Source organism: Colius striatus, chromosome 6 (genome assembly GCF_028858725.1).
Source record: "Colius striatus isolate bColStr4 chromosome 6, bColStr4.1.hap1, whole genome shotgun sequence".
Classification (NCBI taxonomy): Eukaryota; Metazoa; Chordata; class Aves; order Coliiformes; family Coliidae; genus Colius; species Colius striatus.
The window spans coordinates 8,004,472-8,148,650 of record NC_084764.1 but is presented as its reverse complement, the minus strand read 5'-3'; the positions used below and the strand labels follow the sequence as shown (position 1 = coordinate 8,148,650).

Sequence of the window (144,179 nt, the reverse complement as noted above, 5' to 3'; positions counted from 1 at the left end):
CTTTAAGTCTTTCATTGGTTCTTATATTGAAATTTTCTTTTTGGTTAATTCATTTCTTCCTGTCTTACACACAGAAGTTTCTGCAAACTGAGTTAGAAATAAGTTAAAATGCAGGGAATGAGCAGCACTTTAGCCTCCTTAGAGTACACCATGAATTTCACCTCAGAGAACATCACCATACTGTAGCCATAGAATCCCAGAATCCTTGAGGCTGGAAAAGAACCTTGAGATCTTCATATAACTTGCATTACAGAACATTATGCAGTGAACAATTAGCAGAGTTTTGAACTGCTCAAAACTACCTTTTTGATATCATTGGAACACAATGTTTGAAGTGCCTGGGTGGAGGAAATAGCAATAAGTATTTCAGACACAAAAATGGCAAAAAATATATTATATCAATGAGGCACAGCTGAAGATTTGGTTCCACGGGATGTGCAGCACTTTGAGGGAACCAGAGCATTGTTTAAATATACTGTAGCTTACATGTTTGTCGCACCTATAAGGACTGACCTATCTGCAACGTGGATAATTTGTCATTTGCATTTAGATAAAGCTCTCCCTGATTGTTCCCCTACCAGTTTCTTATTGGTTTGACTTTATGCTACTCATTCTTTACCAGGAGCTTCTTGAGTTTAGCAGCGCCAGAAAGTGCAAGGCCTTTGGTTGAAAGCTGGTGCCTGTTAATAAAACCACATAGGAAATGAAAAAGCACCACAACATGTAAAAAATGTGTTTATTCTGAGATTCTTGATAATATAGGTACAGTTCTGTATCTATTTGGAGCTCTAAAATGTTACCAGACAACCCTTTTTTTAATGATAATTGATTGCTGCATGTCATAAAGTGTATTACCAGTTTTGGTCCTGAGATGCTTCCCAGGAGGACTGGGAAATGCAGAAGGACATCTGCCCTGTTGGCTTTTTCCTTTTTCTGAACCTTCAAGTATTGAGAAGTTACTTATCTATCTCTAAAGGATTAAGAATTACTTCTTTTCAACATAAAGCAACACGATTGGAGGAACTTTCTGCTAAATCCTTGCCTCATGACTTAAGATGCACCTCTGTGTATTTTTTATGCAATTTAAATCTGTGTATAAAATTTAGATTCAAATTCATACATTAAATACACCCATGCACCTTCACAGAGGTGTGGTACAAGCTTCAACAAAAGTGGAGTTGCTTACTCTTGATGGTTCCAAAAGTGAACAGAAAATTTCGCCCACACCCATCAATTTTTAATACTTCCTACTTCAATTTATCAGGAAAGATTGCAAAAATCTAGTGTTAGAAATGCATGGATACTAAAGACAAACCATCAGATAGGGAGGCAAAGAAACCCCAAAACTCAACACTCACCATTGCAGGTACAACTGCAGTCAACCAAACAGACCGACTGTGGGTCCATCCAAATGTGACAGGCTGGTGCTGAGCCATCTTCAGGCACTGTCTCTCCACTTTTGCACTTGGAGCAGCCTGTCCCACCTCCATCCTTCATGTCAGGGCTCTGCTCGCTCCATTCCAACTGGTGGAAGAGGAAGGAAATGGTGTGGGGGGTTTGCGTGTGAAGTAGCAGCAGCTCAGAGGAACTTGAGAGCAGGCTTAAATGACCAGGAGATGGACCTGGAATTGTTCAGACCAAAAGACTATGTACAAAGTGACACAGACTCTAATTTCCCAATGTGACAGCTTTGGCTGCAATTTCACTTCTGAGAACTGCTGCTCATTGTCCCCCTCAGCCTGACATCCCATCATGCCACTTGGTTACCATGACAGAGCTGCTGGGGAGCCTGCCCCATGAACTACATCAGAAAAACCCACTTGTACAACAGTCCTCTGGGAAAGCAGCATCAAGCTCATTATGATGGAGCTCCTGAAGCACTCGAAAGTCTGTGTGCAGTGACTCCAGCCAAGGAACCTCTGTTCAAGGCCCTGTACCTGGAAGGCAGGACTGGGAAGAACTAATCAAGCAGCAAGAGCTCCTATAATTTCTAAGCAAGGTTAGAGAGGGTAATTTAGCTGTGAAATTGGTCCAGGAAAATAGTCCCTTGGTTGCCCTCATGTTGGGTTTCTGAACAGATTAAGCTTAACGCAAACAAAAGGACTATTTTAGGACAACAGTGAGCCTCAGAATGGGTTTTGGGTTGGGTTTTTTTTTACAGTTTTTCAAATTATTTTCAATTTTATCTTTTTTTTAATCATTTCCTCATTGACAAGAAACAATTTGAGCAGCTATGACATAAGAACAACGCCTGATGTGTTAAGCTCATGCCATATAACATACATGCACATACACACAAGTTTGAAACTTGGACAACTCTTCTTTCTTACCTACCTCTGCAGCCTTCTTTCTTATTTGTAAGGTAGTATTTGTCTTTTTACCAATTTTCCCAGCTTAAGCTTTTCTGATGATGTGAAATGCAGTTCATAAAGTGACCGTGAGAAACTATTGAGTAATCTGCCCAAGGCATCTAGCAATAATTTGCTTGTTCTATAACCTAATAATCATTTTAGCTTCAGGGTACAATAAAACAGAAGTGCTAATTCAGTGGCGTTAAAGGAAGACTAATTATACTGAGGACACATCCTCTTCTGAGTTTAGTCACTTGTGACCTATTGTGGAGCTACCAGAGAAGAGCCAGGCACTCTCCTGTGATGAATTATTCACGGGCTTATCTGCTTCAAGGGGCCGATAGAAGCATTGTTCATATGGTTTTACTCAGCAGAGTCTGTCTGCACTCTCCTCTGCACAATTTAGGAAGCATTCAGGTCACGAACATTCAGATAGGGAAACACAGATTCATGTTCTGTGTCATGTCCATCTGATTTTCCAACAAGTCAGAACATTTCCCTATATCAATGAGACAGAAGAAAACAAGAGGGAAAGTCTAATGAGCAAGCGAGTCTATGGGTTATGATCATGGAGTGTACTAAGGTGAAACAGCCTGTTCATATACCAGAGGAGGCCAAAAGCTCTCTTAATCCGTCACCTACTGGTATATAACAGTCCCTTTAGTTCATGAGCCATTTATTGTCACCATTACAGCTACCAAAGGGCTGTATAAACCAAACAAATGCCCTCTGAAGTAGGCATTTAAAAAAAACAAAACAAAACAAAAACTAAAACATGCATTACCAACATTCAGGTAGAAAGCCTTTAGTTTGTGTCAGTAGCGACACATACCATCACCTCCACTGCACAGCAGGTTATAGGAAGGAAATTCAGTCTCTGTGTACATTGAGTTCTCAACTGAAAAGCTGAACACATTTAAGTAAAGTGCCAAATGTTTTGTTGCATTTTAAGAGATATGAGTGCCTATAAAATAATTCAGAGGGTAACAAGGAGCTGTAATACAGTAACACACTTAGTTGCTATTAGCCTAAAAAAGCTAAAGCAACATGTGGAAGAACTACACTGTGTTTAAGCCACCAGACTTTATTCCCTGTAAAAATTGAAGCATAAAAATAAAGAAATCTTCAATCCCTGATCTGTCATAAATCACTGTTCAGGGCTTTCTGTTTTGGACCACCTGGTGTTTAAAGCCTTGACCAGGCAGAGTGATTTAAAACTAATGAGTTGCCTCACAGTTTTATACCTGCTTGAATTTGAAGAGGATAAAAAGTGCAGATGCAGATTTCATGTTCTAAACCTGTCAATGCATTGCATACAAGCAATTTATTGGTGCTGCAATCTCAGGCATCAGGCTCTTTAGTTCAGTCAATTCTTACCACAGCCAACCTGAAATGAGCCAGGCAGGAGGAATGCTCTGCTCCTCTCAACCCTCACGTGCTACCTAGAGCTGTTGCAACGAAGCAGCTGTATTTTCAACACACACACCTTTACTTTTAAAAATATGACATCTCACCAAGAGAGTAAAACCACAGAGTGAAAAGAGCTCCAAATCAAATAGAAAAATGGCGTATTTCACTCTACTAGAACAGATAGAATGAATTTTCCAGGTGGCACTGGAAATGTGGAGGCAGAGAAGAAGGACTCTGATGCACTCCTCTAATCACATAGCTCTAGTGGCTGCTTATGCATGTACATATAGATACAATATTTATATCACAGTGCTGGACTTGGCAACACATTATCTGGATTGGGTTGATGTGTTCTAAAATATCCCTCCCTGTTAAAAATGAGATTAATTCTTTAGCAGTTGTAAGCACACAAATACAACTGTCTGAGAAAGAATCACATGTTCCAAATATAAGCATTTGTATTCATTAGAGTTCGGAAGAACCCTCGAAAACCCGAGGGATTTCTGGTAGGTGTTGATGTGACCAAATGTGCACCAGTCCACTAAGTCAATACATGCCAGTTTTACATCTCTCTCTGACAGAGCTGACTCCACTGTGAAAGCATTAAAACTCTCTCTCATTGATTTGTTTGTTGAGTTTTGAATTTGTCCTAATAACAGATTTTCTGTCAGCCTCATAATGGAACAAGGCACTCACTAAGAGAACCAGTGGAGAGTTTCTCTGTGAATTCGTCAGGGTGATGGAAAGAGTGGTATTGCATTAAAGAGCTGCTTTCAAATGGTTAGAGAGAACAGCAGGTGCTTCCTGATGCACATAACTCTCATGAACAAAGGCAATGATATTTTATAGGGAGCTCAATAAAGGAGCTGCAAGGCAGAATGAAATGGGGATCTCATTGTTCATCTGGTCTTTGTCCACCTTGAGTGAAAACACACCATATCCATTCTCAGACATTCATGTCAGGGTAACCAACTAGTGTTATCCCTTTTCATCTTGATGACACAATACTACAAGTAAACACATCATAAATGTGGATACTTTGCATTGCATCACATATTGCACAAAAAGACTTCCAAAGCTGAGACACTGCCACTATCAGAAAAGTGGAACTAGGGAATAATGAGAGTAGGAATAGAAACTTGAAGATCAGTAGCTCAGTGGATGAATAAATACCCCTTTCCTTTGAAGAACCCAGGTTTTGCCAGGCACAGCTTTACCTGTCCCGTCTGTAAGCAGCTGAAAGCAGATACATCTCCCATGATGCTGTCTCAGCTCCCTAGTCCCCTGCTTAAATCAGTTCTGCCTTAGCAAGGAAACACAATGGACAGAAGCTTGAACTGACAAGTGTCATGGTTTTGCACAGCCAGCAATGAAGCGCCACGACAGTCTCTCGCTTAGTGCCCCCCATCCACCCCCACCCTCCTTAGGATGGTGGAGGCCCCAGCGAAATGGGAGTAAAAAGATTACCAAGGTTGTTGTGTATTGAGACAAGGGCAGGGAGGGCTCACTGCCAATTACGGTTCCGGGCAAAACGGACTCCAGTACTCAACTTAGAGAGGAAAGTAGGAAAGTTTATTCTACAAGAAACAGAACAGAATAAAAACAAAAAGGGAGTAGGATGATGAGAAGATTAAAACCAACACTTTAAGATCTCCCTCCCCCATCCCTCCTTTCTTCCCAGGCACAGCTCACTGCTCCCAACATCTCTACATCCTCCCCCCTCAACGGCTCAGGGGGGCAGGAAATGGGGGATGTGGTCAGTCTCTCACAGATGGGCTCTGTCGCTTCTCTCTTCTCAGATGAGGACCGCTCCTGGCATTCGTCCCCTCCCATGGGACACAGTCCTTAACGAACTTCTCTCGTGTGGGTTCTTCCCCACAGTTACAGCTTCTGTGAATATGAGGTCCCTCCCACAGGACACGGCCACCTCTGGCCATAGTCACTGCCCCCCATGCAGGGTCTTTAGCAAAATGCAAACAAATCTCAGCTTCACCAGTCCTCTCTGTAGAATGCAGGGGAGTCTCTGTTCCAGTACATCTCCTCCTCTCTTTTCTCACTGACCTTGGAGTCCACATGGTTGGTTCTCTCTCTCTTCCCACTCCTTGGACCACCAACAGCCAGAAAAGAAGAAGGGACCAAAGAAGAAAGAACAGAAAGAAGCCTTCTCTTCCGACTTCTTCTTATAAAATGATCATGGAGGCGTCTAATTGGCCCAGCCTCAGAAGTGGGTCTGGCTCAGAGCTGGGGAGTGTTTTGAGCAACTCTTTACAGGAGCCATCTTTACAGCCCCTTCCCCCTTACCAGAAAACAACTGTCATGTCAAACCATGACAACAAGATAAAGTCCATCCTACTTCAATCTCTTTTAGCTCAGAATGTCTTGAAAAACTAGTAAGTTCCAATACATACTCTTGCTATGAAAATCCTCATGAATATTATCCTGGAAAATGTCTGTAGAAATGAGTAACATTAAAGCTTCAAAATCAATTGCTTTTGTGTATAGGAACAGACCCACAAGGTCTACCTTGCAATTCAAAGGATTCTATGATTCAAAATCTTCTGTAGTCTAACTTGATCTGTATATGAATTTGTGTCTCTTATTTTTTGCTCCTGGATGAATGCTCTGTGGCTGGAAGCTTATCTATCCATCTGTTTCAGTAAACACAGATTTAACTTTACGGCCAGAAAGTGCAAAGCACTGCACATTTAGTGCAAAGGTAATTAAAAGCACACTTAACACTTCCACTATCCATGTTGGATATTTAAGTACTGCTGCCAAAACTCATCTATCTCTTGTCATGACATCTCCCACGTACTTAGAATTGTGGTGTTGTTCCTACTTTCAGCACTGAACCCATCTTTAGCTATTGTTATTTTAGCTATTTAGTCCCTTGCCTACCTCTTCATTTTGCTATGTCATAGTACTTTATATATGGGGCCACTTCTAAGTATTTGGGCAAATAGTCATGCCCTAAGATTACAGCTGTTTCTGCCACTGTCTTTATCCATGTGTCTTCAACCTAAAGACTGCATTGGCATTTTAAAACAGGTTGCTGTATGATCTCTGTGTTCAAAGCATCTTGTTGGAGTACACTGAAGAGCCTTCCCAGCCTTTGTGTGCATTTTTCCTGCAAGGAAAAATGGCCCCATGGTTAGGTGGAGTACACCCATGTCTCCTCCTGGCAAGCAGGTAGTCCACAATTGCCATGCACACCAGGGAGCAGACCAAGACCACACTGCAAAGAGTATCACAGTGTAAGTAACGTCTTCCTGTACCATCAAGGCTCACACTCAAGTCCCCACGTGCTTCAGAGGCAGCTCAGTCTGTACTTGTACACATGACTTCTGCGAGCCCCTTACAAAGCATCTCTATGACTTTGCTGTCCCTTTTCTGTGGCAGTTCTCTCACCCCACATTCAGTCCTGCAAATGCACACCTAAGTGAGCTGTGAAGACAAGTGAGTTGCTCCGATGGTGTTTTCAGCTTCCCTCTTGTGAAGACTTCCACAGCTGAACTTTGTTTGGTTTGTCAGGAGCCCATATTTTTGCAGACGTGAAAATTTTTCATGAATGAAAATTGAGACAAGCTGAAGATGCATAAGAATTTGTTATTCTGGACAAGTCACAGAAAATAGAAACCATATCAAATAACTCAGATGACCAGTCAGGCAATGGAAAATGGGAGCTCTCTGTAGTTATTTCTCTAAGGAATGCTTGTTACGAACAACCTAAGCAGCTCACCAATTATATCCTTTTAGACAACTCCACCTCAAAAAGAACAGCTGAAAGAAGAAATCAGAAGCCAATCAGGGAAGAAAAATCACCTAGCTATCTGCAATTAAAACAAAATGAAGAGGAAAATTGTCATCTTGCTTCTCCACTTCTTTCCTAGGCAGGCTGACCTTCCCCAGGTTTCACATTCTACCACTCAAAGTCTGTCCAAAACGTAGCTAACAGACTTCATTTCTTGAGCCTTGACTTGCTGATCTGGGCTGCAGCTAAGCAGAAAGTGTTTATGCAGTGCATGCAAATAAACAAGTGTTATTATTATCATAATTAGCGTTATTATCACTATTAGCAGCAGTATCATTACTAAACAAACTACTATTTATTTCTATCACTGGAGCTGTCATTAGCTACAACCATGGATTAAGACTGCTCTGCACTAACATTATCCAGGCAAGCAAAGCCCATAGTGTTCTGTGCCCATCCCTGCAGGAGTGAGATGTCAGTGGATGTCTGCCTCTGAAGAAACAATAATTTGGTGTTTGACCTAAAAGTCAGGGGGACTTTAAATATTGGTGAATGGATACGGAATGGTTTTCACATGAAAAATTCACTATAAATCCTTCACGGTGGTGAAAAGAACGGTATTTTAAAATGTCTGTGCTAACAGCAACCCTTAATAAATTACAAAACAGCTGAACTACCCAGAGCTGCCACTGCCAACCTGCACATTTGCAGCAGAAAGTGTTTTATTGCCAGATGAACTCTTATGTAGTTGTATTTATGTGAGGAAACCATGGTACCTTGTGAGAAGTAAATCACCCATGTCTATACTACTGTGTTCTGCGACTTTGAAAAGAAGTCTTGGGACACCAAGCACAATGTCAGTCCCTGTCAAACTAAGAAGTGTTTGAAGTTAGCCAGCACCAAAGTTAAATGGAATGTCGTATTATAGAAAAAAAAAAAAACAGCAATATGAGTCCTTTTCCCAGAGATTCTTCACCTCAGGCCATCAGTTGTAGGTCTAGGCCCAAACACAAGTGTTTCCCTGAGACCTGTGGTTTCACTGTGCAACAAGGGAGGCAGTGACCATAAGTTTCCTTAGGGCTGTCCTTACATACTTCTTGATGGACTTCCATGCCTGATTATTACCCAGCAGAGACTGATTCAAACCATTTCTTTCTGATCACAGTGATGTTTTCTGTTGCAAATGCCATGTGCTTGGGATAAACAAGTTAAAATGTGAACGTTCCTGTCCGTGTTTCCCAAATTTGCCTTAGCCATTCTGCTCAACTTTAAACAAAAGAACACAAGCAAATGAAGCAGTGATTTTGTGACAGGATGTGACTTAGACCTACAGTTAGTACTATACTCACTAAAGTGTTAGTAACTTCAAGGAACTGCCCATCATCTTCAGGCTGAGGCATAAATGTGGATAGTTTCTGGAGAAGAAGCTTACAAGCTTCAGTAAAGAGTGAATTTGTCATAAAAATTGCAGACTTAGAGAGCAGTTGAGGTTGCAAGGGAGGTCTGGAGTGCTCTTGCCTGCTCAGAGAGGGTTGGCCATGAGGTTGCACCAGGTGCCTCAGTCAGGTCTTGGAAAAACCTCAAGAATTTATTCCCTCATATACTGACCTGTAATTCTGCTCTTACTACAAGGCCACATATTGACAGAATGTAGCAAACATCTGTAGCCAAAAAAACCTGAGAGTATCAATCAGTAGAAGCAGAGTTTCATTCTTCTCATCCTGAATCCTGTCACAAGGTGGGACAGTAATTGTAATGGGTGAAGCTAGGAACGTATTCTTGTTCTTCAGAGCAGGAAAGTTAAAGGAATTGGGAACTTTATGACCAGGAACTATAACAGCCTGAGCCTCACTTGTCTCCAATGTATCAGCAATCTGACATTTTGCTGCTTCATGTCTTAAGCCGTAGCAAATACTTAGAAGTGTTCATGGCCTTAAATGAAAGCACCATGGAAATACAGTACTACTGATACACTTCAGGGCAAGGACTGATTTCATTAGCAAATAAAACCAGAGACATAACATCAAGAAAATACTTAAAGAAAGCAGAGAGGGAAACAGACACGTTCATCTACTTTGGTGGCCTGGCCTGGCCTCATTTGCAAGTCACATAAATTAGTAGGCATCTCTTTGACTCTATGGGATGTACACTAGCAACAAAATAATGTTCTTTATTAAATGATGACAATTTGATGTTTCTCTGCAAAATCCTTCAATAACATAAACAATACACTCAGATAATATGCGACTGGGATACCCGACACCTTCCTCTTTCATCTTGATAATAACTTTAAGGCTCTTTCCTGCAGCATTTAACATACCAGAAAAGCACCATATGGCTTTCCTCTAATTTCTTTAGCATTTCTCAGTGGATATTTATGAAGATTACAAGCAGACAACTGGGAGACAGCTGGCATCTTTGCCATATGCTACACTTTTCCACCAGAAGATAGGACCAGACAGGCTATCCAGAACAAAAAGCCTTCTTTCTCTTCCTTCCATGTTCAGACCATTAGGCAGGTAGTCAGGTACTAGCCTAATATGTCTCATGTACAAATAACTGGGCAGCAGTCAGTGTGTGGAAGAGTCAAGTAGTGATAAAATGCAGAGCTGTAATCACCCACTTTACTCAAGATAAGACATTTCATGTCTTTCTTTTCAGTAGTCCTTCTGGATACTTTCAACTATCACTGCTTTAGTTTTTGTGTCTTTCATCCCAGATCATCAAACGCACATCCAGCTGCACAAATACCTTCATCTTTGCTTGCTTTGAGGTTCTGCAGCTGGGAAACGATGTGTACAAATGATGCAACTGCTCAAGGCAGCAAGTGGTATCCTGCAATAATTACTAACAGAATCTGATCAGGCATTTTAATTTGTCTTCAAGATTTTAGACAGTCTTTCCAGTCTCTTCAAAAGGAGCTTTTATTAGCTGACTAACCTGTCAAAGTCCTTCTGGCTTTGACTTTAGCATGTTGGACAACAAACATGGATTTAATTCTTTTTCTGATGTAGATTTCTTTAACGCTTTTAAACAGCTGGTCAGAAATAAAAGGACATCATATTCAGTACTTATGAAACCATACAAACTTTTAGTGCAGGAAAACCCAGTTTTTTTATGCATTTCAATTCAGGGACCTCAATGAATCCCTCACCAGGTGCATCAAACAGCTCAGAGTTCCCAAATGATTACTACCAGACACCTTCATTATCCAGGAGATAAGGCAACTGGGCATCTCAGTATTCTCAATACTGTAGCCTCAGTATATCTCAATATTCTTCACCCAGTGGATACCTGTGTACTAAAGCTCTGTGTTACTGCTTGGGACGTAGTGTCTTGTTTTAGCAGCTTGGTAATCAAGTATTTTACCTATATAATTTTTTCTAGACTACATACACGTGTGTAATTTATGTGTTTGTTAAAACCATATTGATAATATCACACTAAGAATCACAGATAAACCTCTTGTACATCTTCAGTTAGATAAAGACACTTGAACATCTGGATACCAGCACACTGAGACACCAAAAACAGGGAGAAAATGTTTAACGGTGTTCCTAAAACTTGTGCCACATTACATTTTTTAGACTAAAATTCTGATAATCAGAACATTTGCTGACATTATGTAAATTTTATTATGAATATTCATTGACATGTAAATTAGGATAGACATCATTTGCGTTAGGATTCTCCATTTCTGCACTTCTGACATGGATCTGTAACATTTTGTGGCTTTTGCAAACCATTTGTAAACACTTGTGACATTTTATTCCTGGTAATCATGCACGACTGAAAGGTTTGTGAGGAAGCTAGTGTATAAATCATCAATAATACTTAAAAAGTGTACCCAAAAAGCAGAGCTTTTCAGGTTAGAAGCATGCAGGGAAGAACCAGCCTATGAGACATAAGAGTTTTAATGCAAGGCATTTTTTGTGTTTGTCAGATTTGATTTGGAAATAAGGAAAGGCAATAACTACAGAACTGCAAGACATTGTGACATTTTTTCATTAATATATGCTGAAAGGGAATGTTTTCTAAGCACTTGATGTAATTTTTTCTCATTTTACTGACAAATATTTTACTGCTTAGGAAAGTATCAGTCCTGAGCATCCCTAGCGACTTTTTCTTCATTTGGCTGAAGAAGAGTTCCTACACTCAGAATGTCACTCATAGATTCCAAGAGTTGCATTTTCCCAAAAAATAGGAAAAGCAGAGCCAGAAATACAAAATGTTACACTATGAATCCACAACTCATGGGTTTTCACCCAAATTCTAACTCTTCTGTTCTGTTAGGGAGTAAGAAGAAAACGACACTGAAGGTTTACTGGTTTACTGTAAAGGTAAGGCAGAAGCCTTTGCAATAGGGTGATCAAAACATGGGTGAGTGTGTTAGGGACATAGTTAATCTTTTAAAGGTTATAAAGTAATTACATCCCTGAATTTATTTGAACATAGATTAATTCACTCTGATGAGATCCATGAGAAAGGAGAGATTCCCTGGAGTTCCTTAAGAACTCTTGGAAGAATTTTAATTGCAAAAGATCACACAGAGATATTTCTTCCTAAAGAATAAACAAAATAATGAAAAATTGCTGGAAATTTTTGTACTAGTTTAGAAGGATATCAAATGTTTGACCCAAGGGAGTCACTTTGATAGGTGTAAACACAAAAAAAGATACAAATTTCCCTAAGTGGGTTGTACTGGGTGCATAGAAAGCCAAAAATACTGGTCACAAATCTCTTAATGTACAAAATAGACATACAGGAAAAACAGAAACAATTTGTTTTCATGAGCAGTACAACCCAAATGTGTATGTTTAAGAAGTTAAAAGTATAATCTAGGTTAGGCAGTCCCATCTTTAAGTTGACTATAACCCATCATTACCTGTTGTCTCAGCATTTCAGTAAATTAAATACATCTACCTAGAAGACATGTCTATTAGAATAGATACATCTGTCTCTAGCGTTGAAGTCCGTAACATTTAACCATGAAAAGTAAGAAGAAATTAGAAGCAAATAGTTTTGTTCCAGATATGCAGTAAAACGTCAGTGTTGTTTTTAAGCTTTTTCACAGAACCAGCAAATATTGAAGGAGAGAAAACTAGTCAACACATACTTCAGTTTTTAAAGTAAATGAATGGGTTGCTTTCTTAAATCAGTCTGGAAATCCCCTGAAAGAGAAATCAGACACACTGACAGCACATATTTTAAAGACCTAAGCCATTTGAAGACCAATGTGTTGCAAATAATTACATCTCCAGTACATTAGGTGTAGGTCAAGTAGCAAAAGAATTTCCCAAGCTTTGTACAGAATGTTAATTTGCAGTAGATGAAGCAAGCAAAATTTTGTCTCTTGATTTGTTTAATCAGTTGATTTTTCATTGTGCTTTTTTCTAGATAGCCTGCTAGGATGTGATCACACAAAAGTTATTCCTGTCCTGATCAGAGAAAGAATGACAGGTAGGGGTTTTTTGTATTATATAAGAAGAGAATGGTTTCCCTCTGCAATGACAAGTACTTTCTTTCCTCCTTTAAAAAACAAGTTGCCCAGGATTTCCCATGCATGAGAGTGTCTCAAAAAAAAGGAGTCATGGTTTCTAAAATATTTCAAGAACTTCTTTGGACACCCAAGTAACAAAACAGATGCTCAGTTTCTTAAAAATCTCATCCTACTTGGATGCTCAGTTTGCAACACTGGAGTTGCACAAAATGTGTGTAAAAGAGATAACAATTAACCTTTAGTTCTGAGCTTTTTTCCCCTTCTCTCCAACATGGATCAGTTACTGTAGAGATACCTATGTGATCTGCAGACATGACTCAAAAGCAGCTGGAGTCTCCATCTCAGCCACATTTCAGTATGGCACTGAGATAATTAAAAATCTGCTAAAAAAAGAAAGTTCAACTGAAACACTAAAATAAACCAAAAAAAAATAAACACCAAACAAAAACAGTTTAAAGGAAAATTGCAGCAGGGGGGTGGATTTGAAACTCTGGGATAAAAGACTCCTTTCATCAAGGAAAGATATCTTGGCCAGACCCAAAGGGTCTCCTCTGGAGGTCAACATGCTGTGAATGTTCTGTGTTCCCTGTGGTTGAGAGCCCAGCCCAGCCCCAAGCAGAGCCTGCTCCATGCACCAGCTGAACTCCAAGTGTTCAGTGCTTTACAACCGAACCACACACCAGAGCCATACACTTTTACCTTGTAAAATTCCATCTGCCTCTGTGTATAGAGCTCTGAAACTCTCCAAGGAGTACACTGCAACATGAACATAACTGTTCTAGTCAATGCCTATAAAGAATATATTAAAATTAGTTGGCAGGAGAGGTCATCCTTTCCTGATGAGCTTTTCTCAAGGGCTTTTCAGCAGTTTCCAGAAAAGCCTGAAAAAGAGCAAAAACAGTGAGCTGTAAGGAATCAAAGAGAAAGGAGACTTCAGGGGTTTGATTAGCCTTCGACTTTTAAGTAGGATTGCATTTTGTTTACCCTTCCATAACTATATAAGCACTCAAATGATACACTTGCTAAAGAATTTGAATGACACCTTCTAAGTAGAATAGCTTTGTACACAGTTTATTTACACAGTTTAAAGCTCTTTCTGTAGAGTGTTCGAAAGCAAATTTGGCTGCACAGTCTTCACCTCTATGGCATGAATATTTCATTGAAATAAGCAACTTCATCTTCAGAGAGAGTGGAGAGTGCACAGAGTGCTTGGAAAACATACAGGGTGTTTTCCTCTGCAAAAGAACAGAAATTAAAAGTAGTGACTGGACAATGTAGTGCTTGAACACATTTCTATTGAAATCACCCTCACAGACTTCAGGTAGCATCACTCATGTTAACACCTCACAAGAAGCTTTCCAAACTGAAGACCATCTAGATAATTAAACAAAGTCATACTAACAGTGACAGAAGTTAATGAAGTATTTCTGGAGCCCTACAGAAGAGCTGCCTGAGTCTGTTAATGCTACTCTGAATGTATATAGTGTCTTTTATCGGGTAGTTGCAACTTTGCATGAACTTGGAAACTGAGGCACGGATGCTTTATTCCTTTCACTCCAAAACACCTCAGTCAGAAATACCATCCACATTACCTGTTACAGCCAGTGCTTCTAACCATTGCCTTGAAGTTAAAGCATAGGGTAGGAGAGGGAAAAAAATAAAAAAGAACTAAAGAGATAAAAGCTCTAGAAAAAGCCAGGGAATATCCACCTGAAATATGAACAAAGCTACTGCATCTATTTGGTAGAGGGGCACAGAGTAGAATCTTGGAGAAAAGCCTGACGTATATGGCTTTCCTGGGGTAAAGATGAGGAAATAGTGCACCAGAATCCCAGGACTCCCGAATGTTAATTGATATCTTGAGGAGCAGAAGTCAGTGGGGCATCCCTGCAACAACCTGTAACCCACGTGATTTGCTTTGAACCAGTAGTCACAGCCACCCAGAAAACAGTGTTGAAAAGACTGATTCCATGAAGCCTAATGCTTCCTTCCTTTCTGGATTTTATTTCTGAGATTATGGTGACACCAATTACTATTAATTACTGCTTGTACCATATTTGAGCAATGTAAATCACTGTTTCTCCACAAGTCCCATGCATTATTAATGGTACCACCTTCATTAAACTAAACCTCTTTATTCTACTGGACAAAGTGTGTCGAAATTAATGACCAAAATAGAGTAGTATTTCTGTAACAGAATGATGGGTTTCTTTACTTTGAAATGGGGCCAGGAAGTAACCCCAGATGGAGCTGAAGTACTTGACATGAGAGGCTGAATATCACTTATGCTACTGTGCTTTGTCTGTGTGCAAGAGAGATAGAAAGTGCCATTACCTCCACTTGTGCATGAAATCCTGTTCAGAATGTTTCAGTGATACAGATAGGAAGGGTAAACCCACCACCTGGGATTGCTTAATGAACATTGTAATTAGCAATGCCAATTAACTAATTGTTAACTTGTCAGCAGAAGCAGTAAGCCTGCCTGCCCATGTTGTCCTGAAAGGTGTTTTAAAGCTGAGGAGTCTTGCAGCATATTAGGGCTCCTCTAGCTCACAGCTGAAACTGATGCTTTGATATTTTTCCCAATAGTGTTGACAGGGTTCATCACCTGCTGTGTGGGTGCCCAATTCACACACAGGACAGACATAACTCTCTTTTATTACAGCAATGCCCATGCACAGGTGCCTGCCCCAGGGCAGCACACCTTGGACCCAAAACTGAGATTATTTAAACACATACTTCCTATATAGTCAGTACATTAATACATATGCATTAATATTCCAATAAATGGTTAGCATATAAATTGGTACCGTGCCAACTTTGCCTTCTCTGCCTTCTGAGTCTGGGCTGTGACTGGAGTCAGTGGTCTGTGGGTCAGTGGTCCCCATCTCCTCCAACACAGTTCACTTTCCCCTCATCTCTTTGTTGTTTAGCAGACATAGAATCATAGAATCATTTTGTTTGGAAAAGACCTTTAATCTCATCGAGTCCAACCTCTCACCTCACATTGCCAAGCCCACCACTAACTCATGGACCTCAGTCATGGGCAGTTTGTTATACGTTCTTGACTCCACTTCCCATTAATCCTACCCACGTTTCTGCTTCTGCCATGCATATACAATAGCAGAATGTTTCAAGCCTAATTGTTGTTCTTACACTGTTCCTAACAAAGTTAGCCTCATTCTTCTGCCATTTCAGTATCATGCCCTTCAGCTTTCCTTAGGGGTGTTTAAGAATCTCAGCCAAGGCAGGGCTCAGCACTTTGCCTCTTACCAAAGCATCGCAACACTCACTCATCTCAATAATCAGGGTCTTGCCAGAACTTGCCTCCAAAACTGAAAATGTCTCACAACTGAATCCACATCAAAGGTGCCAGGAAGGAAAGAAGTTCCCACCCTTCATCTTCACTTAGGGATGCATCAGAATCTCCATCATAGCTGAGGCTGAGGGATTTCCATTTCTTACTTAAATTTCACTTGGGCAATCAGTGAGCAGAACTGGGCTCCTATACAATTGCCTTTTCAGCCCACAGTTACCCTCACTGCTCTATTAATCTTTTCACAGCAACTTCCAGTGCTCCAGGCACCATATCCATATCATACCATATATTCAACAAGGTCAAGTGCCAGGTCCTGCCCTTGGGCCACACCTACCCCAGGCACCGCTCCAGGCTGGGGCAGAGGGGCTGGAAAGCTGCTGGAGGGAAAGGGCCTGGGGGTGTTAATTGACAGTGGCTGAACATGAGGCAGCAGTGTGCCCAGGTGGCCAAGAAGGCCAAGGGCATCCTGGCCTGGATCAGTAATAGTGTGACCAGCAGGACCAAGGAGGTGATTGTCCCCCTATACTTGATGCTGGTGAGGCCACACCTTGAATACTGTGTCCAGTTCTGGGCTCTTCACTACAAGAAGGACATGAAGGTGCTGGAGCGTGTCCAGAGACAGGGAACAAAGCTGGTGAAGGGTCTGGAGAACCAGTCTGATGAAGAGTGGCGGAGGGAGCTGGGCAGTGTTCAGCCTGGAGAAGAGGAGGCTGAGGGGAGACATGAGCACTCTCTGCAACTACCTGAAGGGTAGTTGTAGTGAGGTGGGGGTCAATCTCTTCTCTCCAGCAACGAATAACAGGCCATGAGGAAATGGGTTCAATTTGCACCAGGGGAGGTTTAGACTGTACATTAGGAAGAACTTTTTCACCAAGAGGGTTATAAGCATTGGAACAGGCTGCCCAGGGAGATGGTGGAGTCCCCATCCCTGGAGATATTCAGAAGACGTTTAGATGAAATACTGAGGGATATGGTTTAGTTTAGTGACGGGCTTGTGAGGTGAGTGGTTGGACTCAATGATCTTCAAGGTCTTTTTTAACCGTAACAATTGTATGATTCTATCCCTCCCAGAGAGCTGCCAGCTTTAGCAGTCCAGACATCTCTGTCTGAAAGTGCCGTGTTCCTTTATATGCCAAGTGTATTTCAGCACTTCTGTAAGGTGTTACAGTGGGTTTGGAATCCCTTTATTCACATGATACAAAAGAATGCAACTTTCCAAAACCACTTACAAGCAGGAGGACCTAGAAGACATATAAGCAAAGAAAATTCAAAATGCAATCTGCAAAGTTAATTACACTCTCTCCACTTATTAATTAAACTTATTAATTAATTAATTGCATTCTCATTTGGATTATGTTCAATGCACTTAGCTAGCTGAAGCTGATTGTAGTTACATATCTAGGGTATCTGTAGTCTGCAGAATTCGATGTAGCCCACAGAAACCTGAGCTAAACAAAATGTCTTGGGTACCAAAAATGGCTACAGAGGTCTTGATTTAGGTTAATGTACATTTCACCCAAGCAATACTTGTTTCAAGAGGATCACTCTGGTGCAGCACTTACAGAAAACAGAGCACAACAAAACAAAAAAACCTACACAATTTGAAATTTGAAGTCCCAGGAATGAGCCAGGGAGAGCCAGAATAAAACACACATTGAAAGGCAATAATGGGGCATGGCCTATGCCACTGTCCCACTGTTCATCCTACCTTCTGATTCCTGATCCATCTCCAGCATCTATTTAAAACCATTCCGGATTCTTTGTACTACACTACTTCATGCTTACCATCATGTACTCCTATCCAAAGCTTGACTCGATGTGCTTCTGATTCATTTAGCACCAGGCATTCCTGTTGTTGCCATCAATGAGCCTTTCTCTGAACATGTATGATATTTGCATTGAATCATCAAAACAAGCTGGCAGTAGCCAGTTCCCTTGCTGACAGGTACATTGGGGGTGTCTACTTCTGAGGGGGCCATATGGCATAAATAGCCCCTCTCCTTTAGCAGCAGCTCTTCTAGGCATCCTGGCAGGCAATTGCTTCTGATTGCTTTAAGCTCTGCTGTATCTTCATGGATAAACTTGAGAATCTGAGTTTTCAGGGCTATCAGAAATGCCAGCACCTTCAATTAGAATCACATTTCCACAAAGTACTATTTACAGATGCCCTTCGTTTGTCTTGTTCTTAGGAGTAAGATGACTTCAATGAGTTTTACAGAATTCTCTTATCTACCCTTCACTATCACTCTATGTCCTATATTAGAAATTTCTATAGGGGAATACACATGATGATGTTATCTGACTTTTACCCCACAATAACAATGAAATACAAACCCAGACCACCTAACTGTGTGCCAAGAGCAACTTCATTACTTATCTTTTCCATTTTTCAGCGTGAGATTTGAAATTCTTTCATTGCCTGAAGTACTTTTTGCAGCTTATCGAGCTTCAAATGTGCTTTGAAATACAAACCTACAGTTTTGCAATAATGATTCTTTCACATCTTCCGATCACTTTTGGGGAATCAAAACAGAAAAGCATATTTGAATGGGAACTTTGGGTTATGTGTCCATGCAGTGGAGTTCTTAGCTGAGACTTCAGAAGAGATGCTCCGTGTTGTAAGATGTACTTGGAGAGCAAGAAAGTAGTAAATGGCCTAATAATTCAACAAGTAAACCATTGAAAGAGGTTGTGGGAAGGAGAAGCAGCAACGTTTAATTCATGAATATTTTGTGGGGATTTCTATCATTAGAGTGAGGTTCTTCTGAAAATATTTCCAGATGTTGTAAGGGCAATTTGTCAAAGCTCAGGCAACAGGTGATGATTAAATAAAATGTAACAACCAGATAACTTCAGGTATTCAGCCTTTAAACTGCCATTCATGGCTTGAATGCAAAAAACAAGTTGTATTTTTAAACGGAAAAAAAATGAGTGGCATCATTTGTAACTGACCTCCTTGTTAAGTTTTCCTCATTCTTACATTGGGCTTCTTGTTTCACGAGATTAAGCCAAGTTAGGTCTTAGTGTAGCATAGTTGAATAGTCTGTGTTTTCATCTTCTTCCCTGGGAACTGTCAAGGTCAATCTACTAATCAGTTCATTTTTCTCAGAGATCCACAAGGGCTGATTACCCCAAGGGCATCACTAATTAATATTCAGGGTTGAAATAGAAGACAGTTAAGCTTGATGCTAATTAAAGCGGGATACATTCATCCCCAGAAGCCTACAATGAAGTCAGCTTTAGTGTTACAATGTGTCTTGCACCATCTATTTTTTTTTCCCTTCTACCATTTCAGAAATTTCTTTTGGAATCAAATGTGCCAGACATTTTCTCTGTCCAATTTAATGATCTGAGACGCATTTGATTAGCTTTTAAGAACTCTACTACTATTTCAAAGGTTATCAGACACCTTACACATCTTTTTCTTCATGCCATCCTGAGGGACATTTGTGGACATCCAGAAAACTCCACATCTTAATAGAGTCAGCTTCCTCTCACAGCTTCATCCTAAGCAGGAGACCTTAGTGGGCATGAATAAGTTTGGAGGATCAAAGAGTTTTACTTGGACTTCATAAAAGGAAAGCTGGCTATAGTATCCCTGATACACACACAGAATCACAGAATGGTAGGGGTAGGGAGGGAACATTTCTAAAGATCATCTAGTCCAACCCCCCTGCTAAGGCAGGTTTGGCTAGAGCAGATCACTCAGGAATATGTCCAGGTGGGTTTTGAAAATATCCAGAGAAAGAGACTCCACACTCTCCCTGGGCAGCCTGTGCCAGAGCTCCCTCATCTCAACAGTAAAGTTTTTCCTCAAGTTTCAGTGGATTTTTTTGTGTTCCAACTTTTGTCCACTCCCCTTTGTCCCATCAGTGGACACTACAGAAAAAAGAGCTGCTCTATCCCCTTGACTTTTTAAATACTTGTAAGTATTAATGAGGTCCCCTGTCAGTCTTCTCTTCTCCAGACTAAATAGCCCCAGTTCCCACACCCTTTCCTCATAAGGAAGATGCTCCAGTCCTCTGATCATCTTGGTAGCCCTGCACTGGTCCTACTCCAGCACTTCCCTGCCCTCTTGAGCTGAGGAGCCCAGAACTGGACACAGGACTCCAGATGAGGCCTCACCAGGGCAGAGTAGAGAGGGAGCAGAGCCTCCCTTGACCTGCTGCCCACACTCTTCTTGATGCATCCCAGGATGCCATTGGCCTTCTTGGCCACGAGGGCACATTGCTGGCTCATGGTTAGTTTATTATCAACCAGCACTCCAAGGTCTCTCTCCTGGAGCTGCTCTCCAGTAGGTCAATCCCCAGCCTGTCCTGGTCCATGGGGTTGTTCCTCCCCAGGTGCAGGACTCTGCCCTTGTCCTTGTTGAACCTCATGAGGTTCTTCTGTGTCCAACTCTCAGCCTGCCCAGATCCCGCTGAATGGCAGCACAGCCTCTGGTGAATCAGCCAGTCCTCCCAGTTTGGTGTCATCAGCAAACTTACCGAGGGTCACTCTGTCCCCTCATCCAGGTTGTTGATGAAGACGTTGAACAAGACTGGCCCCAGAACCGATCCCTGTGGAACTCCACTGGCCACAGGCCTCCAACTCGATTCTGTGCCATTGATCACCATCCTCTGGGCTCTGTCATTCAGCCAGCTCTCGATCCACCTCACTGTCCACTCATCCAAGCCACACTGCTTGAGCTTTCTGCGGAGGGTGTTATGGGAGACAGTGTCAAAAGCCTTGATGAAGTCAAGGTAGAAGACATCCACTGTGATACATGTAAAAAGTTCACTGAAGACCTCTTCTAAACCCTGGAAATCATTCAGAAGACTGACATCTGTTTAAATGAACCACACTCTGAAAAAATGTGAAAAGTTTTCTATGTCTCTAATGTATATTCATATTTTCAGATATTTTTACCTTATGGACTTTCTGCCACTCCTCATTTACCCCTGGATATGTAGAATAATTTCTTTCCATATACTTCAGGAAATATCAATGGCCTATTAACTTGTCCTTTCCAACTGGGGAACAGGGCACTGCATCACCCTGTGTTACCAGCGTCTGATGTCCTGCTGTTTGCTTCCCCTGACAGGGTCAGGGTCTCTGATGGGAAAAGGACTGGAAGTAATGTGCTGCACCCATTAAAATTAATTGCATGCAAACATTAAAAACCAGCCACCCATTTCAGTCATGAAATATGGATAAAGATTTGCTGAAAGCCATTTATATTAAATCACTTTATGATAATATTTAACTTTTTGACATTAAATATTTAGTGCCCTATTGCTTCCACAATGTGATGAACATTCAGGCTCCCCTGTTTTTGACAGAACTGCAGGAAGTGTCCCACTTCTCTACCTGTCTTTAAACCTACAAGGTAGTTCTTAAGAGAAGGGATCAACAAATAAGCTGAAACCATGAGCATCTGCATGACAGAATCATACAGTCATAGAGACATATAATTGCTTTGGTTGGAAAAGACCTTTAAACTCATTGAGTCCAATCCCTTCCCTCACCTTGCCAAGCCCACCACTAACCCATGGCCCTCAGCACCTCAGCTCCACGGCTTTGCAATAGCTCCAGGGATGGGGACTCCCCCACCTCCCTGGGCAGCCTGGGACAGGGGCTGACAACCCTCTCAGGGAAGAAGCTCTTCCTCAGCTCCAATATAAACCTCCGCTGGTGCAACTTTAGGCCCTTTCCTCTTGACCTATCACTTGTTATTTGGGAGCAAAGAACAACCCCCACCTCACTACAAGTTGCTGATAGTGATCATGTCTCAACAGCAACATTGGACTAGGTGCCAACCAGTCTGGATTAGGACAGGCCATACGTTCTTTGGATGCTCTGCATCCTTCCCTGGAAGATCTCAGAGGATCTCTGATGTTAGGCCTTTGTCACTGCATGAACCCTTTCCTGATAGTGACACAGCACTGACGGTGCCCATCCTGCCCACCTCAGTTCTGCTGTCAATCCCAAGGCAGAGTTGCAGTCTCCGGACTCCTGTGTCTGTAGCAGTACATCCACAGTCACTCTGGGCCCAGGGGCCTTGCCAAGAGCTCACAGGGAAGATTTGCTGTTCTTTGGGGCATCAGAGAAATCTGTGCCAAATGCAGAAGATCAAAAGGCATAGACCAGCTCCAGTCACACTTCCATGTTACAGCCAAGAAGATAAGAAAAAAAACCTTTGTGGTGCAACAGCAGCACCTTTTAGCACAGCTCGGAGTTCTTACTGTAGTAGAGTCAGGATTCCCCCTCCTCCCCCCAAAAAAGCCCTTTTCCCTCATTGCTTTCTTATTTTATGTTCCACAGTAATTCAAAGGGAAAAAAACATCAAAAGCAATTCTGTATCTTGAGTCTACTTCTCTTCCCAATTTAAGCAAACTTGGTGTTGACTCGAACTTCCCGGATAGTTAACATGGGAGCTCTGTGTACCAGCTGCCTCTGCTAATATGATGATCAAAACCAATAGTTCAGATTATGTTTCACTAACAACAAAAGAGATGCTTCAGCTGCTCGTAAGGGAAAGACTGGAGTGGGATCAGCATTTATGGTGCTGAAATATTGGCCTCTGAACAGCCTGGAGCAATAATACGATACACAGAAAAGCACCCAGCTGCTGATTGTGAACAGAATCTCAAGTGAAAGACCATGTAAATACACCCCAGCTTGTCACTGGCAGTATCAAAGATTATAGAAGCACATTCACTGTGCTGCACAAAGCTGCTCAGTCCTGGGGATGCAGAGGAATTAACCACAGGAATATTAACTGTCTGGGGAAGCCAACAGTACTCGCCTTCTTGCCAAAGAACTATGTTTGACTGGATGTCTGAAAAGCTGGCCAGAGCAGCTGAATCATGCCTGTGGCAGATATGTCAGATCATTCATAGGCAGCTATGTTCAGTTCACATTGAATTTCACTTGAATAAGAAGCTACAGTACAGTGTTGAAATGCTGAATATTTATAGGTATTTACTTAGTATTAACAGCAAGCAACTGGAGTATGTTGTGAATATATCCTGGGACTGCAAAACCAGAGGTGGAATGAGACTTGGCCTGGACAAAGCCTGCTCAGTGTGGAGTCCATCAGTTTTGTGTCTTTCAGTCAAGACAAAATATCTCCAGCTATATAGCATGAGCAGGCTGAAAGCTTCCCTTCAGTCTCAAAGAGAGGCCGCCTCCATTGCTTGAATCAGAATAATTAGTTCCTCCCCCCAGCCACTCACACTAAAATGAACTGGCTGGTTTCTTCCTCTTCTCTCTCCAGATAGAAGGAAAAGCTGTGTATAGCTCTAATGACAGCTGCAGTACCTTTTTGGAAGTATCCAGCATGATTCTTCATTTGCTCAAGTCCTTCAAGGAGAGTTTAGGCTACAAATAGAGATCAGTCACTGTCAGCAGCAATCAGAGTAGCAGCTCTGTTTCTCTTTGCCTTGTTCAACCAAAGTCCAGAGATGAAAAAGAGGTACTTGCTGTTGAATGCAAGCAAATTAGGCTGTTAGAGTCCTCAGCTATGGCACAGGCACCTTAGGCTACTGATACAAAAGCCCATTTGGACAATGCTGTACAGACTTGGGTTCCTCAGTCTCTGGTGGCAAACTCTCACAGTACTTAGCAGGAAACATTCAGCTAGTGAAGAAAGCTACAGTACATTAGCTCAGCTATGGGGGTTGTGGCAAATGCACCTACCAGTCTTCAGCTCTGTACATGAGCTTCCCAGAGGACATGAATTAAGTTCTTAGTCTCAGTCTCTACCCTCAACATGTGCAATGGCTTGGGGCCAAAATAAGCTAGAAGTTATGCATCCAGAAAATGAGGAACACACACACACTATGTCTGAAAAGAAATGGTTTCAATGACTTGCCATCTTTCTAATAGACATCTCCCACAAAGGCTTTTTCACAATAGATGAGGGAATAGAGAAACAAGTACAGCATCTACTTCTGTAATACATCAGACGTCTGCCAATTCCTAAGCACTTCTTTTTCTTAGTGACACTCCTTGTCTTCTTGACTGCATATTGTTTAACATCTCCAACTTACAGCAAAGGCATCTGTCAGGAAATGCTTTGATGCCCTGTGTCAGTCTCTCTCAGGCCCACAAGCAGGGCCCATGCTGTGCTGTGGATGAGACTCTGCGAGACAAGGTACATCATTGCATCATCAAAGGGTACCCCGTGAAGGGTGAGGGGACAGCTGAGGCTTTAAGAGCAAGTTTGGGCATATCTGCAATTCTCATAGGGGCTAAGACCCCATTAGCCAAGCTGTCTCACTTATGTTGCCAGATGGTGTAATGACATTGAGGAGGTGAGCAAACACAACATGACATGGAAATCAACTCGTTTGGGCTTGAGTGCCACCTAGGCCCCTGAGCTAATATTAAACCATAACCTTTCCTAATACATCATTTACTGTTCTTTGGCTGGTAGAATTCACGGGCTTAATGTTCTTCTTTTTTGTGTAAAGTCTCAAGCTTTTCTCAAAAGATGGTCCCCAAGAGTGTGAGCTGAAAAGCAAGTTCCCCTTGATTTCTGTGGGGGCAAGGTTAGATCCAATGTGACAATGATGATCCACCAAGTCTGCCAGTCTGCTCCTGAGGACCTTGACCCAATCCATAAAATCATTACTGTCTTCTCCTGCTTGAAGAGGTACCTCTTCAAGCATCACTTTGAACAGGAGAGAGAGCTGTAAAAACACTTGTTGCTTGAATTGTTCAAAAATTACCTTTGAGCATACAAACTCCATGTGCTGCTGGGGGCCAGGATTAGAGGCTCCTGCTCCTCTTGTCCTCCATCCCTACGTTTTCCTTTGTACTTTCTCTGGGGTATGTCAGTGCATTCATAGAGCAGAAAGCAGAAAATGGCCTAGGGGCTTTAGGGTCTACAAATTCCTATCACAGAAATAGCAGGTAATACTTATACCTCTGCACTCACTAGGGCAACTGAGTCCAGGTAGTATTATACCTGCCTATCTAAAGAGTTTTGTGTCATAGCAACAGCACATTAAAAAAATCAGGAGAGGCTGTTTGTACAAAGTCAGAATATATCATAAGCTGCTGCTTTCACTCTAGTGGTGTGGGTCAAGGTGTTAAGCTACCTTTCAGCTTGCTGCAGGTGAGACATAGCCATCCTCATCCCTAAGCCTCATCCTCACAACTTATCATGTTATAGCCAGCTGTTCTGACCAGGCTCTGCCAGATCCAAGCAGCTTCTTAACTCTGCTACTGCATAGTATTTCCTCATTGCATGAGTGTAATTCCCCAGTCCTAGGCTACTAACATCCAACATCAGGCTGAAAGAAAATGATCCAGTGTGTGCCCAGCACTGGCAAAAGCACAACCTTTGCTTGTAACACTGCACTTCACTTTATAAGTGGCACATCTTGGCAGAGTAAACACCAGCCACTGGAGGTCAGTGACATTTTGCCTGTATAGATGCTCTCTTATTAGATGTTTCACTTGCCTCATGCTTTGTAGCAATCAGTCCTTTGCTTGGATTCAGAAACAGTCTGAAATGGCACAGAGGTTCATGGTGAGGGAGCAGCAGCTGAAGAAGTGGGTTTGCTGTCTGCCAAGACAGCCATTATAGGCAAAAGAAACACCAATCCAGAGCTGGCAGTGTTTCAAGTGCTTTGAGTGCACACAACTGCCGATGGAAGTGATGATCAGATGATGACCCATCATCTTTTCTCACTGGAAAACGCTTAAATGCACAAGCAGTCTCTAGGAGATAAAACTGTTCTAGGGGGATAAAAAAAAAAAGGTTTTGTTTGAGGGCTTGAGGGGTGAATTGAACAAGCCAAAACATACCTTAAAGAAGTCATCAATTTCTAGGGGAATATGATGCATATCAGGGACGTGGAAAGCAGTAAAAACTTAAACATGACTTTAAAACTCTCCTGGGGAGAAGCAAACAAACACTGAAAGAGCTTCATACCTGACACCATTCCATCTTTTCATGAAATCCATCCCCTAAATCATTTTGATTATCCCAATCTCCAGAAATGGATGAGAAAGAATTTTAGTTAAAATAAAATCATGTTTTTCTAATCAGGCTACAAAAAATTCCGTCCCTGGTGTACTGAATAATGACATCCTAATTCTTCCAGAACAACTCATCATTTGACCTCATTATCCTAGGAGACTATTTTTTGAGATTCCCTCATCAAATGAGGGCCTTCTAAAACTCTTTCAATTCTTCTGTTGACTCTGGCAAGGTGCTCCTGGAACTGCTGCCATCTCCACTAAGCTCATCTAGTTGTCCCTGTGGGGCCTTCTTCAGTGATGGCAAAGGAATAGATGCCCACACACATCCTTTATCTTTCTGAGGGAAGAGCTGTGCTGTTACAGGCACAGCTGCAGCTGGAGCACACAGCAGGGACAGGCATGGTCTGACTTGATTTAATACTGCATTTTGCCAGGCAGAAAAACATCCCAGAGTAAAAATGCCTTTGGCAGAACCTCACTCTGCAATGTTGATCCTCCCTTCAATCCCCCCCACCCCACATCTCAAACAGCTGTGGTGCTTTCTCTCCAGTGTGGCTCTAACGCCAAAGTGTTTGCTCATGTCAGAGAGATTTTAGGGATACAAACAAGTGGGTGTTTGTAACGTTGTTTTTGGAATATCTCCACCACTGTCAGGAAGGGAAGGATCCAGGCTGTCTGGAAGAACTGGTCAATTAGTCAGCTCTAAAGACAGAATTACCTGCCAGAAATTCTCTTTTAACATTCCACAGATCTCTCCTTCCCATCCCACCCCAGCAAAACGTACTGAGTGGCTCATACTCAACTTTTCAGAACAACTACTGCTGATTTTAGAGATTTAATAAACTAAAGGCCAGATTCCATGGGCTATAGGTCTGCTAGTGCCAGATCTGGGCTGTCCTGTGGTCTTTGTTTTCCCAGACTGCAGTCCAAGAGCTGAAATTAAACAGCCAGCAGTGGCAGTAAGTAAATAAGTGTCAAAAATCACTAGAGATGCCACACTTGTGAGCTGAGCTCAATAACACACATTTTATTGTTCCAAGCAATAACCAAGCTTAGGAAAAACAAAAAAGAGTCTGCATTTATTCAACACAGGACTCGCAGTTGTATTACTTTTAGTTGATTTTGAAAAAATAAATACTGTCAAAGAATTGCCTGAGCCTCTGTTGAGATGGGCTCTTAGCCATGTCACTCAAGGTGAAGTATTAATGGTCTTGGTACAAGGAAGCACTCAATCACATCCCTCACTTTTGTGTTATAACTTGTCTCATTGGAATCTGTTGCACAGCTCAAATGCTTAAAGATAGGCACATGCCTGAATACTTTCCTGCCTAAATGCTTCAAACAAAGAGCTAATATTTATAAACAGGATACAAGCTGAATAAAAGCTGAAAGTCATCCAAACCAGGCAGAAATGGAGATCAGTAAATGCAACTGCAAAGGGTTTCCAATTAAGAGAGGCTAAAGGGACACAAGATGAAGGCCTAGATGTAGACATTAGATGTGTACGTAGATTGCAGTACTGAGTCACAAAGCAGCAAGAAGACAGCTTTCCCCAAACACTTGAACATGATATTGCTGCCAAGGAAATGTATTAAACTAGATTAATAAGAATATGAAAGTCCCCTTTGCAAACATAAATGCAACTATTTTATGTTTAACTGACAGGGGAAATTTGTGTGTGAATTTAGCAGGGACAACATCTATGGCAAACCAAACAACTAGCATGGGATAATGCTAACTGCACAGTCAATACAGCAGAGATACCCTGTTCTGTCTGTGGCTCAGGGAATGAAATAGAAAAGTTAAGAGCTCACACCATGAGCTCCCAGCAGCGTGACTGTTTATGGGCAACAAAAGGACTAAATAAATACAGGAAATAGGGAGGAAAAAAGTTCCATCAACAATTTTTAACCATACATTTTCTAAAGAAATAACCTCTCATGGAGCTTTGGCTCCACTTACTGGCTGTAAATTATATTCCATATATATATAGTGAAAGGACAGCTCTTCTCAGTGAGACCTGGACAGGCCAAGAGTTGGGAAGAGAGGAACCTCCTGAGGTTCAACAAGGGCAAGTGCAGAGTCCTGCAGCAGGGGAGGAACAAACCCATGCACCAGGACAGGCTGGGGATCGACCTGCTGGAGAGCAGCTCCAGGAGAGGGACCTGGGAGTGCTGGTTGCTAATTAAACACAAGCAGCAATGTGCAATCACGGGCATGAAAGCCAATGGCATCCTGGGATGCATCAGGAAGAGTGTGGGCAGCAGGTTGATGGAGGTTCTGCTCCCCCTCTACTCTGCCCAGGTAAGGCCTCATCTGGAGTCCTATGTCCAGTTCTGGGCTCCCCACTTCAAGGGGGACAGGGAACTGCCTGAGAGAGGCCAGCACAGGTCTACCAAGATGATGTTAACCTATGTTAAACTCCATCAGTAATCTGAGTGTCCCCTTGTATTTAATGTGCTTAACTAGAACACTATCTTAGACACCTGAGAGGTCTATAAATGAAAAGCACATAAGAAAATCCCCTCACATGCATGTCAGTTGGTCAACATTATAAACTGACTGAAGCCTTACACAAATTTGGAAACATATTGCTATTTTCATGGATATTAAGTGATGTTCATCAAAACTGGTGATGCAGTTGGAGTAAGGGGAATAATGCAGAGGTAGTTCAAAAGGAGGTTTCAGATGGCTCAGAACCTGTCATGAAGCATGACGGGACTGTCCTTGAATCTCTCCTGACAATGTTTGCAGCAGCCTTGTCACAGCCACGCTGCAGCACCAGGAGTGTCGTCAGCTCAGTGCAAAAGCTCCTTCCTTTCTCAAAGCTCAGTCACGCTCAGAGTCACTGTGTAGCTCAGTCCTGCAGGGTGAAATCTGACAGACAAAAATGAGACCATTGGGTGAATTGCACTTTTCCCTCTGATTAAGTCTCAGCTGATTCTTCAGCTGTGTCAACTGTAACTCATGTGGCATATAAAACTTGCATGGACTTCACTCAGTTCAGAGTGGATTTCTCTCTTTGGTACTGTGTAGTTTTACAGCATCTGATTTTATCATTCGTCTGAGAAATATGTAAAGGAAATAATACTACTGGGAATATGAGCATTGATGTGGATGAGATATGACTGGAAACGCAGGTAAATGAAAGCACCAGGAAAAAAAATCTCAGAACAAGGGACAAAAGACTGTTGGACATTAATTGCTACAGAGCACCGTAGCTGGGACTTTATGCAAATGACTAAAGAAAGGAAGAAAATAACCTACGTGAGGTGAAGGTGGAGAACAGTGCTGGAGCCATAAACTACTTGGATAAGGAAAAAGTTTCATGAGTTTTGCCTAAAACCTGTATATGGGCAAGAAAAAAACAAGAGGCAACAGGCAAACATCCTGAACACAATGTAAAGGCACAAATATTTCTTATATCTTTTACTTTTGACTACAGTAACATACCACTGCAGAAAGATTCCAGAATGATACTGTATGCATTTATTTCCTTCCTCATAAATCATTTTGTTCATCCCTTTATTATCTGGTCTCATTCTAGTTTATTGTCATTTTCCCTTTCCAGGATGTCAAACAGCCAAAGGGATACTTCCAGAGCTCCTTCCGTGCACATCTTCAAGAGTTGTGCTTTCTGATCTTCTTGGATAGTTGCTGTTTGTTGTATGAGTCTCAGAACAAGCATGTAAGCAGTTTGCAGTACAAAGGGCAAAGGTCTTGTTTGCATATCTGAGGCTTCTTTTTTAAAAAGAAGAGTTGATAGAACCTTGCAGCTGCTTAAAGCATCTGGCACAACCTCTGCAGTGATGGACATTTCTTCACTAGAAATGTTTGAGCACCAGACACAGACCTGGGACCTCTACTGGTCTTGGCAGCGTTTGCTCCAACAGCAGTAGCAGGAGACTTTGGCTTCTGCTAGGAGAGGATTTATGGGTGCTGTCTCTGTCTCTGTCACAAGTCACTGTGAGTTTTTAGGTGAGCAGTAGATACCTGGCCTAAGAATTGCCTCTGCTAGCCAAACTGCATCACCCACAATAACCTTGTCAGAATAAAGTGTGTGATGCACAACTTCTACCTGTGACAAGTTCAGAATAACTACTGTTGGTCCAACAGGGGTGAGTCTTCCTTTAGTTCATATGGCAGAACCGAGGTCCTAAATCCAAGTTCCAGCTGAGTGAAAGAGGAGGTACTGCAGGCAGTAGGTGTGTTACTGGCAAAGACAGCTTGTTATCCTGACTCTAGCAGCAGCAAACAGGTCATTGTCAATTCAGTCTGGTCTCATCACCAGACTTAATGGCCAGCTGCCAAGAACGTGAGGGCAGGAGAAGCACTCTGCTTCCCAGTCTAGAAGAAGGAGTGGAGGTATGCAGGAGCAAATGTCTCCCTGCTACACATGGTCAATTCTCAGCCCATCCTTTTGCTGTCTCTAGCACTGGTGCAGCTAAAGAATTGGGTCTTAGAACAATCAAGGAACAGAAGACGTTCTCTAAGTTTCTCTTAAAGATGTAATTGATGACAAAGTGGGTTTGGCTGCCACATGAAGCAAGATTCATATAGGAAAAGAACTACTTACCCCACAAAACCGTCCCATTATTCTGGCATGTGAAGGAGGTCACGTAATGACAGAGCAGAAGGAAAGCAATGGGTTTAGCAGCAAGATGCAGCATGAAGGGAAAAGCAAGAGATTAACTAGAATGACTACAGCCAAGCTCGCTTAAGTCCACTGCCACATGATGTAACATAGTCAAACTGATCAATGGAACATAATGTCATAATGCTAATAAAGCAACGAGAGTGGTAATTTGGCTATTTCAGTACCTGCAGCTACTGCAGTTAATCAAGTTTTGACATTGTGGCATTTCCCTTTGTGCCTCCTCAGACTAAACTAATACAGAGACATCATAAGCAGATGGGGACAGGTCTGTTCCTCACTGATCCTGGTATGCTCTATACAACATCATTTCCTGTGCTTTGCCTTGGGATGTTACAATTCCTGCAGGCAAGGGAGATAGAATGGCTTGTATCACAAGCACAGCATGTGAGCTGTGACTTTTGTCTTTGTTTCTAGTTCAATTCATTCTCAAAGCAAGATAATATTCCTCAAATCCTTCAACAGTCACAGTTTTAGAAAAATAGATCTATTTCTTCCATCAGCTCAATAAATCAGTCTGCCTTTAGATTTTTCTGTTATTATTGTTCAAATCAAGACAACAGATTTCCTGGCACCATAAACTGAACGACTGACAGATAGAGTCCAAAAGAGTATGCATTTCATATGTTCCCCCATGCCTGGGCTGGGCTGACTGCTTCCTCCCAGAAGTAAGAGCTTTTTCACTTGCTTTTGTCAGACCTTTTACAGTGCAAGGTTATACAAAGTTGCCCACATCACCCCATGGGGGCAGCTCTAGTGAGGAATGCCCATCGTGAATACCATGTCGTGCTTTCTGCAGCAATAACCAAGCTGCTGCTGTTTTCACATCTCTGCAGATTTGTGACATCACTCATGGAATAGCAAATCAAACCGAATCACCTTCATTTCTGACACATCAGAAACACAGTCGTGAGCCCTAAACTCGCTCTCTTTGTACACTCAAAGATAGCTTCTTCTATTTTATTCTGGGATATGCAACAGAAGGGAGAACACCAGATGATTTTCCAAATGGAGAGGAATTAAATTGTGCCAAGTGCTATCTGGAGTTTACTCACAGACACATACGCCCGTATCACAAACCACATCCCAGCAATATTATTCCCCTGAAACTCTAAGCGGTGCAAGACACATCATTGTGCATTTCTACATGGATTACAGCTTTCCTGTGTACTCCAAAGCCCACATGTTGGTACTCTGTGCCCTTTTGTTTCTGAAATGCATGTCGATATGTTAGAACCTGGCTGCTCTCTGTCAGCAGGGAAAGTGTTAATGCATCATCCACCATAAAGCTGCACGAAAAATGGCACCGCCACCAACTGAGGCTTAGTCCTTGGGAGGGACATAACACTTTCCTGGTCATTTTGACTAAAATCCTAAGAGTTCTATTACAATTTTTGTAATGTTTTTCTACAGCACACTCCAGCACCAGCTGTTCACATGCAGTGGGCATCCCTGTGTTCTGCAAACGAAAAGCGTTTGCAGCTCTGTAAGTGTATTAGAAATGGCTGGGCTTTGAAACTCTGGCTTGTTCAAATACATAGTCCACGTTGCAATTGCCTGTCAGCTTGATTTACAGTGGCAGTTGTGATGGGTTTGGAGATTTCAATCTGAAAGGCTCTCTGAAATAAATGAGGGGAAAAGTCAACTCTTGAGTGAGGCAACTCAATTTGTTAATACCATCAAAGAACAGAGAATGGCTTAGGCTACATATCAACCCCAAACAAAATGCACTCATGGCAGAAACAGCCCAGACAGAGGCAGTTTATGAAAAAAAATCATAACAGCTGTAGAAATTATTAGAAGCAAATGAAGGAATGAAAGTCAGAAAGGGGTAATACAAAAAAATAAGATAAAATCGGTCTACTCAGAAGCAGAGCAGGGAATAAGCAACAACATTTAAGTTCTGAAGAATTTGACCTTTCAAATGCTTTATGTCATTTGTGAAAAAGCTTCATGAGAATCCGAGTCATAAGTTATGGGCTGGAATTGGTGGCACTGTGAATCTTTACAGTCAACAAGTTTGTTCAGAAACATTGTGCCTCACCATTTAATTTTTCTGAAATCCAGAAACTCTGGTTAAACATTAGGAAGGAAGGTAAAGAGGAAGGTAAGAAGATGCTGATGGAGATCTCCATGTTCCTTGGATGTTCTCTGGAAGAACAGACTCTCATCTTCACTCCCAAGGCTTTGAACACCTTGCAGTTTTGGCAGCTATTGTCTTTCCATTTTTAAAGTGAGTAGAGACACTCCAGATGCAGTAAGGTTATCCAAAACTAAGAGGACTAATGGGAAACCTGTTCTGCACCTATTGGAAGAGCTTGTCAGCAGATGGAAAAACACTACTTTTTCCAGCAGGTCTCACTCCTGTGTTAAAGTTCTTTGTTGAGACTAACAAACCTGAGATTTTTGCTGAACTGGAATCATTCATGGACATATTTGGCTTTGTTCAGGTGTAATAAACAGCATAAAAAGCAAAGCAAAGCTGACTTCAAAATTTATCATGTTTTAAACAGAAATGTATATATTAAACTAGGACAGTTTTTGACAGAGATCCAACAAATTAATACATCAACTATGATCTTGATTTTTCACATAGACCCAGTTTGATTTGGATAGTTCATTACTTTGCTGCGGGAGTGCTCCCATCTCCTGCTTCTGATTTCTGTGCTTTGGTGTTAGGCTACAAGAACTGAATAAATCAAACAGCTACATCAGCAAGCAGCTGCTTGGTAACAATACTCCATGCATGCCAGTTTTCAACTTGATATTATAAACTGCAAGTGCTGAGGTTTGTCTTTAGACCCACCAATCCCGTTGGTTCAGGAAGTTAAGCCCTTTGGTAACTCAAACACCCAGAGACACACATTTGGTACAAAAAAAGTTTCTCCAAAATGAACCAGAGAATAAGACTCTATTTATTAGGACCGAAACAATATCATCTCCAGCCACCAAGGACTTTTGAATGCCTGATCCTTGTCAGCAATGGGACCATAAAAACACGCACAATACAGTCCGAAGTCTATTCCTAGTGCTCCATTTCCTCTCTTCCCTTAGCTACAGCACTCTCCTTCACTCCTTGAGAAGGATTAATTACTCATGGGTTTAAAACTCTTTTCATCTGTTGTGAAATTATTGTCCATATTGGTTTCAGTGACAATATTTACCCCAAAAGGGTTTTTTCAGCTAAACAGGAATATGTATTTTTAAAGACTATCATTCTGTTCCAATTCCTGGTGAAAAATTAGAAAACCAGAGGAAAATATAAACCAAAAACTGTGAAAATATGGGTTTCAAGTAAACCAAGATACGAAAAAACAGATGGTGCTTTTCATCAGTCTTAATTCTCCTTCACATCATCTTCACTCCTCTTTTCCTCATCTTCAGAGCTTAGTGCGAGTACATTCAAGACACATCACTGCTGTCCCTCCATGCCTTCCCATCCAGTCGGTCTCATCACTGAAAACTCTCTTACCTTTCAGTTCACTTGCATCTCCTCATCTCACACTAATGCCTCGTGCCTGTTTTCCACTGATACCAGAGTACCTTTCAATACAGACAAAAAGCAGTGTTCCAGCTTTAAGACTGATACAGTTTCTCCAATCAGCTGTAACTATACTCCTTATTACACAAAACCAGATCCATTAACCAGACATTTTCTTGTGATTCCCTTGACTAAATTCATTGAGCTTTGTCTTTGGATGTTATCAGGTACCTAGCAAAAACCTGTGGAACCTCATTAAAATTACTTTTATTTGTCTTTCTCCCAGAGGAGAATGTAGGACAACCACATTAATTGAAACACAGGTAGACCCCAAAGTCTCAACAACATTCCCCATGAGGAACATGCTCATAAAATCCCATCCATTCGCATTCCTCAGGATCTATGGTGGGGTATTTTTTGCTGTCTGTAGCTCTCTTGGGATTGTTGGGACTCTCTAGGGAAAGGGAGGAACAGCTACATCTGCATAAATGCTACTGAGAATAAATCATTTAGCACATTTCCATATATGAATGGCTTTATTAAGGTCATTAAAATAAGGCCAGAGATGCTGAGGTTCAAAATGTCAAGAGAGATTAAAAATAAAACCAAGAGGAATATAGGATTTCACAACAGTGGTCTTCAGGGCACTCTTCAGAAAAGGACAATGCAAATAAGATTCAAACATGGCATTTGGGGATGGTAGAGAAAAGGTGGAAATAAAGTGTAAAGAAAAAGAACAGGAAAGATGATATAGCTAAACCAGATGTTTCTCAAAATATTGGAACTCTATGAAAACAATATGAAATGAGCAAACAGCAAACACAGTGTCACTGCTGTGCTGTGATCAGAAAGTTGAATTAAACTACATTAAAACATAAAGAAGTTGATACTTCCTCCAAAGGGGTTGTTCTCTGAAGTCTACCCCCAAAAACAATAAAACTGAGAAAGAATAAAACATAAAATAGCTGGAGTTCTCTAAGAGATGAGATGCAGCAGGAGAAAGCCTCTCTGGGGAGCCGTTCCTTCCAGGTTTCTGAAGAATTGCTGCTTTTTAACACAGAACTCTGCCTCCCAGGAAACTTCACTCCTCAGGGCTGCCAAAGTCACAGCCTCACTGGCAAAGTGGAGTTGCTGTGACAGTGAGTTTCACTCTGATACCAAAGGAAATGGTAATTGTTTCTACCTTGTCCATGCTCTGCTCAAAAATGCAAAGACAATGTTCCTGACTGGGAAAAGCTCCAGTGAAGAATTTCAAAGGACAGCAAGGGAGAACAATGTGAGAAGGAAGGGATGGCAAGAGGCAGCTTTCTGCAGAGTGCTGGAAGCCTTGGAAATAAACTTGGAAGCATTTCTATGCTAAGATTTGCATAGACAAAATCAGCCTTTGGGTTCTGTATCTCCTTTGGATCCATCTGCTTTTGGACTACTGTTTCTAAGTTCTGCGTCAAGGCCAGTAGTTTACATGCTGAAAGGAAGATGAGAGATACAAACTAATGCATATACACAATAGAAGGTTCCTGTGAACATAAAGGCAGTGGGACTGAGGGCTGGAGACTGGCTCAGACTCTCCAAAACTCTGCCATTGGCATCAGAATGCCTATTCCAGTTTTTGCTGCTGTAACTGAAAGCAGAATTCAGCTCTACTTACCACTGGTCAAAACTCCTTCATCATAAATATGTGTATCAATTCTGTGTGGTCCAGCATCTTCAGAGAGAGTCTCTACCTGCACCATGGGATTCCTGCTCTTGGAACAGAAAAGCAAAAACAGTCAGAGGTTTCTGAAGCCTCAGTATTAATTTGCTGTCCCTTTACAGGAGTCATTGCTCTCCAGCTGAAGTCAGACTTCCTCTTCCACAAATAATTGTGAGCTAGTGACCTGGTTGCTCACCTTCTGCCCCACCTTCCTTCTGCTAATCATGTAAAGTACAGCAGGAAATCCAAAATGAGAGGGCAGTGATAGAAACAGCCTAACAAAGCCTGTGGAGGCTTTGAAAGTAAGCATGTGGAAACTGGGCAAGTAATAAATGCTACAATGTTCTGCCTCTAGCAAGAGAAAGAACATGGCCAGGATGCACTGGATCCCTTTCCCCAGACCCTGCTTCAGTCTAAATGCCTGAGATAATTTGCAGTGGCACAGCATCCAGGATGATGCCTACAATTTACTGGGTGCTTGCTTGATTTTAGAGCTGGAATATGATTTTGTCATTGTTGTTGTTTAGCTGCTGAAAACATCCTTTCTCTTACAAAAGAGAGTCAAAGTTATTCAGCTCTCGTGAAAATCCCTTGACTCACGTGAGATAAATTTGCTCCTCAGGACCCAAGAGTAAGCAGTCAGAGCATTCTGGATGCAAAGGATCACACCTGCTCCTAAAGTCCTTCCTGGGAGCAGAGTATATCCTTCTTTTCACCCACCCAAGCCATTCATTCTCAGATCAATCCTAGTGTGAGGAGGAGAGTGGAGGATCAGGTTAAGGTAGTGGATGGATGTTGAAGTTGGGTAGCTCATGGAAGTGGCAGCAGGAGGGCAATTTCTAAATCAAACAGTAGGAATAGGATTGCTGCTGAGGAGGAATCGTATCGAGAATGGGAGTAGAGCAGATGCAAGCGGGTTGAATTCACATTCGCATGGTGATAGTTTTTCTGAGTCTGGGTTTATTTGGAGCAGTCAGAATAGATCAAGCTCCACTAGCTGATGCAGAATGGAAACATTTAGAAACTTTTCTATTGTCTTTTACAGCAGTGACCAGCTTAAGTTCTAGTTGTGCTTTGGCCCTTCTCATTTTTTCCCTGTATAACCTCAGAACCTCCTTGTAGCCCTCTTGGGCTGCCTAATCCTTCTTCCAAAGGTCACAAAACTCTCTTTTTCCTCCTGAGCTCCAGCAGAAGTTCCCTGTTCAGCCAGGATGGTCTTCTGCCCCATCACCTCATCTAGCACAGGGGAACAGCATGATCCTGTGCTGTTACAATTTCCTTGAAGAATGTCCAGCCTTCCTGGCCTCCTTTGCCCTTCAGGATTGTCTCTCAAGGAACTTTCTCAACCAGCTTCCTAAATAGGTCAAGAATTTCCTAAACAGTCAAAGTAGGATGCAGAACAATTACCTCTGCATTTTCTCCCTGACACTTTGCTTTTTTCCAGTCACCATCCCTCTTGACTGTGTCAGAGCTGCCTGCTGAGTGCTGCTTAGCCCTTCCCTGACATGAAACAGAGGAAGGGAATGTCCTGTTCTTCCTTCTCTCCACTTCCCTCAGCCCGTCACTTGCCTAAATACACCAGCAGACTGAAGCTTGTTAGACTGCAAAAACCTTAGAGATCCTGTCAGATGATGGGGGCTGTAGAAACATAACATCAGCCTCAAAGGCCTCCTGTTGCCAGTATCTGGGATCATCTTTGCCTGCCTGCAAGCATTTATTGAGGTCAGTAAAACCATCCTGACATTTATGTGCTGTTTGCAGAAGGAAAGGTGTGGGTAGAGTTACATTGGAGGCTGAGTTTCCGTTTTATCAGGAGCTATTTGGAGAGTGTTGTTTGTAGAGTCAGGCTAGATTTAGTGAGGTGGTTCAGGAAGGATCAAAAGAGCTTTGTTTCATACAGTCCCAACTTGAGAAGCAGGATTCTTTTACCTGAAATTGCTCTCGACCTGTTTCTCAGCAGAGTACGTGTGGATTTTATGCAATTTGCCACCATATTCTCTCCCTAAAACCCTCTATCTGACATCTCAAAGCTTTGAGACTTTAAGGATACATCGTTTGACTTTTACAAGATGACCTCTTTGATGCATCAGGGTGTACACATAAACCTAACAGCTGCAAAATAGCCCAAAGCAACAGTAGTAAGTAAACACAAAATACAGGGTTTTCTTTGACATACAAATAAAACCCACATTTCCAGGGAGTTCCCATCTTTACGTGTCTCCCAAGCAGTCCAGGCAATGGCAGCTGTTAACAAGTCACCCAGTGCTGGAGATAACACTCTCCCATTTTGGACCATCACTGGAGAGCAGAGCAGTCAGGTCACCAGGAAGGAGCATGTGATTCTGTCACAGCAGCAATTCAGCCAGGCTGCTCAGCAGCTCACTTAGGCCAAAGGCTCCACCACCTCCCTGGGCAGCCCATTCCAGTGTTTAATAACCCTGTCTGGAACATTATACCCAGGGCTGTGCTTCAGAAGACATACAAATTGCATAAGGATGAACCAACAGATAAATAGATACCTGGCTTTAATAAACACATTCTAACAGTAACAATCTGGTGAAATCTTAAGGAGAGGGATAGACAGACTGAAGGAAAATACAAAATACTGTTGAAAGTTTACGGACTGGCACAGCTGGAAGGATCTAAAGAATGAGGGGAGGGAAAGGCTGGGATGGAACAGCTACATTCTGCATTAATATTCTGCCATCTTGTGGTGAGGGATTGTGGACAACTACACTGCTTCTTTATCCATGGGCCACCTCTGCTGGCCTGTTGTCTACTGTCAAAAACTCTTGTTGTAGGTGCCTGAAGTAGCTCCATATGTCTTTTCTTCCTGTTCCTCTTGGTTGTTACATTCTTCCACCTCCTCGTAGCTACACATCTATTACCACTGACCCTGTCATTTTCTATGTTTCATTGGCTGTAAACACATCCATCACACAATTACAGCAATTGTGCCTCTTCATACCCGACAGCTGCCTCTCACCCCAGCAGTGTCTTGCATTGTGCAATCTGCATCTATGAAAATAGAGGTGATGGATTGCAGCAAAAAATTCTGTTGCCATCTCTCATGCTTCTCATTTTCTGTCTTTCACCAGGTTTTCTACTCCTGAAGACATCATGTTCTGTGCCACCTTGGAAGCTAAAACTTTACTGGTTTTTATGGTGGGTTTTTTTGCTTATTTCAGTAACAGTCTGTGGTTAATGTCCAGAAGGGAGCCCCAGGTGGGATCTCAGCCTGACACATCAGCTGTTTAAACAAGTGGTATGTCTGTCATTAATCTCTACTTCTAAACCTCATACCAGGAAAATGAAGCAAGAAGGGAATTGGTTCTCAATAAAAGAAATGTCCTTCAGCCTTGCAGTTTAATGTCCAGCCACTAATCAATATATATTGTTCATATAGATCACAGTAACAGCAGATGAGAAATTGCTTGGACTAGATGTCTGAGTAGAGTGGAGTGGACATGTGAGGATTTCACACATTAACAGTCAAATCAATCTTCTAGAATAAGACTCAAAAGTAGTATCAGGTGATGATACCAAGGAGGTTTTGGAACAGAACCTTTGAGGGAAATATTTAAGACTGGAAGAAAGTCTGGTTCTTGTCATAAGGCTTTTGTTGTACTTCAAAGATCAAAACAAGTATGTTAGAAGATACACCTTTGCAAAAATACTGGTAGCTGAGAGCTACTAGAAAAGTGTCACCTGCCATCACACCACGCTCTCCATGTCTTAATGCCTCATTCTTGGTAGTATCTCAAACACCCGCATCCTCTGATCCACAAAGGAAATGTTTCCCTGTATTGCTGCTTTGTCTGCCTCACTCTTCTGCCTTTTTCTCCTGTCTCTGCTGATTCTCTCTTTACCACACCAAGGCTGTATTCTGCATCAAAACCTTAACTCTTCTTATACAGGCAGATTCCTGAGCACTCTAAGCTGATCCATCCTCTCTTCGGCACTCTTCAAATACCAAAGCAATTGCTACAATATAAGTTACAACAGCCCATGATAATGGCCCCAAGATGCAATAGGCCTGTGCTGCGCAGCTTTAGGAATGTTTTCTGCAGGTCACTCAGTCTGAGTCTGCAGAGCTGAGCTCAGTCTGATGGAGGCATCGCAGTGAAATTTGACAGTGAGCCAGGAGTTCCCTTCCTGCTCTTGGATCTTTGTGAACACCAGCCAAAAGTCTGCAGTTTCAGAACTAGGTTTCTTGATAGAGGCTTTATCTGTGAGTTAAACAGTTTTTCCTCAGGAATAGAAGTGGAACATCAGCAACATTTAACTGGTCATTGTGGCCAAACTCTGTGCAAAGGCTGCTGGGTCATGGCCCGTCAAAACCATAACTCTTCGCAGTGCTAGACAGGAGGTCACACTAATTCTGTATACACTGGATTAAGCATCTTTGAAGGAATGGCTTCATGAGCCCAGCAGCTATCCCTTCTATTAAGAACAGAGAGTACCTTGACATGGGCCATGATAGAGAATACAAAAGTTTTCATGGACAAGAATTTTCCCAGTAGTTAATACAGCCCCGATATTCGCAGCTGCTGTGCATCTGTAGGGCCACCAAGATCGTCAGGGGACTGAAGCATCTTTCTTATGAGGAAAGGCTGCGGGGCCTGGGGTTGGAGAAGAGAAGGCTGAGGGGGACCTGAAGGTGAGCGAGCCCTGGCACAGGCTGCCCAGGGAGGATGTGGAGGCTCCTTCTCAGGAGGTTTTGCAAAACCCACCTGGACTCATTCCTGTGCCCTCTGATGGAGGGGAACCTGCTTTAGCAGGGGCTTGGGCTGGATGAGCTCTGGAGGGCCCTTCCAACCCCCATCATTCTGTAATTCTGTGATTCTGTCATAGGCTTCTCAATTCCCAGAAGGAAGAAAGCACTAGGGTTATATTACCAAGAAAAATAGTGCACTGAAATAAGTTCTGAGAGACGAGAATTGGTCCCAAAAGACTGACTGACTAAATTTTCAATACAATTCAATTCATGTGCTCCTTTGGTACTATCTGGTTTGTTTCCTCATTAGCAGGTGGTAGGCAGTGCAGAATGCAGCAAGCACTTTTATATGATTTACAGCTTAGACTCTTCAATCAAAAACATTTTCAGGTTTGAGGAAATCTCTGTGATGAGGGAGAAGGGAGAGCTCTGTGTGTGTAAAGGAGAGAGCCTCATTTTGTGTGTCTATGAACACTCTCACTCCGATTTTAATTCTGTCATTAGTTGTCCAAGGGGAAAAGACCCCACAGCACCCTGCAAGTGTGATACCCAGCTCCTCTCCAGTGCAGTACCCATATCATCCTGCCAAGAACATGGGGAAATCAAGTGTGAGCTGAGAGTTTTGCCGTTGCTAATTGGGCCCATGTGCCGTCGTCACACAAGGACTGAGTGCCCTGTTGATCTTGATGCCTTCTGTAACCCATCTTACCATTCTCTAAGAGCCTGGATAGCGAGAGATAAACTCAGGAAAGCTTTCTATTCTGGGACATTATCATCCAGCTCACTTTTTCTCCTTGAGAACACTGCAAATGCCTCTTGCTGGTGTATCTCCTCTTCCAAGCTGAGGAATGACCTGCTTTGGTTTAGGGGTTACAGTCCACTCCTCATGTCCCCGCTGTCTGTCAGCTGAGTGGATGCTTCTGTGCTGCTTCTAAGCTTCACACACATGCTGGGTTGTTTTTTTACAGACTATCTAATAACCACTGAGACCAGACACTGGTCTCTGATTACTCAGTTGCTAAAGAGAGCCTGGGTCCTGACAGGAGTTTTGAAAAGAACATTTCACCTTTTCCTGCTGAATGGAAGTGACTCACTAAGGATGACATGCAGTGAATATTTGGATTCCTTGCAATTCTTTAGATGACTCAACTGTCATACATCCTCAGCACATGTTTTTTTGGGGATTCAATATCTTTGGTACTTGCATATTTCTTTTGCCCTCTAAGAAATGGGCTTCTGATGGATTCATTTTATAAATGGCCTTTTATTATGATCATGAATGCTGATAGAGACCATAAGCAAGTTTTCCCTCTTGCTTTCACTAATTGATTGCAAGTTACACTAAGAAGCATCCCTCTGAATGGCCCATACCTTCACTACCTGAATAGCCCCAGGATGACAAAGGCCTGTTGTCTGCTGGCTGTGGAAAAGCAGATTTTTGTAACCATGTTGCTATTAGCTGCATTCTGAGCTGAGAGCCCACAGACAATTATTTGCAAGGTATTGAGACAACACTGTACATTGGCTTGGTTCCAGCTGTGTGCACAAACACTGTGTATCATTCAAACCCACCACTCTTCAGACAAGTGCTTTTGTTATAAATTTGGAATACAGAGCCATGTTAATACAGTTATACATATAAAAAATATACAGGTTTCAGACTACAGTTGGTAACTTCAGTTAGCTGTCATGTTCTCTTAATTTAAGAGATGTTCCTACAATGCTGCCACTCACCAGCTAAATCTGAGTTATCCTCTGGAGATGCCTCTCTTTCCCTTGCTTATAGATAACTTGGAATACCTTCATTCCTCAGTGGAAGTACTTGACTTAACTCAGATTAGATGGAATAAAGTCAGTTGTGTTCCTCCACACTGAGAGCTTGTGGAAATGGATGCAATCCTGATGTGGTCAGAGAGATATGCGTTGTGCAGTTTTTAGCAAGATTGCTAATGCAGGCAGTGTGCACCAGGCTGGAGACACAATTTAGGATGCTGAAATTGGAACAAACATTATCGCTGAGCCCTCCTGTGGTAACTTTAAACAAATTTAGAGAACAAATCAGCTGAGCAGTCCTCTGTATGGACTTACGTGATGTTTGAGCAGAAGCTATCATGGAGTATAAGCCACAGTGCATCATCTCCCCTAACTCCCAGCCTCTTGAGGTTGACAGATTGCTTCTCAGAAAGTTTACCTGTGGCCACAGACTGTTGTTGAGGTGATAAGCCTGGCCTTTCCCTATCCTGACTACTGCACTGACTTGGGTATGAAATCTACATATCCAGACCTTACCTGAGTTTCCCTTAATGGTAGCAAAGATAAAACTTGAGACATGCAGCAAGGATGTAGCATTAAATTGCTTTGACAGGGCTAAGATTACTCACCCAGAGTGTCAGTCAGGAGAAGGCAAGAGGACGGCATGAGAAGTACACTAATAAGGCTGGAGTCCAAAGACATGTCTTTTGAGGTGGAAGTGCAGCAGTCTGGGCATAGAGCATTTTAGAAGAGGTGTCCTAGCTTGTATCAGCACTGATGTGGCAGCAGGACAGGGATTGTCTCCCTGTATTGAGCCCTGGTGAGGCTGCAGCTCGAGTGCTGTGTTCAGTGTTGGGCCCCTCACTGCCAGAGGGACACTGAGGGGCTGGAGCGTGTCCAGAGCCAGGCAGCAGAGCTGGGGAAGGAGTTGGAGCACAAGTGTGATGGGGAGCAGCTGAGGGAGCTGGGGGTGTTCAGCCTGGAGAAGACGAAGCTGAGGGGCTTGAGCTCTCTGCAACTCCCTGACAGGAGGTTGTAGTGAGGTGGGAGTCAGTCCCTTTTCTCCAGTAATGAATGATAGGACAAAGGGAAACGGCCTCATGACCTCAGGGGAGGTTTAGATTGGAGCTGAGGAAGAACTTTTTCCCTGAGAGGGTTGTCAGACACTGTCCCAGGCCCAAGGAGGTGGTGGAGGCTCCTATTGCAAAGTCGTGGAGCTGAGGTGCTGAGGGCCATGGGGTAGTGGTGGACTTGGCACTGTGAAGGGAGGGGTTGGACTCGATCAGCTTAAAAGTCTTTTCCAACTGAAATGATTCTATGATATGCAAAACTTTGCCTTGAATACTTCAAGACTCTGAAAGCCCCTGCCCTTTGACTGTCTGTAGGTGTTGAAGGTAAACAAGACACGAGCAATGGTAATTAACATCTTCCTATCTTCTGTGTGCAGTCATTCATTTCTCAGTACCATGGTACATATACCCTAAAACATTATTGGTTAAGAATGACTAAATCAACTTTTAACTGTATTTCCATATGTTTCTTATATATTTAATGTGTTTAGTTTTACAACTATTCATAGATATATTCACATATCCACATATCTAGTTTCACAACACCCTTACTGCTCCTTTGAAACAGATTTCCTTTCAGATGAATTCAGAGATTTTCCTTTGAAAAACAGGTTCAGTGGGATCTCGTCCGGCTTGAGAGTTGGGCAGAGAGGAACCTCATGAGGTTCAACAAGGACAAGTGCAGAGTCCTGCATCTGGGAACGAACAACCCCATGCACCAGGACAGGCTGGGGACTGACCTGCTGGAGAGCAGCTCCAGGAGAGACACCTGGGAGTGCTGGTTGATAAAAAACTAACCATGAGTCAGCAACGTGCCCTCGTGGCCAAGAAGGCCAATGGCATTCTAGGGGGCATCAAGAAGAGTGTGGCTGGCAGGTTGAGGGAGGTTCTCCTCATCCTCTCCTCTGCCCTGGTGAGGCCTCATCTGGAGTCCTGTGTCCAGTTCTCGGCTTCTCAGCTCAAGAGGGACAGAGAACTGCTGGAGAGACTTCAGCACAGGGCCACCAAGATGATCAGGGGACTGGAGCATCTTCCTTATGAGGAAAGGCTGTGGGAACTGGGGCTGTTTAGTCTGGAGGAGACTGAGGTTCCATTTAAACATAAGGAAAACTATTCTACTGTGAGGATGAGGGAGCCCTGGCACAGGCTGCCCAGGGAGGATATGGAGGCTCCTTTCTTGGAGGTCCTCAAAACCCTTCTGGACATGTTCCTGTGCAACTTGATCTAGGTGGACCTGTTTTTAGCACAGTGCTTGGACTAGACAATGTCTAAAGGTCCCTTCCAACCCCTACCATTCTGTGATTCTGTGATGTAAACTCCTGAATGACCTGAACTGCCAGCACAAAGTATTAGTCCTCTGAAGGGACTAATAGTCCCCAGAAATCTCACATTAAATGATGTTTTACATCAATTCAGAAACATGTCCATTATGGAGAAGGGGGCTTGCACAATCTTCACTTCTTGTATTATTTCTTAGTGCTGTTTCTTAGTCAGAAGACTGAAATCTTTTCTGTGTATTGTTCCAGTGGGAACTCTGAGACTATCTCACATTGTTTAAATGGAAATAAGTCTCTAGTGAAGTAGCAAGTGAAAAAGTGCTACTTTATATGTATGGTTTGAGCTCTACCTGCATAACTTCATTAAATCTTTTCCGAAAAAGGAGATGTGGTACAGCTATTGGGTGTTTTATACAAATAACCCCACCAAGTGGAGGGTCCCAACTGCAGCCTGTGAAATTATGAGCTGCTCATAACACCCATCATAACTTCAGAAACAGCATCTTAGCCAGACATGGCTTATCACTGTTCACTTCTAATATCTATGTCATGCCTTCGGCACATTGATGATCTGCAGTTTCTTTGTGCTTTCTCTGGGTGGATGAAGCTGTGATACTAAGGGGCTATGAATGTTTTTCACCTGTTTCCAAAGTTAGGATTCTAGTTCATAGCATTGCCACTAGAATAATTACTTATTAGATTTGTCATTAATTCTGGTTCTTTTTAACGTATTAGCACAGAGGCTGTAAGAACCAAGGGACCAGAAACATTGGAAGCTACTTCTCACACAACTGTGGAACAATAAAACACTATGACCTGAAGGATGAACACAAGCTTAAATGAAAGAAAATACATCTGGGAATTTTATTTGTGTATAAAAACTAATTATTGCAAGTTCCACCTCAGGATCACTTGAGGATTTCATTACAGGATCTAATTGGAATGATATGTGGTGTAACAGCTTTTTACCTTTTAATTGGTAGCAGAGATCAAAGCAAAGAGAATGAGAGACGAACATAGTATTTGTTCCATAAACTCATCTTCCGACTTCATTTGCATTTACATGGTTATTTGGAGCTGCTCACAGCAGAGGCTGGTATCAGCATGCCAAAAGAGAAGCTTGTCCTCATCCTTCAGTTCAGTGCTTCAAAAATTTGTCAGACTCATTCAGCCAGTCAGATCTTAATTACTAAAGGAAGCTACTTCAAGTCAGCCATGAGTAATCAGCGTCTTCTCATGCCTCTCTGGATCATGTCTGGGAAAAAGACAATTAAGAGCTGTTGTGCCATTTTTACTACACTGTCCATGACAGAGCTGCAAGCATACTTTCCCAGGAGTGAGTGCTTCCTTGGCATAGCTCATCTGAATTAAGTGTGTAGGTCTGGGCCATAGCCCTTTTAAACTTCACCCACCCTGGTAGCATGAACATTTTTGGCTGATTCTGCAGCTCCTTCAGAGCCCATGGGGGCTAGGAATGAGAATGACAGAATTCTCTCTGCACTGTCCCGGTGCTGTTTCATAGAATCATAGAATGGTAGGGGTTGGAAGGGACCTTTAGACATCACCTAGTCCAATCCTCCTGCAGAAGCAGGTTCACCTAGATCAGGTCTCATAGGAACATGTCCAGGTGGGTCTTGAAGGAGACCTCCAAGGAAGGAGCCTCCACACTCTCCCTGTGCCAGGGCTCCCTCACCTCAACAGTGAAATAGTCTTTTCTTATGTGTGAATTGAACTTCTTGTGTTCCAGTTTCATCCCATTACCCTTTGTCCTGTTGCTAGATTCAACAGAAAAAAAGTGATGCCTCAACCTCCTGACATCCATCATTTAGATATTTGCAAATGTTAATGAGATCCCCCCTCAATCTCCTCCAGACTAAACAGCCCCAGTTTCAGCAGCCTTTCCTCATAAGGAAGATGCTCCAGTCCCCTGATCATCTTGGTGGCCCTGTGCTGAAGTCTCTCCAGCAGTTCCCTGTTCCTCTTGAGCTGGGGAGCCCAGCTCTAGTTTTGTGCATTGACCTCCACTAATGCCCATCCATCTCCCACTAAAATCAGCAGCACCATAGCTGTTCTGTCTAATTGACATCAGCTAAAAATGAAACACATAGAAAAATCAAAAGCCTGTAAGAACCTTTTCTCCACCAACACTTGCCACAGTACCAGCCTGCAGACACTGGAGCTGAAACCACTATGAATGAGGGTAAGTGGAGTGTCTCTTGAACTGGTGTAGAAACAACTGTAGAGCCAGTGATGTGGGGTGGATTCCCTCAGCCCATTGACTCAATAATAGCTCAACTCATTAATACTGAGGCAGCAGTAGCAGCAACAAGGGAATTTAACCACCACCATTTTAGGATTGTGATGTGCAAAAGCTGGTTAGATGCTGGTGCTAGACATGCAGCACAGCAAGACAGACAGGTCCAAGAGTAGAGGTAGGGAAACAGTGGGTGGCTTTAGAACCCTGATTGTGAGATCAACAAGAGATTATACCTCACAAAAGTGAGGCAGCGTTCTTCATCTAAAGGCGAACTAGCCTAGATGCATCCCTGGAACTTACCTTGGAATATCTGACATAGCTGTAAGTGGACACAGCAGCAGGAAAGGGGAAAGTGTTATAAAAGGGCCTCTTGAACTTTGAGCATTTATACTGGCAATTTGGGAGACTGAATGTAAACAGCAGCTGCCAAAGAGACTGAGAGATTTTGTTGTACTTGTTCAGGTGTTCTTGACTTGATTTGTTACATTTTTACCAAAGACTAGCTGTGTCCTTTCATCCTTTACGCTTTCATTTTACATGCAAACTCAATGTTCATGAAGGTAATATTGCCTGTTGAAGTTTCCATGGGGATATAATCAGTCTTCACAATTTTCTGCATGTGTGTGTGTAAGCTGCATGTGTTTTATCTGTGAGAGGCCTACACTGGTACTGGCCACTCAGCCTGGGAGAAAGGTTCTATGTCAGAAGTGTGTCACCTCCCAGCCTGTCTGAAACTACAGAAGCTGCCAGTCCACCCTTCTGGTCTCCAGCAAAAACAGAGTAGATTTTTTTCTCAATTTGCAAATACAAATAAGCGGGGAGCTCCATTCCCACCACAGACAGAGCAGAGAGAGTGCAGGAGCATTATTTCAGAAGCTGTTGATCTCCTTGGTGTCACCTTGCAATGCTTCACTCTGCCAGGTAGAAAGAGACATATTTGCACATAGATTTCTAAAGGGCCAAACACCCTGTCATTGTTTTAAGAACCTTCAGAGAAAGAGACTCAGAAAAGACAAAAAGTGATGATGACCTTAATGACATTACCACTTTTGCTCTCTGATGGTCCTGTGATGTGTCCTCCACCAAAAAAACATCCTGGCCCCCACAATGTTTAGATTTAGAATGAGTATTAAAGAGGAAGTCTTCTGGGAAGCTTCTTTATTTCTTTTCTCCATGTCATTCTCTCACCCTCCTTGAAATGGCCCATGGGCTTCAATAACAGATCCATCTCTTACTGTTACAGATATTAATTATCGAGCTCAATCTTCAGTGCATTTATTACAACAAAATAGCCACACAATGTAAAGCAGTCTTTTGCTAGTTTCCTTACTCTATAAAGGCTGACAAAATGCCCACTTTGGGGCCTTAATATAGTGAAAGAGCTGAAGGTTTATTCAGAGCCACACTGAAGACTCACATGTTTGAGTGGGTCACAAGTGTTTTATTACACTCTCATCATTACAAAGAACAAAAATGCTTATTCTGTGATGAGTTCCAGGGTAACAGAAAGCAGGCAGAACATGCTTTGTAAAAGCACTTGTAAGAGCAGTCAGCATCTCATAGAAAGCACATGCAGGGCTATCTCTGAATTATTAGCTTCTCTCAGCTGAACAGCTGCAGAACTGGTTGTGGCTCGTGATACAGATGGGCCACCCAGCAGCACGCTGCTTCCTAAATCAAATGGTAGTGTGCTGTACCAAGCCATGTGAATGGACAGCTAGAGTGAAAGGTTGCAGCTCCTTTCTGTGGTTAGTATGCCACAGTGGCAGTGCTGGGAAGTCATTTTTGCTCTTACCTGGTATTTTTCCTATCAGAGAAAATTAGGATTTTTGAGATATGACTGTCCTTACTCAACATGAGTCCTCATGAAGAGCGCTGTCTGAAATGCCTCACCTCCAGTTTGTACTTGACCAGATAGTGGAAAATCCAATCACGATACACAGAACCACAGGAAATCAGACTTTATTGGTTTGTTTGCCCTCAGAACTGCGTGTTTATTTGTGATGGTAATTCTCTTGCAAAGATGCTCTTCATTGCATGAAAGTTCTGCATTCCTAATCCTCTGTCTGGAACATCCTAATACTCTGCCTGCACAGTGATGTCTATACATTGAAGTGTTAAATCATTGAAAGAGGACATTTCACAGAGTAACAGCCCAAAATTGGCTTTGGAGCTTTGGTGTGTCAAAATATGCACAGGGGACTGATCTCCCTATCTAAGTAATGATTTTACATCTGTGCAAAATGAACTTAGAGCTTTTCACTTCTGATTCAGTGGAGCTCTGACACCCTTTATGGATTGGTTTCAATGGCAGCAGAAGCAGGAAGACAACAGAAAATGATGTGATATGGATACGCCAGCTCAAAATGGATAAGCAATAATAAGAAAGGTTTACATTGTGGCTTTGGTGGTAGAGTTCTAATATCATTTTCACTCTCTATGGGAATCACAGGAAAGCAAGGACATAAGATTGGCAGGGCCTGCCCAGGTCAATGAGTCCAGTCCTCTGCTATCACAAGCAACAATGTCATGTAGTGCCTTTTATAAATCCTTTGCCAAGGAAATGCAGTGAACATCGGGGAGAGAAGGAAAAATTTACAGCCTGCTTACAATTCAAAATGCAATTGAAGCTAGTCACCACCATCATAGGGATGAACCAAAAAGTTTGGTTTAGTTCCATCTCTGACTCCAAACTTTTCTGACCTCTGAGTGGGAAAGGGTTACAAGAGATTCACTTTCCTGTTTCACATACAAAGCTGGGCTATGAGAACTGAGATTTGGTTTGAGCACCAGCATGGTCTCAAGTACCTATGGATCTTGAATAGTCAAGACTGGTTACACGTCACTTGAGGTATACTCGAGCTAACATTTGACAAAGTTGCCTGTTGGCTCCAGGCTCAACAAATCCAGACCAGAGAACAGACCAGCTTAATTCCTCTTTTGCACAGGATATCAAGGCATTGATCTATGACATGGAGAGCTCTGAGAAACACAGGTGTTTCCCAGAAACTTCTGCTCATTTTGGGATTCAGACATTTAGTTTTGTCTTGCTCCTTTGCAAGTTGCATCTAAACAACCCATTACTCGTTGACTTGGCTGCCGGAAGGGCCAAATTCAATGGCAAGGGAAAAGGATTATCTGGAATGGCTCACTGGGACCAGTAAGACTAATGAGGAAACAGTCTGTATTGTAAACAACTAATGAGTGCATGTCAAGCAGTTTAACCTTTTGCTATATCCTTGCCAGTGGCAGATATTTCTGTCTGCATCTTAATAAGGGAAGCGTAGGTCTCTCTTTCAGAGCACTTTATGCTCCAGACTGTATTATTAGCAAACTATAAGCAGTAAATAATCAAGCCATTTGAACCCATGCCAGAAGCAGAAGTCCAGGCTGTTTACTAAGCTGAAGAAGGCTGCTCCCTGCATATTCCTTCCAGGAGGCAATTCGCAAGAGAGACATCGAACAAATGAGGGACTGATCCACAGCTGCAGAGGGTCTGCCCAAGCTTGTTCGGTCTGGAAAGTTGTTGGTTTGGACAGCACAAGGGCAAAGCTGAGGCGTTTCTGTGACTCCCCAGTGTAACAGAGTGGAAAGATGGAGGAGTTGGTAAGGGAAAAGTTCAGCCAGTTCACAAGTTTTGCTCACTCTCAGCTATCTTCAGTAGTCACTGGTTCACACCTTTTGAATCTTTTGAACCTTTGTGAACCTTTTGAAGGGCAAAGTTGAGAACTGAGGCCACTGTGCCTCTCCCAAACTGTTGGGAGATGTGATGCCTGTAACATTGATCTAAAGTGAATATTGCGCTTTAATTGTGTGTTACAGTTGTTTTTCCATAGTATGTGTAAGATTGTATGGTAATTGCAGATTTCTATTATGAAAGGGTGTAATTATACTAGAGATCCAGTTGCTTGGGATTCTCTAAAGGAAGCAGAGATGGAAAGGCACTACACTGAGGAGCTCGTGCTCATTTGGAATATCATGGAATAGATATATTAGATATATAGATATAACATATAAATAGAATGGTTTGAGTTGGGAGGAACCTTAAAGATCATCTTTAGGTACTGGCAGGCTGCTCAAAGGTCTCCCCAGAGCCTTGTCTTCTCCAGGCTGAACACCCCTAACTGTCTCAGCCTGTCCTCACTGGAGAGGGGCTCCAGCCCTCTGATCCAGCTTCCTCTGGACTCACTCCAACAGCTCCATCTCCTGCGTATGCACTTGTGTCCCAGAGCTGAACGCAGTAGTCCAGGTGGTATACTGAATGATATATTGGATGAAGAGAGTAAAATGGCCAGTTTATAAAGTTGAGATAACATTCCATCAAAGATGTTAAAGATAACAGGGTTTACATAATGAGCTCTGGCCTCTGAGCTTTGGAAAAGAGATGAGATAAACAAGAAGGAATGTGAGATGTAACTTAAGAGTTAAAGCATTGGCAGAAAATTATAAGTGAACAACTTCTAGCCTGGTTTCAGCATTCTTACAGGGGAGACATGCCAAGGAAAATGATAGAACTGAAAACCTAGGGGAATAAAAGAAGTAAGAAAAGTGAAGTCTAGTGCTGAATTTATCTGCAATGTTCCAGTAATGGCCTGACTTACCTGGCAATCTCTCTTGTACTTTGCTTAAAATATAATGTTGTTATTTTGCATATGTGTATGACAACAATTTCTTGATATTTATGCTCAGCAGCCTGACCTTTATGCAAGATTGCTATCTACTTCTGAAAGTTAAATTGTAGCATGTCTCTCACAGGGACTAGATGATCTTTCAAGGTCCCTTCCAACTCTTAACATTCTAGGATTCTGCCTGTGTGATTCTGTGGACAGATAGGTAACAGTTCTCTTGCCTGTTTGCGTGACCCTCACAACGTGCACACAGTGTACTTTTTTAAGGGAGGTCAAGAAATGTAGAGATGAAAAGCACACAGGCAAGGATTTTTAAAGCAAAATAGGCTGGGTTTTTTTTGTCAAACTGACTGCAGAAAGAATACCCGAGTGCAAATGCACATGGCAAACTTAGGAAAAGCTTTGTCAGATGACAATCCTGTTAACTACTCACATTTCTGTAAGGAATCCTTAAACTTTATCTTTATGATCTTTTTCAAAAGTTTTTAAAAGCTTTGAAAAGTTTAAGTACTTTCTTTAACTTTTTATTACAACATTCTTTTGTTCTCAGTTCCACTACTGAAAAATCAAGGCATCCCCTTGTCTTCACTGAAGTGTATTCATCACATACCCTACAAAAGTCCTTCTTCTCCCTGATAAACATTATATGTGTATCCCCTGTCTCTTGCTTAAGTCCATATTTTAATTAGGTCTTCCTCATTGAAAAAGCAGGGAGACTCAACCAAGTACAGTGTTCATAACAGTGTCATAAAATCTTCACATCCTCAGCACAGGGAATGTAACTAGTAAGTGAGTGTTCCATAACTTTCATGTCTTGACAGAGGAAAAACTCTGGAAATACCAGATTCCAGCTGACCTTCGCTTTAACAAAGAGATTTTCAGATTCTAGTAAGTGCTGTACTGCCTCTCATGCTCACAACAGGTACCATCAATGTCTCACTCCCTGAGGCCAGGACAGAAAATGGAGGTGAGAAATAAGTTCCTTGGACACAAGGCAGCACTCCTTATCTCAGGGGCAAGTTATGGTGAGGTGAACAGGGGCTAAGCAGCTAGCCAGCAGATGAGCTTAGACTCACTGGTCTGATGAGTTCCTGTGGTCCCAGGGATACACAGATGTGAAAGTGCATCTCAAGCAGAGTGCCTGAAAATGCAAGAGAGGGCAGATAACCTACACAGCACGTACAATTGGACAGGCTACTTCATACACCAGGCAAGTATCATGGCACAACCATGCCAGGAGATGACAATACTGGTATTTCCTGAAATTAAAGGCAGGGAAGGGATAATTTCTAACAAGCAACAAGAAGTAACAAAGCAAAACGTGGTGAGAAGGGAAAAAGAAAAATGAGTTAAGGAAAGGAGGTGCAGGCCAAAGTAACATAAGTAAAACCAAAGCAGGGAGAAAAGGGCCATGTGTCATTCATAAAACTAGGAAAACTGCTGAAAGCTGCCACATGTTGGAGAGCAGAACAGAAGAATATGGGGTAAAAGAAACAGTAGCTAATTTCATGCATCTCCTTCTAGTAGCAATAACTGCAGTGGCAACTAACTTGCTCCTCTCCCTCTTTTAGGAGAAAGGAATGCTGACAAAATGCACTTGAGCAGTGAAGGGTCCCTGCTGCCTTTCCTGCACACTGGTACTGCATGTCCATGGAAAAACCACCTCCCACATCAGCCATCCCAAAAACAACCCGTACTGTTCTGGAGGGAATGAGATGTCACTTTAGTCTCTGGCTGCTCAGGGATCTGCTTCCCTAGAGGTTCAGTGCCCTCAGGAATGCACTGGTTGATGCTAGTAGGGACAGACTGTTTCCTTCCCAGCTTTCAGCCTGGGCAGCAATGCTCAGCTGTGTACGTGACACCTAAGTGCAGTTTGCAGGTCTACCTCCTGCTGGGCAGAGTTCACCCCTCTCAGGAGTACAACAGCAGAGCATATTGCAACTGTGGAAATGTCACCAAATTACAGCAAGGTGAGCATTTGCAAGGGAAAAAAAGAAAACAGGCATGCTAGCCAGCAAGCATTTTCAAAGCATGTTAACAAATCCAGCTTATCTCAACATGCCAGCTCTCCCCTACCCCAGTCCCATTCCCACTGAATAGACACTAATTGAAAATTATGTTTTCAACGTGAAGCCTTTTGCTAATTTGGTCTTGTTTAGAAGCATTTAGGGATCTCATGGTTAGTTGTGTTTCCAAGTGATTTGCATGAACTCCCCAGGGAAGACAACAAAGGGCACTGTCAACATTTTGCTGGCAGATAGCAAGGGTTTCTGTTCAGCACAGAATACTCATGCTCTGAGGAGCACAGATTCTTGGGGCAGAGAAGACAGAAGATGCAGAGTTCCAGTGCAAAATACCTAGGAAAATGTATAGTATCTGTTCCTCTCCAGGGTAATACATGTAATACATGCCTGTAGATTCTTTTACTTAATACAGTATAGTGTTGAGGAGAAAAACATTAAGGAACACACTGAAATCTTCAGAAGACAATTTAGTAAACAGAAAGCGTAGTTCTTTTTTTTTGTGAGTTTAGAGCTTAGAGTAAGACCTTCTCTACATGCAAAACCTCAGCTGGCACAGCTACATTAAGACCATAACAAACTACCCATTAACTGACATCCTCGTGATAACAAGTCATAGAGCTATGCCAGGAAAAAAACCAACCAAACAAACCTATTTGGCAGTTTGATTTCTCTAGTTCAAGAAGTGGGAGAAGGGAAAATTTAGTCTGTTTCTTTTTTAGGGTAAATGGAAATTACCATCAAACTTTTTTTCCAATTTAATAAAGGCCTAAATCCACCTAGGGTGATTTTTCTCATTAGAGTGGCTCAGAGTGTTAGAGGGGTATTATTTCATTCAAGTTCCAAGCAGAATCACTGAATCTTAAGGGTTGGAAGGGACCTTGAAAGATCACCCAGTCCAACCCCCCTTCCAGAGCAGGGCCAGCTAGAGTAGGTCACACAGAAACTCGTCCAGGTGGGTTTTGAATGTCTCCAGAGGAGACTCCACAGCCCATCACGACAGCCTGTTCCAGAGCTCAGAAAGGGATCAGTTACTCACAGATTCAATTTCAAACTATGATTTGGGGGAACAGCGAGTGCTGCAGACTTTGCTTTCCCTGGTCATGCTTACACAGCCTGCTACAGCCCACAGTATTTCACCCAGGTGGAAGGGACCATTTATTATTGTCCCATTTTGAACATATATTCCAAATACTCCAGATATTCCAGCTCCACTGATGGGATTTTTCAGGAGAATGTTGCTAAAACCAGCTACAAACAAACAAGGGAATATAACCACCACCATTTTAGGATTGTGATGTACAAAAGCTGGCTAGATGCTGGTGCTACTGACATGCAGCACAGCAAGACAGATGGGTCCAAGACTAGAGGTAGGGAAATAGTGGGTGGCTTTAGATCATCCTCATGACTATCCTCTCTCTTTTTTCACTGTCTAGCTCCTTGTGTGCAGCCAGTGTCGTTTTCACACTCTTGTCAGCCAGCACAGATATAAACAGTGTTCCATGTCATTGCAAATGCCACTGCAAAGACACAGAAGCCATGGAGAATTTTTCCCCTCTTGCTGCTGTGTGGCTTTAGCACTGCTTGTCTCCTTACCAGGATTCTAAAAACTGGCCAAAAGATGGGTGCAGCTGGGCTACTGCTGTCCTGCTCCAGCATGCTAACCCTGAAGTGCCAGCATGAAAATGCAAATGCTTGGAGCCTCAATTCAGAGTTGAACTGCCCAAAATGAGCCCAGGGAAGGAGCAGCAGGATCATATTTAAAAGTCCCAAGAGGTAGAAGAGATCATGGTGTGGCAATTCAATGATGCTAGCAGAGACACACATTAACATCCCAGTCATTTTGTATCTTTTCAAGAGGAGGATGGAGTACTCATCATCTGTCCCATTAATTTGCCCTAACCAGCACTGTATGCATGTAGAACTTTTCAGGAGAAGTAGAATAAACTCAGTATAAACCAATCAGCTGTCCCCTTCCCATAGCGCTCCTTAAGCTGAATGTTTGCCAGATGCCACGTCCTTCTTTTAAGTCTTCTTCCCAGACATTACATTTCACAGTCCCATTTTTTTCTGCCTTTGCTTTTATTGCTGGGTTTGAACATTCCATACAAACAAAAATCAAATTGACTCAGACAAAGGCCGAGTTTTCAATCTTTACATAACCTTGCCTGCATGGAAAGGCACACAGCATTCTGAGCTCCAAATAACAGTGCCAATTAACTGTAGTTAATATGCAAGGCACAACAACTTTGTCAGGGCTATGGTGGCTTCTGAGCTATGGAACAGAGTGAACATTACTAATGGGTTCATGAATCATTTAAAAGGATATTCTAAAATTCCCACGCACTGTCACAGGGTAAACAGTTTTATCTTTCTCCTCTCCTCTACCCTGGTGAGGTCTCATCTGGAGTCCTGTGTCCAGTTCTGGGCTCCCCAGATCAAGAGAGACAGGGAAATGCTGGAGACAGTCGACCATGGGGCTACCAAGATGATCAGGGACTGGAGTATCTTTCTTGTGAGGAAAGGCTGCAGGAACTGGGGCTGTTTAGCCCGGAGAAATGAAGGGGGAGGAGGGGGGACACACCTCATTAACACTGTGTTTAAAGTGTGGATGTCAAGAGGATGGGGCAGCATTTTTCTCTGTAGTGTCCAGCGACAGGACAAGGGGTAATGGAAAGAAACTGGAACACAAAAAAGTTCCATTTAAACACAAGGAAAAACTATTTCACTGTTGAGGTGAGGGAGCCCTGGCACAGGTTGCCCAGGAGGATGTGGAGGCTCCTTCAGCCTGAACACGTTCCTGTGCCTCCCGATGGAGGGGAACCTGCTTTAGCTGGGGCTTGATCTCTGCAGGGCCCTTCCAACCCTGTTCTGTGATTCCATGATTCTGTGAAGACAGACTGAACCAGACTGTGATCATACGTAGGAAGGCAGCAACTGAGGGGGGCGCGGGGAACAAGGGGGGAAAAAACCCAAGCAGCTCTTTTCCTCTAATCTCATGTTCCGGCTGAGTTTGGAGTCGACGCTTTGAACAGCCTGGGTGCAGCGCTTCCCTCGGCGCCCCCTGACAGCGCTGTGATGGAGGCTCCGTCCCGCCTGAGCGCGGGCGCCGGTGCCGCTGCGGAGCCGCCTCAGAGCGCCGATGGCGGCGCGCGGCCCGTCCGCGGCCACACAGCGCCGCCTGCTGGCGCGGGGGAGCGCGGCCTGGGCCACTCGTGCTCGCCTCAGGCACAGCGGTTCTCAACATGGAATCACAGAGTGGTGCGGGCTGGAAGGGCGCTGCAGAGCTCATCCAGCTCAACCCCAGCGCAAGCAGGTTCCCCTCCATCAGGGGACACAGGAAAGTGTCCAAGCCGGTTGGTGGATCTCCAGAGAAGGAGCCTCCACAGCCTCCCTGGGCAGCTTGTGTTCAAGTGGAACTTTTTGTGTTCCAGCTTGTCTATTGTCCTGTCACTGGCCACCACAGAAAAAAAAGTCTCACCCCATCCTCCTGACATCCTGACATTTTAAGTACTCATCAGCACTGATGAGATCACCCCTCAGCCTTCTCCAGGCTGAACAGCCCCAGTTCCTCCAGTCTTTCCTCCTCAGAGAGATGTTCCTGTCCCCTCAGCATCTTGGTGTCTCCAGCAGTTCCCTGTCTCTCTTGAACTGGGGAGCCCAAAACTGGACACAGGACTCCAGATGAGGCCTCATCAAGGCACAGTAACCAGGGTTGCTGCTCCTATGGGAGAAAAAAATGGGCAGAGTTGCCAGGAGAGAAATTTTGCAAGAAAATCAGATTATGCTAGAAGGAATTTAGGATGGCTGAACACAGCAGTTAGATGCTTATCACCATGCAAGATACTTTAATGTGTGCTAATATGGGCTTTATGTCTGTGCTTCACATTTCACCTTGATATCTGGACACTGTTTTTCTGAAAAACCTGAAGAGATTCTTAAGATGGTTGGGCAATAACTGCTATATCCTTTCATTTGTAAAATTAAGTTCTATTAGTGACTCAAACCCAGTTCTACAAAAAAAATTAGAAGAATTCGGGATCAATTGCTCATCCAGCATAAATTAATAAATGGACTCAGTTTTACACACTTTATTTTCCATTGTTCTATTGGAACATATTCCTGTGCCCCCTGCTCAAGGAGAACCTGCTTTAGCAGGGGGTTGGGCTGGGTGAGCTCTGGAGGGCCCTTCGAACCCTCACCATTCTGGCATAAGCACCCTTTATTCTCCTGGAAAGAATATGAAAGAAGGGTCTGGAGTTTTGGTCAGCTCAGACTGAGGTCAACATGTGGGGAATCTTCTTTCAAGTGCCTGTGGAATCAGCAGGATGCTAAAGCATCTTAAGATAAGGTGAAAACGCTGCTTCAGCTTTTTAACTTTTGCCTCAATTCATGTTTAGGTCATTTGAGCTTATTGCTGCCTCCATTGACATTAGTTGCAGATACTTTGGTGTCTATATGGTAGCATATATGCTAAATGCTGGTACCTATATGCTGGAATTAGACGGTATTCTCCTGTGGAGAAAAAAAATTAAAATCACCAATTCACAAGCAAGCAGTCTTTTTTGAACCAGGAGCTCCATGCAGGAAAGGCATTTTCCATATATCTTTCATCAGCAGGATGATCATGACCCAGCCATGTGCCCTCGTGGGAGGAAGGCCAATGGCATCCTGGGGTGTGTTAGAAGGGCTGTAGGCAGTAGGTCGAGAGAGGTTCTCCTCTCCCTCTACTCTGCCCTTGTGAGACCACATCTGAAATATTGTGTCCAGTTCTGAGCCTCTCAGTTCAAGAAGGACAGGGAGTTGCTGGAGAGAGTTCAGCACAGGGACACAAAGCTGATGGAGTAGAGCATCTTCCCTTACGATGAAAGGCTGAGGGAGCTGGGGCTCTTCAGCTTGGAGAAGTCTGAAGGGTGAGCTCATTAATGTTTACAGATACATAAAGGGTGGGTGTCAGGAGGATGGAGCCAGGCTGTTCTCAGTGATGGCCAATGACAGGACAAGGGTCAATGGGTGTACACTCGAACACAAGATGTTCCAAAGAAATACAAGGAAGAATTTCTTCCCTGTTCAGGTGAGGGAGCACTGGAACGGGCTGCCCAGATGGGCTGTGGAGTCTCCTTCTCTGGGGACATTCCAAACCCACCTGGACGAGTTCCTGTGTGACCTACTGTAGGTGGTCCTGCTCTGGCAGGGGGGTTGCACTGGGTGATCTATCGAGGTCCCTTCCAAACCTTACGATTCTGTGACTCTGTGATTCATACTGTATATGAGGAACAAAGAGATACGAGTGGCTGGGGGAAGACAGTAATCGGGGGAAAGAGGAGGAATGCGAAGAAAAGCCAGAAGAAAAAAGCGGGGGGAAAGGAAACTAACCCAAGGCGGAAAGCAGGGCTGCACAAGGAGCCCGCTGCGGCGCGGCTCGGTAGCTCCACCGCCAGCCGCCGGGGGGCGCGGCGCGGCGCGGGCGCCGCCGCAAGGCGCCGCTCTGTCACTGCCGCCTTGTCGGTGCTGACGGCGGCGGCCCGAGCGGGAGCGGCGGCCCGAGCGGCGGCGGCGTCAGTGGCGGCCTCGGTTGCAGCGGCGGCTCCTGCCCGTTCTCCGCCGCACCATGCCTTCCGTGGAGGAACTCTACCGCAACTACGGCATCCTGGCGGACGCCACCGAGACGGCGGGGCAGGTGCGGCGTGGCTGCGGCCTGCAAGGCCGCGACAGGCCTCGGGCCCGAGTAGCGCGTCCCGGGGGAGCTGAGGGCCGGGCAGGCCGAGGCGGGGCGGGCGGTGGGCGAGAGGGACGGGATGCCGCCGGACAGCCCCTGCTGCTCGCTCCCCGCTTCCCCGCATAACTGACGGGCTCCGGGGTTGTTCTCGGTGTGGGTTTCCTTAGGAACCGTGCGAGGGGGGAGACGGGGTGGGGGTTAGCGATGAGCTTGGCGCCTGCAGCTCTGCAAGGACGGAAACAGCTCCCGCCGCTTTCGCAGCATCCTGCGCCTGTCCGGTCGGCAGATCACCCTTCAAATGTAGCGTCACGCATATGAACTGCTTATTAGAGTCAAACTTGTAGTTGTGTGGGGGCGGGGAGTTTTGCCTGGCGAGTTCAGGCCTTCCAGAAGACGCCGGTAGTCACCCGGATCTGATCCGGCGTGCTGGCAGTGCCCGGGAGTTTCTCGCGGGCTCTCTTGCTAAAATGCTTGTGTGAGGAAACTAAAGCCTATTATGGTTTGATAACAGCTTCTAGCCTTTTCTTTTTTTTCCTTGAGGCGAGAATGGTAGGTCGAGCCTTCCGGCTGAAGCAGATTTTTGCCTGTACAATCCTGGCAAGATCTGCCATTCGTTTGCACCATCACTGAACTACTCACAAAAATGCTACCAATGCGAAGTATTATGGTTGGTTAAAACTTGGTTTTGCATTACATTAGGCTCTCATTTTACTGAAGGGTTACCTGAAAAAGCAGCAGATCCTCTTTTTTGGGTCGTTATGTACATAAGTAGGAAGTTAGCTTTGCACGTATATAGAGTGGATTTTTTTACTAGATACTACTATACAAGGCAATTTGGAAGGTGCTTTAAGAGAGCAAATAACGTGGTTGTTGTTTGGGTTGGATCTTTTTTAATTCCAGGCTGTTCACTTTGCCTGGGTAATTCTGCCCTGCTGAAGCAAAGCATCCTTGCAGACAGTCCAACAGAAACATCGTCTTGGAGACAACCAAAACCATACAGCTAAAACGTTGGGAACTATAGGTAGAGATGCAGGATAAAGGAAATGCTGTTATTGTGCCGTTTTACAAATGCATAGTCCATCATTCAGACTCTTGGGGGCAGCTTTTGTAAGATGGGAATGGCCCTCTTGAGTGGAATGAACTCCAGCCTAGCTAAGAAATGGAGCCTCTGTCAGGGATCAATAGTAAATGTGTATAGGCTCTGAGGGTGAGTATAGAAGGATGATTCCTAATACATTCTCCCAGCTCTCCCTCTCTCCAGCTTCCAGATCCAGTGATAGTGTCTTTGTAATTGCTGTACTGGAAGAACTACAGTTGTTCAGCAAACGTCTCTGATGCTTTTTTTTTTAACTGATGATATTTGTGGCATGCAAACGTTCTGTGGCAAAGTGTTCCATTAACCTTTGTGAAGGAGTTCTCTCCTCTGAACTTGTCACTTAATAGCCTTGCTTGGTGGCTCGGATTTCTGGATTCTGAGAAGCCATGAGTAATTATTCCTTATCCATCAGTTTTATCCTACTTCTCACTTTATTATCTCTTAACCTGATGAACATGATCTCTCACTACAAAAATTCACAGCCTCCCTGTGTCAAAAAAGAAACTTTGAAGGTGATGAGAAGAACAAGCAGACAACCAGAAGTATGATGTTAAGAAAAATAATGTAAAAGACAGGAAGTAGTATATGTGTAAAAGAGTATTTCACTAAGGAAGAGAGGCTCAAATATAAGAAGTCTACCCCATGAGTGGGATTGAGGTGAGAACTTGAAAAAAACCTGCCAGGAAACAGGCTTAAAATAATAGAGGAAGACAAACTTTTCTCCAGAATACGTTCTGAAACTTGTCACGAGACCCGATAGAGTTTGAAGAGAAACTACTGGAGAGAAATTAATGGGTGATTGGTCAATCCACAGTTATTAAAAATAAAGCTCTGGGCACTGTCTTTGCCTTGAGACATTCCTGTGTTGCAGATTGTGAGGAAATGTACAAAAATGAAGGATCACTCTGCTTCAGCAGGTGCCCATTTTTTCCTTGAGCATTCGGTGCTGCCAGGTTCAGGGAAAAACAAACTCCTTTCTGAACTGTGTTTTACCTAATTAGTGCAGTAATACAAATTCAAGGCCCACAGGCTACTCTTTCATTGCTGTATGAGTGCTTTTGTAATGCCTATCAAATCATTTGGTCCGCAAAAAAGTTCTTCTTCATATGAAGTCTGAGAACCTGTGGCTGTAAAAAGGTGCATTTCTTTGTTTGTGCTGTTGAGTGCACTGTGTTGGCACAACTGCAGAGCAAACAGGATGGAGATCAGCTGAAGAGCAAACCTGTTTTTTTTCCCTTGGTTATTTCTCTTCCAGATTAGTGTTCCAATCCAGTTCAGAGAATCCAGGTGTAGAGAGAGTTGACAGCACATGTTAAAATACAGCTTACTTCAGGGGGAATTGATGCAGTGTACTGCTTTGTAAATAAACATCTTGATTTACTAAGGGGAAAGTTTTACTTGGAGTAGGAGTGATGATACACGTGGCTCTGGGAAGCTTCACATGAATGACGCAAAGCGTCCTGGGCCGTTGATGTTGCTATTCAAAGTAGGAGAAGTTGTCTAAAGCGTTCTTTTCACAACCATGAGGAAAATTGGTGATAGGAGATTGTGATTTCTGCTGGCATCCTAATAGTGCTTGTGTTTTGCAGACACATACCCAACCACAACAAAGACTGGCATTTATTCTGGAGTTTCAGCCATGCAGGCACAAATTCAGAAATGCCTCTGTGATTGTCATCAAAGCAGCTAGAGAATATTCTGTTCTGTTGGTTAAGTGGCTTATTTCTGTATTTCAACTGCAGATCTTTTTGGTTTTAATCTAGCCTCTGTTAACAGATCTTTTAGGAACTATATTTGTTATTAAGTAAACTGCTTCCATAGGTGCCAAAGGTGCTTTAGCACAATAGATGTTAAAAATCACTCGAGATCCCACAGTGGCTGAGCGAGGTAACATCCACTTGAGAGACAATAAAAGATCAGACAGAAGACTAAAACTCCTTGAAAAACTACCCAAGTGATCATGTGAGTAGATGAGTGCTGACTTAAAAGTAGTGTGCAAGAGCTGTCAGCCTTAGGGTGGGCAGTTTGAACTTGGACAGGGGAACCACAATAACAGTAAAAAACAGTCAGTGGAGGTAAATTGTTTAAACTGGCATGGTTATATTAGTCTAACAGCTAAATTTCATTCTTTATATGGAGCTTGTATAATATAGTTCACTTAAATAGATGAAGTGTATGGGGGAGAAAAAATCCTCTCCTTGTCTTGAGAATAACCCAAGATCTTATTGTTTATGCATTCTCTTTTTCCCCTTTCAGCATAAGGATGCGTACCAGGCAATCTTGGATGGTGTCAAGGGAGGTGCTAAGGAGAAGAGACTTGCAGCCCAGTTTATTCCCAAGTTCTTCAAGCATTTTCCTGAGCTAGCAGACTCTGCTATCAATGCCCAGTTGGACCTCTGTGAGGATGAAGATGTTTCTGTAAGAATAAGGACCTTGTAGCAAGTTGATATGTTGTGGGTTGTTGTTTTGAATTCCTTTCTCTTTTTATTTTTTAATAGGCTATGTCTTTTGGGAGAGGAGGGTTGGTCTGTGGAATACCTAGTTGTACTCCTGCAATAGGAGAATTTGTGGTGTAATGGAAAGAAACATCAGTTTTCATTTGTCTTTTCACTCCCATTATTGTTCAGAGAAATAGCTCAGCAGAAAGAAACTTAGATAAAGTCTGTTTGAATATCTGCTCCATTTTTTTCCTTTCAAAAAGCACTTTGTGGTAATCGATTCTTCTAAATCCTTCTGGGGGCAAGAAAATTTGTTTGCACCTAAGAACCGTGGGGATGTGATTCTGGATGTGCTATTGTTACAGAAACCTTGAGATACTTCATACTGCTTCTGTGATGTGGATAGAAGCTGTACCTTTGAAGCATCTTTCATCATCACATCTTAAGTGATTTGAGCTGATCATTCAAGGATTTTTATCAGTGCTGGGAACTAAAGCTGAAGTTTATCTCTGCCATGTGCAGAGATATCCTTCCTGTTGGCAAGTAAGACTCCATAACAGCACAGATGATTTTGTTGATCAAATGAACGATTGTGTGTACAGAGGTGCTGTTTGAATCTGTTTTTTCCTCAGTGCTGTTCTAGACCTGAGAAAAATACATTATTTTCTTCATAAATACATCATAATGGTTTTGTAGCAAATAGAAAGTTTTGGCTGCCATTAAGATCTGCAACTTGAACATCATGATCTGAATATCATACTAAAGTTAAAAGCATATCATGGAATCATAGAATGGTAGGGGTTGGAAGGGACCTTTAGAGATCAGGTCGCATAGGAATATGTGGTCATTTTCTCAAATATGACTGTTTTTTCTGCCAAACTTTAGTAGTTGAATTGTCTGAAACTTCTTTTGTAATTACATCGATCTGTAATTATTTCAATTCCATCACACTGACAGATCCGGCGTCAGGCAATCAAGGAGTTGCCTCAGTTTGCTACTGGAGACAATCTTCCTCGGGTAGCAGACATACTGACCCAGCTTCTGCAGTCAGGTGGGAGACATTGGTCATTTCCTGGCTCATTTCCTTGTGGCCACTTCAGTGTATACAGTTCTGTTCTGTGACACACTCCTACTGATTCATAATTTGTTACAAAGCAGTCTGCCCTGATGCTTCTATGTTCTGCTTCTACTCTTTCCCACCCCTCTATAATTGCTGCACAGTTACCCTGTTACTTTTGCTGAAAGGGCAGTAATCATCCTAATTTAAACTTGAAACATCTTTTTTTAAATATAACATTTTATTGCATTCAAGTTCTCTGGAAGCATCTCTACAAAAAGGATGGGGAGTGGAACCAAAACAAAGTACCCTCCTCTGCAGCAAATTGCCTTCTGAAAGAGTTACTGGATTTCTGATTGTAACCTTAGAAATCCTGGAGGCATCTTCTTCCATACAATACATTTTTAGTACAAAATATTTAATTCAGAACTTAACCCCCCTCCCCCATATAGTATTTTATCTCAGTAAGTTACAGAGTGATAAATGTCAGATGCTCAAATTTGTATTAAAAACAGAGCTTCTCAGACTATTTTTTGAAAGACAGACTTACACATTTCTCCATTTAGTCCAAGAGGCAAGTTGTTTGTCTCACCTAAAAATACCATAGATCACAGTTTAAAAAGAAATAACTATTTTGCCTTGATTAAGTAAGGTTCAACTTGCTTGTTCAAGTGTTCCTTAAAATGACTAAATCTATTGATTAATAACTTCCCTTCAAGTTTCCAGTCCCATCAAATTTGTAAGTTAATGTTTTGGCAGAGAAGCTGAGGTGGCAAATAGCTTTTTGTTTTGCTTCCAGTGTGTATAATCATGACTTTCTACTTTCTTAGTCTAGCAGTCCTTAAAAATACAAGTTCTGTTGTTTATCATCAAATCCTGAGGATGGAATATTTCTTGTGTGATGTTGTCTGTCTTTGGTTTTGCTTTCTTACGTTTGCATTTCAAGCATGTGCATATCAGGGTTTTTTTTCTCTCTCCAGATGATTCTGCAGAATTCAATTTGGTGAACAATGCTTTGCTCAGTATATTTAAGATGGATGCTAAAGGTAAAGGACACATTTTTCTACAAAAGCCTTTTCTTACTACCTCCCAGTCTGTAGCAGGATGAGAACATGTCTCAATTTTGTAATTTCTTAGCACAATACAGAAATTAGACACACAGAGACATGGTTGGGTTTTACAAACTGAACTTTTCAATAACTGTGGATCTGAATGAAAGAATGTGGATTCTTACAGCAAGCTATGTGAAAATTGGGATTTTTATTAAAAGTTAATATAGGAGTTATTTTTAAATGTGTTGTGGAGTCTTTAGAGGGGGGAACTTCTGCATAGAAGGTTCATCTCCTCTAAAATAATTTGCTTTACCTAATTTATTCTGCATTCAGGGACTTTGGGAGGCTTGTTCAGCCAAATTCTTCAGGGAGAGGATATTGTAAGAGAGAGAGCCATCAAATTCCTCTCTACAAAACTGAAAACTCTGCCTGAGGAGGTGATGACAAAGGAGGTAGAAGAGTTCATACTGACTGAATCAAAGAAGGTAAGTGTCTTATTTCAGTACAAATTGAAGTATTATCAAACTCTCCCTTGTCACTGGCATTGCTTCGGAGGTCTGTTTGTTTAAACCACATGCAGAGTTAAGCACTGTACAAATGAGATCTTCTACTTATCCTGTTCTGCTACAATTCAAATTTCGCAGGATTTTTTGGTGGGAATGTTAAAATAATGTAGGGTTCTTCTCACTTTCTAACAGTGACTTACTAGAATCTTAGTAATTCACTTTGGAAAGGGACTTTTAACCTGTGTTAATCATATTTGGCAGAATTTAAATCATATCTTAGTGCTTTGTCCAGGTAGGTTTTCAAAATCTCTAAGGATGGAGATTTCCCATCTGATGCTGTCTGGGCAACCAGCTCCAATCTTTAATTTTCCTCAACATGAATTTTTTCTTTAACCCAGCTGGAACCTCCTGTTTCAGTTTTGTATCATTGTCTCATTCTCAGCCTGTCCACCTCGGTAAAGAGCCTGGCTCCTCTTCTTGGTGACTTACTCCTAAGTATTGGAAGATGAGTGTTAGGTTGCCTCACCCCTTTATCACTGTCATTACTTTAGGCTCAAAAAGCCTAGTTTCTTTAGGTTCTCCTCACAGATCATATGTTTTAGATCCTGATCATCTTCTTGGCTGGTCTTTCTAAATCTTCCCAACAACTTCCTCATGCAGGAGGGCACTGCACTAGGTGCAGTATTCCACATGTGGTCTAATGAGGCCATAGCAAAGGTGAACTTTGATCCCTTTGCTTCCCTGGGTCTGCTGGCTATGTTCTTGTCACAGCCCAGGACTCCAGGAATGCTGCTGATCCTTCTGTTTGGCCTGCTGTTCCCTCAGAACCCTCGGAGTCTTTCTGAGCAGTTCCTCAGCCAGTCAGTCCCCAAAGTGTGCTTATGGAGGGAAGTTAGTTCAGGAAGTTAGTGCAGGGCTTTGCATTTGTCTTTGTTAAATTTCATGAGATTCCTGTGCATTCCTCTAGCTGAGAATTATACAGAAAGTATTAAAGCAATCAATAATGAGTAAATACTCATTAAACATTTATTCTGCCTGAACCATATGATTTTATTGGGTAAGAAATTTGCTCTTAAGGTTAAAGTTCAAGGAAAATGTTTCTCGTGTACAAATTGCTGGCAGTTAATTTGGAAGTGCCTGCAGTTACACTGTGTGCTTTCACGTGTTCCTTTAAACTTCTGGTTTGAAATAGCTAGGAGCTCAATTTAAATATCTGCATACTTTACTTTTTCAAAGTGAGTAAGTTTGACTTGTAGGTTTGCAAATTACCACCACAGAAATGTATTTTCTGGTGTTCTGTTGAGGTGCTGGAAGATGTGACGGGCGAGGAGTTTGTTTTGTTCATGAAGATACTGTCTGGATTAAAAAGCTTACAGACAGTAAGTGGAAGGCAACAACTAGTGGAGCTGGTAGCTGAACAAGCTGACCTGGAACAAACCTTCAATCCATCTGATCCAGATTGTGTGGACAGACTGCTGCAGTGTACTCGGCAAGCAGTGCCACTCTTCTCGGTATGTATTGCTATGCTTCGTGTCAGGAGTACAGTGGAAAGTGAATGGCTGTAGTATCTCTTTGGGTGTTCTCCGTGTTTATTTTAGAATGACAAACATATCAGCACGTCTCAACCTTCAACTTCTAATGTACTAAAATGTTGTAAAATATCCTCAAAGCCTCTGAATACAAAAAGCTTTTGGTTTACTCTCTGCTCTTGGACATTTTCTTTCAAATGTAAGATGTTGCAGTGAATTGCGACGAGATTCTCACGTAAGGCTCATACATGTATGATTACTCTGAGTCTAGTGCCAGGCAATTGCAGCACTTCAAGGCCTATTCTTGAGTTATGGGCAATCTTTTCAGTCCCTGTTGCAGACAGCCTCTGAATTTAAGCTCTCTGGAAGGCTGCCTGCATTTTAGGAGATAGAGGGAAGTTCGGTAAAGTTTGAAGGTATAGCTCTGTGGTATGATTCCATAAAGGGGGCAGAGTGATTGGGGAAAAATACCTTACACCATGGAACTTGGAGTAGCCTGAATAATGTCTTGGTTCTTTGCAGAAAAATGTTCATTCAACAAAATTTGTTACTTACTTCTGTGAGCACGTTCTGCCAAACCTCAGTTCTTTGACTACTCCAGTGGAGGGTCTTGATATCCAGTTAGAGGTAAGCCAAAGCTCAAATGTCTTTCAGTTTGTAGGAAATAAGTATTTTGGACAAAGAGAGGTATTTGAAAAATTGCTGACTTGTTTCTGAAGTGGAAAAGTAGGTATGCTAGAAAAAAATATTTGCTCTCTGAGGCATGACTGAGCATTGCCTTTTAAAGCATGTGTCACCTGTCCCAGGCTTTTGAGGGAAGGCCAGAATAAATCTATCAGTGTAACTGGTTTTATATTGCTGTCATTGTTTTTTAAGCACATGGCATTAACTGAAATGATTGTTGCATGCCTTGTGCTAATTTAGCCTCCTAAGGGAGTAGCTTAGTGTCTGTAATTTTGTTTACAGTAATCACTGCTACAGCTTCAGCTAGTTCTCTGTGAGTCTCACTTTGAAGGTGAGCTGTGCTGTAGCCATGAGGGGTGAAGTTTTCTTTACATGTTGCTAAATGCTTTTCAGGATTAGAAAGCACAAACCTGTGTTTCTATCTGAGGGCACGAAAAACAGACTGGGCATGTTCTTCCTCCTTGTATTCTTTCCTGATGTTTGGGAGGGCGTTGACTGTTAATAGTTGACCTCTGCTGGGACAACTATAAGGATATGATAATTGCTTTTAGGTTGAAAGTTAAGCCTTTGTATTTTCAGTTACCACCCAAAAACACGACTGTCCTTCTGTCTAGGTTTTGAAGCTTCTTGCTGAAATGAGTTCGTTTTGTGGGGATATGGAAAAGCTTGAATCAAATTTGAAGAAGCTGTTTGATAAGTTATTGGTAAGAATCATTCAATTTTTACTCATGTGGCTGTTTCAAAAGTAGTTCTGTTCATGATATAAGATCAAAATAATTCAAAGCCTTTGTACATACAGAGAGTTGTTTTGAATCCAGTAAACTCATATTTAAGTTTTATAATCACAAGAGACTTGTGTTGATTAAAGACTGTATCTGCACTGAGAACTTTAAGCAAACTCAGTGCTGTTTCCAAAGCACTGGTGCAGTGCATTATTGCTTCCTGTGGTAGTTGCACTGTTACACTTCCTGAGTCAAGCATTGCAAAAGAACGAGCAGTCTCTGAAAATGTGTCTCATGCATTTGTTTTTCCTTTCTGTTTGCTTAGGAGTATATGCCTCTCCCTCCAGAGGAAGCAGAGAATGGGGAGAATGCCGGCAATGAAGAGCCCAAGTTGCAGTTCAGTTATGTGGAGTGTTTATTGTATAGCTTCCATCAGCTGGGTCGGAAGCTTCCAGACTTCCTCACAGCCAAGCTCAATGCAGAGAAACTGAAAGACTTCAAAATCAGGTAATTGCTAGAATTCTGTTAGAAAGTGGGAGTTATTGCTATCTGGATGATAAAGAAGGACAAATCAGATTGGTAGATGTATTTTCAGGATGTTTCATAAAGGAGAAGGAAGTGAGATTAGAGCTTCCTTTCGCTTATGCTTTTACTTTATGGGCATTTAACAGATTGCTTTTAACTTTTGTAGGCTACAGTATTTTGCTCGAGGGCTGCAGGTGTATATTCGACAGCTTCGTCTGGCACTTCAGGGGAAAACAGGAGAAGCCTTGAAAACAGAAGAGGTAAAGTATTGTTCAGGAATTCTGATTTTTTTCTAATTGAGCTCATCAAAATACCCACTGGCACATCAACGGGCTTCAGCCTCTCGTGAGCACACAGATAGATGAAGGGCATAACACTGCCAACATCTGTTGGAACTGCATTGGACCTGAGCGTGCATTTTGCAAGCTAAGGTGGCCTTTTAGTTTCTACTAGTAGCTACTCTCTGCATCCACATGTACTTGGCTTAATAAGTGTGTTCAGTGTTTTGAAGGGGAAATCTTCATATATTGGGGTCAAAGGGGGTATTTAGTGGGAAGTACACTAAAAGCAGCTGGTTGGTGTAAGACTGCCAGAAGCCTGAAAAGGAGTTGTAATGAAAACTCAGAAGCATGCACACCTTTCACTCTGTTGCTGTAGCAATTCAATAGGAGGGGCAGTCGGGTTAATGTTACAGCTTCATCAAATGCAGTTGGCATAATACAAAGCTGCTGGAGTAGGTACTCAGTAATGTTTCTTTCTTTGCAGAACAAGATTAAAGTAGTCGCCTTGAAAATAACCAATAACATTAATGTTTTAATCAAGGTAAGTCTTCACATGATGGAGAAGTAAATGTGCACCTATGCAGACAAAGGAATAAGAGTTACCTAAGTCATATTGTGTTATAAAGTTAATGTTGACTGGCTCAGGGTTGCAGCCACTTTACTATTTCTGAAGAGATGTGGACCTGCCATATATACTGGCTGTTTCACCACTGCTGCTGTTGGGAAAAGAGGATGCTTTTTGCAGCAGTAGCTGTCCACAGGAGCAGCAGACCATGCTTTAGGGGTCTGTGGGTTCCGACTGAGCCTTTTTCTTTGTCATTTCCCGTTCCTGCAGCGTCAGTGAAGGGTATGGAGTAACTTGAAGAGATGTGAAGGAGGGAGGAGGCCAGGCAAGCTGCTGTACAGAACCCTTTTTCTCCAAAGAGTCTAGGAGAGATGGGCTGCAAAAAGACACTTCCATCCAGAGCCCTTGAAACTGTTCTGATTTCTTCCAACCACCTTTTCCTCTCTTCACTTCCCATCTCTTGCTTTCAGCCACCACTATAAACCAAAAACTTTTGAACGGTATTGAGAAGCCCGTCTTTTACCATTATAGGAGCCATTATAGTTCATTATAAGATGCTCAGCGCGCACAGGGAAAAAGAGAAAGCATATTGTGTCAGTAATAGACACTCTCCTGTTAACATAAATCTAGCTTTCCTAGCAAAATCTAAGGCAGACAGATAAGGCACCTTGTCCATCTGCCTCACAACTACAAAAAGGATTTTAAATTGTTAGGAAGTAACTGTCATTCTGGAGAGTCAGTAGACAGGTGAAGGGCAATCAACATGAGTTGAACTGTAGAATACCCTGTCTGATTTTTGCCTCCATAGGATCTCTTCCACATTCCTCCTTCTTACAAAAGTACAGTGACACTGTCCTGGAAACCAGTACAGAAGGCAGACGCAAGGTAAGCGCTTCTCAGTGACAAACACAACGGTGCCATTCATTTTTGCCGGTTACAAACTAAAGATCCCAAGCTGTGTATATGTAATGTGCACAGCATGTGAGCTAGGAGTTTCACAATCAAAAATGAACACCCATCCTGGAAGGAATTGAGGCTGTAGAGTGGTAACTTTAGTCTTATTTTGGGAATACAAGACCAAATCAACTGGACACCACCTTACCTCCTCTTCTGAAGTGTTATTCCAGACATCCTCATTAGCTCTTGCCAGCTCGCAGTAGTTAATCTTTGAGACTGAACTGATGCTGCTCTGCTTGTCACCACAGAGGTGTAATGATCTGGTTTTTGTTTCCTTCTGCCAGTCAAAAAAGAGCAAGTGAAGATACAACCTCAAGTTCACCCCCAAAGAAAGCTTCGGCGGGACCAAAAAGGGATGCCAGGCAAATCTATAATCCTCCCAGCGGAAAATACAGCAGTAACCTGGGTAGTTTTTCTTACGGTAAGTTAGGCAGCTTGGAAAAACTGTCTAGTGACAGTTGTGCCTTGGGGTAGGGAGAGCAAATGAATTAAACCAACTGAGTATCGTGTTCTCAGAAGGTGAAATTGTACTGTCACCAGTTTTTGTGTGTACTGGTCACCTTCTAGCTGTTGATCTGTGACAGCATTTGAGCATTACCAGCCTATAAATTATGTCATTTGCAGGTTAGGTTTAGAAGTGTTTTAGTATAGTTAGTCATTAACTGTTGTGTTCTGTGTTACGACACGCAGCACTCGCACCCCAAATGTCCCAGTTGCTGCAAGTGGCAAAGCTGGGCCACCTCCTGTCATGTGACTGGACCTTTGTTAAATTCCTATTCCAGCCTCTGCTGATTCTGCAGACCTGAGCCAGAATTTCTGGGCATTGCCAGGTTTGCTGCGCACATGCAGAGTTACGTCCTTCTGCTCCCAGACTCTGTCTCTGCGAGTCCTGTTTCTGGGTGAAACCTGAGAGTGGTTGCAGACTGGATGAATATGGCTAACAATGGCAGCAACCCATTCTTGTCTTCCTTGTGTGGGCCTATATTGTGTGACCTCTGTCAAGTAAACAGCCTGCTATGATAAATTCCCACCCCATGCCCCTAGGTGGGAACACTAATCCAAAGCACTGCTGTATGCATAAAACAAAGAGAAAAGATTAAATCTGCTGCAAATTTCTTACTGCAGACTTCAGGTGATGCGCTACAGCTCTAAAAAATAGGAAGCTTTCAGCCAAAAATGTTTTGTTACTTGTTACAGTTTCTTGTTAGTGAGATGCCTTGGCCTCTAATCAGCTTTTGATTAATAAGCACATGGTTCTCGTCACAGATTAACATGACCTGTGTTTTAAGACTGTACAGAAGGCATGACAGGGGACTGAAAGTTTGATTTATTTTCAAAAGAAATATAAAGAAACACTGCAGAGAAAAATAAAAACAACAAAATATTTTGTTAATCAGATTTGTTCTTAACAAAGGGAAAGGAAAAAATTCTACAGTATACCAGTGGTTTGTGTGGTATCCATCTGTGTCTAAGATTTTTATTTTGATACAGTTAACCTCAGAAAAAAAGTCCTTAAGTATGCTGGTGATAACTTAGGGACAGAGAGCCCGCAGTGGTGTGGTTTCCCATCATTTTATAAAATCAGTAGGAGCAAGTCTGACAAATGCCTGGGGGTTGTATGTGGTGTTGGACAGCAGGAGGAGCTAGGCAGCCTAATTAAGTTCTTTTACAGAGCATTTCAATTTCTGTGATAATGGATTGGCCCACATGTAGCTGCAAAATACTGGGACAGTTGTGTGCAGAAAGAGCACATTTCATTTGGAGAGGCAAGTTCTCCTGAGCCCCTGTTACAGTCGGTGGGGTCTGTTGTCTATCAAAGGGTAACTCGGTGATCTGATGATATAGAAGCAGGACTCAAGTTGGCCTTCGACACCTCTGGTTATTGCTATTTAGTCTGTATGCAACGTATGAAAAGTGTTGACTTTTATTTCAGAGCATGAAAAGTGTTGACTTTTATTTCAGAGCAAAGAGGTGGTTTCCGGGGTGGCCGAGGAAGAGGCTGGGGAGGACGTGGCAATCGTAGCCGAGGAAGAATCTACTGAGTAGGCCACTGAATCTTCTGTGGCCCTGCAGGGCTCAAGTGAAAGTGCTACTCAGCAAGTTGGCTTGGAATATCATTTCCTTCAAGGACTGCCTTCCACTAAGACTGACTTAAATGTTCTTTATACCTTTGTATGTATGATCTACTTTTCTAACGGACTACAACTTGTCCATAGTGAAACTACAGCTGTATTTTTGGATGCTTACAGTCGGCAGTTTTGGGTTCTTCTTTTGGAAGTGTCTTCAGGATGTATTCAAAATTGGAAAAGAACATAGATGTTTTCTCAAAAGCTGCATCTTGACAGTTTGTATATTAACCTAAAAATCAACTACTGCAGGATTGAAACTATATCTCTGAGTTGATGTATGAAATTGATGGACAGGAGAGGCATGACAGCAGAGATACATGCCAGATAAGCTTAGCAGCTGAGGCGATCCTTTCCTCCCCTGTAACCATATTTTGCCAGATGTGGAGAAGAGCACCATTGTGAGATTTGCTTTGATTTCCTTTTCTTGTTTTTTTCAAATGGAATGGAATGAGATACATGCCTGATGTTTTAACATTTGCAACGTGGATGGAAATTCATTTTGCTTGCAGCATGAAGCAGTACTTTTTACTTAGAGATTGTGGAGAAAGCGGTGGGGCCTTTTTTGGTTTGCACACCTTTCCTCTTCTCCCCGCAGTGTAATGCAAAAGTGATGTTTTGCAAACGAATTTTTAATGTTTGATTTGAATATGTGCATATAGTTACGCTGTGAAATTTCAGTAATGAACAGGAAAAAACAAACCCAAAACAGGAAGTGACTAGAATTATTACAGGAATGGGTAAAGACTGATGCAGGAATTAAACTTCATAGACTGGAGCTGGACCATAGCTGGACCTGGCTCTTTTCTGTGTTTGGCAGATTTCTGGATTAGTTGGCACTTGAGGGGTTTTTTTTGTTTGTTTTATGACATTTTTTGTGTGTGTGTGCTTTGAGGTTTTTTTTTTTACCAACACAGGTGCATTTTAAAATATATAAATAAAATTGTATTTTGGGTAACGTTAAAAAATTCCAGCTACATAATTCAGGTCTGAAAGTTAACAATTCCATGCTGGGTTGGTTTGGGTTTTTTTTCATAGCAACTTGGCATTCTTATTTACTGGTGTGCACCCAGAAAATACAATGTAAGAGCACAGTGCTGCTTTTTTTGTTGTTGTTTTTTCTTAATTCTCACCACTCAAACTTTTTACTTCTCAGGTCATTCAACATTGTAAAGGAATTAGCAGGTAGTAAAAAGAAATTCAGGCAGATGGGAAGAATTTTAATGAGTGTTCCAGGAAGTGTATGTAAAATAGGTTAGGCTTTAGAAGAATTAGGACTATTTCTTAACCTCCTTTTTCTCTCAGGCCATTTGATATTCACAGACTCAGACAAATGCCTGAAAGTGATGTTTCCCTAGTTCCATTTGTATTTGCTTGTGAATCTCTCAGGTGTCTTCATTAACACTCTTTAATATTTATCGCTAGAATCAGAAGGGCAAAATAATGAAACTCAAAGTTACAAGACCTCGTTGATGCTAAACTAGAAGTCTTATTTATGCATCATTGTGGAGCAATAAGCAGCAAACTTTGGACATTCCAGGACCTGTGAGCTGACTTTGTATTTCTGATTCCATGCGAGCTCTGCTACACTCAAAATGTGTCACTAAAGCCAACAAACTTCACAGAATCTTCACAGAACCTTAAGGGTTAGAAGGGACCTTGAAAGATATCTAGTCCAACTCCCCCCCCCAGGACAAATTTGTGAGAACAAACTGCCAGTCTGAAAGGTGCTAGATGGGTCATAAGCTTTCATTTGGGGAAAAAAAATTGTACATTTTGCACTTGTGGCTATAGTTTGAGTTCTTTGAGATTTGAAAATGTCATCCGGAAGCCTGAACATGGCTTGTGTTTAGACTAATAACTAGGTACTAGCAGCTGATCTTCTCACTGCGTTTTCAGTGAGTTTCCTTCACGGGAGTCCCTTTTTTTTCCAGAGATGATGTGCAAAGTTCTGGTGGCCTCAGAAATAGTTACTATTTTTCCCCAGTTTCATATTTACTTACATTGCAGCGAGTTCTTGTGGAGACACCTGTTTACCATCTTGTTGAACTGTAAATGTTCCCTCAACGCTTTTGGAATAAATTCATTTTGTAATTTTGTTTGGCTCGTGGTTTCACAGTTACTCTGCACTATTTTGTGTAGGCTTAGTGAAAGGGTACTGTGTGGTACCTTTTTGTTTGTGACTTGCTCTTTAAATTGCTGTGGATGTATTGAGCTTTTTGCCACTGAGCTTCGCAAGGCTTGAATTAGCTGTTTCAGCTTTTAAGCAATTCAAATTTTAAATGCAAAAAATTTGGATAGGAATTTAATTATTCAGTAAAAGCTGCATGTCATACACCTTATTTGTGAATTATCATGTGAAAAGGAGTCATTCATTGTCTTATTCAACCTCCTCCATGTTGGCAGTGCAATAAAATTTGTTAGTATCTTATGACAGAGCAAGAGTGGCTTGGAGTAGCAGCCTCTTATTTTTTGGTGAAATCTGTAATATACCTGAAATGAAAACTGTTAGCAGTCTGGAACTATCATAGTTGTAGGATTACGTTCTCTCTTCCGGGAGAAACTGAATCCCATGTGTTTAACCACTATGACACATTTGTATTGTGTTCAGTTCTGGGCTCCTCAGCTCAAGAGGGACAGGGAAGTGCTGGAGAGAGTCCAGCACAGGGACACCAAGATGATCAGGGGAATGGAACATCTTTCATATCAGGAAAGGCTGCAGGAACTGGGGTTATTTAGTCTGGAGAAGAGGAGACTGAGGGGAGATCTCATTAACATTTATAAATATCTAAAGGGTGGGTGTCAGGAGGTTGGGACATCCCTCTTTTCTATAGTAGCTAGCAACAGGACAAGGGGTAATGGGATGAAGCTGAAACACAAAAAGTTCCACTTAAATATAAGAAAAAACTATTTCACTGTGAGGTGAGGGAGCCCTGGCACAGGCTGCTCAGGAAGGGTGTGGAGTCTCCTTCCTTGGAGGTCTTCAAGACCCGTCTGGACATGTTCCTGTGTGACCTGATCTAAGTGAACCTGCTTCTGCAGGGGGGTTGGACTGGATGATCTCTAAAGGTCCCTTCCAACCCCTACCATTCTATGATTCGGGGGTTTTTTTCTTGTTTCTACCTCATGGGTTTGAGTTACAGGGCAAATTTTACTGTTCAGCAGCTCCAGCAAGTCTGGTGTCCCCAAGAAGCAGAAACGTTTACATCTTGCAACTGTTACATTACCCTGTTATACCTATATCAATTTTTTGGAATATATATGTGCATATTCATTATTTTCTCAGTACTTACTTCCATGGGCTCTGTCCCCTTTGGGCACATGCGCCCTTAATCACTAAGAGGGGCTTTGGAGGTCTTCAGGACCATTTGGTGTGGTTGTCTTGATGCTCCAGTCTGGTGTCTGTGCTTTATCAGTTTGTTTATATAACTTGTTTCTTCTTTTCACAGTTAATGGTCCTTTACCATAAAGTTCTGTGACCAGCAGGACCAGGGCAGGGATTGTCCCCGTGCTGGGCCCTGGTGAGGCTGCAGCTCGAGTGCTGTGTTCAGTGTTGGGCCCCTCACTGCCAGAGGGACACTGAGGGGCTGGAGCGTGTCCAGAGCCAGGCAGCAGAGCTGGGGAAGGGGCTGGAGCACAAGTGTGATGGGGACCAGCTGAGGGAGCTGGGGGTGTTCAGCCTGGAGAAGAGGAGGCTGAGGGGAGATTTCATCATGCTCTACAACTCCCTGATAGGAGGCTGTAGTGAGGTTGGGGTCTGTCTCTTCTCTCCATTGATGAATGATAGGACACAAGGAAACGGACTCAAATTGCCCCAGGGGAGGTTTAGATTGGAGCTGAGGAAGAACTTTTTCCCTGAGAGGGTTGTCAGCCCCTGTCCCAGGCTGCCCAGGGAGGTGGGGGAGTGCCCATCCCTGGAGCTATTGCAAAGCCATGGAGCTGAGGTGCTGAGGGCCGTGGGGTAGTGGTGGGCTTGGCAGGGTGAGGGGAGGGGTTGGACTCAATGATCTTAAAGGCCTTTTCCAACCGAAATGATTTGGTAACTCTATCCGCCGCCTTCGCTTCCCCTGTGCCGGCGGCTGCTCCAGGCTCTGCAACAGCCACCGGGCCCAGCCGCGCTGCCGCCGCCGGCGCCCCAGGCCCTGCCCTCCGGCGCGGCGACACCGCCCGCTCGGCCCTCCCCTCCCAAAATGGCGGCGCTGCCGATTCCGGTTCCGGGTGGTGCGGGCAGGCCGGGATTGGGGAAGATGGCGGCGGCAGCGGGACCGTCCCGGCGGGGCGGGCTGGGGCGGGCGTGGGTCTTCTCCGGCTGGGCCTTGGGCCTGTGCTCGCTGTTGGCCTCGGGGACGCGGCCCGCCGCTGCCACCACCCACTGGGTGGTCACGGAGGACGGGAAGATCCAGCAGCAGGTGAGCGGGCCGGAGGACGTGGGGACTTGCCGACCGCCTGTCCGAGAGCCGCTGCCACCGGACGAGCGGCCCCGGCGTCTCCTGCGCCGAACTGGCGTCGCCGGCGAAACCGGGCGCTGAGGCGGCGGCGAGGAGCGGCCGGGCGGGTGCGGGCGAGCCGAGGGCAGGTTTTAGCCGGCGTTGTGTGTGAGCAGCGGCGGTCGGTCCTTCCCCGCAGCCTCCCTGAGAGCCCGTCAGGCCGTGCTGCGGGCTCCGCGCGCACCCAGGTGCCCGCTCTGAGGGCACAGCCAGCGAGACCTCGACCCTCCCGTGGAGTCCCCGGCTCTCCCGGGTGGCCGTGGCCCTGCCCCTGGGGCTTCCCGTGCCCCGAGGGCGGTCACCGCGGCGGGCGCGGCCCGGGGTAGCGATGAATTTGCGATTTCTCACCTCCCCGCCGCCGCCCTCGCACCTTTTCGCTCCTTCTGGAAACCCGAGAGAGGGAGGGAGAAATGGTAGGGCATTGCCGTATTCGGCAGTGATCCCTTGGGTTTAGTCAAAACGGCTCGTTCTGGTCCCGCGCCGTGCCCCCCACTTGCAGCACAGTTGAAAGAGTCGAGATGTGTCACGTTCGGGATCCTTCTGCCTTGTTTTGCTTATCGATTGTCGCAAGGGGAACAGAAATCCATTCATGTCAGGTCTGCTTAGCCCTTAAGCAGAACCGCCAGATCGTTTTTCTCCGGAGTGGAAGAGTTAATTGTGTAGGAAGCAATGTGGCCTTCACACCCCCACACCCCAGAGGGAAAAAGTGTGGATAGATGAATGTCTCTAAACATCATCTTCCTTCTGTGGGAAGGTCTGGTCAGGTCTCGTGTCAGAAAGCATTAGGGTCCTTGGACAGGTGGAATTGTGTTTCTCTTATGGTTCTCAGGCACTTTCTTACCCTAGTTTATCAGAAATAACGAATGACAACACTTCCAGTGTTGTCTGGCCTGCTTTTCCCACTTTAGATAGGGAGGAATTGGTATGTGATAATGATCTGGAAGCATCTCTGTGTGTATATTATTTGTATATTACCAAATTTGTATTAAGTGTTGATTTTGATTATTGCATGAAAAGCAGCTGTGTCTTTAATTAGCTAAAATGACTTGAAAATCTGATGAGCTAAATTCAGCACTGATCTTAACAAATGGCTTTTTATGCTGTCAGTTGACTGATGGTACAGGTACCATTGCTCTGCAGGAAGCTCTTCTACTACAGTTGATGGTGCTTTCAAAGCAGGGGCATTCCCACGTTCCATATGTAAAGTTCTCAAGGTCAGTAGCTGAGCTGATAAAATGATATCTGTGGAATAACTTCTCTTAACCTGTGTGGTCAAAATGAATCCATCTATTTCTGTCAAGGAAACTCAAATTATAAACATGGAACTTGAAATATGAAACTTGCAACATAAGAAACCACGTTCTTCAGTACCTGGGATGTGGTGTTGATAATTGTCCAGTGAGCTTTTCCAGTGAGGCTTTTTTACAATAAATTGTGTTTCAGCATCTGTCAGTGTCACCTCCCTGGCTCTTGTGAAAGTAACAGTTAAATTTGTGACTACTGCTAGTGCCATCCCTGCAGAGCCTCCTTGAGTTTTGGCCACTTGTTTGTGTTTGGGGGAATGAGAAGAAGAGGCATTTTCTAGAGTGGACTTGAACACAGGATTAAATGCCAAAATCTCATTGTGGTTCAACAGTTAGCAGCAAAACCAATAGATAATCTTCATTGTCCAGCAGTGGGAAGGAATTGTCTTTGCCCCACTCTACACAAGGAAGTGGAATGAAGCTGCATCAGGGGAAGTTCCAATTGTACATTAGGGAAAGACTCTTCACCAAGAGGGCGTTTGGTCACTGAAATGGGCTCCCCAAGACAATGGTCACAGTGCGAAGCCTGTGAGAGTTCAAGGAGCATCTGAATGACGGTCTGAGTTGTATGGTTGAGTTTAGATAGTCCTGTGAGGAGCAGGGAGTTGGACTCAATCCTTATGGGTCCTTTCCAACTCGAGATATCCTACGGTTCTGTGATTCAGTGGCAGTGAGGTGATTCATAGTTGATTTGTCTATTCAGTTGTAGAACCACACTATTAAAAAATATTTGAGCTGTCCTTACCCTAATACTAAGATCTACAACCTTATTAACAGGGCAGAAGCCTAAAATTTCCCCACAGAACATCCCTTTGCTTCGTGCTTTTCAGAATATTCTTCACTGAGTTGTTATTTACCATCAGAACTTGCATTTTACCAGTGCCCTTTAGCCATTCAGTCCTTGTTCCCAATTACTACTACTTTGTGCATGTTCAGTGCGGCTTTTGTCCACGTTGGTCATGTAAGTGCTTTGGCTATGAAGCTTCAAGTGTTTCAGCTTCTCAGTATGCACAGAGCATTGTCTGTCAGCACCTTCTTTACTAGTCCTAATTAATCTACTCTTGTTTTGTAGAAAAGATGATGTCACCTCCCATTTTTCCATACTACTGTAGACTCCTCCTTGGACCATCCAAGTCCATTGTACTAGTTCTTGCTGCTCACACTGTAGCCTAAGCTTGAATTTGGACACACCTTACCTTCTCGGAGACAGCTGTGTGAGCCAAGGCTCGTGTTTGGAATAAGCTTCCAGTGCTGCTGGTTTGAAAAAGATAACCTAAATGAGCTGATAGAGTAATGGTGCCTGTCCTACAGCTCGGATCAGGGCCAGCTAAATGCAGTCACTGAGGGCCTTGCAGGCTGTATTTTGTGTCCCACCATGGGGATTTCACAGTGTCCTGGATTCATCTGGGACAGAGATAATTTTGTTCCCGGTAGCAGGTACAGTGCTATGTTTTGGAGAATAACATTGATAACACATTTGACTGCTGCTAATCTTGAGTTAAGGCATTCTTGTAGTTTCCCAGACTGTGCTGGCAAGGAGGTTCACAGGGAGCATGGCCAGGAGAGCTGACCCACACCAGCCACGGGGCTATTTCATACCACGGCACATCACGTCACGCTCAGTGTATAAACTAGGGGGGAGGTGTTGCAGGGCAGGTACCAGTCACTGCTCAGACATCAGTCAGTGGTCAGCAACTGCACTGGGCAGCACTTGTCTGTCTTAGGTTTTATTTCTCTCTCATTTTGTTACATTTTATTTTGTTGTTGTTAATATTATGTGATGTTTGATATTATTATATTTTATTTCCTTTTAATTGCTAAACTCTTCTTATTTCAACTCACAAGTTTCCCCTTTTTTTCCCCTAATTCTCCTCCCCATCCCACTGGGAACGGGGCAGTAAGCCAGCATGGTGCTTAGTTGCTGGCTGGGGTTAAGGCATGACAGCCAGCCTGTCTGGGCACCCAGTCCAGTGACCAGATGCCTTCAGTATGAGGGGTTTTTTCCCCTCTTTTCTGTTTGGAATTTCCCACATAGCAACAGATGTACAATGCCTCTCACTGTCACATCTCAAGAAGAGTCTGGCTCTGTCTTCTCTGTACCCTGCTCTTGGGAAGCTGAAAACATCAGCAATATCCCTCTGCAGCTGAGCCAGCCTGCTTCTGTCAGCTGCTCAGCATGTTGTGTGCTCCAGGCCCCTCACTCCCTCCAAAGGGCTTTACTGGCTTTGAAATGGGGGCAAAGAGCCAAAGCAGGTGCATTCTCATGGGTGCTTTTTGGAGGGGAACAGTTGCTGCCCTTGCCTTGGAGGCTCCAGCCTCATTGCTGCACCACACAATGCAGTTGGCTGCTTCAGCTGTGAGGACATGCTGCTGGCTCGTCCTTTTCTGCAAAGCTGTTTTCTGTTCATCCCCAGCCTTTCCTGCTGCATGAGGCTATTGCATCCCGGGCACTGGGTTTGCACTTGCCCATGTTGACTTCATGAGGTCCCCTTTAGCCTGTTTCACCAGCTCTCTAACTGCAGCCCTGCCTTCCACTATTCAGCCCCACCCCATGTTTGCAGAGGACACCAAGCGTGCTGAGCTCCTTTTTATCTTCATTAATGAAGACTTTAAACAGTGTTGGCCACAGTATCGATTCCCGAGGGATGCTGTGGGTGATCAGCCACCACTGGACTTTGCACTGCTGGTCACAATGCTTCCAGCACAGCACTCTCCAACTGGGAGTGGCTAATACTGCCTGGTGGCTCAAGAGTGGTGCTGTTAATTAGCATTTATATTATTTCATTGTCAGAACAGTAGCATTCTCAAGCAGTCATTCTCAAACACGTTTTTAAAGGTCACCTTTTAAGATGTGGGCAAACTTCAGTGGTGGGAAAGCTCTGACATCCCCTCTGCTAAATGAGCTACCAGCCATGGGTGTCCAGCTAAGCACCAGTGACAGGTGACTTCCCTGTAGTTTTTGGTTTGCTACTGTGAGCCTTGTTTTCCTTGTTACCAAAGTGAGCTGTGGATGAGGAGCTGAAAGCAAAAGTTACAGACCCTGGCCTATATAAAAAATATAATAGCAGGAATCTGTTTGAGGAAAGAAGGATGAAAATATTTTCTATTATTGCATTAAATTCTCTGTTAGCTCTTTCTATAGTGCAGCGAGGGTGCCAGCCTTTAGTACAAGGTGATGGTCAAGTGAGGTTGATTTTCCTGTGGCATAAGGCAGCTAGCAGTACCCTGACTCAGACTTGGTTCCCAGTGGTGTAACAACCACTAGAGGTGGCAAAAATTAAGGCAAACTGAACAACTTTCCATATATTAGCAAGATCTCATCTATTAAGTGGTAGTGCTTGCAAAGTGGGCCCTGCTGTTCCAGCTGTTAGTGAGCATTTCTGCACAATGAAACAGATTAATGTACTGTTTTATCATCCCAGTAAGCCATCAAGAGAAAAGACATCAAGCTGTATCTGTTGCCCTAGTAGCCTATTTTCAGGTCAAATACATCATTCTCTGGAATATATTCTTTGAGTTTGTATTCTTTGAGTCTGATTCCACCATCAGATGCGTGTTCCTGCAAAGCCAGGGACTGAGTAATCTTCTCTCCCTTTAATGAGATTATATCTGCTCAGTGCACATGTTTATGTGCCTTTTCATTTCACAACTCGGGGTATAAAGTTCAGGGTAATACATAACTGATTTTAGACAGTGCTTGTCTGCCAGCTGGGAAACTAGCTACTCTGCAGAAGTGCTAGTGTACTTCCAGGGAAAAGAGGAACTTGGCATAAAGAGAGAACAAACAGTTGACAGATTAAATGCAATGCAGGGAACAGTTTCAGTAGTCATTCATGGCTTTACTGATGGGGACCAACTGCTGTCATCTCTCAGAGTCCTGACGTAGCAGAGCTGAGGTAGGATCTTTCTAAAGATGTCTTGATGGAGGCAGTTAAAGCCAAGCACGCTGGCAGGGAGGACTAGACTGCCTTTATCACTATAAATGCTGAAAAAGTTAGTTCTGAGTAATTAAAGTTAAAGAAGCAAAGAAACCTCCCAGGCAGATTCCAAAGCAGGAATGGGGAAGTGTTGCCAGGAGCAGAGAGCCTCTGGCAAGGAACCTGAGTTGGCAAAAAGTTGGTTTGCTTTTAATGTGCTGCTGTGTGTTTTGAAGTTCAGTAGAGGGAATCTGGAGAAGAGAGCGAAGGAGTGATGCTGGTTAGCCTGTTTGGGGCTAAGAATTCCAGCCTCCTCAATAAACATAACATCTGAATTTTGTGCAGTGTACTAGTGTGTTTAACTCTGGCTTAGTACAGTTAAGAAGGGTTACGTTACCCAACATTGCTTCCATTTGGTTATGGATGTGAGAGCTCCTTGTGTTGCAGCAAGGCAAGGTGATTCATGGGTGGTTTTAGAGTTGGTTGATGCATTGTACTGCTGTCTTGCCATCAGACTGCACACATGCTAAGAGGTGGAAATAAGAATAGTGGCCCATATGCTCCAGACTAGAGGAAAAGCGCCGCCGAAAACCAAGGAAAGCTGAAAGTTGAGTGCAGCCAAATAAAAAGTTGTTTGTTGCTTACAAAAGCATCTTCTGCTATGTATTAAGCAGTCAGTTCTGCCTTGAAGATGACAGGCGGATATTTGCTTTCCTTTTTTCACTAAAGGTTAGTTTGCTTGGCCGTTTGACCTCTTTCTTGACTGCATTTCTTACCCTTCCAAGTCTGTAGTGTGGTAAATGGAAGCGTGTGATGTAGCTTGCCTTTCCCAGAACAGTGGCCAGTGTTTGTGATTGTGTGCAAAGAGACTGAGACTGGAGATTGGTGTGAGTTTACTGCAGCTCATTAGGTGTCATCCAACCCCAGGGTGGGGAGCTGAAGCATGATGGTTTTGAAGTGTCAAAAGGGTAGGTCAGCTTATCCTCAGGAAGAGGGAAACTGTTCTGTTTTAAAACTCCTCTCTTGACTAACAGAAGACTGTGGGATTTGGGCCCTTCACTACTGTGAAAAATAGTGATTTTTTTAAAAAAAACCTCTTTGCTTCAAATTCTCTGCCTTTATAAGTATATTTGAAAAGTTTGAACCTGTCCATTTAGTGCAGTGAAAGGCCGAGATGCTCAGCGCCCCTGTCCCTAATGGGGTGCAGGCCTAGAACCACACTTGACCAGCCTCCGCCTTTCTGTGCTGCTGTGAAGGTCACGGCCAGATGTCAGTTTGGTGGAGTGCAGTCAGAAATGCAAATTTGTTGTTCTTTGGGGCAGCAATGGAGAAGTAGGCTGCACTGTTCTGGACTCAGCAGTTGAAAGATTTGCATCTGAGGCGGAGGAGCTGAGGCAGATGTGAAGGGCTGCTGAAATACAGCTGTCGGTGCCTGTGCCCCACATGCCTGCTGAAGTCCAGTAGGTAACCTTATGCCAGATTTTAACTCCTGACAGCAAAGTCTTCATACAAGAATGTCTGGATTTAGCCCAGCATAGTAATGTATGCCAAGGTGGTTCGGTTTCTAAGTCCAGAAGTGCCCCAGCACTGGCTCTGACCATGCATGGGCAGCATGTCCTGCTTGCTCCTTTACAACCTTTGTCCTCCAGGCACAGGAGTGGCTCCCAGATACTGGTAGCATCCTCTCACTTTGATCTCCTGGCTTCCCATTGTGTTTCCCATCAGTTTTAAAGTAAGGGTAGAACAAACTGACAAAATGATCCAAATCATCTGTTCAGAGCTGGTTATTCTGTGGTGGCAGCTGTGCTTGGTGTCTGGTGTGCCTTCCCAGTATTGTGGCAGGTATCACAGCAAAAGGATAGCCTGGAAGGTGGCCCAAGCACGTGTTTGTGTGAAGGCCCTATCAAAGCCCAAAAGAGGAAAGGAAATCCACTGTTACCTCATGTAGCTGAACTCTTTTTCTTTTGCTTTTTAACATTTAAAGCCAAATCCCTACCTGTTACTAACCAGTCAGGAAATGAGAACCGTGGTGTAAAGTGTCTGCCATAAAAATACATTACCAAATACAGTCATTTCCCTTAAGGTTTAACCAGAAAAAACTGATTTGTTGTCTGTCTGCTGTTCTTAAGCTGAAGAAATTACTGCTCAGGGTTAACCTTTTTAAGTATCTCCTAAGTCTAGTATTTTTTCCTTTTCTGTACTTTAAACATTAGAACACATTATATTTAGGATATGGCAGTGAGCAAGCAGCAGGAACCAATCTGCCTGTATGAAAACAAGTTCTTGTCCATTACAGATGTATAAGAGCGATCACTCCAGCTCCTGTTTTGATTCAATGGATCGTATGGCTGGCACCTGCTTTACTGCTGTAGAACATACATGCTGGAAATCTGCTTTCTACCCTAAGTATAACCAACAACACGCTGAAGACAAGTGGCATTACAAAAAAAGTCTTGTTTTCCTTTAATGTGTTTAGATCTGCTATCTATGAGATCATAGCTGGTGTGCTTTCTGAAAGTCATCTCAGTTGAGCAGACCAATAATGCTGCAGCTTTGCTATGTTTTATGCTTGATGTGCTGTGTTTAAAATGTCTGTATGCAAACACCTAATGCTGTTTGGTGAGAGCTTCTGCAGCTGTAACCTTTTAAGTGGCTCACTGCTTACTATAAAAGCTCAATTCAACATGATTTTTCTGTGTGAATTTTTCAGTGACATCCTTTGGAACAAGTATTTTCTGACACTCCCTGATCATCATTTCCATAGGCCAAAGCATTTATGTTCCAGTCTTGTAGCTTGTCTTGAACTGAAGCCTATTTGCAGCTTCTTTAAGAAATGCTTTGGTAGCAGCATCTCAAGACAGCAAGAATATACAAAAAGACAAGTATCAGTTTTTAGATCCTTTGCTCCCACTTGAGACTACAAGGACTTCCAGCCTGAGTGGGAATTGCCTTTATTTTACAAGTACAGTGACAAAAGATCCACTATAAAACAAGTGCAAGGAGCTCATTTTGCTGCATGCCATCATTTGCTGTAATGTCTTTTCAGCTTCTTTCTGTCATAATCTGCCTTCTGTGTGTCATAAAGTGCTTTTAGGACATGCAGAGGCACTGACAGCTGTTCTGAATTGGGTGTTCCTCTGTCTCAATTAACAGTGGGATTTCCACAGTACTTCAGCCTTACTTAAAATAGTTTGACTGAAGCATTCATTGACCCTCATTTCAAACATTTCTATGGTTGTGCAATGTAACTGGATCATGGGGAAAAGCAGACTGGAAGGTTTGGCAAAACTTACAAGTCTAATTATTCAGAGGCTTTGATATATGCAGGTAACACAGGAGACTCAAAAACTTCGGGGTTTGACTCAACTCCGCTGCCTTTTTTTGATTACACAAGTTCTGTGTGTCTCTTGCTGAATCAGGTTCTTGGTGTACTTTGACAGTGAATAAATTTGAACAGTGCTTTATAAAGAAACTTTCACCTTTGGGCAGAGTTGAACAGAGAACACTTATTCTAAAAGTGCTCTGCTGGCAGCCTTTCTGCAGTGTAGCTATAGCAGCCGTCAGACATTCAAGGAAAGCTTTTCAGTACTATTTTCTTCCTGTTTACTGTGTTTGAATCAAAGTCAGATTATTGTATTTCAAGCACTTCATCTTGAATGTCAGTGTTTCAGCAGTTTGGAAGAAGAGTAAATGAATGTGGGGCTTTGCCATCAGCCTAACAAAAAATGAGTAAGTTGGAACATGTATTTGTTCTGGCACTGTCTTTAGCACAAGATGCTCTGCAGGTTGATATCTGTAGGTAAAAGCAGCATCTGAGAACATCTGGGTATTTGATTGCAGCTGTTAACAGTATTGAAATAATGACACATCTTGAAATAACACCTGCCCTCTAATCATAGAATCGTAGAATCATAGAATCGTAGAATCATAGAATGGTAGGGGTTGGAAGGGACCTTTAGAGATCATCTAGTCCAACCCCCCTGCAGAAGCAGGTTCACCTAGATCAGGTCACACAGGAACATGTCCAGGCAGGTCTTGAAGACCTCCAAGGAAGGAGCCTCCACACCCTCCCTGGGCAGCCTGTGCCAGGGCTCCCTCACCTCACAGTGAAATAGTTTTTCTTATGTTTAAGTGGAACTTTTTGTGTTCCAGCTTGATCCCATTACCCCTTGTCCTGTTACTATCTACTGTAGAAAAGAGGGATGTCCCAATCTCCTGACACTCACTCTTTAGATGTTAATGTTAATAAGATCACCTCTGTCTCCTCCAGACTAAACAGCCCCAGTTCCCGCAGCCTTTCCTCATATGAAAGATGTTCTATACCCTTGATCATCTTGGTGGCCCTGCGCTGGACTCTCTGCAGGAGTTCTCTGTCCCTCTTGAGCTGAGGAGCCCAGAACTGGACACAGTACTCCAGATGAGGCCTCACCAGGGCAGAGGAGAGGGGGAGAACCACCTCCCTCCACCTGATGGCCACACTCTTCTTGATGCATCCCAGGATGCCGTTGGCTTTCTTGGCACGAGGGCACATTGCTGGCTCATATTTAGTTTATTATCAATCAGGACTCCCAGGTCTCTCTCTGCAGAGCTGCTCTTCAGCAGTTCGACCCCTAGCCTGTACTGGTGCATGGGGTTGTTCCTTCCCAGACACAGGACTCTGCACTTGTCATTGTTGAACCTCATGAGGTTCCTCTCTGCCCAACTCTCAGGCCAGTCGAGATCCCGCTGAATGGCAGCACAGTCTTCTGGGGAATCAGCCAGTCCTCCCAGTTTGGTGTCATCAGCCAACTTGCTGAGGGTACACTCTGTCCCCTCATCCATATTGTTGATGAAGATGTTGAACAAGACTGGCCCCAGAGTCAATCCCTGTGGAACTCCACTGGCCACAGGCCTCCAACTCAATTCTGTCCCATTGATACCACCCTCTGGGCTCTGTCATTCAGCCAGCTCTCCATCCACCTCACTGTCCACTCATCCAAGCCACACTGCCTGAGCTTTCTGATGAGGATGCTGTGAGAGACAGTGTCAAAAGCCTTGCTGAAGTCAAGGTAGATAATATCCACTGCTCTCCCCTCATCCAGCCAGCCGGTTATGCACTCATAGAAGGCTGTCAGGTTAGTCAAACAGGATTTCCCCTTGGTGAAGCCATGTTGACTCTCCCTGATAACCATCTTATCCTTCATATGTTCAGTGATAACATTCAGGGTGAGTTGTTCCATCACCTTTCCAGGGATGGAGGTGAGGCTGACCAGCCTGTAGTTTCCTTCTTGCCCTTTTTGAAGACTGGCGTGACATTGGCCTTTCTCCAGTCCTCAGGCACCTCACCTGTCCTCCATGATTGTTCAGAAATAATGGAGAGAGACTTAGCAATCGCATCAGCCATCTCCCTCAGCACTCTAGGATGCATCCCATCAGGTCCCGTTGACTTACGAGTGTTGAGCTAGGCCAACAAGTCTTTAGCCTCTTGCTCTTCCACCCAGGACAAGTCCTCTGCTATCCTGGCCATCCTGTTATCCTTGCTGACTGGGCTTCCCAAGGGTCAGCCTTGGCTGTAAAGACTGAAGCAAAGAAGGCATTCAGTACTTCGGCCTTCTCTGCATCCTCAGACACCAGGGCACCCTCAGTGTTTAGCAGCGGGCCCACATTCCCCCTCACCATCCTTCTGCTGCTGATGTACTTGAAAAATGCCTCATTCCTGTCCTTAACATCCCTGGCTAAATGTAATTCTAGAAGGGCTCTAGCCTTCCTAGTTGCACCCCTGCATGCCCTGGCAATGTTCCTATACTCTCCCCATGAAGTCAGCCCGTTTCTACCTCTCATAGATGGCTGCTTTCTGCCTGAGTCGTCCCAGCAGATCCTTGCTCATCCATGGAGGCCTCCTACCTCCTTTTCCTCCTTTCTTGCACGTTGGGACACACTGATCCTGGGCTTGGAGGAAGTGGTACTTGAAGACTGACCAGCTCTCATTGGCACTTCTGTCTTCTAGAATCATATCCCATGAGATCTGTCCAAGTAGATCTTTGAAGAGGCCAAAGTCAGCTCACCTGAAATCCAGGGTCAGGTTCCTGCTTTGTGTTCTGCCCCTTCCACACAGGATCTTGAACTCTACTATCTCATGGTCACTGCAGCCAAGGGTGCCTCCAGCCTTCACATCCCCAACCAGGCCATCTCTATTCATCAGTACCAGGTCCAGCAGCACACCCCTCCTTGTTGGTTCCTGGATCATCTGCGACAGGAAGTTGCTGTCAACAATCTGTAGGAACCTCCTGGACTGCGTGTGCTTGGCTGTGTGGTTATCCCAGCAGATATCAGGGTAGTTGAAGTCCCCCGTGAGGACCAGGGACCGTGATCGTGAGTTAAAACCTAATAAGGTTTTAACTGTTGAAGTCAGGTTGTTTCCAGAGCAAAGTTTTGTACTGTTTTCCTTACCAGTTAATTGTTTTAAATCTGCTTTTAAATGCAAACCCTGTACCACAACATTTTCAGCAGTGCTCTGAGCAAACACGGACTTTTATTCATGCCAACGGTCTTATGTTTTTATTCAGGGTATGATTTTCTGGGTTTGGGGATATGTCTGCACTGGAAAACAACAAGGTGCTGGGCAGCAGTGAGGATGGCGTGAGGTGTGAGTGCCCAGGTGGTGAGCCCTGCAGGGCTCACAGTGTGTGTGTCTTCTCCATTTCAGCACATGATGCCCCCCACTTGCCTTTACCATTGCTGTTAGCTCTGCTGTATAGATCATGCTGATATTTGCTACCTGCTCACTGTGCTAAATTTGTTGTGGGGTGGCATCACTGCCCTCAATGGCAAATATAGGTTTGGTGCTCTTCACAGCTGGGTAAGTCAATTTTGCCTTTTTGCAGCTGTAGAAACCACAGTCACTGTAAAAGAAAATGTGTTTGGTCTGGGGAAGGGTGTTATAAAAGGGTGGTTAATGGTCCAGGAGCCTTGACAATATTGCTGTCTGGATCCAGGAGGAACATTGCAAGAGCCACATGGCTGTCTCTAGAGAGAGGGGAATGATGAAGTACTCGCCTGAGGCCAGTTCAGACTGGCATGCTGATCTGGCTGAAAGCTAATTGTTTAATCTTTTAAGTATTTTTTCAGCTGAATTGGCTGACCTGTTTCTCAGTGGAGCTATAAGATTACAGGGAGTAAGAAAAGGGAGGATTCCCTTACTTAGCAGCACGTTGGGGTTTTTTGTGATCAGTCTAAGCAGATGAGGAAATTGACCTTTTAATTCTATGAAATTCTTGGAACACCATCATCCTCCAAACCCATGCCTGTCGAAAGCCAAATTGGCGTTATTTTCCTTATCTGCAGGCATGATATCGTTATATCTCCTGTAGGTTTCAGTCAAGATCCATTCTCCTCTGTGTCATATAGTGTATTTTTGTAGATCTGGGTGCTTTTTGTTTCATCAGTTACCATTTTGTAATGCCTTCATATTGTAAATGTATAAAATAAAGTGTAAGAACTGATACAGTATATTTGGCTCACTTTTACAAGCTGCCAAAAGTGCTCTGAACACTTTAGATGCGCTGGCTCAAGTTTCCTCTGCAAACCTTGCAAGGTTGTCCAGCGTAGCTGCTTAAGTTCTCCATTCAAATTCTTTCTCACAAATTACTGCACTCAAGTTAGATCTATGTTTTTGGGAGTCAGTAATAGTTTTTACTCTGGTAATTTCTGGCAATGGAAGTCTAGAACTTTCAGAGTCAGGAATGAACAAATGTAAACAAAGGTAAGGTTTTATTTGCTAATGAAGTTTTGGTTTTAGAGCTTTTTGTTTATGCACTGCATTGGTCTTAAAGAGCTAAGGCTATGCAGTAATATTAACTTTCTACTGGATTGAAAGGTTTTGCTATTACTAGACAGTGCTCATTTGCTGGTGACAAACAGAGCAGATTTAGAAGTGAAAATCTGAAGACTAAAGAAAAATATCATGCATGCTGCTTAAGTTGAGATGGTTTCTTGGTGGATTGACATCACTTCATAAATTAATTCAGTGACATTGCAGTTTGATTGGTTTGATTTGATTTCTGCTGCCAGGTTAATAGTTGATAGGAATTTGGTACTTGTGGTGTTTTTCTGTCAGCCCCTGCATGCTGGATTGGCTTTGGATTGCTCCAGATCCCCAGACACTAAATTTAGACCTAACTCTCGTGAGACTGTTTTATTGAAAATGAAAACCAGAAACTGTCCCTGGTGATCATTCTGTTTCTGAATGAAGGATAGGCTGAGATCCTTTATCTTTCAGAATAAGGCTTTCTACATGATGGTGCCTTCATAACTTTTTGCAAAAAATCACTCCCCAGGTGCAGTTTGTCACTGAAAGTGAAGCTGATAATTGACTGTGTAGTGTCATGCAAGCAGCTTTTAGTTGTCAGAGGAACAGTGCTATTTTGGAATGAGCTATTAAGTGCTTTAAATACAGTAAAACTTTCCCTTTTCATTGTAAATTCTTCTCTCATTCAATTGCTTATACGACAGTAATTTCTTTAGCAAATAAGTGCTACTTTTGGCACATAACTTGTTTTGCTTGCAGGTAGTTCAAAGGGAGGTAGGAAACAAGAAATCTGACTAAAGTGCTGTAGACTTAACACTTCATCTAACAGCATCATTAGGGGTTTTTAACTTGGTATCTTCTGTGGTTCTCTGGATCATGTGGGTATTTGGTCACCTTTTATTGACAACAGCTAAGTCCACAATCTCCGAATTCAGTGTAAAAACCAACTGTTGCAGTAGCACCTGTTATTGTCTATTCATTTGTTGATATAACAGAATTAAGTAGCTGAGGCAGAAAATAAGTTACATTCAAGTAACTGTGGAGGTAGCCATCTGCCAAAATGGCTGCATCCTGAAAGAAGCACTTCAGCTTTTGATTTGGAAAGAAATACTTAACCAAATTTAGTCAAAACCACCTTAGGAGGGTTTTTGAGGTGAAGGGGATAAAAGGAACAAATGATTTATTTTGGAGGATAGGATCCTTACTCAGATCCTGTTATTCAGATAAAGCAACTATCCTGTTCAGCTATTGAGTTTGGACTAGCTTGTAGGAGAGGCTGGTGGGTACCGGAGCTGGCATGCAGGACTGACTGGTATCACACTGACACAGGGGATGAAATAGGGCTGCCAGCCTAGAGGTAAGCCTTTGGATCAGCTCAGCTGCTCATACATCACCTTCTTGACTGCATTGACTTTCTCCTCACCCAGTCAGGCAGCAGAATTGATTTGGCATGAGGACAAGGGTGGACTATTTCGACTGTGAAGTGCCATAGCTTACTGAGCCCAATTAGAGACCAGTAAAGGTCTGGTATGTAGTCACTATTGTCTGTGGTAACTATGGCATTGCTTGTCACTGAGCCACCAACTCCTGTGCAAGAGCTATGGAGACACAATCTTTAACAGAATTTTCAGTCTTTGTCTACTTACCTATTGAACTTGTTCATTTACCTGTTAATCCCAAAGGCAATGGATCTTAAAGCTCTGCCAGTGTGTTAAATTAGTTGTGTGGAGGAGTTGACTTGAAGCTGAACTACTTTGCGCCTGTTGAGGGACATGATGGAGGAACTTTAAAGCTACAAAAGAAAGCATTTTTTTTGCAATTTAAAGTGTCCAGTGTATTTCAGCAGTGGGTGCTCTTGGTAGTGTTTGTTGTGAGAATTTACTTGCCCCTTACACTTAGAATTTGTGTGCCTGATTAAGCTAAAATAGATTTAAAAATTCAGCGTTATTTGAACTGGATTCTCAAATAACAATGTTATTTGAAGTACAGATCTAGATTGTGGACATAATATGAATGCTGAGTGGCCAGAAAACCTCTGAACAGTCAAACTGATTGAATTAATGTAACTTCTTACCTTTTAAAATTGCTCTGGTGAAGAGAATCTTACGTGATGGACTGTTGAAATGTCTTGTAGGTGGATTCACCAATGAACTTGAGGAACCCACATGATTTGGTGATACTAATGAGACAAGAAACAACAGTTAACTACCTCAAAGAACTGGAGGTAAAGCATAACCTTGAGTACTAATTTCTGAAAATACAGCATTGGGGTTTTTTCCACAGGTTTTTTAGTGATAAATTTAGATGGGAAACAGAAGTAATTACTGACATAATTCTACTTTGGTGAAAGGATGAAGAATTCTTCAGATCTCAAGAATTTTATGCCTCAGATTTGCTCACTGGTTATCATTGTCCCTAGCTGCATCATTCCCTGTTGTCACCCAGAAATCCTAATACCTTTAAGTCAAGTCATTTAGGTACTGAATTCTGTTGCGAACTACTGTATTCCAGAAGAATACAGAACAGGTCACTTCTGTTTTCCTTTGGGCCCTTTATTATTAAAAAAGGGTCCAAGAACACCCTTCTGAAAAGGTCTTTCATAAATTTCAAACCAATGGCCTAAACTAAAGTTTAAATATAATGTGAGCTAGGCAAGCTAACAGCTCGTAGCCTTTTTTCAGACCATTCACTCCTTTCTCTTGTGCAAGCTTTGGTTTGTCTAGTTAGGATAACTAGCTATCTGGGAAGATGGATGAGCACCAGAGGTAGCTTTAGGTAAATGGGAGAAGAAAAAACAGGACTGCCCCATGTGTGACTGTATTCAGCCAGCCTTTCTCATTGGGGTATACTCATTTTTGTGGTAGTGGAGATTTCAGCTATGGATTGAACAGTAATTGTAAGCTCTTCAGGACATAGAGCGTGAGTGTGGAAATTACTCATGTAAAGAACACATTTTAATTAAAAATGCAAATTTTCTTCTTTCATATATACACATTCTGGTGATATTTAATGAGCTTTCAATTTGCACATTTAGATGAGAATTAAATACAACTTCCTGCCCACTCACTGCTCATAAATAGGTATGAGCTCTATGGGGCAAAGGGCACCTCCTAAGGCTCATGGTGAGCTGATCTATAGAAATTAGTCTCAATTTTTACATTAACCTCCCACATCACTGGATAAACAGTTTGAAAGTTCATTTTGTTAGCAATCTGTAACAGTGTTTCCATGAGGTCTTACAGTGGAGGAAAAGGGTCCAATTATGGAAAAGCTGATCTACTGTTAACTACTTCTTCTATTTTCTGAATGGCCTACGATGGATTTGGAGTGCTATTAGCCATCTTTTTAGGTACAGGAGGAGAAATAAGGGCCTGTTCAAGTCATGTTATCTCTAATGAAAGTATCTAGGTTCTGTCGTGTAGATGTTATAAAATATATGGAAATATTCCCAAAATTTGAAGAGAGTGTTTTAGATTTTCTTCAAGTGGACTTTGTTTTAAGGCAAAAGTTGGTCTGTTCTACATCTAGTAGCTATAGAGTTTGCTTTTACCAGTATGTCTTCTTTTTTTTCTTTGTCTTTTTATTCCTACAGAAACAGTTAGTTGCTCAAAAGATTCATATAGAGGAAAATGAGGACAGAGACACGGGGCTGGAACAAAGGCATAATAAGGAGGATCCAGACTGCATTAAAGCAAAGGTGCCTTTGGGGGACCTAGATCTGTACGATGGCACGTACATCACCTTAGAGAGCAAAGATATCCGGTAATAAGATGCTTCATATTTTAAGAACTTTTTAAAAAGTCAACTATAAATGCAAGCAAAAAAGAAAAAAATACTGTCACTAAGTGTTCCCTAAATGACAACTGTTTTATTTGTGTTACTATGGGTTAAAATTGAAACAGCCTCTCCCAGTAAATATGAAAGGGTGTGCACAGAAATGCTGTTGAATTTCCTTGAGTGTGCTTTAAGTGTTTTGAGCTGGATGTGTTCTTCTAGGGGAAACTGCCTTGACTGAAATTTGGCTGGAATCCTGTTGATTACCAAGCTGTTGTTGAACCTTCTGGTCATGTTTCATCCCCTGTGTTTAGCAAGTAGAGGAAGTATGTCCAGTCTGCTTGACATTTAGCCTCATTGGTAATTCATCTTGAGGGCTCACTGGTTTAGGTCTGTAGTTTTACTTTTTTAACATAAGCAGATGAGTGCCTGAACTGGGAAAATTTTATCCTCTGATACTTTCATTTTGGCTTCTCACTAATTCTTGGGGTTGGTTGGTTTGTTTCAGTCTTCTGATCTGCATGCGTTGCCATTTCCCTGGCACGTAGATCATGAGTCATAGTAGCCATACGGTAGATTGATGCTGATACATTTTGGAGGCAATCCAAATGGGGATCTTTCTCTAAAACATACGAATCTATTTACTTTATCCTATAGTGATGACATCCTGATACACAACTGAAATCTGAGAAGACATCAGAAATGATCTAATGTGGTCATAAAAACACATGGCTTTTATAACAGTCAAACCTGAATACTATATCAACTGCAATACTGTCTCTTTTGAACTTTGCAGTATTTTAATCTGGAATCAGCTGTATTTTGTTGTTCTGTCCTCAGCCCTGAAGACTACATAGACACAAAGTCACCAGTGCCTCCAGACCTGCAGCAGCCAGACTGTACAAAAGTTCTAGATCTTCCATACAGCATTCACGCTTTCCAGCACTTACGGGTAAGCCAGCAAATGCAAAGTATGGGGTTTTTTTCCCCATCAGGAAGAGGAACAGAAAACTCTTCCTGGCAGTTCTCACCCCAGATTGAAAGGTATTGTGATCTTTCAAGACTGTTTCAGACTATTTTTTTTTAAGTCACAGTTGTGCCCCAATTAAGGGACTTGCTTATAGGAGGACAGCTCATCAGATACACAAATCTTGTTTCTCTTTTGTTGTTGTCTTATTTTAGAGTGTGTTTTTAGGTAAATGGAGTAATTTGTTTTCCTTGGTAAAATGGTAGCTTTCCTTGGAAATGCTTCTAGCTTGTGAATTGCTTCAGTTGAACACTGATGAGTGCTGAACAGGGTTGTTACACTGGGTGAAGATTCACGGTCAGAAAACTACTTTGTGGTCTTGTCAGCATGTCCTAACATCGTTGACTGACTGTTTGGCATCTGAATGCCAAGCTCGAACACGGAGAATGAGGTAGTTGTTCTTTACTAGTAGGAGGTTTATCTGCTTTAGAAAGGTTACAGTGGAAGCACCATGCAAAAATTATTTGTTGTCAACAGCATCACGTGTGCAAATTTTCTAAAGTAGATGCAACTTTAGTGCTTAGATCTTGATATTTATTGTACTACAAATATTCAGAATAACTTTGTCTACAAATAATGATTTTCTTATGGACAAAACAGGAGCTGATGGGTTTTTTTAATCTCTGTTCCTGAGTCTGGATGTGCTTTTGAAAGGAGTTTGTTGTTGGGGAAGGAAAGGAGAGGAGATGTAGGGACACTTCCATATTGTGCAGGTAACCTGACAAACATAAGTTAAATGCTTCAGCAGTCATTGGTGAAATCAATAGCTGCCAGTTGCATAGTGCTACCAGAAATTAATGTTTCTCCTTTAGCATTCCCAAGCAGAAGCAGCTTTTGGCTGCTTCTGTCCTTAATGATATATACTATTAATCTGTCAAAGGTGACATTATCCTGTCAAGTCCCTTGATCTTGATACAGAAGGATGAAAGGAATGTAAAATAACCAAGCTGTAAACTTTCCTAGAAGTCATGTTCTTGTGTATATTTCTCTACTTTTCCTAAAAGTGTCAGCAAATACCTATATTCAATTTTTATTTTAGGGTGTCCAAGAAAGAGTGAATCTTTCTGCACCCTTATTACCTAAGGAAGATCCAATCTTCACATACTTATCACGGAGGCTGGGAAGAAGTATAGAGGAAATAGGTCATCGTATTTATGATGGGCTGATGAAGGTATGAAACTTCAATCTTATGTACACACAAAAACAATGCTAGAAAGGTCTCCTGAGATTAGATATGCCTGGTGCATGCAGTGAGCTCCAGTACTAGTTTTGTGTGTATATGTTTTGGTTTGCATTTCAATTACAAAAGGCAGACTATAAAAATGTTTTCTGCCAGGCAAGCAGAAGTAGAAGGCATCAGCAAAGCCAGTAAATAGATATTTACTGTCACCTTTAATTATTTTGTGTATTTTCATGGTCTGGCAAGCCTCATTCGTTGCTCTGTCAAGCTAATAAGAGCTTTTAAACAATACTGGAGGTACTTAAAGAATAAAGAAGAAACAATAGCACTGAAATGTGTATGATTAAATGCCTTCCTGCAGGATATAGGAGCTCTCATTGAACTCCAGCTAAGCTGCTGATGCTTAAACTATGGTCACTTCTCTCATTTTGAGTTGTTACCTGTCTGAAAGGCAGAAGTTCTGTTTCTCTAATGCATTTATATGCTAGTTCATTCTTCCTTAACATTCACAACTATTGCTAAATGGCAGCTTTCCAGAGGAAGGGGATAACTTGGAGCAGGTTTTAGGGCTCAGCTTTCTATCCCACAGTAATGAAAGCCCCGATTAACTGTTCAGTTCATGTGTTAGTAGAGTCCATGTGTTTCTCTTCACTGCAGAACTCTTCTTCCTGGGTACTCTACAATATGGCTTCTTTTTACTGGCGAATAAAGAATGAGCCATACCAAGTGGTAGAATGTGCCATGCGTGCCCTTCATTTTTCTTCAAGGTAAGAATTGCTCATAAAGATTTCTTTTCGGATTGCTTTTCTAGTTATCCTAAGTAGTAAGCAGGTTTTAGTTTCTGAGACTGTATACTAAGAAATAATCCATAATTCATGTGCTGCACTAGGCATGGTATAGCATATAGTTTAGACATTTTTCTGTCAAGGTACGTATTTAATCTGTGGCTGGCGAATCCATGTGTCCTTATGCATGATTCTTACACAGCCTGACCTCTTTATTGTCCTTTCTTTTCATTTCTGTTTTTTTTTCTTTTAGGCAAAATAAAGATATTGCACTGGTAAATTTGGCAAATATTCTGCACCGGGCTCATTTCTCTGCAGATGCAGCTATTGTGGTCCATGCAGCTCTGGATTACAGTGACTTCTTTACCAGCTATTACACTTTGGGAAATATCTACGCAGTAAATACTATCTTTATTTTCCAAGACTTACAGAAAATGAAACATTATGTAGTCTTTCTGGCTTGACTTGTAATGATTTACTCTCTACAATGTGTCTTGTCTTTCACATGCATTTTGCGCTTAAGGTTTAAGATTCTGTCAAGATATTTTCATCCAAAAGTCTCCCTTTCAGCAAAGGTTTTTATCTGCACTTGGAAGTAAATGCCAGGGAAATTCTCCTGCAGCCTTTCTTTAGTAGGTATAATGGCGTGAGTTTAAAAAGTGACAGTCTGCTTGTAACTACAAATTAAAATTGGAATTAATGATTTCTTGAAAACTGAAACATTTTTTTTAGAACTATGACCAAACAACGGCTCATTCCTTCTCTCTGTCGTTCTCCAGATGCTTGGAGAGTACAACCATTCAGTCCTGTGTTATGATCATGCTCTACAGGCCAAACCAGGGTTTGAGCAAGCTGTGAAAAGGAAGCATGCTGTCCTCTGTCAGCAAAAACTTGAGCAAAAATTGGAAGCCCAGCATAGGTAACTGAAGGAGCATCCTACTGGCGATTCATACAGTCTCACTATTGGTATTGTGTTGCAGCAATTGTTTACATTTAAAATAGAATAGTGATTTTTAACTTCCTGTATTTCTTTGACCATGCAATAAAATTACTCATAAGAATACATTAAAAACCTTAAAAGTTGAAAATGTGCAACATTTCAAGCTGATATTTAAAAAGCATTCCATGTAAATCTTTTCTACTGTTGAATTTTCAAGATCACTTCAACGAACATTAAATGAATTGAAGGAATATCAGAAGCAGCATGACCATTACCTTAGGCAACAAGATGTTTTAGACAAGTACAAGCTCATCCAGGAGGAACAAATCTTGAGGAACATCATTCACGAAACGCAGATGGCGAAAGAAGCTCAATTAGGTACCACTTTTTAGAGTTCATGTTCATTGTAGCAATGAAGGACTGTGCACATTCAGATTAATGTCAGGACATGACTTCTTTATGTATAAAGATGGCCCTGAGTTGCTGTCTTGTTTTACTTATTAAAACAAGGGATTGCAGGATGTTCTTGAACAGGGATTTATCCAAGTAGTTGGAAGATGGAAGTTTCAAATAAAAAGATGGACTGAGTGGGGGTGGAGGAGTTGACTGTATGCTGTCTTTGTCTCCTCAGAAATCTCACTTTCCAGTAGAAAAATAAATGTTTTGTGCTCTGCAGGGAACCATCAGATTTGTAGACTGGGCAACCAGCAGCATAGCTTGCACTGCCAGTGGGACCAGCCAGTTCGTTATCACCGTGGAGACATCTTTGAAAATGTGGAATATGTTCAGGTGTGTCTCTAAATTGATACAGTTGCTTTAAGTTGCATCCCATTTGCCTTATTAGCAGAATAGTTCCTTGGGTTGTTTTGGGGTTTTTTTTGAGGCTTGACAAAGGGGTTACATTTTGGGTGTCTTAATTACGGGAAGAAACAATTTGGTCTCTTTTGCAGAGTGTGAAGTATTTCATGTCAGTTTGTTTTGCTAGTAATACAAGCTGAGATCAACTGTGGATTATGGAAGTTTAGAGGGTTGTTTTGTAAGACTTTGTTCTCTTTTCTAAGGAAAACAATTTGAGTTTAAAAACTTAGGTTTAGTACAAAGTCTTAGTTTCCTATCAGTTACCAGCCACTTCAAGATCGACTCCTGTGTTTTTTCAACCGGCAGTAGAGTAGCCATGTATTTCTTTCTAGAAAGTGCAAGAATCCTCACTTGAGGAGTTACATACATAGCTTTCTCATACATAAACATACTACATTTCAGGCCTGCTAGCAGCATAACATGTTTAATTTTCCAATTCAGTTTCTTTCAGAGAGGCCATGTAAAAGCACTGAGCAGCTACTGTTAATAAAGAGGTTTTCTAAGGAGTTAGTTTTCTTTTCTGATGTACGTGTGGTATATGGAACAAGTATTACTCTTTAGTGAAATATTTAGCTTAAAAGTATGCTTAAAACAATATTGTATCAATCACCTCTACAGCCTTAAAATGGGTCATAGTTTCTTTTATTACATTGTTACATGCTCCATAATATAAGCAATTCTACGTTTCTGTGAATTAACAGATGAAAGAGCAGCGCTCAATGGTGTTGAATCTAGCGAGTGCTTTTGCAGCCAAAAAATAAGGTGTTAGCCTGGTTTTGTGAGTATTTGCTGATTGTCTTGAATTAGTGCACCAAGGAAATCTGATACAGGAAGATAGAGAAGTTTTGAAAGCAAGGTAATTACTAATACCGAAACTCCAATATTAAGCCACCCAAGCAACACCTCTGCTGTATTAGGACAACAAATAAAGATTGTGGCTTTGTTTATTTTGCACTGTGGAATACGTTCTGGAGTTTCCTCTTAACTAATTTAAGAAACAGGAATTGGTATTTTTAATAATGCCATGTTTTCTTCTGGGATGTTCTGCACATTATAATTAGAAATGTTAGCTGTGGGGAAAGAAAAATAATGTGCAGAAATTCAGCCAATAATAGACCATCTTTTTATTAAATATTGTTTTTCTGTTGTTTCTAGTTTGGTGAAGACTCTTCAACATCTAGTATGACATCTGTGAATTTGGATCTTCGTGCAAACCAAAGTGACCACAGCCAGTCTTTGCAGCCTTCCCCTGTTGCTCATTCTGTAGTTTCTGTATGGAGTGTAGAATCCAATAGAGTGAGTGAAGAGGAGAATCTTTGCCCTCAAAGAGGAGTTGTGAAAGAGTGACTCTTGTCTTTGCATGTATGAAACATGTTAGCATTTGGGCTTCAGTTTTGATGTGTGGCAACACTGGAGAATGTAGCATTCTGAATTCCTTTGACATATAAGCATCTTTCTCTGTTTCCCATCATTTGAAACTCTACTACAGCACAGAGGAGATTGCTCTTAGCTACTTTTATAAACACCTGCTGCAAATAAAGCAGTACAGCTAAGTAAAGATAGAAAACCAAACTATTGAGATGGGAAAATAATAGTTTAAAAGATCTCTGCTCTTTTTTTTTTTCCTTCAGACTATTCTCTATGTTGATCTTATTACCTTTTCAATTAGTATATAAAAATGTTCTTTCCTCCTTAGGACAAACAGCATATTGTTTGGCCTCAGCGATCAGAGTGCATGAAATCTTTCCCCAAAATTCCTGATCCAGAAGAACTGCCAACTTATTTCCTGCCTCCAGAAAACAGGGGATTCAGGCAAGTCTTGATTTTTAATGATTGTTTTGTACACTTTCACAGTAACAGCTTAATGAGTACTTTCTTTCTCAGAGGATAGATGCAATTAGTAATCAGCAGCACAGATCTGTTCAGATCTCTTTCTCTGGACGTTCCACAGAAGGAGGATGTTTTCTTTATTGTTATCTTTGCTCTAACTGGAACAGATTCTATTTCACAGTGCTTCTTCTTCTTAGACTGATAGTACAAGGTGAATACATGAAATATCTGCAGTATAACTAAAAGGATGAGTTTTTAAGCACAAGTCTGAATATCTTACAAAGAATATTTTTTTAAAGACTTTGAGAGGGAAAATGAGGTGAATATCTGCTTAGTAACTGCAGTTGACATTTGCACACTGCATATATCCTTTTAGCTTTAGTTACAATAACAGAAAGTTGTGAAGAACAGAAAATGCTAAAAAAAATATTGGGAATACAAAGCCCTGGATTGTTCCTTTGAACAGTGGTGGAAAACCGTCTTTGTTGTGGAATAGTCAGTAATATTTATTATTACATGGGATAAAATAAATGTGTGTATGTTGCAATAGCTGTGTTAGATAGATTAATGCAATTTCGTAATACCCTTGTCGCTTATCATTATAACAGTGACAGTAAGAAAACCTTCTCCTAGTCAGTATAATTGTAGTATTGAACATCTGTTAAAGAAAAAGTTCCCATCCACAAATGTTCTGAAGCTTCCTTTAAGAAAAAAAAAACTCTTCACCTGAGAATGTTCTTCCCAAATAATTTGGCTGCTTCTTTATGTTGCTGTAATCAAACTTTAGCTTAAAAGACTTTAGCAGTTTCTTTTTCACTTACCTGTTTAGTCTTAAACTGCATACAATCCTTATTACTGTAATATGAGGACCTTCTGTGTCTTCTCTCTACTGCATTATTTACAGGTATTCCATGCTTAAAGATGGGGAAAGTATACAGCTTATTAATAACTTTTCAAGGGAATGGTGGTCCTTGAACTCTGTTGGTTGACATGTCTACAATATGAGTTTTGTCAGTTGATAAATAGCTGATTCTGTTTATAGATCAGTAGCATGCAACATATGCTGTTAATGTGTCTTGGCTCTCCTTATTGCTAGAGTCCAGTCAATCCTGAGTATCCCAACAGATACTCTGGGGCATGAAGAATCCCAGGCACCAGACTGTTCTTCCATTACTGATGCTCGTAACAACGAATCTCTAAACGTGCTAGTCAAGGAGCTAGACCGTAATCTAGATTTGAAATTCAAGATGCCAGATGACCAAGCAAGACAAGTAAGAGTTATTTTTGTCTTGATTCTCTTCTGTTTTAAAGTTCTCCTTTTAGTGCCTTAATCAGAACTCAGATTCTGATATTTAAAAAACTAATTCATGTCATAAGCTAATCAGTACTTCCAAGAAAGGTGTTTTGTAAGGGGGCTGGGGAAAGGAAGAACTTGTCACTCAGCATAAGACTTGTTTGACTTCGTTTAAATGCTAACCAAAAGCACGGAGTATAGGAATTTTCATTGACTATTTGAAATTTTAGCTTTATTTAAAAACTTCTAGCTGTCACTTGACATGATTCATCTTCTTGGGATTTCTAGTAACTACTGCATTCTACCCATTTGGTGACTTTAGACTGAGATTAGTCCTTCTCGACGCTTTCTGGAAGTGGGCTGCTTTGATTTTTACATGTTCCCATGAACATTGTCACATGTTCACATGTTTTACATACAATTTATTTTCATTTTTATTTAATCCTCTCTTTACTAAAAGTAAGCCTTAGGGAAGTGATACTTGAATGACCCATGTAGATATGTACTGTAAAATGTATTTGGTTGTTTTTTAAAAACCCACTAAAAATCTTTATTCAGGTTTTGCATTCTCGTATCAACAATCAAACTGCGACCCAGGCCAAGATAGGAGCGTTTCTAGATCACGCCATGAGAAAGGTATGTCAGAATCTCTAGCATGAGGTCAAGACCAAGTTCTTATTTGAGGCTGGTTTCTGTACTTCTGAAGAAGTCAGCCAGTGATGGTCAAGAAATTAACTTATTTGCCGCCTGCAACTGAAATGAAACTAACTTTATGTTTACAAGTAAAGTAGAAACATAGAGGTGTCCCTTTAATTTAGCTTAGTGTGGACCAAATAGCCCTGTAGTTCTTGTTCTGACTGTAGGACTTGGAACAGCATGTACACTGCATTAGGAGTAGCTAATACATTAGCTAACCTTAGCAGACACTTGCTTAACTGAGCTTGGAACTGCTCCTCTGTCTTTCACCCCTCCCTGCGTGCCTGCCTTTTGCGCTTCCTCCTCCTCCTCACTACCCTGCCTTCTCCCCCAAAGAAACCAGCCCTCTGCCAATCTTCTGTCAGGATAATTAGCACTCTGGGGCAAAGAATGTGCATCTGTATAACACCCTGTGGAATGCCACCTCCATCTTGCGTGGGGCCCTTGAGAGTCATCACAAGGCAAGTGACAGGAAGCATTGAGGTAGAGGTTGACTCTTTTTGACATGTCAAGCTGATATTTCTCAAGTTGTGTGAAGGCAGTTTATGTATGTATTGTTTTTAGTCTAAAATCAGTACCACTTACTACATGCATCTGACTTAGCCAGAAGAAAAATTAACAGTAGGAGTAGATTCCTATTATTATGCTGTTCAGAACAGTCTTATTCGTGTCTAATGTATTACTGTTGCACTGCATAGGTGTTTTGGTTTTAACTGTAGTATCCTGTTGCCTTCATGGTAAAAGTCTGAAGCTCTTGGTCACTTAGATGCTGATGTAAGAACACTGTTGTATCATCACTGTTCTGCTGATGATAAACATTCTAGAGCAGGACCACCACTGTGGTGGGGAAAGCAAAGTGCTAATGTCTTGCTGAGGATTTAGTTAAAGAAGGCTCATTGAGACCTGTGTATGGAGTGTAATCTAGTGAGGAGTTTGGCATGAATAACATGTGATTAACATTAGTATATGCATTGCAAAAATGGAGTAATAAATAAATACTCCTCTAGATTGTTTGGGGATTGGACTAGATGGTCTCTAACGGTCCCTTCCAACTCTACCTTTCTATGATTATTTAAGGTACTCTGAAAAAAAGAAGTGTTGTATCCTATTGATATCTTTCAGTTCATTTTGAACCATAGCTAGAAGCCTCCTGTCTGAGGTTATTTTTAAAATCTGGAAGAAAATCTTTTTTCTGAACTTTTTTAACATAATATTTGTCTTACCAGCTGTATTACATTAATTACAACACTACTGTATAGATCCTTATCAGACGGGCTCCTTTAATCCTTGCTGCATGATCCCTACTTGTGTGTGCATTTGGGCTTCAGACCTATAGGTTAGATGGGACATTAATTTCAGTTCTTGCTTTTATGCTTTAAATTCTTTGTAAGAATTGGGTAACATGGGATGGTGAAAACATTAGAATCTAGAATGTAAGTGTTTCTAAACCATTTCAGAGTCCTCCATCTGAAAGTGGGTCTTTTACATAGCTCTGTCAACCTGTCAGTATTTTAAAGTTGCTTTTTCTCTGCTAGGATGAGTGTGTGTTTTTCTGTCACAGGTGAAAGAGGAGAAAGGAGCATTGCTTGTTTTTTATAATCTTTAAACAGTATTTAATGTGTGTTACTTGTCAACTTTCGTAAGACAAATAGATGACTAAGAAAAAGCAACTTGGAAACCTTAAATTGATGTTGGATATGAGACCTAGAAAAACATCAAACTACAAATTAAAAGCTACCTGACTTTCCAGTTGTAACATTTCTACATACATCTGTAGTCATGTAATTTTAAGTCTCTGAAGTGGCTCAGAAATAGCTAATCATTATCATTTGGATATTTTAAGGGGTTTCATGGTCATGATGAAAGGCAATCATGAGTAGAGTGTGGGCAACAGCTGCTAATGCATTACAGTTCAGACTGTAAATGGCATTAATTTGAGCAGCAGTCACAGAGTCACCTATTTTTTGGGTGATTTCATCTTTTTCCCTGACTCTCCTATAGCTGGAAGATCCTCTATGGCTTGTGCTTAATGAAGCTGGATTGTACTGGCGTGCAGTTGGAAATAGCACCTTTGCTATCACCTGCTTGCAAAAAGCATTTAATTTGGCTCCAAATGAGTATCAGGACATCCCTCTGGTCAATCTTGCTAACCTCTTGATTCATTATGGTCTTCATTTGGATGCCAGCAGGCTCCTGCTGAAGGCTTTGGCCATCAATGCCTCCGAGGTAAGATGATGCATTCTGTGTTTTTCAGCAGTGAGTGTCTTTTCCTTCATTATTTTCTAAATGCATGGTGTTTACTTACCCGTGCCTGCAATTCTACTTCCAGATTGTGATTTGCAACAGGAGTTAATTTTCATTTAAATTCTTGATAGCACTGGGAGTGATACTGGTTGCTGAGCATATAAACATCTAGAGCAGAAGGTCTTCTGAAACAAATGACAGGCTTTTTGCCTCCCCAAACCTGTGGCTCCAAGGAGTCTGATCCTGATGTTATGGCAACATTTTTGTCTAAAACAGAGATCCTTGATGCTGTCAGCATTGTATCTTGATTTTTAAGACCCTTATGATAGCATGTATGGACCAAGTTCTTTGGCTGCAAACACATCTTTCAGTGCCACTTGACCTTTTTATGTGTACTGTTTTATATGTCCCTAGATTTCATCTGTGTGTGTAGAGGAAAAGCTGTGCTCTAGTTGTTTGTTGACTTCAATCATAGATTGAAAAAGATTTTTGTATTTCTGAATTATAAACATTTTGTAGGTTGTCACCTGTGTCAGGTAGGAAAGTTTCTGTAGAACTGTTGAAACTACTGTGTGAGTGCAATTTAAACTACTGGGGAATGTAGTGGGGGACACCTTTTCCTCTAGGAAGTCATTTTTGTCTTATATTTGAGATGCTTCAGTTTGAGTGACTTTTTCCTGAGCATCTCTCTATGTAGTTAGATAAACAGAGAGCTTAAACCTCCTGAGCCACCAGCCATCTTATCACACAAGAAAGCTGAAACCAGGAAATGCCTTTCCAATGTAACATTCAGGAAAAAGTTGGGTGATTGTTGCCCATTTGGGTGGCAGATACGACTGCAAAAAGGAACTACAGAAGAGAACTATCCTTGAATAACGTGCCTTAAGGAGAATGTTTGAAAGCACAGGTTTGAAGGGGATCCTAAGGACGGAGCTGTGTGGGTAGGGCTTTTCTTTGAACATATTGGTGAGTCACACCTCTTCATTATAATGCCTGCTCCTATTTGTTTCGGGCATTCTCAGATACCTGTTATATCAAAAAATCTGGCAGGAAAGTTTTTACCTGCATAGTATTTGGAGTATGATGAAAGTAAATACAAATTAGAATGAATTACAGCTAAAGGGCGTGAAGGATGTGCTGCATTAGGAAATGCTTTTAAAAAGAAGTATCCCATTGCTCAGCTTGCATCTTTTCCTAAATGGTGTTTAATAATACAAGCTAAAATGAGTTTGAATAATCTTAAGCTGCTGATCAGTCACATTTTCAAATAATGAATGTAAAATTAGTTCAGTGGAAAAAAACTGACTGCTAAATTGCAATATTATAGTCATTATTCCAGCATTATACTGTTAATTGCAGCAAATGACTTTGTGTGAATGAAGGACTTTTCAGTCAACAAACAGAATCTAATGCTTTGCTGTGTGCCTATATTAAAGTGGTAATTAAGTCCTATCCAGTGAAAAAGGTGTTTATATTTTGTACTTTGAAAAAAAAATCTGTATTTCAGGGAGACTAGCCAAAAGCAGTGGACAAAAATACTACATTCTATAAAGAACTGAAAGTAAACGGGAATGTATACCCCTAAGCGAGTGTGACATCGATGTTTTCAGTAAGCTAGTTCTGCTCAAGTAAATCCTAAACACTCTTGACAAATGAAATGCATCTGTCCTGCTAGAACACTATTAACATTTTTATGTTTCTGCTGACTCTTAAATCGTTGTAAAATGTCTTCAGGCTTTTCAGTTTAGTCCTTTGCTACTCTGTGCAGTAAGCATTATGTTTATGACAGGTTGGAAGTAGGTATTGAATGCTCTGTTTCAGCTTGTGTGTGTTTAATAGCTGTTTTTCATTGCAGGAAGATGGAATCCCTAACACAACCTGGTGTCAAAATAGCTTCCCTTTAGCACCAGGGCATCAAGCTGTTCTATTCCAGCAACAGGCAGTCCCTCTTTAAGAAGTTTTCTAAATTCTTTTCAGCCATAATTGGGAGGGTGTGGATTGACAAGGTTTGTTCCTAGTTGGCTTCAATTTTTAACAGTGAGCATACTTATCCTGGGGTATGTTGCTTTTCTCTTTGCAGCCCCTGACATTTTTGAGCCTAGGAAATGCATATCTGGCTCTGAACAACATTAGTGGAGCCCTGCAGGCCTTCAGACATGCACTCAGTTTGACAACCAAGTGCTTGGAGTGTGAGAGCAGCCTGAAGATGATCCGCTGTTTGCAGTTTTACCCTTTTCTGTACAACATCACCTCTTCTGTGTGCAGTGGTAAGCACCTGCTGAAAGATGGACCACAAGTGAAATTAATGTCTGTTTGCCTTCGGTGTTGCACCTGAAATTCATGATTCCTTTTTTTTCCAAAGATTCTCCCTTTTGTGTTACAGTCCCTGTAAGATCCAAGGTTGAGGCACTGTTTTTAATGGAAAGGTTACAGTCCATTACGAAGTGCTGAGGATGCCTTCTTAAAGTATCTAGAGGGCTGCCACTGAGTGCAGATTACTTCCTGAGTATGTCAGTAATACCTTAACAACCTCACCAGTGTCTCTTACTGGTAAAAGAGGAATGCTGGATTCCATATTTATGGAAGTGCACAGCTACTACTGCTAGTACAGTACATCCCTTAAAATTACAGTCAAATAGATACATTTTCTTTAAGCTGAAGAATTTGATGAAGAGCAGTTTAGTTTTGGTTTATACCCTTTTAATGTGTGCAGTTCTTTGGATGTCATTTTCAAGTCTTCAGTCTTTACAGAGCAGACCTTGCATCATCAGTATTTTGTTTATATAGGGTATGTGGTCACTGCTCTTAACCCTCCAAAAATCTCTAAGAAGAATGACTTTGAACCCAACCTTTCCCCAGGAAATATTTCAAAGTATTTGAGATAGAATGCTTTATTGTCCTTAGTAGCTGCTTGTATTTAAAGAAACCCAATAATAGCTTTTGTAGATGGATTCTTTCATTTCAGTGAATCCCACTGAATATTTAAATATTTGGTCTGTACTTGCATATGGCAAATGTGCTGCTCATGAGCAATCTTGAGGAACGATCATGAATATATTTTGTAATCCCTTCTCAGATTGTTGCTAAGTTTCTTTTCTTCTAATGTTTCCTTTGTTTTTAAAGAAAACCTCACATGAGGGAAATGCTTTTCATTTTTTACTATTGCTAGGACTTCCTTTTAATTTCTTTTAATTCCCACTCCAGTGGACAGACCTGGAGAAGCCTCCTCTGATTTAGCATCCCGAATTACCCTGTCTAAACATAGACTGGAGGCCATCATTTCTCCTGGTACAATATGGATAATGCCATTGTAGGTGAAATTCCGGGACTGTTCCATTAGAACGTTATATTTTATGGTCTTAGGCATTCTTGTTCTGATTGACATTCACAGAAGTGAATGCTGTTTGGCTAAACATTGTGTAGTAAGCGGCGTTACAGCCCAGCTGATGAGTCTCTTACTGACTGCCATAGTATCAGCTCTTACACTGGCACCTTCCGTCGAGTCTCTGAACCTCAGACTGCCATTCAGATCACAGCAGCAGCAGTGGCACTGGCACACTGCATCATGAGACACCTTCGCTGTTCTGGAAAAAAAAGAAAGTCAATGTATGTTTACTTTTTATTAAAATCTCCTCTTCATTGACTTTTTATTAAGATCACCTCTAAAAATGGCTGTGACTCACGAGGTCAAAGCTGTTCCAGTCAGACCTTAATGACAGCCTGTTTCGAAGTCATGAAGAGAGTAATTTAAAGGTATATTCACAGAGCTGACATGGTCACAAGCAATGACTGTATTTGAGCCCTAAAGTGATCTTTTACATCTTTCTTTTAGATACTTTTCTTTCTTAAACTTGTAATACTTAAAAATATACTCCTCTAATTTGACTGATTTTTGGCTGCTGTTTGTTTGCATTGATTCCTGATCCAGGATGTTCATTTTGAGATCAGCTCTTACTACATACACTGTTTAGGAAATGTGCTTTTCTTGAATGTGAGGAGAAACCCGTTTCAAAAGTGCTTATGAGAAAAGTGTTCCCTTTCCTTTTTTGCTGGTTTGACCACAGCTTAACAAATTGAGTGTGAACATATTCATCTGGTACATTGGGGTTGGTTTTGTTTGTTAAAGAAATCTGTGAGGCAACTGAGTCGAGAGAGCTGAATATGCCTTAGCATATTAGTTTGCTCATTACATTTTAGTATTACAGTATTTAAGTGTATCACTCTGTATTTTTGCCTTTTCCTAAGACTTTTCCTGTCTTAAATACTTCTTTCTTTTTCATTTCTATTTCTAATATTCTCTAGGTCACCTTTTGTCTGAGTGCAAGAAACCTGAAAGTATGAACCTGACAAGTAGTGGAAATGTTCTTTGTACGTTCTTGTCCAGAGTGTAAAATAAACATACTGGTTAATTCAACCTTGGTAATGATTTGTGATTTAAGTCTAAACTCAGAGTTCAGAAATGGAAAGGTAGATCTGTCTATCTTATTTTCATAAAGTTCAGGGAAATATTTTTTCCCCCAATGTAAATTTCAACTGATGGGCTGGGTGAAAGTGAGGTTGAGTCTCCAAAACCACATTTACTTCAATAATGCATACCCAGAAATTAGTCTCCTGAAATTTTGGGAGTCTCCTGTTCATCCCTTCAGTCCAAAAAAAAAACCAATTCAAAAAAGATTACTACGTTTGAATTTTGACCTTACATACATAATGCAACAATATTTGCAATTATTCAGCCACTACATAGATCCTAACAAATGCAAGCTGTGTTTAGATGCTGATATTTAACATTACCTGTTGCAATTACTGTGTTTGTTCAACTGTTAATGTCATGCAGACTTACAAGATTCATGAAAGGACATAATCTGCTCTTCCTTAGCTTTATGACAGACTGGAAGGTGTGTTTTGATGACAAGATGCAAACTGACCACTACTTTCACACACCTTTCTGAGTGGGGTTTTAGGTACAGAGCTCATGCAGCATATTTAGTAAATGCATGAATTGAATGTATCCTGATGTCACTGAATGGTTACTTAGGAGATTTCCACAGCCTTTCACATCATATGTTGCTGCTTGGGGACATCTGATCATTGAGTGTAGGTTGTCCTTTTCTTATTATGCACCTGATGGCGTGCCACAACTACTTCTGTCCTTGGAGGTTGATCTGTTACGCTGAAAAAATCAGCAAGACATTGGAACATCAGGTATCTCTGGCTTACTCTCTTGTTTTGATAAGCATTCATTCAGCATTTCTGAAAGTAACAGTAGTAGGGCTGCCTGTGCTTTGGCTTGTAGGCTCATGTGATGGCTGTGTGTCAAAAGCCTCTATCACAAGAACTGAACCAACTGGTGAGACTTAGAGTTCCTTCCTCTACTGCCATGAGCTCTCAGCAGAATCCAGCAAAGGGTCAGTGGGATTTTTGTTCAGAAACCTGAATTCATGGTCTGATTTTTTGATGACTTTATGTGCTGGGTATATGTGAAATAGCTGGAATAGGAATTTTCTCAAGTGTGTTGGGACGCTTGCTGTTAGCGCTGGATTTTGGAAGCATGGTGCACTAATGCTGACTTGTTGGATGCTTGCTTATATGCTCCTGTCTGTACTGTCACCTGCTACTTGTTTTTCCTAACTTACCTTGTTCTATATAGAAATCTGTATTTCAAACCCAAGTCACTTCCTGCAAATGAGGAATTCAAAATCTCAGACCAACACTTCTCTATTTAACTTCTGTCTTCAATATTGAAGTTTATATAAATGTTTGGTTTCATTGTAAAAGGATTTCTAAATCTGCAAAGGTGTTTGGTGAATTTTGTTCTTATAAAGAAGGAGTGCAAGGTGTCTAAAATTTAGTACAACTATCACCTATGATCAGTTTTAGGCAACTGCAGTTCAGTCAGTTGCAACCAATATGGATACTACACAGCAACAGTGCTGCAGGGCTACATGTGCCTCCATTACTTGGACCAACAGCCCATATAGTGCCTTATTCCCAAATAACTGAGAAAATGGTTGCAAGACTTCATTGTTACAGGCTTTCCTATGGTGGAAAATCCTTCTAGAGGTGACCTGTCAGTGTTAATGATGTTGCTTCTGAATTATCAGCTGTTGTCTTTAAAGGCATTTCCTCAAGCATGCTAAGTAGCAGAGACCTTGGGTTGCTTGGTAGATACCAAGAGGTGTAAAAACATGGTCAGCTCTCAGAGCTGCAGCAGTGAGATACTTTGGCTTTGTGTTGCTTTTCAAGCTAGTAGGGAAAGGCAGCATTATTTTTGCCTGATACTGAAATAGTGCACTACCAGGATTTGTTTTGCACACCTTTATGGCTTTCAAAAATGCAAATAGCTTTTATCATGTGATAAGATCTGTAGAAGATTATCCAACTAATGCCTTTGGGGTTGTTTCTGTGGCATTTTGTTGGCTGGTATGAACACTCAAATGTTGCCAAGCCTCATTAATAAGGTTAAAATATGCTGGTTTTAGTGTGGTGGTCATCTGGCTGTTGAAACGTGTAGATTTGTTAATTGCTGTTGCACTGGACTTTTCTTTATGTGTGTAAACACAATTGCTACTCGGACAAGCAGAAGTCATTTGTACTCAAAATTCTTTTCTCTGACTAAGCATCTACCTCTGACTAACAGCTCCACCTCACGGTGAGCTCATGCACTTCACATTGTTTTAAAACAGCCTCAAAATTCAAAATCTTAATCTTGATTAAGAGACTGATGGCATACAAAACATAAAGCACAGCTTGTTTCAAGCTTCAGGTCTCACTATCTTTCATTACTTGTCAGGGTAGTGCTTTTACAAAAAACTTTCTGCTGCTCTGTTGAAAGTAGAGGCAGTGTGGGTACCTTAGGAATGAGTGTGCATGCCATCAAGATAAGCTGGATGCTTTTACATCATATAAATGTGTACGTTTTTGAAGGCAATGCATACTTCCTTATTTTATTACTTAGTTGGGTAACGTATACAGCTAATGACCCACTTTAAGTGTGGCTTCAGTGCCCTCTTGTGGTACAAACATCTTACATCAGATGAAATCCAAACTCTTGGTTTATTTCATCTACTACTTGAAAGACAGCATGGGGAAAATGTATTTGTTAAGTGTGTGGATCTTTCTTTGTCCCTCAGCACTTAAGATCTTAGAAGATTAAGAAGCTTAAACCTTTAAGCAAATTGACCTGAAGAGTAGAGATTGACCTGAAAGGAGAATCTCTGCTTGAAACTCTTAATAGTAAGCTTATGGACAGATAAAATAACTTACTTAGCAGCACAGTTTAAGCTTCTCACTCTGAACTTGACAACTGCAATCACATCGAGTTCCCTGTAGCCATTTTGGGTAGAACCAACTCTTAAGTAAAAGCATCACATACATTTTCTTGACAACAGTGCAATGGGAAATACTTTGCATTTGTAAACGTAGCTTTTGCTGATTCAGTGGGTCCATACAAGCTATGGCCTTGTTAGTCCCAGCAAGGGTGTGTTAACTTTTGTTTTCATTTGCTATAGCGTGTCCTTTTAGACATTTTTGTCATAATAGCATTTTAGTTTCTTTCTTCTTAGGCTGCTGTGTCTTGTTCCTCCAAGGAATGCTCATTGCTTAGAGTGTTAATCAGTGGAAAAGAGGGATTGCTTCCTCTTGGGGCAAAAGGTGTTGAGCTTAACTCAGAATTTCATCTTAGTTGGAGCAAAAGGCAAGAATCGATCCCAATTGTATGGACAGTACTGGATGTTTAAAATTCCGCTTTTCTCTTTCCTTGGCCTGCCTGTCATGTAAAGGCAGCTTTCTTGTCTGTTCCCAAGCTTTGTTTAGACTACGACCAATGCTAATACTCCTGTTTATCTGACTATATTAATGAAAGGGGTGGATTCTGCAACCATTCATTTATCTGCTGCTTTTACTGTCTCCCCATTGCCTATGGGATAGTTCATCTGTATAAGCAGAATAGTCAACCCCAGTAGGGTTTTTAAACAAGCAGAGTTCCATGAAGCACACCAGCAGCTTGGCAGAGCTTTCAGAAACAGATCATGGCAAATGTTTACATTGTGGTTTAATAGTAGCATGGAGAAAATGGGTTCTGTCATAAACAGTGGCAGTTCTAAAATAAGTGTTATCACTTGAAGTTAAACAGTTGCTTATTTCTCCCCCTTACACACACCCACTTGTCTCTTTTTCATGCTGCAAGTTCCACCTGGATTGGAAAACCAATCTGGATTCTTGCTCCCTCGAGCATCTCTGCCAACAGAGATTAGGCACTGTCAGTCCATCTGAAAGATCTGTTGGTGCTGCACATTGGGATCTAATTCACCGTATTTGGGCTCTGCCCTGCAAAAAGAGTCAGAAGAGGTTAAATTGTGTTTGTGTAGAATGAATCCATCTTACCTGGATGCAGGCTAGCGGGAGACACAGAATGAAGACTGCTTTTTGTCCCGTTGCAGGCAGACATCCCTGAGGGGTGAGGGTGTCAGGAAATAATCAGGCATGCCTCTGACTGGAAGATCCTGGAGAAATCTGATATGAGAATGTGTTCTGTGGGAATAGCTTGACCCAATTATTCCTTCAGTTTTGTGCTACCGTTTCTGCACCACTAGCCCAGTGAGCAAAGAAACACTTACAACCATCCACCATTGCTGCAATAATCGTGGCATTCCTAGAAATTGAGTGCTGTGATCTGAAAGACAGTTGACCAGATGCAGGCTTTTTGATACATTTTACTACTTGGTTTGGTGCCTGCTGCAGAAATCAGATTTTTCTCTGCAAAGCCTTTTGTTCAGCATACCTGGAGTGACTGAAGGAAGTGGAAAGTGAAGAACCTTGTCCGGATAGTGCCATGCCAAACTCACTTTGAAACCTTTCTTTCAAAGCTCTGTGCATTTTCTTCTCAAAACTGTGCAGAGATGTATAGCTTGAGATTCTTAAATGTAAAGACTGTGGTACTGTTTTAAACATGGTGGTTTTAGCTATACCAGTATCTCTGTATTCATTGCTCGTCTCATTGCTCAAGTCTCATTCTGTTTTGCATTTGTCAAACCTGCTTATGGGTGAATTTGGTCTGTGGCTTCTCTTTATGCTAACATTTGGTGATTTCCTTACATCGTCCAAAGTCTGTCTTGCTACCTTATGTACTTACTCTCCTTGTTTGCAGCATGAGAGTGTACCTAACAACTTCTCTCAACAGTCATCAGTCTCATTTGGCATCATGCACTGTTACAAACAATACACCTGCAATATTTACTGTTCTCTATTCATTCTGCCTTCTCCCAGAATCAGAAGGCCACAGGCTAACAGGGAAGAGCAAAGGTCATGGCCTCAGCTGCAGGAGTGACCAAGGAAACGGGGATAGCAAGGTGTGAGGGAATTTAGAATTGTAGGAAAGTTCAGGAGGAGTTTACTGATGCAAAACTATTAATAAATCAAGGGAAAGCAGTACAGTAGTAAACTAAATATAACGTTTCCCATTTTTATCTGCCTTTATAGTGTAAACCATTCTTCATAGTATGCCACCTGGATCCTTCAGATACTTCAACATAACTATATGCTCAAATATGAGAAGGAGGATTGTCAGGGGTTAGAGTGGAACAGAAAAGCTTCTCTTTTCAAGTAAAACCTGATACTTTCAGTTATCAGATGTATTAACATTTCTCTGCAATGTTTTTGATGCTTTTTTGTGATATGAATGTAAAGAAAATGAGATGTACTTGCTGCTGCCTGTGTCATCTCTTTTTAAGAGTTTCCTTTTGCCAGTGGCAGTTTCTTGCATATAGCTGCTAAAAATTCTTGCTGAGCCTTAATAATATGCACTGCCTAGAGATGGACCTTGTTAAAAACACCCAACAGCTGTGTATGTTCAACAGCCTTTTTTGAGAAGCATAGTAATTCCCCAGCTACCTCTCCAGGAAGATGTAGTTGCATGAACAAATTCATAGTAAAGCTGTACAGACTGAATTAGTGAGTTGGTTAAAGTATGTTTAGGAGGGAAAGAACATGTGGTCCCCACACATGAGGGAACTGACAATGCGCAGTTCAGTGTCATTAGCAACACTCAGAGACCTTGAATGCTGCATTTGCTTGGCTTAAGTCTGAGAACTTGTAAAATGGTGATGTGTAGCGTCAGCCTGTAACGAGTCATGTTGAGATTGTCCCAAAGCAGCATGCAATGCCATGTGCATGCACTGCATGCTGAGCCACAGAGTATCAGGCACTTAGCTAGCCCTGGTCTATCTACTTTAGTCATCTGGCTTTTCTTTTTATGGTTGGTTGCCTGGTTCATGTGAGTTTGTATTGTGCTCTGACTGCTCTCTAAGCATTAAATCTACCATAGCTACTAGTGACTGAAACTAGGACGATTCAAAGTTTCTCTAGGAGAAGAGTCTGATGCTTCTTGAATGCAGCAGTTCTGGGGACAAAGGCCATTCTTCCAAAAATCCCTCATCATAGACTCATAGAATGGTAGGGGTTGGAAGGGACCTTTAGAGATCATCTAGTCCAACCCCCCTGCAGAAGCAGGGTCACCTAGATCAAGTCACATAGGAACATGTCCAGGTGGGTCTTGAAGACCTCCAAGGAAGGAGCCTCCACACCCTCCCTGGGCAGCCTGTGCCAGGGCTCCCTCACCTCACAGTGAAATAGTTTTTTCTTATGTTTAAGTGGAACTTCTTGTGTTCCAGCTTCATCCCATTACCCCTTGTCCTGTTGCTAGCTAATCTTTTCTGCAGGCACTGTTCTATAACTCTGTACTGTTCTGGCAGTGTGAGGGTAGTATTTTCCTGTTGAATCCTAAACTAGGATGGTTGGTAATATTATTGTCAATGTTTGGCAGATATTCCTTACCTGGACTCAGGAAAAGGCTGATGTGATTCTTATTCATCACTCCCTCAAAACCAGAATTGATTTTTCTTATCTTGCTTAGAGCAACAACTCTGCTTCTTCATGGAATTGTGTAGAACATTGGACTGTCAGACAACCTGCTAAGCACTTAAAAGCTATCTTAGATTAATAAGGAGCATACCTGTCTGACCATTTAACACATTGTTTCGCTGTTTGAGTGTGTCAGTGTCTCTGCTTTGATCTCCAGTTAGGGGGAAGATTGCATGGATATCTGTCGGTCTGCTTTTGCTGAGCAGTATAACTGAGTGAAGAGAGACACAGATAAATATAAATACAGCCTACCAAAAGTGGGATTTTTAAAATAAAATATGTGAAATCAGGTCCCTGTGGAATACTGTTGAAATTCCAATATATGGTGTAAACCTTAGAGACAGAATGATGGTCAAGACACACACCTGAAGCCATTACTTGGCTTTATAGTGTCAACCTTGTATGTTGAGAGGAGTGGAAAGTTGACAGTAACTCATGATGGGGTTAGTAAGGTGTTGTAGCATTCCACTACGTGGTGCCATTTCCCATGAGTGAGTTACTCTTGTACTTGAAGTCCCTTTTAAACTTGAATTCATAGATACTGGTAGGATCTGACAGGATCTAACAAAATGTTTAATGTTTGTCATGAGAAGAGGTACATGGCTTTATGATGGAGGAAAGATTAGAAAGAGAACAAAACAAATACAGTACACTATTGCTTTTGCTTATGTTAGTGATCCTTAAACTAAGAGTCTTTATGGCCTAATGAGAAACAGATTTCAGAAGTATGTTGCGTGCAAGGAACTAAACATTAGTCATTTGATATTCAGAGCATACATTTCACCGTGATCTACTGTGGGTGTTTATTGTTAAAGAATTAATAAGTAGCTTTTCTTACTGACAGTAAAAAAAACCTGACACACAGGAGAAGTCACTGAGGACAAGTCTTTGTCTTCAGAACTTACTTGTGCTTGCTTGTTTATCTTGCTTTGCTCCTCCAAACAAAAACAATTAATTTAATAAAGAAATGATCAAGCCATTCTTGAGGCACAGGCTGAATTTCAGACTGGAATGCTGCCTACCTTCTGACTCTGTAGATATGGTTTCTACTCTCTTTTACCCTCTGACCGGATGGGAGACATTAAGTTTAGGTTTTGATCCCCCTTCCCAGGCATCATAGAGCAAGTTATTGCTTCTACATATGTATCACAAAAAAAACCCCAAAACCCCTATTTTAGTGAGTGACAAAGAAGGAGAGTGAAGGCTTTAGGTAGTCAACCTCTTTGATTTTTTTCCCCTCCTTGTTTTTAACTATGGAAGAACTTTAGGGAAGGAAGGTTGATGTTTTCTACTTTGTTTTAAAGTTACCTACTGAATTCTTCAAGTTGTCTTGCATGCCTGTCCTTTATTACACTGTATTGTATTCTAACTTAAATAGATTTGTCTTCCTCTTTATTTTTTTTTTCCCATGGTTTATTTGCCACTTTGTTATACTTCATAAGGGGAATTTCTGTGTTCCTCAGGGTCTGGATTTGTTACACAATGGTGAGGTACTTTGTTTAATACGATCAAGAAATCTGGTTATGCATTGTTGGCATTTGTATGTTTTGAAAGGTTTAATCAGAACTGCTGTAACAAGACAAATAGATAATCTTTAAATCTATAGCTAAGCCAATTTAGAGGTATCTTTTGGCTACAAACCAGATTTTTAAAACTCTTTCCCTGCAAGTGAGAGCAGTTGTTTTCCTATATAATCCTCTCAATTGAAAAGCTGTCGTTGGAATAAATAATACAAAAGAAAGAACTTTTGTATGCTGCGTTTTCTGTGCTTGAGTCTAAATTTTGACCACATAAATCATCATCCTGTTTGCTGTGCATCAAACCAAAGCTTGTTATGTAGTGCTCTCTTCTGACTGCTCAATTTTGAGAGAGCCTCTCATCATCCTTGAAGAAGGGCCACTTGACCGCTCATCTAAGGGAGGAATTTAGAGAAGAGGTAGGAATTTACGACAATCAACTTTTAAAATACTTTATATTGCTTTTCATTATTTGTTCTCTATATTTAGCTTTGCTTTTTAGCAGTATGTCCTGTCCTTTGAAAATGTTTATTTATGGCCTGTAACTTGCAGTTTTGCAAAGGAGGGTTTATATTAAAGGAAAAAGCTAAAAGTGAACAGTGTTTCTGTGTGGGGAGAAAGCACACCAAAAGCTTAGTCTAAGTTTTGGTCAATACTCTCATCATTCTCCCCTAGTGCCCACGTTGGTAAATAACTTGAAATACTTGACTAGTGGGGGAACTTATTACAATTCATTATTCATTCTTCCACAGTAGTGTTATGATGATATCTGGGCAGTCAATATGTTTGACTTCTAAACAAATTATCCAGTATGTGAGGACTATAAGAGGTACTGGAGGGACACTTGTGTTACTGTTTCACATGCCTTGTTGGAACCAGCAGTGATACTGTTGGGTTTAGAGAGAGCGAGGCTGACTGCTGGGTGGGCTGTTTGGCTTTGCCAGTCTGCAGAAAGGTTTTGAACAGTTTTATGCTGCTGCAAGTGTAGGTTGCCAGTCTGCTTGGTGTCATTCCTGCATCCTGTAGTGCACAGGGAATAGGTACCTGGACTTAAGTATTTGTCTTCAGTCAAACAGAGACCTCTCCAGTATTCACAGGTCAGTATTGCATAGCCAGGTACTTGTTAAGAACTTCTCCTTTTACTTCCCTACTCCATTTGTTACTTTGTTCATAATTTTTCACTAAAAATAAACTGAGAACTCTCTAATTTTTGTGGGTCTTTTAATGCTTTGGTGGACAGCACCTGATTTTCTTCTGGAGCACAGTGCTGTCTTGGCTGTTATGGCTTGTGACCTTTCTGTCATGTTTTTGATGACAGTCTTGTTTAGTCACAAGTGGTTTGCAGCTTTGGCTTTTAAAGCTCAATCAGGGAGTTCATTTTGAAGTGCAAATATGTATTTTTCACAAAAACAATAATAAAAAGAACTTTAGAAAGCAAAGTCTTAATAGAACCATGTTAGTTTATAATTAAGGTGAGCAGAGCAGCAACTGCTGCTAAAGATAGGTCTCTAGTTACTGCTCATCCTACGGCTTTTATAACTCATGGGTTGAGTTTTTTTTAAATCAACTGTTTTGCAATCAAGTGTCTGTTCATATGTGATTGGAATAACATGGTCACTCTTAATGGCTCACAAGATCTTTAGCAAATTATATTCACCTTGAAACATGAAGGTAATTTGGATCTGCAGTGTGCTAATCACCAACATTAACGCTGCTGTGGAAGTCAGAGCTCCTATTTCAGATGTTGTCTGAAGGATGGTCTCTCAAACAGCACTTCCCTGTAACACTGTCTTGCCTTGCTGATATCATATTGGGTTGAAGTCACCGTGGTGTGGAAATTTGGTGCTAATTTGGCCTCAATGTTGATGACTGAGATCCCAGTCATTTTTGATGCACTAAAAGTGTTCCGGTAGGCAAGTTCATTTGGAAGATTATCTTTATAAACTCTGCTAAATTATATTGCTTATATTGCTTAAATCAGACTTGTTGTGTAAAAGTGATGGGTGACAATATGCTCCTGAAGTCTCTATAGGAGGAGACTGTTCATCTACGTGCAGGGATTAAAACTTGTTTTCATTAAGTTTGGTGCTATGTTATTCCTGCTACAAAAAAAGAGACCTACCTGTACTGAATTTCAATGTGGGGAATATCAGCTTTGAGCATGCATCAAAAACAAGTATGGAATTAATAACTCCTATTGGTTTCAGTGTGTTCTGTGCTCTGACAACTCAGTTCTTAGTGTGACCTCCATCAGTATTAAGAGGAGTTCTCTCTTTGCATTGTTTAACCGAAATGAGGAACACTATTTAAGTGGCATCTCCAGGTAACTTGCAGTCTGTGTAACTTACTGCAGGCCACTGTCTACAGTAATAGTTACTTGACCCTTGTAATCATTCAAGAGATGATCCAACTCTGCTTATTCCAAGTGATAGCGAAAAAAAAGCCCAGTACCTAAATTTTAAATGACTTGACTTCTAGTTTTGAATCATTATTCTGCTACTGTAATTTCTAAATAGATACCAAAAAGTTTAAGGAAATTAGTTTGTCTCATCACAAGAAGTTAGGAGCCAGTAATTTTCTTAAACCTCTTGTGCTAGAACATAGGTGGTGAGGTTAGGAGCACCATATTTTACAAACTTTGCACTGACAAAGAAGGAATAAAAAGTCAGTAAAACCTCTGTGCTGACCAAAGACACTTGGAGATAATTTCAGTTACTTGTAATGCTGTTGATGACACCAAATCCTCAATCTTAAGTGAATATACAGGAAACAAAGAGTGAAAATATTGAGGCCACATTCTCTCTGCCAGGTGCACCACAGGCACAGACAGCTACAGTGGCAGTTAATTTAGGTTTGAAAACAACCAACACCCTCTTTGATGGTGAAGTTTAATTACCTTCAAGACCTTCCTCATGGTGCAGTACTTCCATGTGATGTGCTGGGGGTACTGTTTGTTCGTCTTTCCTCTTTTCCATACATTTCTTGTGCTTTTTCCTTGCCTTAGGTAAGTGGCTTTTAGCCTGAGGGTCCAGAGTCACCTAAATTTATAGAAGTTTGCTCTTAAACAAACAAAAATAACCCCACACAGTACCAAAAATAAATGTAATAAGGGAATAATAATTGTAATAATTGTTTCCAAGTGTCTTTTTCTGAGAAACGTGACAATATTAAGTATAATTCAGAATAAATTTTTGTTACCTCTTAATAGTTGGAACAAGACTTCAACATCAGTTCCTGCATCACTCCTCCTTCCTACTGTTTCCCCTTCCATGCTACAGATGTGAACATTCTGGTTGTTTCTTTCCTTAATCTAAGTGTCTTTCCACTTCAGGGTTTGGGATCATCCAATTCCTAAACAAGAGCTTAAGTCTTGACTTTGTTTTGTGTTTTTCAGCCCTTCAGTGGATATTTGAGGGGGATCTTGCAAATCAAGGTGGTAGTTAATATTAGATGGGCTGGATGATCTAGCAAATCTTTTCTGTATTTAAAATGTGTGCTGTGTTAATTCTGTACCAGTGCATTAACCCTGACCCCCAAACATTGGAAACTAGAGCAGTATGAGAATGAGAAGCCTTTAATACATAATACTGTGTTCTGGTCTTAATCTCCAAGGCCTTGATGCTTCAGTTTAGACCTTCTATTTGCTTTTTTCTATCCCATGGATATAATCATTAGTTTAGGATAGAATTCCTGTAATTTATCAGCTCTTTTTTTACCTTCCCAAATTCTACCTTAACCTGGCATCTTCAGATTGTTTGTTTATATTATTTCTGCCACTTAAATGAGCACACAGATACTTCTTTCATGTCATCTCTATAGCATCTTTGTTTCACTGCCTAGTAACCAGGTCTCATAGTATGCAAATGTATCCTCTCTATCCCTTGAGCTTTCTTATCTCTGCAGAAGCAACAGGAATAGTGGCAACAGCTGCTCTCAGAAAATAAATGAGCAAGACAGTGGTCCTTCTGTAGCAAGTTTTTGGGGTGGAGTAAGCTGAATGTTCAAGTACCTTTAAACTTCCACGTTTTGTAGCTGCAATATCACCCTGTCAGGACTTTACACCTAAAATTCACGTGTGCACATTTAGACAACCAGAACACATGTAAAATGTTAAATCATCCATAACTGAGCATATGAAGGGTGGCAGTCAGTTTTTGTCCCTGACAGAGCTTTAAGGTGGTTTAAGTATTGCAAGGATACAGCTTGGAGTATGTGCAGTGAATGGCCTGGAGTTTAGGGCTACATTGTTCCCTTGCTGGTCACGTGCTCTTACCTGGTGGTCTTCTCTCTGGGGTTGATAGGAGCTGTAAAGTTCTGATGTGCAGTGTTTCAGCACCACCATCTTCACAGGAGGCTCATCAGAGATCTGGAACTCCTGTTGGTTTTTAAACCATCCATTATTTTGTTCCTTCTGCGATATCTGACAACCAAAAGCAGCAACTTGAAGAAATGAGGGTGTTCTGTTTTCTATATATAGCAGCTCTCAGGTCCCAAGAAATCTAATCCTCTCCTGTGTTTTTTAGCTGCTTGTAATATAATATTAATATAATAATATTAATGCCAAGCAGAGTTTTCAGTGCCATTCTGAGGTTGGGTTTTTTTTCCTTCTTCTTGCTATTTCCAGGGTTTTTTTGTCTTTTTGGCATTTTTATTTCATTAAAAAATATCTGTCTGTTCTTCAGCCCCTTTGCGTTTTTCTTTATACTGATGATGTGCTGACATTCAGCAAAGGGAATTGTGGTCATTACATCTGATTTGCACTGAAATGAGGCTGGTTTGATGTCAGAGACACTAGTTTCAGTTTTAGGGTTCTGTGCACACCATTTCTCATAAATTAAATGTGAAGATCTGCTTACATTGAAGCAATCATTTTATGGTTTTTTTTTTTAATGAAAAAATTTATTCACAGCATGAGGGAGATGGGAAGGGGATTAAAGGAGGAGTCAATGACTGATAGAGTAGAAAAAGAAGAGTATGGCAGATGTTAGAAGAGTTTATGAAGTTAACTGCTTCTGGCTTATGTGCTTACTAATAAAATAACATTGTTTGACTTATGTACAGAAAAGGTAGGGCAAGAAATAGTTTTCACAGAGGGTTTATGAATATAGTTTTATTTGATTTATTTTGGTGACACACTCCCTAGAAAATACTAGAAAATCCTGGTCTGTTTTTACCCCAGAGATGCCACCTGAGTGTTCCCAGATGCAAAAGGAAGGAGCGTACAGCAAAATAGTTTCAGGTGGAACAGGTCACCCTTACATGAGAGTTACAGCTTTCCATTTGTCCTTTTGGCCTGATAAAAGAGTGAAACTTAAAAATATTCAGCTGTGACGTGGGATCACTGCATGCAGAAGGGAGTCACTCATGTACTTTATTTGTATTATTCATGTTTTATGCTGCTGGTTGAAAAAAGGCTTTTCGTATGCATGGACAAATACAGTTCATGAGGAGAGAACAGGGAACATACTTGAGAATCTTACACTTAATTTAAACTTTCTTTGATTCTCTGTGTGCTGCTTAATTCATTTTTGTATGTGTGCAATTTTTCACTCACAAGTGATTGAAATGAAGGACAGATTTGAGAGCAGCAGCTTTGTACAGAGTGTTTTTCTGTGATGCCAGCCAAATGCCCTGGTCCGTGTCTGTCTCATCACTCTGCAAGGGGGTTTAGGGCAGCTCCCAGCCTCTCTCCTCACACATATGAAGAATCCTGTGCAGCTCTGAAGGTCTAGAAGATCTGAGATCTTTAGTTAAAATGTATTTGAGGTCAAAATATTGCTATGAAGTTGCAGGTGGCTACCCTCTCAAGTCTGAAAGCGTAACAGTGTCTCACAGAAGGATGCTCCAAGGCTAGTGTTGCGAGTTGGCACTTTCTTTTCTGTCTTCTCCTTACTGGCTCTACATTTGGATTTTTCCAGTGTTATTCCTCGATCTTTACATTTAGTAGAACACGAACCTGCAACCTGACTGCAGAATTATAGCTGTTAAATATTCATCTGGATAAACTTCTGACTTTTGGCACGGATTACCATTCAGAGCTTTTGTGTGTTTAATGAGGTGGTCATACCTGCCTGTTGCTGGCACAAGTCGGAGCCTGGCAATCCCATACTAGTCTGTCTTGGACTTTTCTACCTTGCACATAAGCACAGTGAACATTATGGTGTCTTAAGTGACATTCATGTGGCAGGCAACCCCTATGTGTGGTGCTTTGTCACTAAAAATACACCTTGGGAGTGCTCATTGGAGGGACTACCAGCACATAGTAATTTCCTATGCACTGTGCAACTTTCCCTCAAACAGCAACTGATTCAGCTCTTATTAATAGTTCACCAAATTTACCTAACAACATAGTTTCCTCTAACTGTTTTAGGTGATCTGTCTTGTCCAGAGGCAGATCAGGTTTTTAGTAACGGAATGAAGTGTTTGATACTTTGTAGAATGATCTGTTAAACCTCCTATAGAAGACTAGCAGACTTGTAGCTCCCACCGTACAGCTTGTGCACTTATATCCAAAAAGAACAGTCTGCCATGGTGTGCCAGTAAATTTCTGTCTTTCAGGCCACTGTCATGAGAAAAACTCAGATGGCAGCCATGACAACAAGAAATACTTTGATGGGTCAGCAGCAGTGGCAGGACACACAGAAGGAGGTGTAGAAGGTACAGAAGACCTTATTCAGAGTTCTTCAAGGGATCCCTCCTTCTTGAGGCTGGAAAGTAAGTCAACCTTACAAAATCAATGCTGGCAAATGGTTTGGTTTCTAGATTTTTCAGAAGAGCTTTTCATAAAGCTCCTTTCTCCAAAGAGCTGGGTTTTTTCCTCACTCTTCTGCCTGTAGAGTGACAAGTAACCCTTAAAACTATTTTCATCCTGTTCACTCTTCTTCGTCAAGCATAACATCAAAATGCATTCAGTAAACAAACTGAAATGGACATTTAGGCATTTTCCCAAGGTAAAGGATGTAGTTTCTTGAAAGAGTCTACAAACATACATTGGTTGGACCTCAGTGAATTGTCTGCCAGCTGTGCCACGTAGAAGGGAAGAACAGGATTTATGCTTAATGTACAAAGAGCTTTATTCGGTGTTTAATGCACATACATAACGACACCTGTTAACTCCCTCTAACGGGCCAAATTCTGGTTTGGAAAGGAAACTGATGAAAGTGACAGTTTTTGAAGCAGCAGTTGATGCATATTTGCAGTGGGGAAGTTTGCATTCTCCAGTTCCCCTCTCTGCTTGCAGTGTGCAGTGAGTAGTCAGTGGCGTTTGTTTGTGCTGAAGTCAGGTCATGGGCAAAAGATTCTTTTTATACAAAAGCATCAGGAAAAGGAATTTTTGAGTTTTTTGTGCTGTTCCCCCTTAGACACAGTCACTTCAGAAAGCAATGGTTCAGAAGGAATGGAAGGCTTAGAAGAGGATCAGATGTCTGAAGAGATGATGGCTTTGGTGGACGAGTTTGAAAACTCTTGGCCTCAGGAAGCTTTTGAAGGGGCATTGGAGGTCAAAGGTCATCGGATGGACCTGCAGGGAATCCGAGTCCTAAAGAAGGGATCTCAGGATGGACTGGCTAGCTCCTGTTTTGGGGACTGTGGTGATGATGATGAGGCTGAATGGGTAAGTTTGGGTGAGTTTACTGAAGTCTTGTGCCAACTTAGTCTTGTGGAGAGAGGAAAGACAAGGACAATTCAGAAGGGGCTTTACACTGGGATGTTAGAGGAACTTCCTCTGTGGGCCTGAAAGAGGTGATTCATGGCTTGTGTGAAATGAGCAAATAGTTTCAATCCGTCTTCTAAAGGAGAGGCCTCTGCATCACTAAAACTAGCATCATAAGGCTTGATTTTCAGCAGTAAGAGCTTAGATGTTGAATGATGCTGGATGCCTTCAAACTTCATGCTCAGTTATAAAGGAAAAAGATTTCTAACTAAAAGTTCCAGTTAGCATGAAAGCAGGTAACTATTTGTTGCCATCACATTACAAACAAAATATGTAATGAAAAGCACCTTTCAGTCCTCTGTCAGTTAAATTGGTTTTCTCCTCTGTTGGAGACGGAAGTTGTGTGCTTTCAATGCATCACATCACACCAAGTGAGCAGGCTTAGAGAGTGGCTTAAGATGGGGAGGGAGGGAAAGACCTGGAAAGGTCTTGTCTGTAACATCTTTGAAATTGAATCTTTGTGCTAAAACAAGTGGTGTAATGGAGCTGATAATCATGGTGCTTCTTGTTGTTAACCTTGCTATACTGTTCTTTTGGTAGATTACTTTTCAAGTCAAACGTTTAAAGAAACCAAAATCTGAAAGCTTGGAGCTCCAAGAGCCCCTTGGGAGAAACGAGGATGAAGGGACTAATGGAGAAAATGAGAACTACTACCAAACTGCCCTGGAGATCAGTGGACCAAAGATACCTTCTCCTGGACCAATAGGTAACCTGCTGCTTCTAGAGAAAGCAAGTTGTTTGCAGCTTCTGTGTTATTCTGGTTTATTTCTTTTGCAGCTTTTATATTACACTGACTTATTACCACAAATATTCATCACAAAAACTACAAAGAGAAATGTGCCTTATAGAGGAGTATGTGCAAAAAGTAGAATTCCCTTCCATCTGCACCTTCTTTGTAAAGTGCAGCATAACTTTATCTGCAGAATGAAAACTTTATACTTAACTCCTAAAACTTTTGGGGGTGAAGTGGAGAGAATGAAATAGGTAGATACTGTGAGTAGCAGTAGTAAAAAGAGAGGAGGTGTTTTAACGATCCTTTAAACACTTGTGTTAATGAGATCCCCCTCAGTCTCCACCAGGCTGAACAGCCCCAGGTCTCACAGCCTTTCCTTCCCAGAAAGATACCCCAATCCCTTCAGCATCTTGATGGCCTTGTGCTGTCCCCTCTCCAGCAGTTCGCTGCCCCTCTTGAGCAAGGGAGCCCAGAACTGGACACAGGACTCCAGATGAGGCCTCACTAAGGCTGTGGAGAAGAGGAGGAGAACCTCCCTCGACCTGCTGCCCATACTTTCCTTGATGCTCCCCAGGATGCCATTGGCCTTCTTGGCCATGAGGGCACATTTGCAGCTTGTCCAAATAAGAACTCGCAATCAGTTCACAGTGGTGGTGATGAGAACTCATCATTCCCCTCAAAAGTTTTCCCAGTGTTTCTCAAAATTTATTTTCCTCTAGTCAGAGTAATTTACAAAGGACATGGTATTACAGATTTCATCATAGTTTTGCAAATTCTGCTGTACCTTGGGTAGGAAGTAGGATTTGTATCCAAATGGGCAAAATTTCAGGGAACTAAATACTGCAATACTGCCTATATAGCTGGTGTGATAGACTGGCATACTGTTAAACTCAGCTTACCACTCTGCAAATTCATGGCTACCATGAGTTTTCCTTGTGTTCCAAACAGTTTATATGTTTCTGATATGAGAAGCAAATGTTTACACATTTAGCACAAGCTGCATTCCTAGCACGTGGTACAGTTTGTACTGTGAAGGAGGGATTTCAGTAGGCTTCGCTTTATATTTATTAATATAAAGCAAGTTGTTTTAACCTTTCCCTGCCCCATTTAACTTCTCTGCAAAACAGGAGTGCTAAATAGTTTCAGAAATGATGCTGTCTTGAATCAGTAAAAGCCACCGTCTGTCTTCAGCAATGTCCACTGAAAAGGATCAGTATTTTTCACCTGGAATTGTCAGAAGATGGAGCAATTGACTTCTATTGGTTTTTACTGTAACTGTAGTCATAAATGATGACTCACATCTGAACCTTCTTTTAAGGATGTTTAGGTAGAGACATTGCCTGTTAAACAAGAGCTTCAGTTGTTCTCAATGTGTAGCTATTGAAAAAGTGTAATGAAACAGATTTTAAGACTCCACCGAATCTGTCTCGTGTAGGATCCAAGTCTGGTCTTTGCATCCCACAAGGTCCATTCAGACCATCCAGGTTCAGGAACGTTCTTAAAGAAATCTGACTGCAAGACTGTGACTTTATAACCCAGGGAATACACCCACTGATAAAAAGTATTTTGCAAATCCTTGTGCTGCAGTTGACCATCTTTCTCCTTCCAGTTTCTTCTCTTATGGGGTTTTTTCTCCCTTTCTCAAGGCAAAAGGCGTGACTATCGTAGCCTTGGCTGGCCAAGTCCTGATGAGTGCCTGAAACTCCGCAGGGTAGAGCTTACAACTGTAGCCAGCACATGGCTTGCTGTTTCTGCTAAAAATATTGAGTAAGTATCTCATGTGAACCTTAAAGTTCTTTGGTGGGCATAAACTGAAGATTTTAGTATTCTTTAAAGTAAGAAACAACTGCCAAGATTTCAGAGAAGTGCACAGAGAAGATCCAGATTCTCTTACTTCTTGAGCTACTCAAATGAGGTTCTGGACAGTTTATGCCCACTAGAGAAATTTGTAATGACTCTTCTGTTTTCTTTTCCTGACTGATTCAACTTATTTTATGACCTTTGTAGCATTACAGAACACATTGATTTTGCCACGCAGCTGCAAGAACCAGCCATGGAGCCCCTTTGTAACCCAAATCTACCAGCCAGTATGCATACTTTGGACCACTTGCAAGGTGTCTCTAGTCGGGCCAGCTTGCATTACTCTGGAGAAAGTCAACTGAAAGAGGTATGACAAGAGCTGAAGGCTGTCACACAAAACTGGCCGTACCGTGGCATGTTTGAGGCACATTTAGCACAGTGCTTTATCTCTAGAAGCAGACAACACGAAGCTGAGCAAGGGGGTAGATCTGCATGAGGGCAGAAGGCTCTTCAAAAGGCCCTGGCCAGGCTGGAGCCATGGGCTGAGGGCAATGGGATGAGGTTCAACAAGGCCAAGGGCTGGGTCCTGCCCTTGGGCCACACCAACCCCAGGCACCACTCCAGGCTGGGGCAGAGGGGCTGGAAAGCTGCTGGAGGGAAAGGGGGGCCTGGGGGTGTTAAATGACAGTGGCTGAACAGGAGCCAGCAGTGTGCCCAGGTGGCCAAGAAGGCCAATGACATCGTGGCTTGTGTCAGCACTGGTGTGGCAGCAGGACCAGGGCAGGTATTGTGCCCCTGTGCTGGGCCCTGGTGAGGCTGCAGCTCGGGTGCTGTGTTCAGTGTTGGGCCCCTCACTGCCAGAGGGACACTGAGGGGCTGGAGCGTGTCCAGAGCTGCCGAAGGGGCTGGAGAACAAGTTTGTTAAGGAGTGGCTGAGACACCTGTAGGTGTTCAGCCTGGAGACGAGGAGTCTGAGGGGTGACATGATCACTCTCTACAACTACCTAAAAGGAGTCTGTAGTGAGGCAGAGGTCAGTCTCTTCTCTCAAGTAACGAGTAACAGGACAAGGGGAAATGGACTCAAGTTGCACATGGGGAGGTTTAGATTGGAGCTGAGGAACAACTTTTTCCCTGAGAGGGTTGTCAGCCCCTGTGCCAGGCTGCCCAGGGAGGTGGGGGAGTGCCCATCCCTGGAGCTATTGCAAGCCGTGGTGTTGAGGGCCGTGGATTTGGCACTGTGAGGTGAGGGGTTGGACCTGATCATCTTAAAGATCTTTTCCAACTGAAATGATTCTGTGATTCACCTCTGACTTTCAGTGAGTGAATGCCTGCATTACCAGAATATTTTCCCAGCCATCCACAACCTGGTCTGAGGGAAGTCCTAAAACATCATTAGTGTCTTTGTATTTATAGCTCTTGATGGATGGTTTAGTGAAAGAGAAGTCTAGCTTAGCATAACCAAAAGATATACATAAACTTCTGCCATTCTTAGTGTTCAGCGTCACAGAGGTATAAAAGTGTGTGATGATACAGATAGTATTAACTCAAAATAGTGATATTCAGGTTTGAACATGTTACAACCTAAGTAAAAGGCTGAGGATAAAAGCAACCAATTGAGGGACATCTCTTACCTGTATCCAGCATCTCTAAGCACTTATTCGTCCTTTTCCACAGGTGCTACAGAATCTTGGCAAAGACCAGTACTCGCCACAGTCGTTAGAACAAGTTGGTACTCGAATAGCCAAAGCCCTGGAGAAGGTATGTGCAAATGGAAAAATGAGAGGTCTGGTCCTGCTGCTCGTGACTGATGTTGTGGTCAATCCAGTCCTGACCTGTTTGTCACAAATCACAGTGAAGCAATGCATGAATACTTGGACTAGGGATTTGTTTCCATTCAGCATCTGTAGTGCCCTCACAGGTATTTTGTTGAGCTGTGTCTTGTGCTTAGGCTATCAAGTGTCTTGCATATCTGTCTGCTAAAACCTAAGCTTGTCAGTGTTTCCAGGCCTGTAGTGAGCAGCATTGATAGATGTGAAACTATTTCACCAGTTGTCAGCTGTTCTCTCTTCTTTTTGCCCAACATTGACCGCGCTTCTGGCGTGCAGTGGTCAGACAGGACAGATAAGGATGCAGGGATTATTGTTAGATACAGGTAGTGGGAAGGATATTCTATACCACTGTAGAGAAGAGGGTTCAGCAAAGCAGTTTGGTGCCCTAGGCTATTCTACCAAGAGCCATCTGAGGAACTGACTGTGCTTTAAAACAAAGGCCAATAGAGTTTTGTCATTCCCAGACAGTAAAGATGTGACTCTTATGCTCATGTTACAAGAGTTTGTTTCTTTTCACTCTAGATGCATACTAACTTTTTCTCTTTGCATGCTGCAGTTGCCCCTGCAGACAACAAGCTTTATCCAGATAAGCTGAAAATTTAGTGCTGAGGCCAGAAACAGAATTCTCAGTAAGGCAAGCTGTGTGGGAAATAAAATGCAGTTCTGCCTACCAGTCTCATTCAATATTCACAAGAGCTAATCAAACAAATCAAGATGGCTCACAATTGCATATGTGAGCATAAACATTCATTTACTGTATCTGAGTCCACAGAATTCAAGCACATGGTGTTTTCCATTTTAACTTGTGACATAGGAGTCAACCAGCTACAGGCACCAAACTTCATCAGCCAGGCTTGTCAGGCTTCTGCTTTGAGGTACATCCCAGAGCATCCTGTACTCTTCCCAGTGACTACAGAGAGCTTTAGAGTCCAGTTAGCTAACTTAGCTAAAGTTTTTTGCTTCACGTTGGATAATGTGTACACATTGAGACAGTCAGCATCTAACAGCTGGTTAGAAGCTGTTGTGGCTGCTGAAACTGTTGTTGCTGTTTAAAGCTGTTTAGCTGCTGTTCTTCTCAAGGAAATTATGCTGCATTCAGAATTTGTTTCATTTGACAGACGCACTCACCTGTTTCTTGCTTGTGTTTGGTTAGATAAAAACAGCATTAAACTATTTCAAAGCAGCAAAAAGTCTGTGTAACACCTTCTAACTCCATATATCAAATCAATTGGAAGAGTGAAAGACAGTTCACTCCAAGTGTTTACATGGCTGAGTTTTGTGCTCTTCTTTTGGCAGAATCAGACTTCGTGGGTTCTCTCCAGCATGGCAGCTCTTTACTGGAGGGTGAAAGGCCAAGGGAAGAAGGCAATTGATTGCCTACGGCAGGCGTTGCACTATGCCCCCCATCACATGAAGGTATGTACACGTGTGCCCACTACTCAGGTGAAATAATGTTTTACTTGTCTCAACAGAGCTTTCACAGACTTTTGGTAACACCTTTTGTTTCACGGGCTTTTCTTAAGGCCAGTACCATGTGTACCGAGTGTCTATAATGTGTTAGATATTCTGTGGTGAACCTCCAGACTTTCACCACCTGTTTAGTGCAGACTATCTCTCTTTCAAAAACATTGATAATAAAAAAGACAGTTGCAAAAGTGGTTCAGTGCATTTCCTGGGAAATGCAGGCTTGAACTTCCCTCTGTTATGTAGGACTTAAGAGCCTTTGTCAGCCTTTGTCTGAACAAGTCATCTAAACAAAGATGTGAGGAGTAGAGACCTTCTCGTTTTGCTTTAAAAGAGAAGGAGGTGATACCTAAACACAGAACTTAAGTGCTTAAATCTAAAGTGTTTTGGACTGTGAATCTCAGCTGGACACTAGTGCCTGGTTTTGTGTGGCAGTTCTGTGCTTCACTCCAGAAAAGGCAGTGCTTTGGACATAATCTTCTGCTCAGTGTTACAGTTGATTTGTGCTTTGTACCCTTCACCTTGCCTCGTGGACACTGAGCACTGTAATGTCTATTGTTACACACAAGGCTCCTCTTTGCAAACTGATAAATGCAGTGTAGGCTCCTCACTGGACATTGCAGATTTCACTCTGGGACCTGAGCAATACATTGTGCAGCACTGCAAAATGTATACTGCTTTTGGAATCTTGGCCTTAAATTCTTCTCTGAAAATCGAGAGACAAAGTAGTTTTCACTCTCAGGATATTATTAGGAGGATTTAGCCAAGAACAGTACATATGCCTCATTTCAGAAATGCCCATCCTGTGTATCCATGTCCTTTATAATTCTGACTCTTTGCACTCTTTATCCCGTTAAAACAAGGTTGGAACCAAGATCTGATGCAACAAGCCTTTGCTTATTTTCCTGTCTTTCTATGTAACTGGGAATGGTCCCTCCAGTGGTCTCTGCCCTTAACTGTGTGACTTGTAAGGGTCAGAGCCTGGATGAGCAACTTCAGTCTGGCAAGATTACAGTGTGGTGGTGCTGTTTTCTAAAAGTGCAACATCAGGTTGCTTGGAACTGGCTGACTCTCCCAGTTCATGCCTTGGTTTTATCCTCCAACCTGAAACTGCCTCCAGGGAAAACTGTCGTCTTGATTGTAAAGATACAGCTGCAACTTGAACTCAGTGAGACTGAGCACTGAATGAACAGCCATTAAATACTAAGGTTTATCCTGCTCTTTGGTTTTATGCACCCTCCTACTTTCTCTTGCCTTTTCTCATGCAAATAAAAGGTAATTAACTTTCCTTCAGGCTTCTTTTATGATTCTAACTTCCACAGTATCTGCTTTGCACCCACCAAAGGTCCTTGATTGTAGAGGTCAAGGAGGCAGGGATCAAATACCTCCAATGTCTCTTTTTTTATTGTCCTGTGGAGGGCACCTGAAACTTGCTTTTAAGCAATATTTTGTGCTCTGAAAGTGTGTTGCCCAGCTCTCAGAGAGTTTGTTATGGCTGTCAGGGTTCAACAGTCTTGTCAGTCAGGAAGGTCACAGTCTGTAAATCCAGGGAATAAAACACATACCATCAGTGACTAGCTGAGAAAATTTTCCTTATGGCTGTTATCCAACATCATATAGGAATTCCGTGGCAGAGGCAGGATAAAACACAGTGCATCTGTTGACAAATGGTTAGACTCTTTTTTCACTTCCCTGGTGTCCCCTTTTCTTCATATTCCTTCCCCTCTTATGCAAGAGGTGAAAGTGGGTGCTCAAACAAACAGCTTTGCTTCTCTCTGAGATTTTACCTCATCTCTGGGGAGAAAACTAGTGTAAGAGCATCTAAAAAGCAAAGGTACACTAGGACACTTTGGTGAGTTCTTGAATTGTTTGTCTGTTCAACAGTAGTGCGTGTTGCTCTTGTGAGTAGATTTGTGTATGTCAGGTTTTTTAGTGTGTTACTCAGGTCTAAATGTCCTTTTATAGTAAAACTGGTCTGACTCATCCCTTTCTAAGTCACAGGATAATGGAGTGGGCAATACCCAAGTGACAGCAGCCTAGTGATGGGCTCAAGTCTTTCTCTTGCTGATCCTGAGACAGTTTCAATGGGAAGAACCTCACTGTTCACTGCTTGCTCTTCTCTTCCAGGATGTACCACTAATAAGCTTAGCAAACATCTTCCACAACGCAAAGCTCTGGAATGATGCCATCGTTGTGGCTACCATGGCAGTGGAAATAGCTCCACACTTCGTGGTCAATCATTTCACCCTGGCAAATGTCTACGTAGCAATGGTGAGCTTGCTGGCACCCAGCTGTGCCTTGTCTTTGGCACTACAGACACACAGAAACCAAATCTTACTCTCACAAATAATTGTAGAGGAGCAACGTTCGAGAAACTGGGGTAGGAGCAACAAGAAAGAATATTTTTAGAATGCCAAAACTTGTATTACTCATTTTACACTTATTGCTCATTTAGTACTTGAAGGCCAGCATTTTTATAAGCTGGCTTCAGAATGCTGTCTGCAAAGCTCTGGTGTGACAGTAGCAAACTCTTTTGGTTGTCTGCTCATGTAAACACAGATATTTTATAGCACTGCAAAAGTAATGATGAATCAGGTCTCTATCCTGAAGAGCTGAACATAGCACAGTAAGTAAAACACAGCTCACAGTTGTGATGAACAAAGTCAGTATTTAATTTCAATATCTGAATTATCAACTCCCAAAATAATTCACAGATTGAACTTACATTTCTTCATACTGTCCATGTATTCTACTCTGCAGTTTAGTTTTCAGTACTTGCCTTGAACAGAAGAAAAACCATTCCTTTTTTACTCTTCCTAATGCTGGATTGGTTCTCATGTATCTCATCATTGTTTCTACCAGGGCCAGCATTCTTGAAGGGTAAATGAGACACCATTAAATTGAAATGTAGTTGATATATATGTCTGTGTCAAAAGTATTTTCCATTACACATGCTCCTATTTATCCCTGTCAACACTTGTCATAGATTTGTGTTTCCTGTTTTGCTCCTGTGGTTGAGGGGATCACGGAGCTAACAGGGCAGGTTGAGCAGGTAATCCTGCAGTATGGCTATCCAGGTTGAGAAGAGTTGAAATGCACAGTGCTGACAAACACACAATGGAAACAAGCTAAAGACAGACATGGTTTTGTTCTGTTAAAGGTATTACCTCTGACAGTTGTTTGAAAGGAATGAAGTAGAAGTTTGATGCTTGAGCTTCCAATGTGTTTTTAAAGTTAGCACAGTACCTAAGGATAACTTCATTCTCCCCAAGTCTGGGAGAGATCTCAATGAAGCCCTTCATTCATTACCTGAAGTGACTGCAGCAGCAGGACATTTGATCTTCTGGGTCAAATTATACCAACATTAAAGACAGGTTAGTTTGTTTACATCATATTGAACCTGCTGTATGAGAGCTGACTCTGAACAATGGGTTGTAGAAGACATTATACCTTATTGAGGCCCAACATTCCTTTCTCTGTAAGACTTCTCAGTAAGTTGCCTCACAGTGGGGAAACAGTTGGCCATGGTAAGATGTGGCAGTCTAAAGGAACATCAGAGTAATATGAGACCACAGTAAATGTGATTACTTAAAAAAAAAGGAAAAATCAGATTCTTGGGTCCATTGCTGTGTATCAGTGCTCCCACAAACCAGTGTGGGATTTGCCAGGTAATTCCTGATGATACTGTACTGAAATATACTTGAAAAAAAATCAAGATTCACAACTTTCATTGATCCAATTGGTGTTTATAATGTGGCTGGAAGTGAATATTACTTCTACTGTACAAACCAAGTTACTGAGAAAAGGAACTTAAGAGAACAAAAAGTCTTGAGAGTGACAGCAAAACTCAAGAGTGTTTTCCACTCTAATTTTTCTTCTCATACACCATTGGATGTTGGTGTGCTTCCCTAGGTAATAAAAAAAGTGGGATGGCTCAGGTAATTAGATTTCAGCATTACAAAAACGGGTCTTATTTTCACATGAATGCTTCTTACTACCATTCTGGAGTCCAGGTTATCAGCTGGAATTGTTTGTATGCTCTTTAAGTTGGGGGGGGTGTTTGATTGGGGTTTTGTAGTTTGTTTTTTTTTACTTTCTTTACTTTGAGTAATGTTTTAAAATAGATTTCTAGTTATTTCTATAAACATTAGTTTCTCAGTAAAGCTGGTGTTTTGGCATTGTCCAGGATTTTAACGCTTTGGTCTTAGGCAAATTCTGATTGAAATCTGTTTTGTAGAAGTTAGTTTTACAGCCAGAATGCTATTGAAGGGAAAGGGCAAGAACAGTGGTCAGTAATGCTCAGCAGTGGTTTGACTCCCAAGAGAAAAATCACAGTTATTTGAGGGAGAGAAGAAGAAAAACCCCTAAACCACAAGGACTGTCTCAGTTCCTTTTGTGCAGACCATACTGCTCAACTGCTTAGGACAGGGAAGGGCATAGAAAACATTAAGTGCACCCTGTTTTTCAGAATCTTGACTCTCTGCAATCTTGTGCCTTTCTTTACAGGAAGAGTTTGAAAAGGCAATGAAATGGTATGAGTCAACACTAAAGCTTCAGCCGGAGTTTGCTCCAGCCAAGAACCGAATCCGCACCATTCAGTGTCACCTCCTCCTGAAGAAAGAGCGACGGTCTCCATAGACATCAGCCTCTGCCTCTGTTCTTTTTTACGAGACTCTCATTATCCTCTGTTCTGCTTTTAAGTGTGCTAAGATAAATTGAGGAATCAAAATTTTATCGAGGCTTTTCGAGAAGAGCTGGGATTTGGATCAAGGGGTCTTTTATTTCTCAAATCCAGGAGCGTCTTTCACTCACCATCATTTTAAAACATCCGTGTAAATATTAAACCAAGAAACTTCCATGAGTCCATGACCACCTGTACCAGGACCCAGGCACTGTCAGTTCTTCCTTAATGCTCAAATTGGCATCACTGTCCAAAATAACTTGCTTCTTGTCTTATGATCCTAAGACACTGGAAAAGCAAAGCACACACCCATACTAAATAGTGATAAGAGAGATAATCAGCAATTCATCCATGTGAAACTCATGCTTTGTCCAGTCTTGTTCACTCCATACCACATCATCTGCTTCTTTGGGAGGAGAGGGCCAGGTTGGAAAGCGTTTATAAAAAGCATTAGGAACATCAAGCATTTTTTGGAGTTGTTTATTTCTGTTGGGGGATGAGGAGGAAATTAAGAGGAGGGAACAACAGGACACTAAAAGTGGGTTTTAGTCTTCCTTGCAGGAGAGAGGGAAAAAAAAGTAAACTAAAAATCCCAATAAGATGTTTTATATTTGTCTATATATTCATATCGCTCTGCCTCCCTGAGTGGTTGATTTACTAATTCTTTGTTCACTGTATTTTTAGCCATTTCAGAATAAGGTGTAAGTTTCTGCTCACTCCTGAGCCATACTTTCAGCTGCTGAGGAGGAGGAGGAGGGAGGCATTGCCAAGGTATCAGCAGCAAATAAGTCAGGTGGAAGATTTCCAAATCAGTTCTCTCCTTGGTTGGCAGAGTACATGATTCTCCAGAGATCACTGTTGAATCAACAAGGGCACATACTTTAAATAAAAGTAAATTGTTTATGAACAAAACACAGCTTCTCCTCTAATCTTTGTGGTGTGAACCCTTTGCAGAATTCTTAGTACCTGGCAGAACCGGGAACTGGGAAAGCCTTCAACACTGCCAATTAGACAGTGATGCTCTATGTACCCATGGAACGTTCTCTGCCCCTCTGTGCCTGCCTCCTTTCCTGTGGCAGGAGGGAATACAGGGAAGTTAAACTAAGTCAGCTGTCCATCATGTAACCAACCCTCCAGCTTTGCATGTTAAACCTCCTGCTTAATGCTGTAACTTTTTACTTCACAGAATCACAGAATCTCAAGGGCTGGAAGGGACCTCGAAAGACCATCCAGGGCAACCCCCCTGCCAGAGCAGGACCACCTAGAGTAGGTCACACAGGAGCTCCTCCAGGTGGGTTTGGAATGTCCCCAGAGAAGGAAACTACAACCCATCTGGGCAGCCTGTTCCAGTGCTCCCTCACCTGAACAGGGAAGATTTCATTATGTTTCTTTGGAACCTCTTGTGTTCCAGCTTGTACCTGTTGCCCCTTGTCCTATCATTGAGAACAGCTTGGCTCCATCCTTGTGACAACCACCCTTTACACATTTGTAAACACTAATGAGGTCACTCCTCAGTCTCCTCCAAGCTGAAGAGCCTCAGCTCCCTCAGCCTTTCATCATAAGGGAAGATGCTCCACTCCAACATCTTTGTGGCCCTGCGCTGAACTCTCTCCAGCTCCCTGTCCTTCTTGAACTGATGTGCCCAGAACTGGACACAATATTCCAGAGGTAGTCTCAGGAGGGCAGAGTAGAGGGAGAGGAGAACCTCTCTCAACCTAGTGCCCACAGACCTTTTAACACCCCAGGATGCCATTGGCCATCCTGCCCATGAGGGCACATTGCTGGCTCATGCTCATCCTGCTGTCCACCAAGACCCCCAGGTCCCTTTCCCCTACACTACTCTCTAAGAGTTCATTCCCCAACCTGTACTGGTGCAAGGGGTTATTCTTTCCCAGATACAAGACTCTACACTTGCCCTTGTTAAATTTCATTAGATTTCTCCCTGCCCAACTCTCCAGCCTGTCCAGCTCTTGTTGAACGGCAGCACAGCCTTCTGGTGTGTCAGCCATTCCCCTCAGTTTAGTATCCTCAGCAAACTTGCTGGCAGTGCCCTCTGTTCCCTCACCCCTCATTAATATACTGAACAGTACCAGTCCCAGCACCAACCCCTGAGGGACTCCACTAGATACAGGCCTCCAGCTAGACCCTGCCCCATCGATCACAGCTCTCTGCCTTCTTTCTTTCAGCCAGTTCACAACACACCTCACCACCTGGATATGTCTTCATAAAAGGCTATCAGGTTGGTCAAACATGAGTTCCCTTTGGTAAAGCCATGTTGACTGCTCCTAATGACCCTCTTGTTCTTTAAATGCCTGGAGACATTTGCCTGGATAAGTCCTTCCATCATCTTTCCAGGGATAGAGGTGAGGCTGACCGGTCTGTAGTTACATGGCTCCTCCTTCTTGCCCTTTTTGAAGCCTGGAGTGACATTTGCTTTCCTCTAGTCCTCAGGCACCACTCCTGTTCTCCATGACTTACTGAAGATGATGGAGAGTGGTTTAACAATGGCTTCCACCAGCTCACTCAGCACCTGCAGGTGCATCCCATCAGGGCTCATGGATTTATGAACATCCAGACTGCTCAACTGATCCTTAACCCAGTCCTCATCTACCAAACAAAACTCCTCCTTTAACCTGACTTCCTCTGAAGTGTGGGGCTCCTGAGGACAGTTTCCAGCAGTATAGGCAGAGGCAAAGGCGGCATTCAGTAACTCTGCCTTCTCTGTATCCTCTGTCTCCAGGGCACCTGCCTCATTTAACTGGACCTACTTTGCCTCTAGTGTTAGTTTTATCTGCAATGAAGAAGCCTTTCTTCTTGTCCCTGACTTTCCTTGCAAGGGATAACTCCAGCAAGGCTTTAGCTTTCCTAGTTGCCTCCCTACATCCTCTGAAAACAGTCTTATATTCATTCCAACTGGCCATCCCTTCCTTCCATGATCTATAGACTCTCTTTTTCCACTTGAGTTTGCCCAACAGTTCCCTGTTTAACCATGTGGATCTCCTGGCTCCCTTTCTTGATTTCCTACCCCCGGGCTGCTCTGATCCTAAGCACGGAAAAAGTGATCCTTGAATATAGACTATCTTGGGCCCCTTTACCTTCTAGTGCCCTGTCCCATGGGATGTCCCTTAGCAATTGCTTGAAAAGCCCAAAGATGGCCCTGCTAAAGTCCAGGGTTGTGATATTGCTTGGTATTCTGTTCCTGCTGCACAAGATCCTGAACTTCATCATCTTGTGGTTGCTTCAGCCAAGGCTGTTGTTGACCTTCAATGCTTCCACCAGACCCTGCTTGTTCATGAGCACAAGATCCAGCAGTGCTCCTCTTCTAGTTGGCACATCCACCATTTGCACCAAGAAGTTATCGTTAATGCACTGAAGGAACCTCCTGTAAGTAGCTAGCAGATGTCTGGGTAGTTGAAATCCCCCATGAGAACCAGGGCCTGTGATTTTGAGGCTGCTCCCAGCTGCCTGTAGAAGGCCTCATCAACTTACCCATCCTGATCAGGTAGCCTAGACACTCACAACAGTGTTACGTATGGTAGCCTGACCCTTAACTGTAACCCACAAACTCTCAACTTGCCCCTCATCCTCACTTGAACAGAATTCAGTACATTCCAGTTGCTCTCTCACATAAAGAGCTACTCCACCACCTCACCTTGTTGGCCTGTCTTTCCTAGAAAGGACATTGCCATCCATGATCACGTTCCAGTCACATGAGCTGTCCCACCATGTCTCTATAATTGCCACCAGATCATAACTCCTTGCCTGTACACAGAATTCCAGCTCCTCCTGTTTATTCCCCATGCTGCGTGCATTGGTGTACAGGCAGTACTTCATAAAAGGATTCCCTGAATATTTTAATATATAATTGATTATCAATTCTAATGCAAATTTTACCTCTGTTTTACTGCAGGTAAGTTTTGTTCATCTAGAAAGCCCTACAGAGAACAAGTGCTGCCATTGAGTACATTTTTGTTACAAATGGGTCAGTGTGTTAAATTTTTGTCCACAGAGCCAAGAGGATGCCAAAGCCATCCCTTCCCAAGGCTACTCAAAGGTTACATGTTGTTGACTAAAGGTGGGCCTAGCTATGTCTATCTAAACTCCAAGGGAAAGATCACTACCTGGAAGGTCTGACTCGTCACCAGGATGATGGACTAGGATGATAAACTACAGAGATTTCTCACACAGGGGTGTAGGAGGGGAAATCAGTAAGGCAGGTACAAGGGAATGGAAGGAAAGTCCATTGGAGATAGAAAAAAAAATACTCAGAATCACTTAATTATACTTGGTGAATCTTTCATTTCATGTGCTACTTTAAAAATGGAATATGCAAAAGCTCCTCTTGGTACAGAGGTTCCACCTTACTGCTTGATTTCCTCATGTGTCATATGGTCGAATCAAGTTATCGCCACGTGCTGAATTCATTTTCTACTGCCCCTGTCTCACTGATAATGAGAGAGCTGGGATTTCAGTCAAGAGTAAGGCTGGTCGCTGAGAAACTAAAGCAGCAGTATGTGGAACACTGATGGTCATCCTTGGCTTTGACAAAAGATGGAATTAAAGTAGGCCTTTTCTGGATCACCAGGGATTATGCTCATAGCTATGAAGGGCACTTAAAATTAGTCATTAATATCCATGCCAATTTACATCTTGCTCCCTACAGTGTCTATGTAGTGGTGGGCTTGGCAGTGTGAGGTGAGTGGTCGAACTTGATGACTTAAAGGTCTTTTCCAACCAAAATGATTCTGTGATTCCATTTTTATAAAGTGCAGCACTGTGTACCAACACCATACAAAAGGCTGGAACATCGGGGTTTATGTGCATGCTCATGTATGAGCACCAAGGAGGTGACAGGTGCTTGCTTTTTGTGCTCTCTTTGCATTTCCAGAGAACTCGCACCTTATAAGTGGTTCTTGAGAACTGCAATAGTCTGATGTCATGTGGTTATTCTTCTGAGTCTTGGTTAAGTACTTTTAAGGGAATGCATACTGCCTTCCTCTGATGGGATTTGTATGTACAGCTGATCTTCTGCTCCTCACCCACTGTATGTTCCATCTGCCATACAATTAGCCTTAAAATAGACCGTACTTCATTCTTTAACTGTGTTTTCAGAAAGTTTAGGTAATTCCTCAAAGTGCACTGCATAAGCAGTACAAGAAACTGAAGCAAAGAAGCAAAAAGATCTATTTGAGAACATAAACTTGACCTAACACAGACAATAAAGCAGATTTCACCCAGTGATGAATCTGCTGGGGACCACTGGCTCCCACCCTGGAGAAGGTGAATGCTAGAGCCTCTCATCTCCTCTCCATGTCCTCAGCCCTACTGTATAATGCAAAGAATGGTGGCTTTGACTGTGTTCAAATGTTAGTGAAAGAAAAGCTAATGATGCTGATCTTACCAACAGAAACTGAGTTGGGCAGCATGTTGAAAGGGAAGCCAAGGAACTTTTCAGAGCAAAGGTGCAACTTTCTGCAGGATGAGTTACTAAGGATAATATCCATCTCCTTTCATTTAAGCTATTCTAAAATAAACTGAGGTACTTGTCTAGGTTCTGTCTTCAGTAAATGGGAAAAAATCTTGTCTTGAGAGGATGATCCACCCTCCCTGCTGTGGAATGCAATGAACTGCCTGTTCCTTTCCGTTGACCGTTGGAGGCACCTTCAGCCAGCTGAACTTCAACATGCTTTCTAGTAATTCATTTCATATTGACTGGCTTTGCTAGCTCTGCCACCAAAGTAGTCTGATTTAGGGGTGACATAACCATAGAGAAATGGCAAAATTGTCTCAGTTGTTTTCAGAACACACATAGAAATTAAAGTATAGACAGGGAAAAAGTGTCCATTTGTTTGCAGATAAGCTGTTTGGTTGCAGATGCTCGTGTGACATCCAGGGGTTTTTGAGTGCAAAAGCCACAGAAAGAGAGTCAGACACTTGTATCTATGGAATGATGGCTTGGATTCACTGTTGATGTCACAGTTGTACTTGGTCAGGTCTGCGCTGATGCCATACAAAATAGAAAACCCCCAAAATACCATGTTGGCACCCCAAAGCACCAAATTCAAACAACAGCTTTTACAGTGCATTGGAAGCTGGAATCTGGATTTCCATCAGTCATGGACACCTTGCATCTCCTATGGTGGCCACAGACTGAAAGTATTAATCAGAAAAGTTTTCTGATGGAGCTCACCACCTTCTGTCCCCATCTAACCTTCCCTCCTTCCCTCTTACAGGAAAGAAATCAAAACCAAAAACCTGGCCTCCCCCCTAACAATTAGAAGAGAGAGCAAAAAAAAAAAAAAAGCTATATTAGCACTATTGCAGTATCATGTGATGCTTTTGCTTCTTGTGATTTTCCAGGAGCTGCCATGAACTTGTCCAGATAAGAGTTCAGGGCCTCCCAGGTTCAGACGTGCTTCATGAATAGTAACACTTGGAGCCCTGCTGCTCTCCTGTATGACTTCAGGCAAGGCATTTCCCCTCATCCCTGCACCTCTCTTCCTCCCACGCATTGTCTGATGGTTTTTTAGAACATATGGGGGTTTTTGGAGCTGGAATCATTGCTGTTTGTGTCTTTGTATGAGAAACAGTTGTAGTGCTAGAGAATACAAATAAGTAGCAGCACAAAAACAACTGTGTGGAGATCTATGAGGTGGGAAATAGAGTTTAATAGTGTCTGTATCAGCACTGAAAGAGTGAAAATCCTTTAGAAAAACTTGCCTTGGCACTCAGAAAAAAAATGCAAGCTCTTGTCTGGAGCTACTAGATGTTGTGTGGTAAGTTCAGGGTGGTCCTCACATCCTGAGGATCACTTAGAGGTGTCCTGGAGTGCTGCAGGTTGCCTTGATTTCTTAGACCGGCTAGCCCTGTTTGAATCAAAGAAACTCTCTTGCTTGAAACAGCCCCAAAGGTTTGGTACTTGTGGGGTTGCTTTTGTTGATTATTTTCTTTTCCTTCTGAATTTGCTGAATGTACTCGAGTGTGGCCTTTGATTCAAACAAAGCAAATGCGTCACTGAACACTCTCGTGAAGCTTTCCCATCAATTTGTGGTCATCTCGCTGAAATCTGATGGTCAGTCATCTGTGAGAGCCAACAGAAGGTTGCCCTGAAAATGACTACCAGGAAAGGACAGGTAGAGGGCTTAAAGGCAATTTGTTCTTAGGGAACTTGCACAAGAATAATACAACCTATATTCCATGCATGCAATGTTAAACTGAAAGCAGTGAGAGGACTCTCTTGCTTTAAGCTTTTTTTTAAGTGTAGGAGAGCTCAGGGGTTGTTTAGGAACCAGGTTTTGATAACCTAAAAGGTGTTTTGATAGCTTAAAAAGCAGCCCCTCAAACTTGCAAGTAGTTGATTTTTTTTTAACCTTCTAACCCTAATGATCTGCTTCAGGGTTCTAGAGCAAAACCAGTAGTAACTGAGTTCAGCAGTCCCAGAGGAGGTGCTGTGACAGTGCCACGGAAGGAACAGTTTCAAATGCAGGTGAGCGTGAGTTCACTCTGTGGTAGTTACACTCCAGGGGGATTATCTTGAGGCAGGTGCTTTGGTTTGTTGAGATGGTATTTTTTTTCTTTAATGTAATTTCAGGCTGCTCCTTCTATGTCCAGTCCCCAAGAATCCCTGGTCTAACAGAGTTTTGCTATATATATTTATTTGTGCCAAGGGCAGGCCGGGTGAGACACGGAAGAGCCAGCCTCTGCTCGGAAGGGTGTGTGGCTCTGGAGATTTCCAGGGGTGACAGGCTTTTTCTTGTGGAGTTTGTTGCATGCCCAGGGATCAGGCAGCTCTTCAGCCAAGCCCTCCATGATAATACCACTGCTGGTTTTGAAAACCAGCCCCCTTTCTCAGAGAAGACCGTTCTCTGCCAAACTGAGTGGTCATTAAGAGACACTTAACTTGGGGGCAGATGCAATCCAAACAAATGGATGGAGGAATCACAGAAGGGAAGGATTTGAAAGGGACCTCTAGAGATTATCCAGCCCCACCTGCTGCTAAAGCAGTTTCACCTCAATCACAGAAAAGTGTCTTTGCTGTGAGGGTGAGGGAGCACTGGAGCAGGCTGCCCAGGGAGGTGCAGGAGCCTGGGGCAATGTGCCTGGGAGTGACCTGCTCTGCCTCACCCCTCCAGCTTCAACAGGCTCCTGTAATACTGTGGCATTTTCTCCCAAGACTTTGTCAGTCTGTTTGCTGGAGTAAACATTTCAGCATCCAGCATCACCCACAACTGAGAATTCCAGAGATCAGTTTAGTTTCTGGTGAAGAAGGATCAGTTTGCTTTGAACCTGCTA

The 144,179-nt window shown here is 42.1% G+C and overlaps 2 protein-coding genes across 3 annotated transcripts; both read left to right on the top strand.

The window, feature by feature from the left end:
• The first annotated feature begins 59,341 nt into the window (after window positions 1-59,341).
• On the top strand, window positions 59,342-75,211 carry API5 (apoptosis inhibitor 5). The gene is made up of 14 exons (XM_061997853.1): window positions 59,342-59,536; window positions 62,928-63,089; window positions 64,067-64,160; window positions 65,147-65,212; window positions 65,552-65,703; window positions 67,029-67,235; window positions 67,776-67,880; window positions 68,552-68,641; window positions 68,985-69,166; window positions 69,351-69,444; window positions 69,950-70,006; window positions 70,839-70,915; window positions 71,272-71,408; window positions 72,950-75,211. The coding sequence occupies exons 1-14, from the start codon at window positions 59,468-59,470 to the stop codon at window positions 73,027-73,029; spliced, it is 1,572 nt and encodes a 523-aa protein (XP_061853837.1). The 5' UTR covers window positions 59,342-59,467; the 3' UTR covers window positions 73,030-75,211.
• A 2,089-nt stretch (window positions 75,212-77,300) lies between these two features.
• On the top strand, window positions 77,301-136,789 carry TTC17 (tetratricopeptide repeat domain 17). Of its 2 annotated transcripts, XM_061998197.1 has the most exons (25): window positions 77,301-77,522; window positions 92,742-92,831; window positions 94,200-94,369; window positions 95,222-95,333; window positions 96,448-96,579; window positions 97,246-97,355; window positions 97,627-97,771; window positions 98,153-98,292; window positions 98,531-98,691; window positions 98,990-99,102; window positions 100,327-100,467; window positions 100,868-100,983; window positions 102,098-102,272; window positions 102,854-102,931; window positions 104,993-105,217; window positions 107,316-107,502; window positions 124,228-124,383; window positions 125,031-125,281; window positions 125,921-126,086; window positions 127,760-127,880; window positions 128,121-128,280; window positions 129,588-129,671; window positions 131,039-131,158; window positions 133,334-133,477; window positions 135,713-136,789. In XM_061998197.1, the coding sequence occupies exons 1-25, from the start codon at window positions 77,304-77,306 to the stop codon at window positions 135,842-135,844; spliced, it is 3,648 nt and encodes a 1,215-aa protein (XP_061854181.1). In that variant the 5' UTR covers window positions 77,301-77,303; the 3' UTR covers window positions 135,845-136,789. The 2 variants fall into 2 exon arrangements, with proteins under 2 accessions (XP_061854181.1, XP_061854180.1); XM_061998196.1 differs by lacking the exon at window positions 96,448-96,579 and having other exon boundaries at window positions 77,359-77,522.
• Window positions 136,790-144,179: the final 7,390 nt, after the last annotated feature.

Bases quoted from the DNA above. Each gene is read 5' to 3' on its own strand.
- TTC17 (XM_061998197.1), top strand. From the start codon at position 77,304: ATGGCGGCGCTGCCGATTCCGGTTCCGGGTGGTGCGGGCAGGCCGGGA. The intron at 99,103-100,326 runs GTGTGTCTCTAA...TGTTGTTTCTAG, and splicing joins AAAATGTGGAATATGTTCAG to TTTGGTGAAGACTCTTCAAC. The intron at 129,672-131,038 runs GTATGTGCAAAT...TTCTTTTGGCAG, and splicing joins TAGCCAAAGCCCTGGAGAAG to AATCAGACTTCGTGGGTTCT.
- API5 (XM_061997853.1), top strand. From the start codon at position 59,468: ATGCCTTCCGTGGAGGAACTCTACCGCAACTACGGCATCCTGGCGGAC. The intron at 59,537-62,927 runs GTGCGGCGTGGC...TTCCCCTTTCAG, and splicing joins CCACCGAGACGGCGGGGCAG to CATAAGGATGCGTACCAGGC. The intron at 65,704-67,028 runs GTAAGTGTCTTA...TGTTCTGTTGAG, and splicing joins TACTGACTGAATCAAAGAAG to GTGCTGGAAGATGTGACGGG.